The sequence below is a fragment of the Cervus elaphus genome, chromosome 23 (assembly GCF_910594005.1).
Source record: "Cervus elaphus chromosome 23, mCerEla1.1, whole genome shotgun sequence".
NCBI lineage: Eukaryota > Metazoa > Chordata > Mammalia > Artiodactyla > Cervidae > Cervus > Cervus elaphus.
The window spans coordinates 60,624,304-60,765,924 of NC_057837.1; the positions used below are offsets into that span (position 1 = coordinate 60,624,304).

General features: G+C 47.8%; 4 protein-coding genes and 1 long non-coding RNA gene across 10 annotated transcripts; 3 read left to right on the top strand and 2 right to left on the bottom strand.

Moving 5' to 3' along the window:
• Window positions 1-1,218: 1,218 nt before the first annotated feature.
• DEFB123 (defensin beta 123) lies at window positions 1,219-13,552 on the top strand. Its single transcript, XM_043883141.1, has 2 exons — window positions 1,219-1,434; window positions 13,310-13,552. The coding sequence occupies exons 1-2, from the start codon at window positions 1,377-1,379 to the stop codon at window positions 13,462-13,464; spliced, it is 213 nt and encodes a 70-aa protein (XP_043739076.1). The 5' UTR covers window positions 1,219-1,376; the 3' UTR covers window positions 13,465-13,552.
• A 17,054-nt stretch (window positions 13,553-30,606) lies between these two features.
• On the bottom strand, window positions 30,607-38,105 carry DEFB124 (defensin beta 124). The gene is made up of 3 exons (XM_043883140.1): window positions 38,055-38,105; window positions 34,319-34,408; window positions 30,607-30,792 (listed from the first exon to the last, which is right to left on the bottom strand). Coding segments are annotated over exons 1-3 (240 nt in total). The 5' UTR covers window positions 38,056-38,105; the 3' UTR covers window positions 30,607-30,643.
• Window positions 38,106-38,518: 413 nt separating this feature from the next.
• On the top strand, window positions 38,519-48,190 carry REM1 (RRAD and GEM like GTPase 1). The gene is made up of 5 exons (XM_043883123.1): window positions 38,519-38,673; window positions 39,728-40,101; window positions 41,342-41,424; window positions 45,935-46,136; window positions 47,583-48,190. The coding sequence occupies exons 2-5, from the start codon at window positions 39,762-39,764 to the stop codon at window positions 47,852-47,854; spliced, it is 897 nt and encodes a 298-aa protein (XP_043739058.1). The 5' UTR covers window positions 38,519-38,673; window positions 39,728-39,761; the 3' UTR covers window positions 47,855-48,190.
• A 4,011-nt stretch (window positions 48,191-52,201) lies between these two features.
• Window positions 52,202-73,691, bottom strand: LOC122681266. The gene is made up of 3 exons (XR_006336923.1): window positions 73,551-73,691; window positions 73,307-73,440; window positions 52,202-52,419 (listed from the first exon to the last, which is right to left on the bottom strand). It is a non-coding gene; the product is annotated as an uncharacterized LOC122681266 (long non-coding RNA).
• HM13 (histocompatibility minor 13) lies at window positions 72,835-110,989 on the top strand. 6 transcript variants are annotated; one of them, XR_006336917.1, is made up of 13 exons: window positions 72,835-73,132; window positions 80,763-80,861; window positions 85,817-85,899; window positions 92,279-92,367; window positions 94,114-94,253; window positions 94,352-94,477; window positions 95,166-95,223; window positions 98,084-98,167; window positions 101,049-101,085; window positions 103,321-103,423; window positions 107,539-107,624; window positions 109,504-109,706; window positions 110,558-110,694. XR_006336917.1 is itself a non-coding variant. In XM_043883093.1 (13 exons), the coding sequence occupies exons 1-13, from the start codon at window positions 72,950-72,952 to the stop codon at window positions 110,655-110,657; spliced, it is 1,281 nt and encodes a 426-aa protein (XP_043739028.1). In that variant the 5' UTR covers window positions 72,835-72,949; the 3' UTR covers window positions 110,658-110,989. The 6 variants fall into 6 exon arrangements, 4 of the variants coding, with proteins under 4 accessions (XP_043739028.1, XP_043739027.1, XP_043739025.1 ...); XM_043883093.1 differs by having other exon boundaries at window positions 94,168-94,253; window positions 109,504-109,650; window positions 110,558-110,989; XR_006336918.1 differs by having other exon boundaries at window positions 72,836-73,132; window positions 94,168-94,253.
• Window positions 110,990-141,621: the final 30,632 nt, after the last annotated feature.

Genomic DNA, 141,621 nt, shown 5'->3' on the forward strand with positions numbered 1-141,621 from the left:
TGTCTCATAAGCCATTGTTGTTGTTTAGTCGCTAAGTCATGTCCTACTCTTTGTGACCCCATGGACTCTAGCCCACCAGGCTCTTCTGTCCATGGGATCATGCTTTTATACCCTTGACATCTGTGTCAAATAGGGTCCAGTCAAGAAATGGAAGTCACATAGCATACTTAATGTAAGGAATCAGTTACATTACTGTGGGGAGGCAGAAACAGCAAAAAGAGGACCCTGAGGAAACAGGTGTTAGTAACCACAGATTTTTCCAGTAGTCATGTACGGATGCGAGAGTTGGGCCATAAAGAAGGCTAAGTGAGGAAGACTTGATGCTTTCGAACTGTGGTGCTGGAGAAGACTCTTGAGAGATCAAACCAGTCAATCCTAAAGGAAATCAACTCCGAATATTCACTGGAAGGACTGATCCTGAAGCTGAAGTTCCAACACTCTGACCACCTGATGCAAAGAGCTGACTCATTGGAAAAGACCTTAATCCTGGGGAAGACTGAAAGCTACAGAAGTGGGCAGCAGAGGATGAGATGGTTAGATAGCATCAAGGACTGAATGGACATGAATTCCAGCAAACTCTGGGAGACAGCGGAGAACAGGGAAGCCTGACGTGCTGCAGGCCATGGGGTCACAAGAAGTCGGACCCAACTGAGCGACTCATCAGCAGCCAGAGAATGCAGCTACTACCCTTAGGCAGCCGGAACTGAGGGAAGAGAATGGATTTTCAAATCCTAAGAGTTCAGAGGAGGGACCTCCCCACTACAATAGCTGGTTCTTGGACCTCTGAGAACGGGGCACATCCTGGCCCCCCAGAAGGCCTGACCACGTGGGTAGCCCTGAGATGGCAGGGGGCTGCGGCTGCTAATACTTGTGAAAGGGCACAGCCAGACTCCTAGCTGGGAACTGCATCTCTTCTTTCCATTCTCCTGCCGATTTTAGCCCCAGTTACAGTATATTTCTCATATTCAGCACCAACAGAAGCCTCTTGACAGACTTCCCTTTGCCTGGAAAGCCATGTGGGCTCATCCACCTGGCGTTTTGGTCTTTGTTTCTCAAAACACGGCTCACTGCCCTCTTCTCTACGAAATCTTCCCTGACCTTCTGGGTTCCGCGTGCGTGGCGCCCCCTGGTGGTCCCTTGATTGGCAGTCGAACCCTATTGCGTGACCTAAATAAGAAAAGCAAGCATGCCAGCTCAGGGCGTGCGGGGGCCGTGCCCGCGGGCGGGCGGCGGAAGGCACGTGCGGGTGACATCTGTTCCGGTTGGAGCAAAGGAGCGGGAGCCAGAGAGGCCAGAGCACTCCACCCTTAGCTTTGCCATCGCATCACATTGCCAAGCTGCTTTGCCATTGCCGCTTCCCTTGGCCACTTGTAGCCATGAAGCTCCTCTCGCTGATTCTGGCCGGACTGCTGCTCTTGTCCCAGCTCACTCCAGGTAACCTGGGCCTCTTCAGGGGAGGGGCACAGGGTGCGGAGAGAGAGATCTGGACACAGAATCCCACAGACGGGGAGCATGGGCTGCCGGGCCTCGGGCAGTCACCTTGTAGAGGAAGAGCCTTCCCAGGTGGCCAGGCAGCAAATCTTAGGTACCGACTACAACATGGACAGCTTCTTGTTCAGTCACCCCATCCTGCTGTCCCAGGGAGCATGCTTAGGTGGGTTAGCTTGTGAAGAAGAATGCATAGGATGAGTAGGAGAAGCAGGAGGAGGATACACAATAGTGGCCATGTCACAAAATAGGCCCCAGAATGATCTAGGCTTAGTACAAACCGCAGCCACCTTAAGGAGAAAGCAAACCTCATCTTTAACTTGTTACCATCTCTGTGCCAGTCCCTGTGTTGGGAAGCTAGGACCACAGAGATAAATGACATGGCCTGGGAGGGATTCAGACTTCCCAGGGGGCGCAGTGGTCTGTCCATGGGATTCTCCAGGCAACAATACTGTAGTGGGTAGCCATTCCCTTATCCAGGGGATCTTCCCAACTCAGGGATTGAACCCAGCTTTCCTGCGTTGCAGGTAGATTCTTTACCATCTGAGTCACCAGGGAAGCCCATTATCTGGAAGCCCAGGGTTAAGGGTGTGGCAAGGGTTAAGATTGCAGAAGCAGTCAAGGTCCAGGTCTTGATGAGCCTTGACTGCCAGGTGAGGAGCTGTGGGAAAGCTTAAGCAAAAAAGGGCTATTCCACCAGCTCAAGCATCGCTGTCTGGGCCCTGTTGCTCAACTGATAGAAACTTCTGCTCAGCCAAGGCTTTCACCTCACCCGTCCACAGGGCTGAAATGTATAAATTTCCTCACCTCAGCCCTTGTACCTGCCTGTGGCAAATGCCTGAAATACTACTCAGCTGGGGATAGAGAGGAAAGCCCCAGAACCTGGGTTAAACACTGCTCAATCATTTTCTAACTCTGTGACCTCCAGTAAGCAGCTCAGTGGCTCAGAGTTTCCATGTCCCCATTTCTCAATCTACTACAACAAAGGCATGTGTATATAAAAGTAACATCAGTTTGAGGGAACAACATTGAACACACTGAAATTTTGGTATGCAAAAAAAAAAAAAAAGAAAATGTAGCTTCTTCATTTTATGTACTTTAAATTTTCCATCCTGCTGATGCGACGGTTGGGGAGAGGGGTGGTGGAAGGCACTAAAGGACTGTGCCTAAACTCTGCAGTTAAATAAATGCTCATCAATTCTGGTTTAAAACAGTTTCAGAACAGACTTTTGGACTCTGTGAGAGAAGGCAAGGGTGGGATGATTAGAGAGAGCAGCATTGAAACATGTATATTATCAAGGGTGAAACAGATCACCAGCCCAGGCAGGATGCATGAGACAAGTGCTCGGGGCTGGTGCACTGGGAAGACCCAGAGGGATCGGGTGGAGAGGGAGGTGGGATGGGGGACTGGGATGGGGGATACATGTAAATTCATGGCTGATTCATGTCAATGTATGGCAAAAACCACTACAATATTGTAAACTAATTAACCTCCAACTAATAAAAATAAATGGAAAAAAAAAAAAACAGTTTCAGGTTAATTCAGTCTCTTTTGAATAAATATTTAGTCTTTGAGAATTTCTCCTTCTGTTCCCTTTCTGTTTCTGAGGATAGCACCTGGATTTAGAAGTTAACTAGATGTCATGATTTAATTTATTGGCTCATTCAATAAACCTGAAAGTGAAAGTCGTTCACTTATGTCTGACACTTTGGGACCCCATGGACTGTACAGTCCGTGGAATTCTCCAGACCAGAATACTGGAGTGGGTAGCCTATCCCTTCTCCAGGGGATCTTCCTGACCCAGGAATCGAACCAGGGTCTCCTGCATTGCAGGCGAATTCTTTACCAACTGAGCTATCAGTAAACATGTTGAACAAATTTCATATTCCAGGCACTGTGATAGGTGCAGGAGGTAGTGCAGTGAACACACGAGAACAAAACAAGGTAAGCAAAGTCTTTAGCCTCTTGGAGTTTGCATTCTGTTGACAGAACAGATATTTTTTTAAATAATTGAAACATATGAAATGTCAGGTGGTGAGTATGATGAGCAGAGTAGGTGGGAAAGGGGATAGCAAATACCACAGGGATGTAAATTTGTTGTTTTAAAGGGGTGCTCATGGAATGGCTCACCCTGACCTGAGGGAGGATAAGAGGTGATCCCTATGGATTTATGGAGACTATTCAAGCCGGTGGGAATGTGAAGTTCAAAGGCCCTGGGGCAGCCCATGAGGAGGTAGGGCTCAGGTCTGGACATTCACTGACTTCTGTGGCAGGGTCCCTCATTGTGTGTGATCCATGACTGAGGAAACTTCTTGGTCCTGTTGACACCCCCACTGACTCCGCCCTTCATCTCAGTCAAATCTTCCATCTAATCCCTAGGTTTAGGCTGTTCACACACAGCCCCTCCCACTCCCTTTCTGCACAGGGGTCTACTGCTGGCAGGTCTCTCAGGCTCTCAGCTCATCACCTGTTCTCCTATTTCCACTGGAGACAAGAGGGAACTGCGGACTTTCCTGATTACTTTATGCCATAGGAGAGGAGAGGGAGATGCTCAACCACTTCCTTCAGGCATTTCTAATCTAATCCCCCTCCAGATGGCCCCATAATGTGTTGATGCTGTTAGCAATTTCCCTGGGCTACCCTCTGAGGGCAGAAAGTAAATGCCCTGTTCTCTAGTAGTTTCTCCAGGCCAATCTGGGTGTTTGTAGCAAGAGATTCTCTTGCCCACTACCTTTCTCACATGACTTATCTCTACTTCTTAAGTGTTCAGGTTGACCAGCAGGCCCTAGTCCGGGGGCAGGGAGAAGAGGAAGGTCTTTGTTTCTAGCTTACTGGTAGGTCCTTCATTGTCCTGGCTGGCAGAGACAAGATGTGGGCTCTGGTGGAGCTCTAAAGCCTCCTGCTGCTGCTGCTGCTGCTGCTGCTGCTGCTGCTGCTGCTGCTGCTGCAAAATTAGATTTAAGTGCCCCAGTTTCCTCTAGGGAGAATATTTCCTCTTCCTTTCTATTGGATGTGGTGGTGGTAAAGGAGATTGAATGGAAGTTTCTTTGGCCAGACCCTCAGCCTTTGCCTCCTATGGCTTGCGATGAGGTGGTTTTATCTGAATCCACTAGGCTCAGCTAATAATATATAAAGGAGTTTTTTGAAATTTGGAAACCCCTGACCCTTCTAAATACATTAGGTTCTTAAATGTGTTGTCTTGCTATAAACTACAGCAGCTCATCTCATTTATTTTTTTTCTTTTTTATTTATTTTTTTCATTTATTTTTATTAGTTGGAAGCTAATTACTTTACAGTATTGTAGTTGGTTTTTGCCATACATTGACATGAATCAGCCATGGATTTACATGTGTTCCACATCCCGATCCCTCCTCCTGCCTCCCTCCCCATCCCATCCCTCTGGGTCTTCCCAGTGCACCAGCCCTGAGCACTTGTCTCATGCATCCAACCTGGGCTTGTGATCTGTTTCACCCTTGATACTATACTTGTTTCAATGCTATTCTCTCAGAACATCCCACCCTCGCCTTCTCCCACAGAGTCCAAAAGTCTGTTCTGTACATCTGTGTCTCTTTTTCTGTCCTGCATATAGGGTTATCATTACCATCTTTTTAAATTCCATATATATGCGTTAGTATACTGTATTGGTCTTTATCTTTCTGGCTTACTTCACTCTGTATAATGGGCTCCAGTTTCATCCATCTCGTTAGAACTGATTCAAATAAATTCTTTTTAATGGCTGAGTAATATTCCATTGTGTATATGTACCATAGCTTCCTTATCCATTCATCTGCTGATGGGCATCTAGGTTGCTTCCATGTCCTAGCAATTATAAACAGTGCTGCGGTGAACATTAGGGTCTCTTTCAGATCTAGTTTCCTCGGTGTGTATGCCCAGGAGTGGGATTGCTGGGTCATGTGGGAGTTCCATTTCCAGTTTTTTAAGGAATCTCCACACAGTTCTCCATAGCGGCTGTACTAGTTTGCATTCCCACCAACAGTCTAAGACTGTTCCCTTTTCTCCACACCCTCTCCAGCATTTATTGCTTGTAGACTTTTGGATAGCAGTCATCCTGACTGGCGTGTAATGGTACCTCATTGTGGTTTTGATTTACATTTCTCTGATAATGAGTGATGCTGAGCATCTTTTCATGTGTTTGTTAGCCATCTGTATGTCTTCTTTGGAGAAATGTCTGTTTAGTTCTTTGGCCCATTTTTTGATTGGGTCATTTATTTTTCTGGAATTGAGCTGCAGCAGTTGCTTGTATATTTTTGAGATTAATCCTTTGTCTGTTTCTTCATTTGCTATTATTTTCTCCCATTCTGAAGGCTGTCTTTTCACCTTGCTTACAGTTTCCTTTGTTGTGCAAAAGTGTTTAAGTTTAATTAGGTCCCATTTGTTTATTTTTGCTTTTATTTCCAATATTCTGCGAGGTGGGTCATAGGGGATCCTACTGTGATTTATGTCAGAGAGTGTTTTGCCTATGTTCTCCTCTAGGAGTTTTATAGTTTCTGGTCTTACATTTAGATCTTTAATCCATTTTGAGTTTATTTTTGTGTATGGTGTTAGAAAGTGTTCTAGTTTCATTCTTTTACAAGTGGTTGACCAGTTTTCCCAGCACCACTTGTTAAAGAGGTTGTCTTTTTTCCATTGTATATCCTTGCCTCCTTTGTTGAAGATAAGGTGTCCATAGGTGTGTGGATTTATCTCTGGGCTTTCTATTCTGTTCCATTGATCTATATTTCTGTCTTTGTGCCAGTACCATACTGTCTTGATGACTGTGGCTTTGTAGTAGAGCCTGAAGTCAGGCAGGTTGATTCCTCCAGGTCCATTCTTCTTTCTCAAGATTACTTTGGCTATTCGAGGTTTTTTGTATTTCCATACAAACTGTGAAATTACTTGTTCTAGTTCTGTGAAGAATACCATTGGTAGCTTGATAGGGATTGCATTGAATCTATAGATTGCTTTGGGTAGTATAGTCATTTTCACAATATTGATTCTTCCAATCCATGAACACAATATATTTCTCCATCTGTTTGTGTCCTCTTTGATTTCTTTCATCTGTGTTTTATGGTTTTCTATATATAGGTCTTTCATTTCTTTAGGTAGATATACTCCTAAGTATTTTATTCTTTTTGTTGCAATGGTGAATTTTATTGTTTCCTTAATTTCTCTGTTTTCTCATTGTTAGTGTATAGGAATGCAAGGGATTTCTGTGTGTTAGTTTTATATCCTGCAACATTACTGTATTCATTGATTAGCTCTAGTAATTTTCTGGTAGAGTCTTTAGGGTTTTCTATGTAGAGGATCATGTCATCTGCAAACAGTGAGCAACTCATCTCATTTAAACTGAGCAATGAACTTTGTCATTCTGTTGTTTACCATTCCCCCAAAGGCCAGAAACTCTGCCCATTTCTGCTTTTCAGCAGCCAAAGGGTCTCATGATTAAAGGGGAATGAAGTATGTATCACCTAAATATTTAAAAAAATTTTAAGTTAGGTTAATTGTGGAATTCAGGACATATGTATAAAGCCCAAGAACCCAGCAGAGATTAGATTTAGGTGGGGTACATCACATCCTTTTCCATTATACCTCCTCATAGCACCCAGAGTTCCTCCTTTATAATTTTCAGCCTAAGTCTAGTCAATCAAATATCTGGGTAGCGATTTCTTTAATAGTTGTTTCTCATCTCCCCTCCCCCACTTGAATGGAGGTTCCCTGAGGGCAGCTGTCTGTCTCTAACTTGTTTGTAACTGTATCTCCAGTGTAGGCGTCTCAGTCTACATGTGTATTTCCCTTGGATAGACATCTAGAAAGGAATTTGTGGGTCAAGACTGCACCATCTGAAAATGTGCCAGGTAGCCTCCAGAGAGGCTGAAACAAAGTATATGATACCATCTTTCCTCTCACTCTCAACAACAGTTCATCTTGACATTTTTTAATTAAAAATTCAGATTAAAAAAAAAAATTCAGATTTTATTGTTAGGTTGTGGAGAGGAGTGCCTTACCTTTTTTGTAAAATAAAACACAGAATTACACATGGGCCCAGTAGTTCTGGGGCTTCCCTGGTGGCTCAGCCAGTAAAGAATCTGCCTGCAATGCAGGAAACCTGGGTTCAGTCCCTGGGTTGGGAAGGTCCCCTGGAGGAAGAAATGACAACCCACTCCAGTATTCTTGCCTAGGAAATCCCATGAACAGAGAAGCCTGAAGGGCTACAGTCCACAAGGTCACAAAGAGTTGGACACAACTGAGCGACTAACACTTCCACTTTTTCACTTTCTAGTAGTTGTGGTGCATGGGCTTAGCTGCTCCGTGGCGTGTGAGATCCTCCCTGACCAGAGACTGAACCAGCATCCCCTGCATTGCAAGATTGACTCTCAACCACCTGACCACCAAAGAAGCCCTTGAATTATAGTTTTGTCTGGGTATATACCCAGTTGAAAAATGGGCAGAGGGCCTCAATAGACATTTCTCCAAAGAAGACATACACATGAAAAGATTCTCAACATCACTAATTATTAGAGAAATGCAAATCAAAACTACAGTGAGGGGACTTCCCTGGTGGTCCAGTGGTAAAGACTCTGTTCTTTCATTGCATGGGGCGCAGGTTCAGTTCCTGATTTGGGAACAAAGATCCCACAGGTGTGGCCAAAAGAGAACTACAGTGAGGTACCACCTCACACCAATCAGAATGGCCATCACTAAAAAGTCTATAAATAATAAATGCTGGAGAAGGTGTTGAGAGAAGGGAAACTTCCTACACTGTTGACATTCCCAGGTGGCTCAGTGGTAAAGAACCTCCCTGCAATGCTGGAGACACAGGAGATGTGGGTTCGATCCCTGGGTGGGCAAGATCCCTGGAGAAGGGCATGGCAACCCACTCCAGTATCTTTGTTTGGAGAATCCTATGGACAGAGGAGCTTGATGGGCTACAGTCCATGGGGTCGCAAAGAGTTGGACTTGATTGAAACGACTTAGAACGTACGCACACCTACACTATTGGTGGGATTATACGTTGGTGCAGTCACTATAGAGAACAATATGGAGAATTATTATATGATCCAGAAATATAATTGGTTTTTATATATTAATCTTATATCCTACAGCCTTGCTAAACTCACTTAATAGGTTTCATAGCTTTTGGGAGGATTTTATACATAGATGATCATGTCATCTTTAAACAGTAGTAGTTTTATGTCTCCCTTTAAAATCTGTTTTTAATTCATTAGTAAGTGTGATAGTATCTGCAGAATTTTCACAGATGTTAGTAATCAGGTATTATGAATTCTGTCAAATGCTTTTTCTGCATCTATTGAAGTGCTCATATGATTGGGTGAGGTGGGAGGGTTACTCTGCTGATGTGGTGAATTATTAATATATTGATTGATTTTTCAAATGTTGAACTGACCTTTACATTTTTGGACTGATTCACATTTATTATGATGTCTTATCCTTTTTATACATTTCTGGATTCAGTTTATATTTTGTTAAGGATTTTCACATCTGGTTTATGACGGATGTTAGTCTGTAAGGATTTTTACATCTAAATTCATAAGGGATTTAAGTCTGTAATTTTATTTTCTTGGAATGTCTTTGACTTGGGTGTCAAGGTAATGCTGGAAGACTTTGAAAAGAATTGGTATTATTTCTTTCTAAATGCTTGGTATTAATAGAATTCACCAATGAAGCCATCTGAACCTAGAGTTTTCTTTGTGGAAAATACTTACATACAAATTCAATTTCTTTCAAAAAATTAAGGGGTTTAGAGTTATGTGTTTCTTCATGTATGAGCTTCAATAGTTTGTGTTTTCCAAATAATTTGTCTGTTTTGTGTAAGTTGTTCAATTTATAGTCATGAAGTTTTCTTTGTTATGACCTTATTAACATTGTAATATCTATAGAATCTATAGTGAAGTCCTCTCTTTCTTTTTCTTTTTTTGGCCACCTTGTGGCATCTTAGTTCCCAACCAGGGATCACACCCCCATCCTCTGTGGAGAAAGCATGGAGTCCTAACCACTGGACAGCCAGGGAATTCCCCTCTCTTTCGTTCCTGATAATAAACAATTTATTTCTTCTCTTTTGCTTTCTTCCTGGTCAGGCTGCCTGGCTAGAAATTTAGAATATTTTTTATGTTTTCAAGAAACCAGCTTTCAGTTTTAATTTGTCTATTGTTTTTCTGAGGCTGCCAAGGTGATGCTAGTGGTATCCTGTGGAATCCAGGACTCCACCTACCAATACAAGAGACACAAGAGACGTGGGTTCAGTCCCTGGGTTGGGAAGATCTCCTGGAGTAGGAAATGGCACCCCAAATTTCCTATTTTATTTACTTTTGCTCCAATTGTAGTGATTTTTTTCTTCTACTTAATTTACCCTTGTTTTTCTCATTTAATTTGCTCTTGTTTTTCCTCACTTAAGGTATAAGCATTGATGGTTGATTTAAGACCATTCTGTCTAAAGTACACATTTTAAACTGCAAATGTCCCTCTAATTACTACTTTATCTCAGTTCCACAAATATTTTTATGTATTGTACTTTTAATTAGTCAATTTAAACTTCTCTAATTTCTCTTTTGGTTTCTCTTTCACCCATTAGTTATTTACCAGTACATTGTTCAATTTCCTAGTATTTGTGAATTTTCCAGATGCATATTTACTATTAATTTTTAGTTAATTCTACTGTGGACAGACACACACCTATATAAGACTTCAGTTCTTTTTTTAAAAAGGCTTTTTATTTTATATTGGAGCGTAACCGATTAACAATGTTGTAATAGTTTCAGGTGGACAGCAAAGGGACTCAGCCATACATATCCATGTATCCATTCTCCCCACAAACTCCCCTCCGATCCAGGCTGCTACATAACATTGAGCAGAATTCCCTGTGCTGTATAGTAGGACTTTGTTGGTTATCCGTTTTAAATATAGTAGAGTGTACCTGTCGATCCCAAACTCCCTATCTTTTCCCCCATTCTTCTCCCCATCCCCAACAACCATAAGTTCATTCTCTAAAAGACTTGAATCCATTTAGTTTTATTGAGATCCTGTATGGTATATCTTGGTAAATATTCTGTGAGCTCTTGGAAAAATCTCTGTTTTTCTGTTGTTGGGTAGAGTGGTCTGTAAATATCTATTAAGTTGGTTGATAAACTCATCAGTTCAAATATTCTGTATCTTGTATTACATTGTTCTATCAACTATTGAGAGAGGGATGTTGGAAGCTGAAGTTATCATTGTGAATTTGTCTATTTCTCCTTTCAGTTCTTTCAGCTTTTTGTTTCATGTATTTTCAAGCTCTGTTATTTGGTGCATTTGTTGAGGATCAATGTCTTTTTAATCAGGTGAGATTGTCATCATGAAATGACCTTTTTATACCTAGCAACTTAGTTAGTTCTGAAGTCTACTTTTTAAATCTTAACATAGCTAGTATATTAATAATACTTCAGCTTATCTTTGATTAGTGATTTCATGATATTTTTTTCCTTTTACTATTAACATAACTACGTCTCTCCATTTAGAATGAATTTCTTTAGACAGTATGTAATAGATCTTGCTTTTTCATCCAATCGGACAATTTCTGCCTTTTAATTGAGACGTTCAGACTATTTATGCTTAATATAATTATCAATATGGTTGCATTTAACCTACCATCTTTCTATTTGTTTTCTATCTGCCTATCCTTTCTTTGTTTACTTTATCTTCTTTCCTTGCCCTCTTTCAGATTACTTGAGTCTTTTTATGATTCAAATTTTTATCTACCATTGCCTTATTAACTATACCTTTTTCTTTAAATCATTGCTCTAAGGCTGGGCTTCCCATGTGGCTCAGTGGTAAAGAATTTGCCTGCCAAACTAGAGAAATGGATTCGATCCCTGGGTCAGGAAGATCTCCTGGAGAAGGAAATGGCAACCCACTCCAGTATTCTTCCTCTAAGGTTTACTTTTTCACATATGGCAAGTGTTTACTGAGCCTTGCTCTGCGTAGGCACAGTCCTGAAAAAGTGAAAGTGTTGATCGCTTAGTCATGTCCAACTCCTTGCGACCCCACAGACTGTAGCCCACCAAGCTCCTCTGTCCATGGGATTCTTCAGTCAAGAATATTGTAATAAGTTGCCATTTCCTCCTCTAGGGGATCTTCCTGACCTAGGGGTCAAGCCCGCATCTCCTGCGTCTCTTGTGTTGGCAGACAGATAAATACATGATCAAACACTACTCAGCCATAAAAAAAGAATGAAATAATGTCATTTGCAACAACATGAGTGGACCTAGAGATTATCATTCTAAATGAAATGTCATATAGTGAAAGACTAATATCATATACTATCACTTAATGTGGAATCTAAACTATGATCCAAATGAACTTATTTATGAAACAGAAATAGACTCACAGATATAGAAAACAAACTTACGGTTAGCAAAGGGGAAAGGTGGGTAAGGAAGAGATAAATTAGGAGGTTGAGATGAGCATATACACACTATTATATATATAAAATAGATAACCAACAAGGACCTGCTGTATAGCAAAGGGAAATATATGCAATATTTTGTAATAACCTACAAGGGAGAGAATCTGAAAAGAAATATATATGTGAAAAATGAAAGTGAAGTCTCTCAGTCATGTTTGACTCTTTGTGATCCCATGGACTGTAGCCTCCCAGGCTCCTCCTTCCATGGGATTTTCCAGCAAGAGTACCGGAGTGAATTGCCATTTCCTTCTCCAGGGGATCTTCCCCACCCAGGGATTAAACCCAGGTCTCCCGCATTTCAGGCAGACGCTTTACCCTCTGAGACACCAGCGAAGCACCAATATGTGTGTGTGTATATATATATATAGATAGATAGATAAATATGTATATATATCTATATATAGATATATATGTATATATATCTATATATATCACTGTTGTGTACACCTGAAACTAACATAATATTGTAAATCAACTATACTTCAGTGTTTTTTCAACTATGATGTTTATTACACTACTAAAGATTTACTGGGCTTCCCTGGTGGCTCAGTGATAAGGAATCTGCCTGCCAACGCAGAACACATGAGTTCAATCCCTGGGTCAGGAAGATCCCCTGAAGGAGGAAATGGCAACCCATTCCAGTATTCTTGCCTGGGAAATCTCACAAACAGAGGAGCCTTGCGGGCTACAGTCCATAGGGTTGAAAAAAAGTCAGACATGACTTAGCAACTAAACAACAACAACAAAGATTTACTAGGCACACAGGGAAATAAGAGAACATGGCTGAAAACCAGTATAAACAACAGAGCACAGAAGCAGATCCATGAAACATCTGGATTCAACTGTACTTCAGTTTTTTTAATTAAAAAAAAAAAAAAAACATGGATGAACCTTGAAAGTAAGTGAATAAGTGAAAGAAGTCAGATATAAAATGCTACGTATTATGTGATTCCATTGACATAAAATATCTAGATTAGGCAAATCTGTAGAGAAGAGGGCAAATTGGTCATTGCCCAAGGATGAAGAGAGGGGAAATGGGAATAGTTAATGGGTGCGAGGTTTCTGTTTGGGATGATTAAAAAGTTCTGGAACTAGGTGGTGAAGATGGTTGCATGACATTGTGACTTTACGTAATGCCGCTGAACTGTACACCTTAAAATACTTAAACTGATGAGCTTTATGTTATTCGTATTTTACCACAATTTTTAGAAAGAGAGAGAAGGAAAAAAGAGAAAGAAGGACCAGGGTGAAAGTCAAAGGACACTGAGCACCCTCTATTGGTTTTCATCCTTTTACAGACCTTTCAAATCCAGAATTTACCTCTTCTTAGGGCTGACACTGTCTCTGTTCTTTCTTTTCAGGTGGCACCCTAAAATGCTGGAATCTTCATGGCAAGTGCCGCCAGAAATGCTTCAAGAAGGAAAGGGTCTATGTTTACTGCACAAATAATAAACTGTGCTGTGTGAAGCCCAGGTACCAGCCAAAAAACTTACCATGGCAAATCCAAGTTCCTTGAAGCCTAAAGTTATCAAAAGGCAGATGAAGCTACCCCGAGTCTGACCTCAGTAGATTCTTGAACTCTATCAATAAACATCTCTGGCTGATCCCTGTGTTGGCCTGTTAGTCTACCCAGTGGTTCTCAGAAGGTCCTCTTTCAGGTGGTTAATTTAAGTCAAAACCATTTCATTATATTTCACAAGCACTCATCAGAATTTTCTGAAATCTACACAACATACAATAACCCCATTATTCTGGCAGTTAGTGAAAGGTTATCATCTAATAAATCATTGCTTTGAAATTCCAAAATTTTCCTTTAACCTATATGGAAACAAAAGCATTTTTGTTGTCTGCAGGATCTGGAAGTCCCAAGACTGGGGTCCTGGGGCTAGTAGTGCCTACCCACTGTTGAGGGGAGCAGATCCCAGAGTCACTGGATGCAGGGCTCTCGGGGTCCCAGAGCTAGTGCTAGCGCACTGGTGTGCAGGGTTGGGTCCAGGCCCTCTGGTGGACAGAGCCAGGTTCCAAGGCGGCTGTGAGCTCAGGGAATCTTGGAGCAGTTATGCCTGCTGGGAGGTGGGGCTGTCCCCCCCCAGCTAGTTGCTTGACCTGAGGTGTCCCAGTTGTTCAGTTGTCCAGTAGTGTCCAACTCTTTGCAACCCCATGGACTGCAGCACTCCAGGTCTCCCTGTCCCTCACCATCTCCCAAAGCGTGCCCAAGTTCATATTCATTGCATCGGTGATGCCGTCCAGCCATCTTATCCTCTGATGCCCTCTTCTCCTTCTGGACACTGAGGTGTCCCAGGACTAGTGCCAAAAGGCTAGTGGGTGGAATCAGGTCCCCTGGAACTATAAAGCTAGAGGGAAGATTCCAAACTGCCACTTGCCAGCACCAGTGTCCACAGACACTAGTGTCTGTGTCCCAGGGTAAGCTCCAGTTGCCTCCTGCCTCTCCAGGAAGCTCTCCAAGATCAGCAGGCAGGTCTGATCAGCAGATGGGTCCCAGAGTGTGCGCCTTTTAAAATTGGAGTCTCTATTTCCCATAGTGCTCTGGCTGTCCCCAAAGTAAACCCCACTGACCTTCAAAGTCAAACATTCTGGGTTCTCATCTTCCTGGTGCAAGACTGCTGGACTAGGAAATCTGATGTGTGATTCAGACCCTTCACCCCTTGGGGAGAACCTCTGCAATTGTAATTACCCTCCTATGTGTGGATCACCCACCCCAGAGGGTATAGGTCTTGACTTCTACCATGACTCCACCCCGTCCTATCCATCTCACTATGGTTCCTTCTTTATATCTTTAGTTGTAGAAGCAACAGACAACTTCTAAGTAACTATTATAAATTTGTCAAGGAAATTTGAGGAAAAGATTGACTGAAAGAATAATTTAATCAATACACAGGAAAAAAAAAGTACCAATTTTCTATCAGTGCATTACAAACCACTCTAAAACTTAGTGGATTAAAATAACAACTATTCATTATTTCTCAGAGTTATGTGTGTTAATTAACTGGTTCTTCTGATATTCTCACCTGGGGTCACTGATATAATCACATGTCTCGCCATATGGCCTCCCCATCTCAAGGAAGTTAACTTTGGCTTCTAACACAATGGCTAGGTCTAAGAAGGTAAGCCTCAATATGCATCATTTATCAAACTTGTGATGTTATGTTTTTAAAAGTCCCATTGGGCAAAGGAAGTCATGTGACCTGAGGTCAATATAGGAAAAACTACACAAGGACAAGAATACTGGAGGAATGATTCCACTGGTGATCATCAACGTTATCAATCTATCACAAATGTAATCTCTAGGAATAAACTGGGCATTCTAAACTAAAAGATACAAAATCTAAAATTAAGGATTTATTGGTTGCACTTAACAGCAGATTGAACAGAATAGAAGAAAGAACCAGTAACTCAAAAACAGATGAATAGGACATGCAATCAAAGCACAGAGAGAAAAAAATGCAGAACAAATAGGGCAGAACATGAGAAACTTATGGGAGAATACCAAATGGTCTAACATATATGTAACTGTCTCAGAGTCTCAGAAGGAGAAGAAAGAGAGAATTGAGAAGAAATGTTTTTTAAAGACAATGGCTGAAAATTTTCCAAAATTGTGAAAAGATATTAATCCACAGACTCACAAAATTTAGTGAACTCCAAGCAAGATAGACACAAAGAAAATCAAAATAGCATAACATAATCAAACTATTAACAACCAAAAGAAAAAGTATTTCCTGATAACTGTGAACATTTCAAACAAAACATGTTCAAGAATTTTTATGGAGAATATCAGAAGCCCTTATTGAAGAACACTATAAAAAGCCTAAATTAATAAAGACATAATATTTTGTGACTTAGACAACTCAGTGTCTTCAAGATGTCAATTCTGGGACTCCCCTAGCAGTCCAGTGATTAAGACTTCACCTTCCTATATATATAGATATCCTGGGTTTGATCCCTGGGTTGGGAAGATCCCTTGGAGAAGGGAAAGGCTACCCACTTCAGTATTCTGGCCTGGAGAAATCCATGGGCTGTGTAGCCCATGAGGTTGCAAAGAACAGGACACGACTGAGTGACTTTCACTTTCACTCTTTCCTATGCAAGGGGTGCAGGTTTGATCCTTTGTTGGAAAACTAAGATCCCGCATTCTTCACAGCCAAAAAACCAAAACATAAAAACAGCAGCAATAGTGTAACAATTCAATAAGGACTTTTAAAACAATTTTTTAAAGATGTCAATTCTACACTATTTCCTAGATTCATTGAAATTCCAGTCAAACAACTAACAGGATTTTTTCCAGTATCTGTTGAAAATTATGTAAAGATAAACAAATATTTTGTTGGGGACATAGACATAGATGACAAAACTATCAGTAAAGCCTAGGATGATGGTTAATTCTAAGAATATAGGAATTGCAAGAAGAAATGCTGATATTCTAATTTTTTATCTGGGTTGTAGTTATGGAGATGTTTCTTGTCTTATTGTTTTTTACTTTCTATATTTTTTAAAATATTACTTTGCTTTCTCAATATATAATAAAAATCAGGTTTTTCCAAAAGGAGATAAAAGCTATGAACACAAAAAAATGAAAAAGCTAAATCAGCTAAAAGTCCCAGAAAATAAAATACTTGAAAATTACTTGTCCTATAAAATGTTTTTTTCATTTCATTTGAACCCAGGGATCAAACCCGGGAGATATATATATATATATATATATATAGGAAGGTGAAGTCTTAATCACTGGACTGCTAGGGGAGTCCCAGAATTGACATCTTGAAGATACTGGGTTATCTAAGTCACAAAATATTATGTCTTTATTAATTTAGGCTTTTTATAGTGTTCTTCAATAAGGGCTTCTGATATTCTCCATAAAAATTCTTGAACATGTTTTGTTTGAAATGTTCAAAATGTAAAAAACTCTCAAAACTCAGTGTAAGGAAACAAAATTGGATAGCAAAATGAGCTAAATATTTGAACTGACACCACTGAAAAAGTTATACATGTAAGAAATAAGCACATGAAAATGGATAGATATTAGAGAAATGCACATTAAAATCACAGTAAAATACTACTACACATATATCAGAGTGTCCAAAATTAAAATAATTGGTCATAATGACTGCTGATGAGAAACAAGCATTGGCAGCAGAACTCTTATACCCTGCTGGTGGGAATGTAAAATAGTACAACCGCTTTGGAGTTTTGTACAGTTGGGGAGTTTCTTTAAAAGTCTAGTGAACCACAAGATCCAACCACTCCATACCTAGGTATTTACCCAGAAGAAATATAAATAGATCTACATGAAGACTTTACACATAAATGTGAACAACAGCCTTATTTGTGGTAGCCACAAATGGAAACAATCCAAATGTCCATCAACAAGTGAATGGATAAACAAATTGTGGTGTATTCATATAGCAGAATACTCAGCAATAAAAGCAATTAACTTTTGAATCTCAGAAAACCATGGATGACTCTCCAAATAATAATGCAAAATAAAACAGACAAAAATAAATATATTGTATGACTCCATTAGTAAAAGGCTCTAGCAACTATGACTCTATAGTAAGAGTACATCTGTACTAGACAGAGGGTAAGAGGAGGAGGAACAGAGAGGAGTATTAAGAGGTTACAAAGAGGCACAGGGAAATTTGGGGGGATGGTGGGATATGTTCATGATCTTGATTTTTGGTGATAATTTCATATGGATGCCGTGTATGACATCAAATTGCACACTTTAAATTAGTACAGTTTACAGATCCAATCAGTCCATCCTAAAGGAGATCAGTCCTGGGTGTTCACTGGAAGGACTGATGCTGAAGCTGAAACTCCAATACTTTGGCCACCTCATGCGAAGAGTTGACTCATTGGAAAAGACCCTGATGCTGGGAGGGACCGGGGGCAGGAGGAGAAGGGGATGACAGAGGATGAGATGGCTGGATGGCATCACCGACTCGATGGACATGAGTTTGAGTAAACTCCGGGAGTTGGTGATGGACAGGGAGGCCTGGTGTGCTGTGATTCATGGGGTCGCAAAGAGTCAGACACGACTGAGCGACTGAACTGAACTGATTATATATCAATTATACCTCAATAAAGTAAATAAGTGATGCTTTTTAGGAGAAAAAAGACTAAAGGAAAATAGATGTTATTTAAAAGAGAGTAAGTGAATCATATGTGATGAAACCAAAGAGGTGGACAGGGGCTAGATCGTGAAAGACTGTCCAAGTTAAACAATTGTTTTGCAAATGTTGATACCAGTGGCAGAGAATCCATTTCAGGCAGCAGATCAATCCCCCAATCTTTAGTGTTCTTTCAGTCCAGTCTCCCCTGACTGCTTTTGTCCATTTGGTTATTGGGCGCCCTCCTTTCCACGCAGTCTGGACTCCATTATTTTTATGATCTCATCTTCAATTACTCTTCTGGTGGTTCATTCCACTCAAGTCATCCCGGCCTCCTTGCTAGTCCTCAGACACACCAGTCTTCATCCCAATGTAACTGAAAGTGTGGTCAAGTTGCTCACCACTCAAGTGCCAATGTGGAGGCAAGGTTGGCAGAAAAGAAAATTTGTTTTATTTTGGATGTTGGCAATGGGGGTGGCAGGAGCGGGGAGGGGAGTTCAGTAAAACAAGGTAGCTCACAGGCTATGGCTTAGAATATTATCCATAGCCCTTGAGAAGGAGGTCCTTGATTTTGCTTAAATGACTATTCAGTCTTGTTGGACTCTTTTTCTTTATTTCTGCATTTTCTCACTTCTCTGATTAAACGTATTCTTTGGCTGAAGTTTTTTTCACAGACAAAAACAGGCTGAAGCCATGGGAGGCAAAGACATTGTGTAGGCTCCTGCTGTTTCATCAACTCAAGGCCTTTGCAGCAGCTGTTCCTTCTGACTGAAACTCTCATCCCCAATCCTCTACTTGTCTCTAACATCCTTTGGGTCCTTGTTCATATATCACCTTCTCACGGCAGCCTGCACCAAATACCTTATTTTAAAATTTTCTTCAAAAACGGCTCTCCTGTGCTTCTTTTGGGCTTGAATTTCCCCATAGTACATTTCAGCATCTATCATAGTTTTTTCTTTGCTGTGTTTATTGCCCCCCGTGAGAATGTGATAAAGGTACACTGATTATGCGTTGTACAGTGCTCAGCTGCTCAGTCGTGTCTGACTCTTTGCAACCCTGTGGACTGTAGCCCACCAGGCTCCTCTGTCCATGGGGTTCTCCCAGCAAGAATATTGGAGTGGGTTGCCATGACCTCCTCCAGGGGACCTTCCCAACCCAGGGATTGAACCTGTATCACCTGCGTCTCCTGCACTGTAGTCAGATTCTTTACCCACTGAGCCACCTGGGAAGCCCACATTGAATATACATTAGGCTTATTTGTCAAAGAACTGAGCATGAAAACAAATATTTTATTTTACCTAAGGAAAGAGTACAGACAGGAAAACAAAAAACAGACTAAGTATTTTTTCTTAAAGGGATGAAATACTGAAAATTGGTCACACATTTGTTGGAAAACTTGATGCCAAAAATGAAGTTAAAGTTATCTACGGGTTAGTAACTACAGGAAGGGGCTACAACTCTTAAGGCTGAGAGACCCTTCCTTCCCATCTCCAGTCCCTCCAGTTCCATTCTCCACCCTTCTCCACCCAGCTGTCTGATCCCCTGCATCAACAGGATCTCTTGCCTCTGGCCTCCAGTTGGGTTTCACAAGTAGGATAACCTCAGCAAGATTTCTGGAGGAGGGAGTAAAGTCCAGGCATTTATTCTGCCACCTCTCTCTCTGTAGAGTCGCTACTGGAATTAGTTAACTCTAATCCTTGCGGGACTTACCTGGTGGCTCAGATGGTAAAGCGTCTGTCTATAATGTGGGAGACCTGGGTTCGATCCCTGTGTCGGGAAGATTCCCTGGAGAAGGAAATGGCAACCCACTCTAGTACTCTTGCCTAGAAAATCCCATGGACGGAGGAGCCTGGTCCAGGCTGGGGTCGCAGGCTGGGGTCGCAAAGACACGACTGAGCGACTTCACTAATCCTTGCAGTGTGACTGTTTTTTACACCTATGCTGTACTGAAGTGATAAGGAATGGGCTTTTGAAAACAGATTTTTTTTGTTTAGATAGATAGATAGGTGAAAGATGATAGATTCCACAGTCATTTTCTGAGCTCCATCTGCCTTTTGCACAGGGCATATGGGAAAAATAGAATGTGAATGTGATGAGAATCAATATCCTTGCATCTTCAAGTGTTTGATGGTGGCTGTAGTCTCTGCAATTCCCCAGAGAAACATTATTGTTATTGGTTCTCTACTATAGTATGTAGGGAACGTTTCAGTGGTTCCTACTTTTCCCTTTCTACCGTAATAGCCCTCACTCCATAGAACAGGGAACCAATGTGAAATTCTGCCAGCTAAAAAATATGTCTATTCTAATTATATATTCAGAAATGGAGCAGAATCTCCTAAGGGCTCAGGGGATCCAGTGGTTCAATTGTGAGATATCCTGTATCCAAAAATTTATGTATCCTCTGACCTCTGTGTGTGTGTGCTTAGTCGATTAGTTCTGTCTGACTCTTTTCGACCCCATGAACTGTAGCCCACCAGGCTCTTCTGTCCATGGGGATTCTCCAGGCAAGAATACTGGAGTGGGTTGTCATGTCCTCCTCCAGGGGATCTTCCCAACCCAGGTCTCCCGAATTGCAGGCAGATTCTTTACTGGAAAAAAAAAAAGTTTTTTTAACCAAAAAAAAAAAAGTTGCCATGCCCTCCTCCAGGGAATCTTTCCAACCCAGGGATGGAACTGGGGTTTCCTGCACTGCAGGCGAATTCTTTACCAGCTGAGCTACCAGGAAGCCCATATTGTAACCTATCTACTCACAAAATTTCAAGAAAAATCAACTATAATATAAAAGAAGAGACGAGAAACTATTTGTACATACTTCAATGTGTGCGTGTGTGCTCAGTCGCTCGTCATGTCCAACTCTCTGTGACCCCACGGACTGTAGCCCACCAGGCTCCTCTGTCCACGGGATTTCCGAGGCAAGAATACCGGCATGGGTTGCCATTTCCTCCCCCTGGAGATCTTCCCGACCCAGGGATCAAACCCAAGCCTCCTGCACTTGCGGGCGTATTCTTCACCACTGAGCCACCTGGGAAGCCCATTTCATTGTGTAAATACACTTAAAAATAGAATGAAGTAGTCAGATCTTGTACATATCATGAGTGCAACAGCTGCTAATACAGGCCCTAAGGAATGAATGTGTTATACGTGCAAATTCAAATAAGAACTAAAGTGCTTGCAATCTGTGTCCTGAATTTGCAAAATGGTAAACAGCTTGGGTAAAGTTCTTTTTTTTTTTTTTCTTTCCCCCTCCTTCTAGCCTAACTATTCTGAGGGGGTCAAGAATTTCACAGCAGACAGGACACCTCCTGGGGGAGGGCAGAATACGAGCATACAAGGACCAGTTTCCTATCCTAAAAATCCCCTGGTGATCGCTTGGTAATAATTTTCCCCAGATGGCATGGACACACCTCCTAAATGACCATCACAAATTTCCTTCCTAAACCCTAGCACGCTCATCAACCTGTGTACCAAGCAATCGCCGCCTGCCTATTCCAGGCTCCTGTGGGTCCCCGCTCCTTCTAGTCCCTCCCAGGGGGGTGATCAGACCCCCTCTTCCACCCTGCCGGGTGGGTTCCTCCTCAACTGAGCGCTCAGTTCCCCTGCTGCCGTCCACTACCTGCTGACGTGAAAGGTCCAGGCGTTGAAAAGCAGAATCCTTCCAGAGGGGCGAGGCACCGTCCCCCCTCTAGGAGATTCAAGCCACAAAGCCTCGGGATGGCCTCAAATGAGACCTGTCTCCTCAAAGTGAGGAGCTTCCCGGCCAATGCACCAAATGTTGTAGCCATGCTTTCCGGGAAACAAACTCACTCAGAAGGACAATGCAGATAGTGGAGTGCAGTTTATTACACCGGCGGGTCCAAGGCAGAGTCTCCTCTTAGCCAAGGACCTTGGATAAAGTTCTAACCAAAACAAAATATAATCATTCCTTGATTTACATGGTAGTTTCATTCTAGGAAAACTCAATGGGCAAAAAATACTTGCAAAACAACCTTAGATTCTGGACTTAGAGAACTACAGACGAATTCTCACCTAAGTAAATGTCTAGCGGGACATTTGAATTTTGTTTGGGAAATGGGTCACTACTTCACTTTCCAGGACAGTCACTCATGTTGATGCCAAGTGGCTTCCCAGGTGCTCAATATACAAATTCCAGCAGGGGCTGCATTCATTTTGATCAAAAAATGTCCCCAGCAAATTCCCAAAGTAACCCCTAGAGGTCAGTATCTCCCCTTTGAGAATCTGATCTAGCCATTAACAGTCTCTCCCTGGATTCTCAATTTTCTGAGACAAATGGAGCTGCATCACAAGCAAAATAATTTACCCAAATTGAACTACATGTGCTGAGAGAGAGATAGTGGGGGTTTTGGTTTTGCATTCAACTTATTTTCTTACTTTTTAAATCAACTTAATTGTTACTGTTCAGTCGCTCAGCCATGTCAGACTCTTTGCAACTCCATGGACTGCATTTCACCAGGCTTCCCTCTTCCCCCTTCTCTTCCTGCCTTCAATCTTTCCCAGCATCAGGGTCTTTTCCAATAAGTCGGCTCCACATCAAGTGGCCAAAGTATTGGAGCTTCAGTATCAACTTAGTTTTGACTTCTTTTTTCCTTTATCTATTTGACTGATGCTTTTTGAACTGTGGTGTTGGAGAAGATTCTTGAGAGTCCCTTGAACTGCAAGGAGATCCAACCAGTCCATCCTAAAGGAGATCAGTCCTGGGTGTTCATTGGAAGGACTGATGCTGAAGCTGCAACTCCAATACTTTGGCCACCTGATGCGAAGAGCTGACTCATTTGAAAAGACCCTGATGCTGGGAAGATTGAGGGTAGGAGGAGAAGGGGACAACAGAGGATGGGATGGTTGGATGGCATCACCAACTCGATGGACATGGGTTCGGGTAGACTCCGGGAGTTGGTGATGGACAGGGAGGCCTGGCGTGCTGCGGTCCATGGGGTCGTGAAGAGTCGGACACGACTGAGCGACTGAGTTGAACTGAACTGATCTGACTCTTCAAGTGGAATTTTTTAAAAATTGAAGTATAATTGATCACAATATTAATTATAATTGATTATCAAGTATAATCAATTATTAAGTATAATTGATCATCAATATTGTAGCTTCAGGTGTACAGTATAGCACTTCAGGATTTTTGCATATTAAATTCCATCATAGGTTGTTATGAGATAATGGGCATAATTCCCTGTGTTATACAGTGAATCCTTGTTGCTTGTCTATGTTATATTAATATATGACTGTTTGTATCTGTCCATCCAGTATCCCTAACTTATCCCTTCCCCTCCATTCTCCCCTTTAGTAATCATAAGTTTGTTTTTTATGTCTGTGAGTCTGTTTCCGTTTAGTATGTGCATTCATTTTTGTTATGTTTTAGATTTCACATGCAAGTGATACCATATAATATTTGTTTTTCTCTGTTGGACTCATTTCACTAAGCATAATATTCTCTAGGTCCACACATGTTGCTGCAAATGGCAGTATTTTGTTCTTTTGTATGACTGGGTAGTAATCCTTTGATAGATACTGTATCTCCCTAATCCAACTCTTTGTTGATGGGCATTTGGGAGGTTTACCTTTTCAAATATTCACGTAAATGGGATCATTTAGTATGTACACCTTTGTATCTGGCTTCTTTTGTTTAACATAATGTGTTTTTTGGAGATTAGTTCATGCTGTGTGTTTCAGTATATTGTTATTATTGTTTACTATTATTGTACTTTATGGATGTAACTCAATTTATCCATTCACATGCTGTTTCCAGTTATGAGATACTATGAATAAAATTGCCACAAACACTAGGGAAGTCTTCATATGTACATATGTCTATTCTTGTAAGTAATTCTGCAACTGTTTTTCCAAAGTGGCTGTCCATGTTACATTCCCATCAACAATGTATTAGCATTCCAGTTGCTCCACATCCTTACCAACACTCATTATGGTCAGTCTTTCTTATATTAATCATGCTGGTGGTAGGTAATGGCATCCTACTGTGATTTTAATTTGCATTTCCCTGATGCCTAATGATTTTGAGCATCTTTCATGGGCTTATTGGCCATCTATACATCTTCTTTTGTAAAATGTCTATTTAAATATTGCCCACTCCATTATTACATTGCTTTTTCTTACTGACTTGTAAGCCTTCTTTGTGTATTCTGGAAATGAGTCCTTTGTCAGATAAATGTCTTGCAAATATGAACAACAGCAGTTTAAATAAGCCAGGAGAATCCCTCCTTGAACCAGTGGCTGCCTGAACAGGAGAAGGGATTTCTCTCAATCCCTACACACAAAAAGTATCTGTCATTGAAGACATCACACTGCATTGTGTAATTCCACTGCACAGAGGTATTTATCCTTCATTAAAATGGCCCCTAAAGATAAACAATCACTTACTTTGGTATTATCACCAGGGAAACATGATGTGCTCCACTGATGGAGGAAAACTCACTATCTATGTCAGTCTGCTGAAAGGCAATGTCCTGATTCAAGAGTAATTTGAGGGATGGGGTGGGAAGGGAAGAGAAGGGGGGTCAAGATAGAGAGGACACATGTATGCCTATGGCTGATTCATATTAATATATGGCAAAAACCACCACAGTATTGTAAAGTAAATATCCTCCAACTAAAATAAATAAACAAAATTTTTAAAAAAGATTTATTTGGGCTAAATATAATTGTCAGCTGGCTCTCAGACTTAAATGTAGCCCTGGCCCAGTACAAAAAGTCCACTCAACAGTCTGCCATCAAAAACCCAGGTGGGGAAGGGGGTGGGATGTCCCCCAATCCAACCCTGAACCTCCTACAGTATCCATCATTTTAACTTTGTTCTTTTCCTTTCTTGTAAGCCCGAAGGGACCCATCTGATCAGCAGGATGAGAAACTCCTCTAACCTCCATTCTAACTGAACTCTACTCTAAACTCTGATGCATGTGAAAATACACATATATGAATATTACATATTTTGTGTATGTGCACTATATATATAACTTTTAAAATATATATATAATTTTTAGTGATTATATAAAATGTATATGTCCATTCTGACAAAGTATGTAACAAAAGCTAGTAGGGATTATGAAAAAGTGGTGAATATTTTGAAGCTCATCTATGTTTTATTTTTCCACAATGTGTTCTAAGCATATTATTCAAGTTACGGAAGTTGGAAATTTTTAAAGAAATTTCCAGAGGCATTTTAGTGCTAAAAATCTTGTTTTGGAAGACAAAGCACAAATGAAAATGTTCATGATACCTAGACAAGTTTAAAAAAAACAAGACACACCAAAAATGTACAATTTGGTTCCATTTTATCTGTAAATCACATTTTATGGATTTTTTTATTTTGGATATATATGTATAATGAAAATATCGACTTTTGCCTTCTTATTTGTGCTTCTCTGTTTTCTAACTTTTCTCCAGTGAACATGTATCACTTTTACAATTAGAAAAAAATGTTATTTAAAAAGTACAAAAAGGGGACTTACCTGGTGGTTCAGCATCTAAGACGCTGAGATTCCAATGCAGGGGCCTAGGTTCATTCCCTGGTCAGGGAACTAGATCCCACGTGCTGCAACTAAGAGTTCACATGGCCACAACCAAGATCCCGAATGCCACAAGTATTAATATCAAACGACTGTGAATTTTTTTTTTTTGAACGACTGTGAATATTAAGTGAGATGATATACATAAAGCAGTTGGTACTTACTAAAGGCTAACTGATACTATTATTATCATTAACTCAGCCATTCAGTGACTCTTGGGGAATGTCTATGCTCTGAATAGCATGTCTAAGCACCTACGTCAAAGCAAAACTTCCTCTCTAACATCCCCCACCTACTTGGCTCACCTTGCACACCTCCAGTGCCATAGAGCTCCCTTCCTCGCAAAGCTTCTCCTTCACACTGGCCCGTCCTACCAATGGGTGGCTCCATTACTTCAAAACTAGTCTCGACTTGAGGTCCAAAGCTTTAAGTTCAAGCTCTAGCTATGTGCCTTGGGAACTGTGTGGCCTTAGACAAGTCACTTTCTCTGTCTGGGCTTGGAACCTCACTCATAAAATATCTTGAGGAAACTTCTACCCTAGAATTGCCCTGTTTCCTTGGCTTGTTAGATGCATCCTTGGGATTTAGGAGGTTGAATGTAGGCTTAAATGAGGGTCTGTTAGGATACTGGGTGGGAAATAGCCCTGCAAGTGTGTAAACTTCAGAAACATCTGATCTGTTCTGTCCTGTTTCAGTCTTGGAAGGACAATGGCTGCCTCTGACGTGACTGAGAGACCCACAGCATCACTTCAGTAGAATTCCCCCCAAAAATGCCAAGCCGAAGCCAATCAAAAGGAAACATCAGACAAACTCAAACTTAGGGACATTTCACAAAGCAACCAGACTGGACGCCTCAAAACCATCAATGTCATGAAAGAATGAAGAACTGTTCCAGATTAAAAGAGATCAAAGAAATATGACAACTAAATGGAATGTGTGATCCAGGGGTTTTCTGTAGCTAAAGATTAGACAATAGAAATTTGTGAATGTTAATGTCCTGATTTTTATAATTGTACTGTGGCTATTTTTATAATTGTACTGTGGTTATGTAAGAAAATGCCTTTGCTTCTAGGAAAAATCCAAAACTATTTAGCTATAAAAGGCTGTCATATCTGAGATATATATATATATATATGTGTATATATATATATATATACACACACACACACACATATAAAAACTATATTTGTGGGGCTTTCCTGGTGGTCCGGTGGTTAAGAATTCACCTTGCAATGCAGGGGACGCAGGTTTGATCTCTGGTTGGGAAACTAAGATCACACATGACACAGAGCAATTAAACCCACACACCACAAGAGAGTCCATGCACCTCAACGAAAGATCCTACATGATGCAACAAAAAGACCCAACACAGGACTTCCCTGGTGCCTCAGTGTGGGGAATCCACCTGCCAATGCAGTAGACATGGGTTTGATCCCCGATGCAGGAGGATCTCACATGCCGCAGAGCAACTAGGCACATGTGCCACACCTATTAAGACTGTGTTCTAGAGCCCAGGAGCCACAACTACTGAGCCCACGTGCTACAACTACTGAAGCTCACCTGCCCAGAGCCCATGCTCCACAACAAGAGAATCCACTGCAGTGAGCAACCTGCCCACCACAACTGGAGGTAGTCCTCGCTCTCTGCAGCTAGAGAAAAAGCCTGTGCAGCAGCAAAGACCTAGCACAGCCAAAAATAAATAAATGAAATTATTTTTTAAAAAAGACCCAACACAGACAAATAGATATTTTTTAAAACTGTATTTGTGTATACTTTTATATATATGTATATGTATATGGGCTTCCCTGGTGGCTCAGAAGGTAAAGAATCTGCCTGCAGTGCAGGAGACCTAGATTCGATCCTTCAGTTAGGAAGATCCTTGGAGAAGGAAATGGTTACCCACTCCAGCATTCTTGCCTGGAGAATCCCATGGACAGAGGAGCCTGTTGGGCTACAGTCCATGGGATCACAAAGAGTCCGACACTACTGAGTGACTAACACTTTCACTTTCGTGTGTGTGTATGGGCTTCCCAGGTAGTGCTAGTGGTAAAGAATCCACCTGACAATGCAGAAAAAGGAGACTTGAGTTCAGTCCCTGGGTCAGAAAGATTCCCTGGAGGAGGGCATGGCAACCCAGTCTCATATTCTTGCCTGAAGAATCCCGTAGACAGAGGAGCCTGGAGGGCTACAGTCCATGGGGTCTCAAGGAGTCAGATATGACTGAAGTGACTTAGCATGCCCGCATATATTCATACATGCATACATGTATATATAGAGGAGGAAATGAAAAGGTTACAGTGGTAAAATATTCATATTTGGGAAATCTGGGTGAAAGATCTATGGGAATTCTTTGTACTGTTCTTGCAAATTTTTGGTAGGTCTGAAAGTCCATGGAGAAGGCCAGTGGCGTGTCTCTTGCTCCGTAGAAGTGATAGTGGCTGCAGCAGCTTTCATTTGCTGAGCACTTATGAAGGGCCAGACAATCCCCTCTCACCCCACAGCTACCCCACAAGTGTTATGCCCAATGTCCGAATCCCCGAGCGGGAAGAGAGAAGGCCTCCAAGACAATGCAACTCGCAAAAAGGGAAGTTTATTGCTGACTCGAGTCAGGGCTCCTGCCACATCCAAAGCAGTGGTGCGGGGTCAGAGAGCCCCGAGCTCAAGCTGTTACACAAATTTATAGGGAGAGCACACGCCGTTGGTAGTTGGTTTAAGCGGATTGGTTACAAGTTTGCAAAGCAATTTCATTGGTCAAACACACTCAAAACTTTCGCGCACACGGGACTTTCAGGGGGTTTCCGCCCCGTTCCTAATTGGCAAACAGCGGTCAGTGTTAAGCTGATTGGTTGTATCCAGGTGGCCTGATAATCTTACCACCCAGAAGTAGGAAGGCCTACTCCTAATCTAAGCTGCCTGCCATGGCGTTACTTCTGCTTGCCTCACACAAGAAGCTGTCATTATGCCCATCTTGCAGAGAAGGTCCCTGGCATCAGACAGGGGAAGTGACTCGCTCCACTGACACAGCCTGTGGCCTATATGTGGCAGAGTATGAACTTGAGTCTGTCTGACTCCTCACTTAGAAATCATCACCATCTTCCCTGCAAGAAAAGTCACAAATTCCTTTGCACTATGTCTGGGAGTGCACAAAGAAAACACAGCTTCTGTATTCTTTGTAAAACAACTCGGGGAGGGGGAGAGGGAGGGCAGGGGAGTCTGAGTGCAGATCTAAATTTAGTTCAATCCAGTTTAATTCAACAATTTAAATAGTCTCCTGAGGTTTCTTGAGTTCTTAGGGACTTAGTCTTTTTGGTAAAATTGCTCAGGGTTTTGGATTCCTCCTCTCCTCTCCCTGCTCCTCCCAAACACAGTGGCGGGGGTAAGACCGAGGAGGTTCGCTGGTCTGATGTTGGCCGACATCCGCTGGAGTCTGGAGAGTTTGGGCCTGTCGTTGAAAACATCCACTGCTTTCCGCTTAAGTCAAATTGCTGGTGAACTGTTCTGGCCTCTCTCAGACTCACTGAGGCCTGGAGGCAGAACCGGAGACTGACACGCCATTCGATGTCAGATCTCTGTGGTCCTGTGGCCATGTCTGGGTTCTTATCCTCTTTCTAGGCTCTAAACACCATGCCCACCTTGCCTCTACCACACTGGGTTCTAAAACAGGCCCACTGGCAATCGGTTCAATGTCTAGAGCAGGGGTTCCCAATTCCCGGGGCCAGAGATTCGTGCCAGTACCAGTTGGTGGCCTGCTGGGAATCAGGTCACACAGCAGGAGGTGAGCAACGGGCTAGCAAGTTTCATCTGTGTTTACAGCCACTCCGGCATCGCTCACAGTACTGCCAGAGCTCCACCTCCTGTCAGATCTTCAGCGGCATAATAAATGTAATTCGCTTGAATCATCCCGAAATCAGCCCCTACCTCATGCATGGAAAAGATAGTCGTCTGTGAATCTGGTCCCTGGTGCCAAAGAGGTTGGGGACCTCTGGTCTGGACCACCCAGGAACTAAGGAAGGAGCAGAGCAAGGACTGAGGTTCCGGTGGTAAGCTTTGTTATTAAATAATGCATTGATTCCCTCCTAGTTGGTAAAAGCTACCATTCCAAGCCCTCAGGTGTCTCCCCCTTCACTTGCAGCTTCCTGTATCTGGTCTAGGGATTTTCAGATCCTTCTCATACCAGAAACTAAAGAGTTAACACCTGGCACGGCAGGAAGCCGCCAAGACTATGCTCAGGCTCCAGGCTTCAAATGTCTTCTGAGGTTAAGTACTTTAGGGGTTTGGGGGGGGGGGGCTTGGTTTTTATTATTATTATTATTGTTATTATCGTTTTTGGTTGTTCTGAGTCTTGCATGTACATGGCACTCAGGCTTCTCTAGTTGCAGCTCATTGGGCTTTTTTGCCCTGCAGCATGTGGGGTCTTAGTTCCCTGACCAGGGATGAACCCGTGTCCCCTGCATTGGACTTTGCTTTCACAAAATCCTCATGGTCCTTTCTATCTGAGCAGACTCTTGAAATATTAACGTAGAAGATAAACGAACATAGAAAAATCCTTTCACTCTCAGCAGGCTCTGTCCTTCAAGCCAAATGTACTATCCCATTCTGAACACCAGAAGCTTGTTGTTAACTCTATTATTTACTAATTATTACCATTACTTAATTCCTGTTATCATTACTCTTAACTCTACCTTTCTTTTTTCCATCCCTTCTATAAACTCCTAACCTCCTGATAGTATCATTATCCCCATTTTATAGACGAAGAATCTGGAAAGACTTATGGAAGCTGAGTAATTTTTCTGGAGTTAGAGTGAAAGTGTTACAGGCTGGACCGGAACCATTTTCAGTGGCTATTAGTGCCCACTCTCCTTGGGCAATTCACTTCCCTCCATCAACCATCCTTCCATCCCTCCCACACTGTGGACCTCCCTGACCCCTCACTCCAGCCCTGGGGGTGGCGAGGCAATGACAACAGGAGACAGCTGGCAGCTTGCATTTTACTGGAGGGCAAGGGTATCAGTCCCAGAACCAGCTAAACCTTTTCAGTCTTGACAGGCTTGAGTCCATAAGGCAGACAGCACAAGGTGGCATCTGGGCACAGGTGCATGTAGGTTTCATACTTCGTGCAGTAAGTCCGGCAGGCCCCTTGGCCATTCCAGCACCGTTTGAATTCACTTCTCCCTATGCAGAGGAGGGCCCAGGGTCAGAGAGCCACCCAGGGGGTGCAGGTTAGATCACTGGTCACAGATATTACTACAGAACAGGGTCGCCGATTAGACCACTGGCCACAAGGTTGAACACATGCCACCAGTTAGCTCTTAGACTGTGGTCATAGAGCAGCCTTCAGATCATAAGTTGAGCCACAGAACAAGAGCTATGACCATAGGTCAAGGGTCAGACTAGAGGTAACAGGCTAGACCACCGAGTCATAGATAAGACAACCTGTTACAATTTAAACCACAGATCTCAGTCCAGTTTAACCCATTCGTCACAATTCAGACCACTGGTTACAAGTCAAAGATGAATTTCTCGTCCATGTTAACCCACACCCCAAATACACTCTAAGCACTTTTCATAACAGTAGTATTCAATTACAGTTTGTCTTGTTATATTCCCAGTATATGAGTAAGGAAATTGAGGCACAGACAGGTTAACAACTTTGTCCAAGGTCACACAGTCATCTGGCTCCAGAGTCCACATTTGCAACCATTATTCAAACTGTATTTTATACATAGTGACCTGTTTAATGTTAAGATTTAATGAAGAAATTTCAAAAAAAATGGGCCATGAAAAAGTTAAGGCTTTGGGTCAATATCCCTTCCAAAGGTCTTTGGTCACAGCATGGGGGGACGAGGGGCAGCTCCTTCATTTATTCATTCAGCAAACGTGGGGCACTGGGAACTTTCAGTCAACTGGGAAAAGGGGATTAAAACTCAAGCAAATAAATACAATAAGTAGAGTTGCAGTATGTGTCCTGAAATAAGTGATCAGGGTGCTGTGATGCAATTAGGACAGGTATGGGAAGTGAGGACAAAGGAGGACCACTTAGATGGGTCTGTTACAGCACTATTTCCAGATATATGACCCAGAAACTCAGAACTGGGGTTGAGTGGGAGGTGGGGGGGTGGGGGAAGCTTGTCTGCCTCTCCCAGGATTAAAAGACATCCCAAGGAATCCTCCCATGATCCCCTGGGCCTACCCATAAGTGTTATTCAGCCCATCACGTCCTGCCAAGGTAGAGAATTTTACAATGATACAGAGCTGGTATCAAAATGTCTATGAGACAAAGAACCCACACTCCAAAGAGGGCATGCAGTGCAATGGTTAACAGTTTGGTGTGAACCCAGCTCAGACTCCCTGGGTCCAAATCCCAGCTATGCCATTTCCCAGATGAGTGACCTTGGCCTCAGATTCTTCATCTGTACACCCCCCTTTCAGAGGGTACAGTGTCAGGCACACAGTACATGTTCAATAAATGGAAAGATTTATCAGTATGACAGCTTAGAAAGCTGGAGCACCTAGGGCTCACTCTGGTCAACCCCTCTCATTCCAGATAAAGAAGGGGAGGGATTTGCCCGACTTCTCCTCACCAGTAAGTGGTGGGTCTGGAACCAGAACTCAAGACCTTGACTCTCAGGTGAGGTCAGTTCCTACAACAACTGCTCTTCACATATCATTGCATTTCAACCTTCCAACAGTCCTGAGATACAGAGGTTATTATTTTCTGCTCTATGATCTGCTGTCCCCTACTCATATCTTGGACTTCACCCTTCTCCACTTCTCTCCTTTTGCTCCGCTCCCTGGCCTCCCTGGCCTCCTCACCGCTCCTCCAGCACACCTATCGCCTCCTGCCTCCCTGGTTCTTGCTGCTCCTTCTGCCTGCAATGATCTCCTTTGTATTCTCACTGTAGTCAGATCTCTGCTCATGCTTCCCCCACATAAAAGATCTGAAATTCACTTCAAAATAGTTCACTGAGGAAGGGGCAGCAGGTGAATAACAAAACAGCACAGGTTCAAGTTGATAACTGTTGAAGTTGGGTGATAGATACAAGCGAGTTTTTATACTATTTTTTTAATTTATGCTTGAAAATTTCTAAAAATAAAAAGCGTTCTTTTAAAAACACTACATTAAATGGGCCAAAGAACTAAACAGACATTTCTCCAAAGAAGACATACAGATGGCTAACAAACACATGAAAAGATGCTCAACATCACTCATTATTAGAGAAATGCAAATCAAAACTACAATGAGGCACCATTACACACCAGTCAGGATGGCTGCTATCCAAAAGTCTACAAGCAATAAATGCTGGAGAGGGTGTGGAGAAAAGGGAACAGTCTTAGACTGTTGGTGGGAATGCAAACTAGTATAGCCGCTATGGAGAACAGTGTGGAGATTTCTTAAAAAACTGGAAATAGAACTGCCATATGACCCAGCAATCCCACTTCTGGGCATACACACTGAGGAAACTAGATCTGAAAGAGACACGTGCACCCCAATGTTCATCGCAGCACTGTTTATAATAGCCAGGACATGGAAGCAACCTAGATGCCCATCAGCAGATGAATGGATAAGGAAGCTGTGGTACATATACACCATGGAATATTACTCAGCCATTAAAAAGAATTCATTTGAACCAGTCCTAATGAGATGGATGAAGCTGGAGCCCATTATACAGAGTGAAGTAAGCCAGAAAGATAAAGAACATTACAGCATACTAACACATATATATGGAATTTAGAAAGGTGATAACGATAACCCTATATGCAAAACAGAAAAAGAGACACAGAAATACAGAACAGACTTTTGAACTTTGTGGGAGAATGTGAGGGTGGGATATTTCAAAAGAACAGCATGTATACTATCTATGGTGAAACAGATCACCAGCCCAGGTGGGATGCATGAGACAAGTGCTCCGGCCTGGTGCACTGGGAAGACCCAGAGGAATCGGGTGGAGAGGGAGGTGGGAGGGGGGATCGGGATTGGGAATACATGTAAATCCATGGCTGATTCATATCAATGTATGACAAAACCCACTGGAAAAAAAATAATAATAATAAAAAAAAAAAGAAAAAAAAGAAAAAAAAATAAATAAATAAATAAAAACACTACATTATTTTCTATTTTTGTATAAGTTTAAATTTTTCCATAATAAACAGATTTTTAACTTGCCGTGTTCATTGTATACTCTCGCTACTTTCATGTAAACTTGAAATGTTCCAAAATAAAAAGCGTTTTTTAAAAAAAAGGATCAGAGCCCCTTCTCACCACCCCATCAGCGCTTCCATCACTCTCCCCATGCACCTGACACATTGCCCCTTGTCTCGCTTTTATTCTTCATAGTACTTATCTCTACCTAACATATTATATGTTTATTTGGTTATTTTCCATCTCGACTGACTAAAATATCAGCTCCATGAAAGCAAGAACATTGTTTGCTTTCACTGCTTGATTCCCAGAAATCATAATAGTGCCTGGCACACAGTAAATATTTTCATAATGAATATTTGTTGAGTGAATCCCATTTTTAAACTGAGGAAACTGAAGTGCAGGCTGATTTAGCAACTCACTCTAAACTGCCCAGCAAAGTCAGTGGTGAGGCCAGAACTTAAACACTGATCTAGGCCCCCTCTATCCCCCAGCAGCTGAGAATCTGTCCTTCATTTCTATACACACATACACACACACACACACAGGTGATGTTACCTGTCGGCACATGACCCAGGACCAGGAGAGCCACAAGAAGCAGAAGCCGCTGTGTCATGGCCACAGGGTGCTGGAGGGGGCAGGGGACCACTGTGGGGAGCACAAGAGAAGAGGAACCACGCACGCTAAGTCTTGCTGCCTGTGGATCAGCCTTTATTGGGCTGCAGATAAAGGCAGGGGTGTGGGCAGCAGGAGACCTAAGTGGGAGTCTGAGGCCTTGTGGTTCCAAGGATTTAGCTGGATCTTAGCCAGCTATGTGGGGAACTGATCAACCATACCATCTGCAGGTTGCTGAGCTCTGAAGCTGGGGACAGAATGTCTTGAAGCAATGTCCTGGGGTCCGAACCTGGACAGCTTCCCCACCTGAGAGGTGGGGCAACACCCAGGGCTTGTTAGAAATGCAAATTCTCAAGGTCAATCCAAATGTAGTGAATCAAAAGTTCTGGGGGTGAATCCCAGCAAGCTATGGTTTAACAAGTCCTCCAGGTGAATTTATGCACCACTAAAGCTTGTGGACATGAGTTTGAGTAAACTCTGGGAGTTGGTGATGGACAGGGAGGCCTGGCGTGATGCGATTCATGGGGTCGCAAAGAGTTGGACACGACTGAGCAACTGAACTGAATTGAACTGAAAGCTTGAGGACCACTGAGATAATACATGTACAGAGCTCATAACAGTGCCTGGTACCTAGGTACCTGAGTTGCATCTTGAAAGATAAGTAGAGGGAAGGGTATTCTAGTCTGAAGGAACAGAATGTGGCTAAAAGAGTATTAGCTAAAGCAAAGGATTTGTTCGGAGAGACTAGAAATGGCGCTGCAGAGAGGACTAGAGCCAGAGCACAATGGGCCTTGAATGCCAAGTTCAGGCTTCTATTTGGTAGACAACTCTAAGTTTTGTAGCAACAGTGTAACCTGTTCGGACCATAGTTTTGAATAAAGAAGTGAAAGTTGCTCAGTCATATCCGACTATTTGTGACCCCATAGACTATACAGTCCATGGAATTCTCCAGGTCAGAATACTGGAGTGGGTAGACGTTCCCTTACTCCAGGAGTTCTTCCCAGCCCAGGGATTGAACCCAGGTCTCCCGCACTGCAGGCAGATTCTTTACCAGCTGAGCCACAAGGGAAGCCCAAGAATACTGGAGTGGGTAGCCTCTTCCTACTCAAGTGAATCTTCCCAACTCAGGGATCCAACTGGGGTCTCCTGCATTGCAGGCGGATTCTTTACCAACTGAGATATCAGGGAAGCCCTTGAATAAAGAAACTGAAACCCAAAGAAGGGAAGTGACTTGCCTAAGGCCATACAGCAATAGAGTTGCAGAGATGGGACTCAAAGTTGTCTCACTCCCACTGGTCTAGTCTCACTGGTGGTCTAGTGGCTAAGACTCCGAACTCCCATTGCAGGGGGCCCAGGTTCAGTCCCTGGTCAGTTGTGGACACAGCAGGGGAAGCAGAGGATGGGACAAATAGAGAAAGTAGCATTGACATATATACACTGCTATGTGTAAATAGACAGCTAGTGGGAAGTTGCTATATAACAACAGGGAACCCAACCTGGTGCTCTGTGACGACCTAGATTTAGGGGTGGGAGGGAGGCTCAGGAGGGAGGGCACATATGTAATTATGACTGATTCATGTTGTTGTACGGCAGAAAACAACACAACATTGTATGGCAATTATCCTCCAATTAAAAATAAATAAATGAGTTTTACCCCAATTAAAAAAAAAAATCCCTGGCCAGGGAGTGAAAGTCGTTCAGTTGTGTCCGACTTTGCGACCCCATGGACTGACTATACATTCTCCAAGCCAGAATGCTGTCATTCCTTGTGCCACTCGGGATCTTTAGCATTTGGACCCAACTAAAGATCCCAAACGGCACAAGAAATGAAGATGGAAGATTCTGCAGGCCACAACTAAGACCTGGCACAGCCAAATAAATAAATAAATGTTTTAAAAGTTGTGTTACTCCCAAACAATGCTACACCACTCACAGCCCATCTTGTAGGTAGCAAAGGGAAGTTTAGAGGGCCAAGCCACAGAAGGAAACCAGGCGTAGGGGGCGGGGGGACACAGTTCAGCATCTGCCCAAAGCCCTGCAGGGGCTGAGCGAGTCTGCCAGGCTGCTGTGGGAGCTGCCCTGAGCTGGACACCTGGACCCCCTCAGCCATGACAATGAGGTCTACCTACAGGCACAGCCTGGTCTGTATGGGGTCCACAGGCATACCTACCCTAGTCTATCACAACCTAAAAGGAAGCACCCTGCTCAAAGACCCATGGATGGCCAAACCACAAGTTTCCTACAGGCAACTTCTCTTCTATACGAAGTTCACAATGTCACTTTTCTCCTCCTACAGGCCTAGGAAAACTGGAGGGGGTGGGGAGGAGCACAGACCATGATAGAAAGGGACAGTACACAGAGATCTGAGTGCCAGGCCCAGGTAAGCCACACTATGTTTATCCTTGTAGTGTGGTATCAGGATTAAGTGAGCTAATAATCTAGGCAACGTGCTCAAACCATGCCAGGCACAGCACAAGAGTTCAGTAAGGACTTCCCTGGTGGTCCAGTGGTTAGCAATCCACCTGCCAATGCAGGCAACACAGGTTAGATCGCTGGTCCAGGAAGATTCCACATGCTGCGGAGCAACTAAGTCTGAGTTGCACCTCAACTACTGAGTCAGAGCTCTAGAGTCCTCAAGCTGGAACTCCTGAAGCCTGGGAACCTAGAGCCCATGCTCTGCAACAAGAGAAGCCCTGCCGCTAGAGTTGCCCCACTCTCCACAACTAGAGGAAGCCCATGTACAGCAACAAAGACCCAGCGAAACCAAAAATAAATAAATACTTTTTTTAAAAGGTTCAGTAAATATTCATCAAGTAGGGGACAACCATTCTTCTGGGCACAGAACAGCCCTAGCTGCATAAGGGGCGCTTACTTTAGAATTTGTTGAATGATTGAATGATCAAAACAAGACATTCAAAACCCTGCAGGGCAGAATTCCTGGGCTCCCTCTGCCCCCCAGCCCCCTTCCAAAATTAATTCTCCATCCAAAGCAGTTACTCAAAGTGGGGTCTATGAACTCTGCATCAGGCTCAGTTAGCCATCTGTTTAAAATGCAGATGTTCAAACCTCTCTACAGGACTGCTGAATCTGTCTTCCTTGCATGGTGGGACCAGGAATCCGAATATTTAACAAGTTTCCCAAAGGGTTTTTGTGAAGACTAGACGACCGTATAGCCAAAGCTATGGGTTTTCCAGTAGTCATGTATGGATGTGAGAGCTGGAACATAATGAAGGCTGAGCTGAAGAATTGATGCTTTTGAATTGTGGTGTTGGAGAAGACTTTTTTTTTTTTTTTTTGGCTGTGCTTAGTCTTAGTTGCTGCAAGGGCTTTTCTCTAGTTGCAGTGGGTAGGGGCGACTCTCCAGTTGCAGTACATGGGCTTCTCACTGTGGAGGCTTCTCTTGTTCCAGCGTATGAGCTCTAGGGCAGGGGAGCATCAGGGGTCAGTGGCTTGTGAGCTCTAGCATGGTGGCTCGGTAGTTATGGTGTATGGGCTTAGCTGCTCCACAGCATGTGGGATCCTCCCAGATCAGGGATCAAACCCAAGTCTCCTGCCTTGGCAGGCAGATGCTTTTCTACTGAGTCATCAGGGAAGCCCTGGAGAAGACTCTTGAGAGTCCCTTGGACTTCAAGGAGATCAAACCAGTCAATCCTAAAGGAAATCAACCCTGATTACTCACTGCAAGGACTGATGCTGAAGCTCCAATACTTTGGTCACCTGATATGAAGAGTGGACTCATAGGAAAAAGACTCTGATGCTGGAAGAGACTGAACGAAAAAGAAGGGGGCGGCAGAGGATGAGCTGGTTAGATAGCATCCTCAGACTGGACATGAATTTGAGCAAACTCTGGGAGATAGTGAAGGATAGGAGGGCCTGGCGTGCTACAGTCCATGAGGTCGCAAAGAGTCCCGCATAACTTAAGCAACTGACCGAGAACAACAACAAAGAGTTGGTCACCCCATTGATGGAGTGGATAGATGCGGATGCAAAGTGGATCCAGGCTCAGGAATCTGGGACCTGTGTTCTTGCACTCTCTTATTCCCCGCTCCCTGGCAAGGAACTTAAATCGATGGGTCAGCGGAGTTCTGCAAAAACTCATTCAGCAGCCAAAGACATGGGGCGGAGACCCCGGGGCTGCCCTAATGGGGCGGGGCTGGACGGGGCGGGGTCGCGGCTCCTCCCCGGCCCGGGCGGCTGGGCGGGACCCGGCCGAGGGGCTGCGCGGCGAGGCAGTGGTACAGCCTGGAGCACCCGGCAGCTGCGGCCGCCGAGGACCCTGGATCCCTACCCACTCCAAGGTAAAGGCCCACGCAGCCCGCCACCAACTTAGTCGAGTTGGAGCGGAGTTCTCCAAGGCGTCGGTTGCGGGGGAGGCGGGCGGAAGGGTTCTGCTGCGCAAGCTGGGAGGAGGAGGGGGCCCTCGAACCCGCCCCCCGTGGTGAGGATCCCCGATTCTGGGGTCGGGAGAGCTAGATAGCCTGGGAACCCTCCTGGGATCTGGAGACTCACACCCAGGACCCTCGAGACTGGGGAAGCTCGGACTCTGGGAATACCATGCCCTCCTGGGCTCTGTGGGTCTCCTCTCCACCCACCGCGCTCCCCTCCGGGACCCCTTCTTGTCACCAGACCTGGGGTCTGGCTGCCTCCGAGCCCCGCCCTCCAACAGCAGCTGGAGGCCGTCGTGCCAGTCGCTCCTGAATTTTTCACGGAGGGGGCGGGCCGGACACGCTGTTCCCATGGCACCGGGGCTCTCAGGTTTCAGCCGGACGGAACCCCCCCCCCCCGCCCCCGCCAGACCCCCAGTCTTTGGCAGTACGGATTTGTCCTCCCGGGCCTCTTCCTCAGCTCTCCTGGGATGCCACAGAAGTGAATTCCCCACCCCACCCCACCCCGCCCCCAACCAAGGGGCTCTCAACTCTCCTTGTACTCCCCAACCCCAATCCAACCGTGGGGAAGCGGAGAAGGGGGCAATTCGGGGGTCTTTCATGTACGTGGGTCTCCTGTTCTGAATGCAGGGGGCAGCTCTGTGTGCATGCTTGTGTGGACATCCTGTCTCCCTGCTGCCCTTCTGCCTGTGTGTCTGGGGGGAGTGGGTTGTCCTCAGAGCATAGAAAGTGGCCTCTGGGTGTGTGTGCGTGTGTGTGTTCACGCGCACTCACCCCTCCTGGCCTGACCCAAGTTCACTCTGGGCCTGAAGCCAGAAAGCCCCCATCTGGAGGATCTTGGGTGCCGCCTCCTCCCATCCGAACAAGAAAGGGCTCTGGAGGAAGCCCGCGCAGCAGTTCATCAGGACTCTACAGAAGGGGCTCAGAGCACCTCACCTGGCTCACCACCCACTCCCACTTCTTGCAGAAGGAAGGAAGGAAGGAAACCCCCCTTCCCAAGGATGACCCTAAATACTCAGCAAGAAGCAAAGACCCCCCTGCGTCGCCGAGCCAGCACTCCACTGCCTCTGTCCGCCCGGAGCCACCAGCCTGGCCTTCTGGGCACAGCACCTTCTACACAGTCCCAGCATCCCCGACTGGGCCAGTCAGTCTCCCTCAACGCCCCTACCTGGCAACCTTCACCTGCCCCCAACGGCTGGTCCTCTGAATCCAGCGACTCTGAAAGCTCTTGGGAGGCCCTCTATCGCGTGGTCCTGCTCGGAGATCCTGGTGTCGGGAAGACCAGTCTGGCCAGTCTCTTTGCAGGGAAGCAAGAGAGGGACCTCCACGAACAGCTGGGAGGTAGGGAGCCTGTGGGCTGGGCTGGGTTTTGGTCAAAGGAGTCAAATCCCTGTCATCTGGGACACAAGGCTGCCAAGAACTGCTGTAAAACTCCTGCCCTGCTCAACCCTAAGGGGCGTCATTCACCCAAGCTGGGAAGTGAATGAGGCCCCCTGGAGCTGTGCAGCTGGAGAAGAAAACGGCAACCCACTCCAGTGTTCTTGCCTAGAGAATCCCAGGGACGGGGGAGCCTGGTGGGCTGCCGTCTATGGGGTCGCACAGACTCTGACACGACTGAAGCGACTTAGCAGCAGCAGCAGCAGCAGAACTGTGCAGGGCATAAACCGCACAAAGATCTATAGGAGGGGAATTCCTTGAATAGCGGCTGAGAAGTTTACTAACTTCTCATGGCTGAGAGGTGTATGCTTCATTTTCATGTCGTAAGGGAAGCAATTCTGAGTTCCACAAGTCCCAGTTATAAAGAAACAGTGGACTTTCTCCCAACTCTCAGACCCTACCAGCCCCACAGACAGCCATCCATATCCATCATGACCTGCAGCCAAACTGAAATCCTGCCCCAAATGGAAATTACCAGATTCTAAGTTTTGGGCCCTGGGTTCCTCTACTCCCAAGAGGCGCAGTGAACTAAGAGGGCTTGGGGGTTCCAGGATGATGGGGATCGGGGACAGGACAGAAGAAATGAAGATGGATCCCTTCAGGGCTGGTGGAATGGACCCAGGATGAGTGTGTGTGTGGAGTGGGCAGGGGGAGGGGAGGCTTAACCACAGAGATGAGGTGGAGACACTCTGACCAGGCCCTTTCTCCAGCCTTGGTCGCGCAGAGTGAGAACTTGTATGAAAGGCCTATACATGTACACCGCTATGTACAACAGATGGGAAGACGGAGGTCTAGAGACAGGGACATGACCTTCTTGAAGCACACACTAAGCCAGGGACGGAGCAGGACTGGGAGAATTCCCAGCCCCACTTTAACCCCACTGCTCCACATCTGTTCAGTCAAACAAACCAACAAAAGCTTTCTCAGCACCAACTATGTACCCGGTACTGTGCTGGGACCGGGGGAGCCAGGACTCCTCCTGGTGCTTGTTGACCCATCAGAAGGAACAGACGTCAAACAAGTATGGTGAACACTTCAAGGAGAAGTGGAGGGTGCGATGTGACAGAAAAGAGGGGTTAGGAAGGGCTACACCCATCCTCAGGCCTGTGTCTCCTCCCTGAAACCCGGCTTTCTTCTTTTGCAGAAGATGTGTACGAGAGGACACTCACAGTGGATGGAGAGGACACCACGCTGCTGGTCATGGACACCTGGGAGGCTGAGAAGCTGGTATGGCACAGCAGGCAGGATTTGGGGGGAGGGTGCTGAGGAAGATCTCCTGGAGATACGGCAACCCACTCCAGTATTCTTGCCTTGGAGAATCCCATGGACAGAGGAGCCTGGCGGGCTACCATCCCTGGGGCCGCACAGAGTCCAGCACGACTGAGCGACCAAGCCGAGCAGCAGTGCTGAGGCTAGTACCAGACTCCTGTCTTCTCGTAGGACACCCAGAGCAGGGATGCGGCAGGGCCCATCCTCAGCTCCTCATGGAGCTGTGAGCAGTACCCAAACCCACAGCTCCTCAGCAGCCTTTCCAACCAAAGCCAGAAGAACCTAATGACCCTGACCCTCTTTTCTCAGTCTATTCATCCCCTCCTGATAGCATCCCAGGATGTGCTTCTACCCCTGCAAACCTCCTCTCATGAGCACCCTCATCCCACTTCACCCACTGACATTGCACAGAGGAGGGAACACCCCCCCACACTGCAGTTCCTTTGTCTTACACATAGGCGTTCTGCAATTGGCTTACCCTCTCTGAGCTTCAGTTTTCTCACCTGATAAATGGGTGGATCATTCCTGCCTTCCTTACCAGCTAGTTGTTTTTTTTTTTTTTCAAACATTCTTACGCAGTTTTACGGAGAAGGCAATGGCACCCCACTTCAGTACTCTTGCCTGGAAAATCCCATGGACAGAGGAGCCTGGTAGGCTGCAGTCCATGGGGTCTCGAAGAGTCAGACATGACTGAGCGACTTCACTTTCACTTTTCACTTTTATGCATTGGAGAAGGAAATGGCAACCCACTCCAGTGTTCTTGCCTGGAGAATCCCAGGGATGGGGTTGCACAGAGTCGGACACGACTGAAGTGACTTAGCAGTAGCAGCAGTATGCAGTTTCACAGAGATAAGCACAGTTTGGAGCATGAAAAAATTGGTGAAATGAGTGAAGAACTGGCAATAAAGTTAATTCTTATTAATCATAACTTGGTAGCTAGTGAAAAAAAGGACATCAAGGATGTCCCTCGCTAGCCCATTCCAAAGCAGGAAGAGAGCATCAGGCAAGGACATGTTCCCAATATGCTTTTCTTATCTTGTTGGGAGTTCTTTTCTTCTTGCTATACAGGTATGCTCACTGTAGAACCCTGAAGAAATACAACTAAGCAAAGAGAAGGATCCAAAAGTCACCTGGATCCCATCTCTCTAAGGGGTAGGCCCTTCCCCTAACACTCAGGGAGGCCCTGTCCACAGAGTGGGAGGGACAGTGTTGGGTCATTGACAAAAATGGCTGACAGCTCCAGTGATGGGCCCAAATTTAGGGATGAAGGAGCTATGGGACCAATTCCTTTTCCCCAGCATAAAAGGAAACCCAGGTCCAAATGAACATCATAATAATGATGATGATTCTCCTAAGAGCGGCTGACACTGATGGAACACCCTCTTCTTGAGTGTTAGCCCCGAGTGCTAAGCACTAGACATATATATTATGACATTCGGTCAAGACAAAAACTTGAGTGAGTGTACTTCTGATTCTCATTCTATTGATGAGGAAATCAAAAGCTCAGAGAGGTTAAGTAACATGTCCAAAGTTCTCAGATAGCAAGTAGGATTCAAACTCAGATCTATAAGACCCCAGAGTTTGCACTCGTTTTAAAATATTTGTTTATTTATTTGTTTTGACTGTGCATTGGCTTTCTCTAGTTACAGCGAATGGGGCTGCTCTTCACTGCGGTGAGTAGGCTTCTTATTGTGGTGGCTTCTCTTGTTGTGGAGCACAGGCTGTAGGTGCAAGGGCTTCAGTAGTTGTGGCACACAGGCTCAGCTGCCCTTCAGCCTGTGGGGTCTTCCCGCATTAGGAATCAAACCTGTGTCCCCTGCATTAGCAGGTGGATTCTTAACCACTGGACCACCAGGGAAATCCAAGTTTGTGTTCTTATGCACTAGGACTGCCCCTTTCTATCCCCACTGGGAGCATCACCTTCTGAACCTCCATCCAAGGTTCTACTCCTTCACTTGTTCATTAAGAAATACTGGTTGGTCCACACCTCAACCAAGGCAAGGGGAGAGCCAGGTGTGCAAGGCCCATCCAGGGTCTCATCTTGGGTCCCTGCAGCCCCATTGCACATGGCCAGCCTTGGGGTCAACCAGGTGGCGGCAGCCTTCGGGGTCCCATATACTTCTGCCCCAGTGAAAAGCCTTGGGGATCCAGTGGCTGATTCACACCCCAAGCTATTTATTAAATAAAGAATAGAGGGAGGGAAGGAAAGAGGGAGGAATGAGAGAAGGAGGGAAGGAGGGAGAAAGAAAGAAACATTGGTGGATATATGCCATGGGCCAGGACACTGGAGACCTAGGAGTGAATAAAGCAGACAAGTCCTCTGGCCTCATGGAGCTCACAGACTGGTGTCTGGAGAGGGTCCACTTTTTGGATACAGTTGAGAATCCTATGGGGCAGAGTCCAGGGACTTAAGAAGAGTGATCAGTCTAAGAGTCCCATGTGGGAGACAGAGTAGGAAGAATACTGGACTAGGTGGCAGGAATTGGAATTCTACGCCCAACTGTTGTGTGGCCTAAGAAAGTGTTTTCTTCTCGTCTGGTCTTTGGTTTCCCTGCAGATTCCCTGGCCAGTGTCTGTGAAGGCATTTCCCAAAGAGGGTCCATGCAGCATCAGCCTTATTGAAATAAGCATCCATTCTTTCCATCCTTGGGTTAGATGATATTTTTTTATGTCAGAGAGGCAAAATCTGACAGGATTGGGAGGACTGTTGGCTCAACCAGTAGTACCTTAGCCTTGCTGTCCATCAGGGTCACCTGGAGGGTATTAAAAATCAGATTCTCAAGTCTCACCCCAGACCTAATGAAATAGAACCTACAAAAGTGGGGTTCTGAATCTACATTTTCAATCAACCCTCAAGGGGTTCTTACCTACTAATCTCTGTACCAACCAGCTTTTGTGATCCTAACACATAGCAAATCCTTCATAAATAAATATGTGCAATGAATGAATGAATGGTCAAGACCCACCCTCTCATTCTACAGATGAAAAAACAGATTCAGAGAGAGAAAGGAACCTGTCCATAGTCAAAGCTAAGAACCCACATCTGTCTGACTCAGTTCAGAGTTATCTGGGAAGGATCAGCATGACTGTTGAGAACTTACCCGCTTTGACAGTAATGGATACCGATGCCTCCCTACTTATCTACTTTATTTGGTTATCAGAAAACTTTCCTGGCTTCTTTTCCCCTAACAAACAAGGCTTCTACGACACTCTGCATCTCCCACTCCTGCCCACCATCTTCCCTGCTGCTCAGCCTGCTCATCCTTTCTAACCCCACTTACCAGTCTATTTAGAAGCCCTCTCACACTCTGCCCAGTTGAGTTCTTCTGGTCTACCCCTGCCTCAAGCCCCATGGCTCCTGCAGTCACTTGCCTATGCCTCTCTTAATCGTACATATCACACTGCATTATATCTCCATTTCCATAGCATCCCTTCCTGATCATGAGCTTTTGGAGGGCAGGAACTGTGTCTTATTAAGCACTTAGAAAGCTCGTACCCAGGTGATTCAGTCTGAGTGCTGTCCCTGTCAAAAGACCATCATCCAAAACAGAATATCAAAATTATTTCAGTTCTTCCCTTTCCTTGTCAAACATCTTGAAAGGACTCCACTTTTTAAAATGCCCCTTGCCTCTCACCCACACCCTTCCCTCACACCCACCGTTGCTCCTCCAACTCTCCAAGACTATCCAGAAAAAGTCTTCCCCTAGAAGACAGCCTTCTGTCCTCACTTCTCTCCCTTCCTTTCTCTCTTAACTCTGGACTGCAAAAGGTCAAAAGAACTGTCCAGCAAGACCAGACCCTCCTCAAACGAGACAAAAGAGCTAAACAGGCAAAGCCAGAATGCTCCTTAGAAGGAACAGGAACCAAATAAATCTTTTGTCTCTGATGTTCTGCCTATGTGTGTGAGAAAGTCGCTCAGTTGTGTCCTACTCTTTGTTACCCCATAGACTGTAGCCAGGCTCCTTGTCCATGGAATTCTCCAGGCCAGAATACTGGAGTAGGTAGCCTTTCCCTTCTTCAGGGGATCTTCTCAACCCAGAGATCAAACCGAGATCTCCCGTGTTGCAGGCAGATTCTTTACCATCTGAGCCACTAGGGAATCCCAAGAATACTGGAGTGAGTAGCCTATTCCTTCTCCAGCGGATCTTCCTGACTCAGGAATCAAACCTGGGTCTCCTGCATTGCAGGCAGATTCTTTACCAGCTGAGCAACCAGGGAAGCCCCTCTGTCCCGCCTATAGAAGTAATCAATGAACGAGAGAATGGAGCGAAGTAGGGCCATTTTTCAAGCAAAGAAACTTCAGCTCAGAGAGGATTGGTGGTTTCCCAAGGTGACTCAGGAAATTATGGCAGAATTTGCCCCCCAGTCTGTCCAAAGTATAAACCTCAGCCCCATCCCACCCGTTAGACCATGCCAGCCTTCCTTTCTCAGCTAGGGCCTCAGTACCCTCTGATTGCCTGCCCTGCAGGATGAAAGCTGGAGCCAGGAGTCGTGCCTGCAGGTGGGCAGCGCCTACGTCATCGTGTACTCCATCGCAGACAGGGGCAGCTTCGAGAGTGCCTCTGAGCTCCGCATCCAGCTGCGGCGCACACATCAGGCGGACCATGTGCCCATCATCCTGGTGGGCAACAAGGCAGATCTGGCACGCTGCCGAGAAGTCTCCGTGGAAGGTGAGCCCTCCACCCTCCTTCTCCGCCTTTCTCTCAGCCCCACCGTCACTGTGTCTCCTCCAGTGCTCTTCCTCTCAGTAACTCGTGCTCCACCCCCCACCTCCGTCCCACCCCACCCCATCCCCCTGGTCACCTCCATCCTACGTCTATTTGACTAAACCTGAAAGCTAGAAACCATTTTTGCCTCCTCTCTCACTCCCTCTAACCAGTCCCCAAATCCTGTCAAGTCCACTTCCCTTAACCCCACATTCCCTCCCCCTGCCATGCCCACAACCTCTGCCCCATCCTGGCATCTCCACTTTAACCTGGGCCAACCCCTATACTTCTCTGTCCCCATTCCATGGGTTCGCCCCACCAGTTGCCAGAGTTCTCCAGAACTAGAGCGGACTTTGTCACTTCTCTGCCTAAAAATCCCCCTATGTGCCCCAGTGCCCTTAGTCAGAGACACAATTCACCAGGCATGACAGGCCCAGTGCCTATAAACTTTTCAAGGACTTACATCTGAGACCTGAAAAAGACAACTATTGGCTCCAAAATAGTTAGAAAATTATAAATTCAAATTTCACAGAGTTTTGTCTGCAAAACATGATATTTTTCAGCCAGCAACTGCAAACCAAAATGTTTAAAGTTATATTTAAATTGTATTTAAAGTGGGATGGAGAATATTTTAATATGATTGATGTATCAGGTGAGACAGATACAGGTCTTTCTCAGGGTACTGAGACCCTGGCTGAGGAAGAAGGGCTGGGATGATCTAACTAGTAGGATGGGAATGAGGTTTATACTTTAGACAGATCAGGGGGCAAATGCTGCCATAATTCCCTGTGTCACCTTGGGAAAATCCCAAGATACAGATCTTAAAATGGCCCTACTCATAGGGCAAAATTTGAAAACTATGGAAACTGAGACCCAGGGCAGGGAAGCCAGTTCCACAAGGTCACCAGCCGCCGAGGACTAGACCCCAGGGCCCTATATCCAGTCCAGTGGCATCCTGCAGCTGGAAGACCATATGCTTTATAAGCAGACATCCCGAAATTCTGCAACTTGACCCCCAGGAGATTGTGTTAAATTGCAGGTTCCAAGCCTCACCTACAGAATCAGAATCTCCGTGGCTGGGCTCAGCAATCTTGCATTTTAACAAACTCCCCCAGATAATTCTGATGCACAGATTAGACCCCTTCCCTGGCATTTAAGACTCTTCTGTGGGACCTAACTGCTCCGAATCTCCCTGTCTTCCCAGCCTCATTTCTGCTACCAGTATCAATCACTAGCCTGTGAACTAACTCCTCAAAGCCAGATTTATGTGAGTCCCCCTGGCATGGAGCACGAGGTATGGGGAAAGGAAAAACTGTGCTTCCTGGTTGAAATTGACCACACCTTCTGCTACCTTTATCTCCTTTTTCCGATTGTGGCTCTGTCCTGGCTTATCTGACCCCGCCCCCTCAGAGGGCCGCGCCTGCGCTGTGGTTTTCGACTGTAAGTTCATCGAGACGTCAGCCACGCTGCAGCACAACGTAGCGGAGCTCTTCGAAGGCGTGGTGCGCCAACTGCGCTTGCGCCGCCGGGACTGCGCAGCCCGGGAGCCGCCCACGCCCAGAAGAAGGGCGAGCCTGGGGCAACGTGCTCGACGCTTCCTGGCTGGCTTGACAGCCCGCAGCGCACGCCGCCGGGCTCTCAAGGCCCGCTCCAAGTCCTGCCACAACCTGGCCGTGCTCTGAGGTCGCCCACCTGCCCTCCAAGGGGTGATGAGACACTGGGGTGCGTTCTAGGCTCCACTAGCACCTCGGAGGGGCAGAGTCTTGGTGGTTAGAGTGTGTATCGTGGGTCTTGGCCGCCCGCTGCCCCAAGGGACAGAGCATCACCCCAGCCACAGCTTCACGGACCTCTCTGCCCTAGGGAAGTGATGGACAGACTACGGGGCCAAAGCCTAAATTGGGTTTTTTATGCGGTGGGTGTCTTTTTGTAAAAAAAAGAAAAAAAACGAAAACTCTTTTGTCCTTGGGCTCTGGCCAACCCTCAGAAATGCCCACGACAATAAACCAGACCAGAAGGATCTCCTGTCTGAGTGCCCAGACCTCTTCTTTGGGGCTCGTCCAGGTGTCTCTGTGTCCTGCTTGCCCATGTACACAGACTGGGTTAGCCTGCTGACCTGGGTGTCAGGGTAGGGGCTTCCCTGGTAGCCCAGAATCTGCTTGCAATGCAGGAGACCCGGGTTCGATCCTTGGGTCAGGAAGATCCCCTGGAGATGGGAATGGCAACCCACTCCAGTTTTCTTGCCTGGAGGTTTCCACCCATGGTCCCAAAGAGTTGGACAGGACTCTTGAGCGACTAAATTTTCACTTTCTGGGTATCAGGGTTAGTCAGTAAGATCACCAGACAAATTGTATATTCAGGCTCCTCCCGGAACTGCTGGGCACAGCCCCTGCCCCACAACTCTGAGGGAGACCTAGTAGAGCACAAACAACCACAGTTCAGTGTGATAACCTCCTATTTTCTCATTAATCCATTTTTTAGTTTAAATTCACAAAATATTCTCTGAAAGGAATTTTAGCCTGCACCCTAACAATATAATAGCTAGTGTTTGTTGGGAGCTGGCTGGATACAAAGCTGTCACAACAATTAATCTTCACAACCCATGTTTAACTAGCTAGAAAACAGAGGAGCAAACAGTGAAGGCTTAATGCTGCAGATCACACAGCTGCTGTAAGTGAAGTTGCCAGAATTCAATCCAGGCTTGTGAGACTAGAAGGCTGGGCCCAACTTACCCATAGTTCCCTTGGTGGTGGTGGTGTTCAGTCACTAGTGTTCAACTCTTTGTGACCCCATAGACTGCAGCACACCAGGCGTCCTTGTCCCTCACATCTCCCACCGTTCTCTTGGAGAATGTGACAAAAAACTATAGACTCTCAGGGAAATGGACTTTCAAACACAGTTTTGCATACAGTATAAAGGGGGTGGGTGGACTCCATGAAATTGAATCCATTAATCCCCAGGATGGACCCGCAAATTGAAGCCCAGAGAGGTGAAGTGAGAGCCCCAGAGCCACCCAGCCGGTGAGAGTAAGGACCAGACCCCAGGGCCCAGCCTTCTCCTAACGTCTGTGTGAGAAGTGGGAGGGAGTGAAGCATCCAGTCTGGGTGGGGATGGGCCTTGGGGGTCAGGTCAGGAGTTTCCAGCCTAAGGGGAGGTGGTGTCACACTACTTTGAGAGGAGAACAAGATGCAAACTGTTTGGACCATTGTGTCCCTGATGCCTGACACCCCTGCCCCCGTCCAGCTGCCTGCTCAGATGCCTCAGCCCCGCACGTGGGCCAAGTCCCTGCTGCCAGGACACCAAAGCACAGGGAGGCGAGCCACCATGTCCTCCAGCTCTGACCTGCCCCCGCCCCAATCTTGCTGGTGGGCAGTGTTGGCAAACTTTCCTGTCCCAGCCTCAGCCTGGGGAAGGGAAAAGGAGGAGGGTCTTCCCCCAACCCCAAGCGGTCTCTGGAGGCCTGTGGTCATGGGGGAGGGGCTATACTTGTGGAAAGTTGGCAGAGGCAGCCGGCAGCAGGCGGGAGAGTGGAAAAAATGATATCAAACCCGGAAAAATGCAGGCCGGATGGAGGGCCCAAGCCGGCCCTGGGAGGTGGGAGGGAGGGAGGGAAGGAGGAGGCCCCACAGAAAGAAAAGAAGAGGGGCCGGGGAGAGAGCACAGGAGCTGGTTTGGGAAAACCCGGGGACAATCACCGCGATTCCTTCTCTTCTTCATCCACAGATATTAATTGAGGGCCTACTAAGTCCAGGGCAGAGTGCCAGATTCTAGGGAGACAGTGGTGAACAAAGGGACTAGGGTGTTACTCCCTGGAACACACTAGAAAACAAGTATATGTTTAAAATAATTACAAACTGATAAGGCACTAAAAATCAGGGTGGTCATGAAAATAATCCTATTCTCTTAAGTCACAGATGGGGAAACTGAGGGCCAGAAAGCAAGAGGAAGCTACTCAGATTGTGGAGAAAAATCATTGAGACTAGGATTAGGGGGAGGAAGTGGAGGGGAAAATGAAAGAAACAGTGCAAACTGCATACAAGGTTGCGTATGCAACCAACACAGCAAGACAACACAGTGGGGGAGGGCATGGACCCTAAACCAAGGTTCGGTGTTCAACCCCTGCCCCCCTCCATCTCTTGTGTCTTAGTTTTCCCATCCATAAAATGAAATTCATCCTAGTTCCTTCCCTCAGGATTGATGGGAGGACTAAATGACTTAAGATGTGTAAAGGACTTATAAGAGTTCCTGTGTCTAGGAAGATTCAGTAAATGCTGGTTCTTACTATCATATCTTAAAACCTTAGGGGGAAAACCTGTCTCATCATAGGAGATTACTACTCATTGTAGCAAATATTTGCTGAATCGATTTACTAACCAATCTGTAAAGGGGCCCTTCCAATCCCAGTCTCTCGGATTCTAGGAGTCTGTGAATAAGGCATGGCTGGGAAAGCATGCCAGAAAACCACAATATTCCTCCCAGGGACATGGCCTATGACAGTTTAGAAAGTTCTTTCTCAGACATAAAAACAAACCAAAAAAAAAAAAAAACCCGAAAGCTAACTTTGTTTTAGCTCTTTCTATGTAGTAGGTCCCATGTTCCATATTTGGTATGCATTTTCTCATTTCATCATCACCATCTACTTAATAGTTATCATTAAGTAACATAACAGATGAGCACATTGAGGCTAAGAGAACTGAAGAAATTTGTCCAAGGCCACACAGCAAGAAAGGGTAGTTGGGATTCACAACCAGAAAAACTGTCAAGAGGCAGGTAGGAGCTGCCATCTTCACTGTACATATGGGGAAACGGAGGCCCAGAGAAAGGAGAATTGCCCAAGGTTATGTAATAATAACAGAAAACAATTCCTTCCCTCTTATCATGTATCAGGTACTGTGCTAAGTGCTTTTCATATATTAAATCCTCAAAACAGTTCATATCATCACCATGCCAGTTTTCAGATGGAGAAACTAGAGCAGAGAGAGATTCAAACCCTGCCAGGATGGAACAGTTAGCAAATAGCAGAGCCAAGATTGGAATCAAGGCAATCTAGCCCCATGCTGTGAGGGGCCATCTATATGGTGGTGTTCGATGGTACAGAAAGCTCAGCGCAGCTGGTGTCTGCCCCGCACCCTGCTGCCTTGGCTGGGGGCAGGGTGAAGAACAAAAGCACATTGAGAGTATCCTCAGCCGCCAGCTGGGACTTTCCACCTTGAAGGGAGGGTACTGTTATGGAAAAAGTGATAAAGCTCTGGAAAGATGAATGTCTCCCCAGGGGCCCCAAGTGTCCTCAGAATCTCCCCCCCTCCTTTTGCTTTAGGGGAGGGCCACAAACTGTGCTGGCCTGATTCAGATGAGATGAAGGCCACCTGGATCCCAACACACCCCAGCCTGGCTGCTCAAATACTGAGGATCCATATTTGATCCTGGCCTGGATAGAAAATTCCAGCTTCTCAGCCACGGGCATGGAGCATCCACTCAGCGACCCCCAAGGAAGGAATCAGGTTCAGGCTGGAATTCCCTCGTTTTTGGATGGTGGAATCTCACAGGCACAGTTCAATCCTTCCTTTATCCAAACTTCGACAAGAGTGTGTGCTCTGAAGGAAGTTAAGGAGGACAGAGACAGACACAATTGGCTGCTGTGTGTGTTTTTTTAGTTATTTTTAAAGATTAAGAATCTCTCAGCTCTGCCATGACTGGGTAACCTTAGGCACATCAAAATATATGGAGTGAAGGGGTTAGGGTAGAATTCTTTGTGCTGCTGTCTCAAGAATATTTGAATATTCTAGTGGAACAGCTTGAGAAAACATACAAGTTCAGTTTCAATTTCAGTCCTGTTTCCTTCTGTTCAGCTCAGGGTTTAGTGAGAAATAATATTAACGATGGGATGGGAGCTCTGGGTTCAGCAGTGTGTGTCATTTTCCCCAGTTCCACCTGATACAAGTTCAAGGCTAAGATGGATCACTCTTTTAGCTTCTCTGCTGCATAACAAACCACCCAAAGGTTAATGGCATAAAAACAATCATTTTATTATACTCAGGTTTTGTGAGTCAGGAATTTGGGCAGGGCAAAGTGGGTACGGCTCTTCTCTGGGAACTCAGCTGGGAAACTCACAAAGTCCGGAGTGACTAGAGTGATCTCACGTCTGGAACTGGAATCATTCACGTTGGAGGAGGTTGATCCTGGCCAGTAATCGAGTCTCACCTACACGGGGCCTCTCCAGGTGGCCTGGTGCTTTTGTTACCTGTTGCTGCTGTAACAAATTACCACAAACTTAATGGTTTAAAACAGCACAAACTTATTATCTTACGTGTGTGCTTAGTCGTGTCCAACTCCGTGACCCCACGGACTGTAACTGGCCAAACTCCTCTGTCCATGGGGATTCTCCAGGCAAGAATACTGAAGTGGGTTGCCATCCCCTTCTCCAAGGGATTTTCCCAACCTAGGGATCGAACCCAGGTCTCCTGCTTTGCAGAAGGATTCTTTACCAGCTGAGCTAACTGGGAACTCTTATAGCTAACTGAGCTAACGATTATAGTTCCATTGACTAAAAGTCCAACTTGAGTCTCACTGGGATAAAACCAAGGTGTCTGCAGTGCTGCATTACTTTCTGGAGGTTCTAGAGAAGACTTTGTTTCCTCACCTTTCTCAGATGCTAGAAGCCAGCCGCTTTCCTTGGCTTGTGACCCCTTGCTCCATCTTCAAAGCCAGCATCATGGAGCCAAGTCCATCTCATGCTGTCGTCTCTCTGGCTCTCTCTCTTCTGCCTCACACTTCCACCTTTGTGATTACACCGAGCCTACCCCGACAATCCTGAATCATCTTCCTGGTTTAAAGTCAGATGATAAGCAACCTGAAATTCCATCTGTGACCTCAATTTCCTTCTGCTGTGTAACATATTCACAGGTTCCAAAGACTAGGACATGGACATTTGAGGGGAGGGGGGAGCCAACCCATGCCAGGATAAAGTGGAGGCTGTAGGAAGACTGTGGCTAGGTTTTTACTCTCCCCCAACACACAAACTCAGTCTTGTTCTAATGAGTACACAGAGAAGGCCCTAAGGTAAAGAGGTTCCTTCCTAGCGGTATGTCAGGGGCACAGGACACTGTCCCCAGAGTCTGACCTTGCCTTCCTTTTTCAAGACCATGCTTCTCTCCAAAAGCACCAGCTTTTTCAAGCCTACCCTGAGGAAATCTCCATTTACCTTCCGGAAAACCCTACTCTCTACTGACAGATGTAAGTCTTGCCTCAGAATGATCTCCTTCCCTCAGCAGTAATCTTCAGAAGTCTGAGTTATTGGGGTTGGATTAAGATCCCAGTTATTGGGCTTCCCTGGTAGCTCAGATGGTAAAGAATCTGCCTGCAGTGCTGGAGACCTGGGTTCGAGTCCTGGGTCGGGAAGATCCCCTGGCGAAGGGATAGGCTGCCCACTCCGGTATTCTTGGGCTTCCCTGGTGGCTCAGACAGTAAAGAATCCACCTGCAATGAGGGAGACCTGGGTTTGGAAGATCTCCTGGAGAAGGACATGGCAACCTACTCCAGTATTCTTGCCTGGAGAATCCCTATGGACAGAAGAGCCTCGTGAGCTACAGTCCATGGGGTTGCAAAGAGTCGGACACAACTGAGCAAATTTCACTTAAGACCCCAGGTGTCCCAGCAGGGCAGTCAAGGGTGCTCTTGGCTCTTTTTACCACTTCTAATCTTACAAAACAGTCCACAGTAAATGTGACCACTCCAAACTTAGTCCTTTTTAAGGTCTGCCCACCTGTGTGAGTAAGTTTCCATGCCTTTTCTCACAGTCTGTTGTCTAGGAAGCAGTTGAATCTTATATACATGTGTGTATGTACACACATGTGCACGGTGACTCCAAAACCTAAAAGGGTCACTAATGCAAGTGCTCACAGAATCAGAGAATATAAATCAGTGAAGTCAATTGTGTAACAGGCATTAGGAAGCATCAAGTTCTGTGGAAAACTGAAGTCCTGCCTTGCCTAAAGAGAGAGACAGAACTAAGCTTTCTGTTAGTCCTGTTGGGATGTGAACCTAATATTGCCAGATATTTCAATTTTTCTAAGGAAGGCAGCAAGCCAGATATTTATGTGAAGTATCCCAATTCCTAAATGATTACTTCTAATTCCAATTTTTTTAAGCCCTGGACAGGAAAAATAAAACATGTCCCCCGGTAGGATTCTGACTAGAGGCTGAGAGCTTGTAATCTCTGGTTTAAACCCAAATAGTGATAGAGAAATGTATTTTCAGCCATCCCCCAGTCAGCAAGGTCACCCCTCATACTATGAAGTTAGTACTTATAAAGAACAGTTTGTTCTTTTTGTTCAAGAGTGCCTCTTCAGACTTATTGGGATTCCAAAGGTGCCCAACGCCAAGTGGTACATTTTTTAAATTGAACTTTGAGTTACATAAATAATACATTTTAATTGTAAAGATAAATCAGAACCACACAAAAGATATGGTAAAAGTAAAAATGCATTCATCTGTTAAGCTGCCCTCAACTGCACCCAATACAAATCCTTATAAGGATATTTTCTTATAGGATGTCCAGAAGTAAGCAATTCTAAGGTTGATTCATCCATCTTATAATACCAGGACACTGGGTCTACATTTCCATAAACCTCTAGGCATTTCCTTCATGGTTGCAACATGGCAGCCACAACTCCAAGCATCACATCCTCACGCCAGTATTTCAAGTAAGAATGGAAGGGGAAAGGACAGAAAAAGGTTTTCTTTTTATTAAGGAGGAAATTATTCCCTTGACTGTTTCCTTTTGTATCTCACTTACAAGACTGAGTCTCCTGGCCATCACTAACTGCAAGGGACTTTGAGAAAGCAACCATCAGTCAAAAAGGCATGAGATCACCACACCTGGCTTGAACCAATGAGTCATCCCTTTTGCAAGCAACAGAGAAGTGGGTCAGGGTTATTGGATAACAATTTTAGTACTTTCTACATGACTCCTTTCATTGTCCCTTCATCCCACTCCTCTCCCCAAAAGTACCCACTGTTAGCAGTTTGGGGTGTATCTATCCTGATTTTTCAGCCCATGTAGATATACATCGTAGCAGACATTTGGCCGTATTTCTTTTCTTCTACACTGTCAAGAGTCACATTTTGCTCTGTTGTTCTCCTTTTCCACCATGGAATAAAGAACAAATCCTGGTAATTCCCTAGTGGCCCAGTGTTTAGGACTTAGCATTCACATTGTGAAGGGCCCAGGTTCAGTCCCTGATTAGGGAACTAATAGCTCACAAGCCCCGCTACACAGCTTAATTAATTAATTTAAATTAAAGATGGACCTACAAACCTGGAGGGTTCTAGAAGAAGTTTTGCCTTTGAAAAAGAGATGAAAAACAAGCAAGCAAACAAAAGAGTTACAGTGAAAAAGGGAAGTCCTTTTTCTTCTGGTCATTGAAGTGTATAAACATGTTTCCTGGAGCTTGATCCCATCATGCAATTATGATGGGATCTAGTCAGAAGGTGGCAAAGCGGAAAGATGGGAAGCCCCTGAGTCCTTGGTGATGAAGTTGAGCCACTGAATGAGCCCACTACAAAGCTATCCCGCCTCTGGACTTACTGATACATAAGATAATACTTCTTCAATGTTGAAGCAAATTACCTTGGGGATTTCTGTGCCAAAGTAAAAAACCAACCACCTGCACACATATATAGGTTTCTTTGCTTTTTTTTCTCCACCTAAATGGGGTCATAGTTATATATGTTCAGTTGCCTGGGGATGAAAGCTACAAGAGACTGAAAAGTTGGAAGAGATGAAATCCAAAATAGCAGTGATGGAAACAAGATAGAAGTATGTGTCTCTCTCATGGAAAAGAAATCCAGAAACAGTCTAAGGCTGGCGTGGCTCCTTCTATCTTGTGACTCCACCATCTTCGATCCATTATACTGCCCAAGCTGCAGTAGTCACATCCACATTTCAGCCAACAAAAAGTAGTTAGGAGCTCAAAAAAAAGCACTACCTCTCAGAAAATGTACGTTATCACTTTTGCTTATATCCCATTGACCAGAGCTTAGTCACATCACCATACTTAATTGCAAAGAAGTCTAGGATACTTTATTTCTGAATAGCCATATACCAGCTCAAAATCAGGGAATATCAGTGATTCTATGTTTTAAAGAAAGAAGGGACAGCAAGGGGCAGCAAGCAATTGCTGGCTTGATGTTATTGTTGTTGTTCAGTCGCTCAGTTGTGTCTGACTCTTTGTGGCCCCATGGACTACAGCATGCCAGGCTTCCCTGTCCTTTACCATCTCCCAGAGCTTGTTCAAACTCATGTCCATTTAGTCAGTGATGCCATTTAACCATCTTGTCCTCTGTCGTCCCCTTCTCCTCCTGTCTTCAATCTTCCCCAGCATCTTTTCTAATGAGTCAGCTATTCACATCAGGTGGCCAAAGTATTGGCGCTTCAGCTTCAGCATCAGTCCTTCCAATGAATATTCAGGATTGATTTGCTTTAGGATTGACTGGTTTGATCTCCTTGCAGTCCAAGGGACTCTCAAGAGTCTTCTCCAATACCACAGTTCAAAATCAATTCTTCAGCGTTCAACCTTCTTTACGGTCTAACTCTCACATCCATACATGACTACTGGAAAAATCACAGCTTTGACTATATGGACCTTTATCAGCAAAGTAATGTCTCTGGTTTTTAATGTGCTGTCTAGGTTGGTCATAACTTTCCTTCCAAGGAGCAAGCGTCTTTTAATTTCATGGCTGCAGTCACCATCTGCAGTGATTTTGGAGCCCAAGAAAATAAAGTCTGTCACTGTTTCCACTGTTTCCCCATCTATTTGCCATGAAGTGATGGGACCGGATGCCATGATCTTAGTTTTGTGAATGCTGAGTTTTAAGCCAGCTTTTGCACTCTCTTCTTTCACCTTCATCAAGAGGCTCTTTAGTTCTTCTTCACTTTCTGCCATAAGGGTGGTGTCATCTGCATATGCTCAGTAACTCAGTCGTGTCTGACTCTTTGCCCACCAGGCTCCTCTATCCATGGGATTCTCCAGGCAAGAATACTGGAATGGGTTGCCATTTCCTTCTCCAGGGATATATGAGGTTATTGATATTTCTCCCTTGATACTATACATATTATGTATAATCTGCTTTTCTTTTTCATATTTATTTATTTCTGCACCAGGTCTTAGTTGCAGCACTCGGGATCTTTGAACTTCATTGTGGCATACAGGATCTTTAGCTGTGGCGTGAGTTGCAGCATGTGAACTTGGTTATGGCTTGTGGGATCTAGTTCCCTGACCAAGGATCGAATCCAGGCCCCCAGCATTGGAAGTGAGGAGTTTTAACCACTGGACCACCAGGAAGTCCTTATAATTTGCTTTTTTCACTTAATTTATCCTGCCCTTCTATCCATGCCAGTACATATAGATGAACCTTGTTATCTGGAGATTTATTTTGTCCTACTTCTTCTAGCTTCTTAACATAGAAACTTAGATTATTTGGGGGGATCTTTCTTCTTTTATAATATAAGCACATAAAGCTATATTGAAAAAAAAAAGCTATCAACTATAAATTTTCCTCTAAGCAGTACTCTAGATGCATCCTACAAATTGTAGTATGTTGTGTTTTTATTATCATTCAGTTCAAAATATTTTCCCTTTTCCCTGTGATTTCTTCTTCCCGCAGGTTATGCAGAAATATATTAATTTCTAAATATTTGAAAGGTTTTTATATGCCCTTTTTGTTATTGATTTCTAATTTAATCCAACTGAGAATTTGAGATTTGTTTTATATATAGGGTCTATCATGATTCATGTTCCGTGTGTACTTGAAAATAATATGCACTCTGCCATTGTTGCATGCAGTCTTCTTAAAATGTCAATTATGTCTAAGTGATTGAACATGCTGTTCAAGTCTTCTATTTACTCAGTGATTTTATGTCTACTTGTTTTATCAATTTGTGAGAAAGGAGTGTTGAAATCTTCTATTATGATTGTGATGGGTTTTTTTCTCCTTTCAGTCCATCCATTTTTCTTTAACTTATTCTCTTTCATCGCTGCAAAATATTCTACAATATGGATGTACATATTTTACCAATCAAAGGTGAGTGAATTTAGGTTAACGTAACTGTTTTATAGTGTCGCAGTAAATATTCTTGCACTTAGAGGAGAAATTACCAAATCGACATTCACTAAGTCAGAGGGCATATACATTTACATTTTGACAGACTGCCACTTGCCCTCCAAGAGAGCTCTATTTGTTTATATTCATATCAACAGTGCCCAATTCTCCACACTAAATTTTACCAGTTGCTATATTGTAATTTATAGAAAATATATATTCAGTCATTCAGACAACCAAAATATATTCTTCATATATATTGGGTCTTCATCCACTGTTCTTGCCTCACAGATCCCAAAACTCTTGGGATAAGTCATAAGAACAATGGGAGAATGTTTTGTTATAATATTTTGTCTCTTGTCCTCATTTCTTGAAAACTAGCTTCAGAACCATAAAGATGAAATGAGTTTCTAGTTATTCATAAGCCCTATGTCAGCACAACTGGGCTGATGTTCATGAAGGTGACTTTTGGAAAGCATCTAAGGATGGGGTCTGGTTGCCAGGGGAACTAACCCTGAATAGAGGGGTGGAATTTTTTTTCCACCCTGTGATTTCCAGGGAGGGGAAAGGGGCGGAAGGTTGAATCAGTCACCAATGGCCAATGGGTTAATCCATCATGCCCAGGTGAAACCCAACAGAGGGCATTCAGAGAGCTTCCAGACCGTTTCCATGTGTCTCCTTGGCAGACTCCAAGGACCTCACCCTATATACCCTTCATCTGGCTGTTGAGTCCATGTCCTTTTAATATCTTTTGTAATATATCAGTAATTTAGTGAGTTAAAGGGTTTCCTGAGTTCTGTGAGCCATTCACCAAACCCAAGGGGATCATGGGAACCTCTGATTTATAGCCAGTCAGCCAGGTGACAGCCAGGTGACAACCCACACTGACAATTGGCATCCAAAATGGAGGATGTTCTGTTGGGACTGAGCCCTTTGCCTGCATGATCAGATGCTATCTCTGGGTAGATGGGGTCAGAATTGACACTAGCAGGGTGTCCAAGAATGCTTGTTGATATGAGGAAGCACACACAAACACGCACACTACACACTACACACACACACACAAATTCTCTCAGGCACAGGGTGAAAGAAGTTTGTGAAAAAGGTGTCTCACTGTTTACTTGCATTTCTCTGATCCTTCCAAAGTTGAACGATATTTCAACGATTGTGCCTATTCACTGCCCAAAATCCCAGTAAAGCTTTGAAATTGCAGCTTCCAAGTCCTGGAGTGAAATCTTAGCCTGGGCTACTCCATTCTTCATATTTTTCTGCCTGGAGTAGAGGGGTGTTCTTTCTTCTAGTTACCAGAGCTGTTTCATTCATCTTCACAGCAGTAGGAAACAACACCATCTTACAGATGAGGAAAACCGAGGCTCCAAGAGACTTAAGTATCTTGTCTGAAGTCACCCAGTTAGGAACCTGCAGAGCTAAGGATTAAATCAACAATGTCTGACTCCCAAACCTGCTTCCCAGGGTAGCTAGCTCATCTCACTGAATAGGAGCCTGAGGTCCAGGGAGATAAAATAACATATAAAATTAAACTGTGAGTGAGCAGCGACCCGTTGATCAAGTATTTCCCCTCCTGCTGGATCTGGGTGATCAGCTGCAGAAGAGACAAGAGAGTGGAGGCAGGGACAGCCACCCAGCAGAGGAGTCAAGAGCATGGAAAATGTCTCTTTCAGCCAATTTTCCTGAGGAACCCTGGCTGAGGCTCAGGGCTGGGAATGGAAAGTGTTCAGGGAGGAGGCAGCAGCCGTGTTCACCCCCATCCGGAGAGGCTGTTTGCAAAGTCCTGCTGGGAGAGGCAAGGAGGTGAAAGCAGGGGGGAGGGGACCAGACCGGGAGGCCAAGGATCTGGCATCGGCCCAAGGCTTGGTCTCTCGGGAGAGGAGGAGCAGGCGTCCCCCGAGCTCCCTGCTTCCTCCTTGGGCTCTCCCGCTCTGCCAGCTCCTGCTGTGCCCTGCCCGCCTGTTTGGGCATCAGCCATCCTGAAACTGAGACGCTGGCAAACCCAAGTCTCTGGGGACTGTGCACAGCTGACTCAGGGAGCTGCCGTGGCCAGGAAGAGGGACTGATCCTACTCTCAGAGAGGTTGACCAGGGCTGGGCTTGAGAGTCACTGGTTTCACCAGTGTGGCCCCTTTGCCTGGAAAATCTCTCTCTGCTGCTCACAATGCCTGCAATTCCACCATCATAGATATGATTGGGGCTGGTGATCAGCCAGGATGCAAAGTACGGTCATATTGGTTGTCAAAAATATTTAGATACAATGCTACTAGCTGTTAAGAACCTCTGTCTCGAATGCCCCCAAATACCCCTTGAGTAATGGCCACCCCAGACCCTCCCCTGGAGCCACACAGATCTCCCCACTTACAGCCACTGAAGACTTAGTACCTGCCCATAATGTGTAGATACATTAGTGAGTGGCAGTCATCACAGTTAACACTTTTCATATCATTCCTGGAAATGACCCTCTTGCTTAGACTTCCCTTGTGGCCCAGCTGGTAAAGAATCTGCCTGCAATGCAGGAGACCTGGGTTTGATCCCGGGGTTGGGAAGATCCCCTGAAGAAGGGAAAGGCTACCCACTCCAGTATTCTCACCTGGAGACTCCTACGGACTGTAAAGTCCATGGGGTCTCAAAGAGTCAGACACGACTGAGCAACTTCATTTTCACTTTGGCTCTTGTTTAAAAGCAAATTGATAAAAATTTAGAGGTGAAAGGGCTTTATGCAAACCCTTCATTTTCCAGATGAGGAAACTAAGGCCGAGAGAAAAGCAGAGACTTGCCCAAGGTCACACAGCCTGTCAGCATAAGGAAAGGCACGAGAACACAATGACTCCTGACAAATCCCTGGGTGTCAACTTGTCTGGCCCCACAAACACTAAACTTTAGCAGGTGATGGTAGGAGGTAACAGGGAGCAACCTGTCCCAAGACAGAACTGAGAGCCAATCACTTGGTTCTTGTACCTGGTAATGATAGACTTGGCAACAGTCTCCTTGGTCACCATCACCTCAGAGATAGTTGTCATGGCAATTACTACCCAGAGCCCCAACTTCCTGACACCAAGAGCCCTAAGATAAACCCTGAAGCAAGTTTGTTCCACAGCACTGACCTAGATCGGCATAGGAAAGAAACTTCTCCAGCATCACAGAGCAAGTTACTGGTGAAGCCAAGTTTCCTGAGTCCCGAGCCCAAGGTCACAGCTGCCCCGCCCCTTCCATGGCTGACACCCCCACCCCTGCCCCCGTTTTTATGCCTGCCTTAGTGCTTCCCATATTCCTCCTGCTCTCAGTCAAGATCTCCTTCCCACGGCATCTCACCCTTGGCTGCCTGTCAGCTACTCATCTTCCTGGGAACTGGCTGACATGAGCTTCGTGGAGGACTCATCACAGGGGCTTTCATCATTAGCTGGGGCTCCCTGAAGACTGAAAAGCTTTCAACACCCTAAGCCCCCCAGAGGAAATGATCTCCAATGGCGGAACTTCAGGCACTGCTAGCTCAGAATTGAGCTCTCTTTCTGGGTGGTCAGACCCTCTGTGATGCCAGACAGAGCTGCCTCATTGTGGAAAGAACTCTGGGCTGGGAAGCCAGCAATCTGCATTCTAGCCCCAATCTGAATCTGATCTCCTGTTTTGCTTTTATCAAGTTCCTTCTCTTCTCTGGGACTTGGTATCCCACCAGAGAGATGGAGATGAGCATACTGTTTTATAATCACTTCCGTCACCATAAGGTGACTGGAGACCAGATACAATCTGGCATTGGAGTATCACCAGAAATGGGGTGGTATGGTTTAAAGAACTGGCCCACCTTCCTGTTAGCATCTTCCAGAATAATGGAATCTCATTATTTATCTCTTCCAATCTCTGGTTTGGAAGGATGGTCCCCATATAGGGAAGAGCTTGAGCAAAAGCAGGGGGCTGGAAAGAATCTAGGAACCTGTGAGTAGTTGATATGTGGAAGTGTAGGGTGTAAAGCTGGGAGTGAAGAGAGGGGACTACAGGAGGGGTCAAAGGTGATTAAAAAGGACCAGTCACACTAGCCCCAGGGGTGAAGACACTGTGGGGGTGGGCCTCGGGCACTCACTGAAGGCTCTGAGACAGTCCCCTGCCAGGGTCAGACCCACTTAATTCCAATATTGTGGATATTACTATGTGAGATGAGGGACAGCCTGGAGGCAAAGAGAGCAAGGTGCATGCCAGGGAATCATTCATCCATTGATTTAATGAATGTCTGTTAGACACAGCCAAACTGTGTGACCTTGGGTGAATTATTTGGCCTCTCTGTATCTCAGATTCCACTTGTGTGAAGATGCCTGCCCATAGATAGGTGGTGTGAAGCTCAAATGAGTCAGTTAATACATACGTGTAAATGTTAACCACAATGAATGAAAACAAGTGCTCCATTAATGCATACTGTAATTATGATTACTGAGCATCTGCTATGTGCTAGACTTCCCTGGTGGCTCAGATGGTAAAGAATATGCCTGCAATGCAGGAGACCCAGGATTGACCCCTGGGTCAGGAAAATCCCCTAGAGAAGGAAATGGCAACCCACTTCAGTATTCTTGCATAGAGGAATCTATGGACAAAGGAGCCTGACCGGCTACGGTACATGGGGTCGCAAAGAGTAAAACACAACTGAGCAACTGACACTTTCCACTATGTGCTAACACTTTTTCTTCTTCTATGTGCCTGGCACCCTCTAGACAGTAGATGTACAGTGTGAACCCTGGTAAACACAGTACATTATTCAGCCCTCAGGGAGCTCACAGTCTAATGTGGGAAACAAGCTGAAAGCCAAAAACTTCATAAAAATGGAAACAGTGAAAATAATTGCAGAGACCTCCCTGGCAATCCAGTGCTTAAGACTCCAGGCTTCCACTTTAGGAGGCACAGGTTCAATCCCTAGTTGGGGAGCTAAGACCCTGCATGCTGTGCTCCACCAAAAAATAATAATAATTACAAATTGCTGCATCAGATGTAAATCTTAACCCCCAAACTCAGGTGAGCAAGAAACATTCATTTCCCTGTTTTCTCAAAAACCAAATTAAATTCTATGCCTATTCCCTAATCCTCTGGATTGAAAGGAAATTCAATCTTCATTCTTACCAGAGGCTACTTCCTGCCAGGGGACAAGGAGGGAAGCGAGGGGGCTCTCCCTGGCACTGGACCATGCGAGGCTTCTAAGTACAGGACCCAAGCCCTCAGGGGTGCCTGAGGTCCAGCAGCCCCTGCTTCCAAGCCAAGGAGGGACCTGGGAGTCTTGATGGAGACTGGGATCACCAGGGCTGGGTCCAGCCTCTCAGCAGCACACTGTCCATTAATTCCCACAGTCTGGCCACCTCTTGGGGCCCTGCCTAGAACGGGGAGGATCCCCTGATCCCAGACTCCACTGACCTTCCTTCACTTCAAAACCTCCAAGAGCTCCTTGCTCTCCCTCATCCTTGACCTCCAAAGAAATGAGCACCCTCTCTACACCAAAGGTTTACAAAGTCTTTAAGACTCCAGGGACCAAACAGGCAACCAAAAAGAAAAAGAAAGTGTGAGACTTGGTGATCAGAGAGCACATCCCACCTAAAGAGGGCAATGCAGTTCAGCTCACCAAACTGCCAAAAGGCAGTGTTGCCTGGTGGTTAGGAGCCCACATTCTAGAGCTGTGTTGCCTAGGTTCAAATTCTGATGCTGCTGTTCAGCGTCTGTAGGTTTTTAGGCAAGTCACTTAACCACTCTGTGCCTGTTTTCCTAACCATGAAAAAGAATACTACTCATACCTCCTGCACAACAACTTCAAGCAAGAAAACACTTTGAACAGTGTCTGACATCAGTAGGTACTCAGTAACTTTTCGTGCCCATTGCATGAAAATGCAGGGCTGAGCCTGCCAGATCTTCTAAATATCCAAGAAAAGCCAAATACCCAAATTTTTATTTCGAAATTGCTCTATTTTTTTACTTTGGCAAATGAGTGAATGCAGTTGTTAGACCTTGGTGAAGGTCATACAGAATACATCTGGGAGCAGGGTAGGGCCCAGGAAACGCAGTTTGCAGGTATCTGCTCCATGACGTTTAAACACATGGAAAATGAAGCCAGAAAGGAAAGAGTCTTGGAGGCAACTTCTGCTGTGAATCCTATGACCCAGCCTCCCTTGAGAGTGCTAGTCACTCAGTCATGTCTGACTCTGTGCAACCCCATGGACTGCAGCTCACCAAGCTCTTCTGTTCATGGGATTCTTCAGGCAAGAACGCTGGAGTGGGTTGCCATTCCCTTCTCCAGGGGATCATCCTGACCCAGGGATCAAACCCAGGTCTCCTACATTGCAGGCAGATTCTTTACCATCTGAGCCACCAGGGAAGCCTCCAAGAGATACAGAAAGGGGAGGAGAAAATAGAGGGAGCAAAAAAAAACAAATTAACATATCAGGTTATCCTGGTAGGTAGCACATTGCACATGGAAGGGCAATGCGCTATGAGGATTTTTTTTTTTTTTTAATAGCTGAGAAAGAATAGGAAAGTGGTCAGGGAAGGCGACAGAAGCTGAAATCCATGAGAAGGAACTAGCTTAACAATCAGGGAGAGAGAAGATCTGGCAAGGGAAGAAGCTTATGCAAATAGCCTGAGGCAGAAAATAGTTTAATGCAAAAGAGGAGAGCAGTCAAGGATGAGTTGGACAAGTGGGCAGGGCCAGTCCAAGCAGGGCCTCAGAGGCCATAGTGAGGAGCATAACGTCATTTCAAGGGCATTTGGGAGACATCGAAGGGTCTCAAACAAAGAGGCGTGATGTGCAGGTGACTTCAGGAGACAAATAAGGAAGTTGTTGAAATAGCCTGGAAGAGGTGATATGTCCTGGATTGGCCAGGTGCCTTGGACATGGACAGCTCAGATTTCTGCATCTGAATCAGCCTCAAAATCAAAGTCTGGATTTAAGCCTCAGAGCAGACCTGCTGTTTTTACATCAGCCAGGCAGTGGCCTTCCCATAGCCAGGCCCGCTTTGGACATCCCCATTTCACCCAGGCCCAATCTGTAAACTGGCCTCGGCTGCCCTCTGCTGGCAGAGGAGTGGACTAGCGCAAGGGGAGCAGCTGCCTCCTGAAGCAGCACAGTTCTCAAGTAAAAGAGAGGATATCTGGCTGGCATCCAATCTTCCCCCTTTGAGTTAACAGAATCTCTGTCATCCAGTAGCTCTCCCTTAATCCCCACCAGGGAGTCCTGTTGATTCTATTTTCTAAATAAAATCCTAAATCAGGAATGTCCTTGTATCTAGTCACTTCCACTTCTCTCCATCTCCATCAGCCACACCCTAGCCAAAGCCACCACCATCTCTTCTTTGGTCTGTTTGTTCACTATCATTCTTGTCCTAGCCAATCCATTTCCCACTCAGCAGGCAGAGTGCTCATGGTATATTCCAACTCCAAAATCCTTTCTCCTCGGTGTATATTTCCCCATACCATTCAAATAAAGTGAAGTGAAATTTGCTCATTCATGTCTGACTCTTTGCGACCCCATGGACTATATAGTCCATGGAATTCTCCAGGCCAGAATACTAGAGTGGATGGATGTTCCTTTCTCCAGGGAATCTTCCCAAACCAGGGATCAAATCCAGGTCTCCCGCACTGCAGGCAGATTCTTCACCAGCTGAGCCACCAGGGAAGCCCCCCATGCCATTCAGTGTTGAACCAGTAGGGAAATCCCCAATATACACATAGCCCCATCCACCCAGGGCATACTACAGGCATGGAAAACTGTATGAAGATTCAGGAGAAAAGAGATGTTCACATCAAAGCCTTACAAATGCACTTGCCTGCCCACCACTGGCATGTATCCCCTCTCTCCACGCGGTGTCCCAGCCTCACCATCCCACTGGCTCCTCTCCTTTCTCCATCCTCCCTTTCATTTCTGTCTTGTTCTCTTCCACCCACAAATTACTGATCATTTCTAATGCAAAGCATATTTGCCATCTCTGTTTCTTTGGCACCTGCCAGAGAGTGTTCTTGGGGTCTCACATTCTCTCAAGCAGATTGTCAAGGTTTTCTTTCCATGCGTGCATGCGTGCTAAGTCGCTTCAGTCACGCCTGTCTCTTTGCGAACCCATGGACTGAAGCCTGCCAGGCTCCTCTGTCCATGGGATTTTCCAGGCAAGAATACTGGAGCGGGTTGCCATTCCCTCCTCCAGGAGATCTTCCTGACTCAGGGATCAGACCCACGTCTTTATGTCTCCTGCATTGGCGGGCGGGCGGGTTCTTTACTGCTGGCACCACCTGGGAAGGCTTTTCTTCCCACACACTATATATATATACAATATATATATAATATATATGTATACAGTTCCTGGGCTTCCCTGGTAACTCAGACAGTAAAGCATCTGCCTACAATGCGGGAGACCTGGGTTCAATCCCTAGGTCAGGAAGATCCGCTGGAGAAGGAAATGGCAACCCACCCCAGTATTCATGCCTGGAAAATCCCATGAACTGAGGAGCCTGGTAGGCTACAGTCCATGGGGTCACAAAGAGCCGGACATGACTCAGCAACTTCACTATACAATTCCCTCCCCAGGAAAAATACCAATGCCAAGACAATAACATTTTTACCTGAGTACAGGGTGGTGCTAACATTCTGTGACTAACATTCCATCATTCCAACATCGTATGGTATGACCTGAGATTATGTAAATCCTCACTGACCCCAGACTCAGATCATGTAATAGAAGCTTCATTCTCCCCCTCCCTCCAAAGAGGACTTGTGTCAGTAGAGCTGGACACCCTGACCGCACTGAGTCAAGAGAGCCTCCGGGTTCCTGAGACAAACACAGCATGTTAACTCAGGCCATTGTCACGCACAGGTTTGCTAGGGAAGAAAATAAAGCCACTGTGCAGAGAAAAGCCAAGAAAAGATCCTGACAATACAGACATCCTGGTATCGAGTGGGTAACTGAAGCCCAGCTCTGTCCCTGCCTGTGCTGGCCAGGGGTTGGTTTTTCACCTCCTAGGAGTTCTAGAACCCTTACATTCCTACCTTTGCCTAAAGTACATCCGGCTGGTCTTCTAGCCCTCAGCAGCCACAGCCCCCTGCCTCACTGCTGCAGAACAGCACTGTCTTTCCCTTGGCAAACCCAGCATCTGGCCCCAAACCAACAAGGAAGAAAGGGAGTTCAAAGTGACAACTTTTTCTTAAAGTCTTCAAAGACCTTTTATTTCCTTTTTGAATGTCAGGAGTAGAGTGATGAGTTCATCATACTCTTTCCTTCATAGTAGACTACGTTCACTATTTTCCACAAGGTCCCTACTTTACTTTTGTATGTTTTTTTTGCTTGTTTTCATTACCAACGCCAACTCTTATTCCCATCCCTCTGTATGCAGCCATTCTAATGTGCTCAGTAAGTGTTCTTTGATATGTAAATATCCTTGTTGGGTTTGCAGTGTTGCTATGTAATATGTACTCTTAAAATTTATTTTATTGAAGTATAGTTGATTTACAACGTTGTGTTAATTTACATGGGGGCTTCCCCTGTGGCCCAGCGGTAAATAATCCGCCTGCAGTGCAGGAGGCATGGGTTCCATCCCTGGGTCAGAAAGATCCCCTGGAGGAGGGCATGGCAACCCACTCCAGTATTCTTGCCTGGAGAATCCCTGTGGACAGAGGAGCCTGGTGAGTTAGAGTCCATAGGGTTGCAAAGAGTTGGACACAACTGAAGCGACCTTAGCATGCACGCACATTAATTTATATTGTACAGCAAAGTGATTAAGTTATGCATTCTTTTTCATATTCTTTTCCATTAGGGTTTATCAATGTGATATGTACTTTTAATTTACATAAACCATATCACACATTTTTCTTAATGTTCAGCTCTATGTTTTAAAGATCTACACATGCTGAGGAGGGCAGGGGTATTGTAAGGGATGTAATTGGCACCCCATTCAGATGCTTTTTACCAGACATAGTGATCTGACCCCTACCCGTTGTGAGTTTTGGCTAAGAAACACTCAGCTGCCACCTTCTCTGGAGAATTGCCCTTGGTCAAACAGAAGCCAACTAGACAGGGAGACTTCCCCTCCCTCCTTCACCTCTAGACTGTGGCCAGTGACCGACAGACACAGAGTAAAGGAAGCCTCAAATTTGTGCAGATAGTGCACCCCAGAGGTCCCCTTGGACTCATGCTGGAGCAAGTCCCCAGCTAAGACCCCATTCTCACCTGGCCTTTTATCTCCTGCCTTCCTTCCTTCCCTTCCTCCTAAGGACACTCCCCACCAAAGGGACTAAAAGAAGAATTCTCATCGTAGGCTCTCTGACCTATGAGAGTGACCACACATTATCATCCAAACTAGTATACACTTGAGGATGCAAGGGGTTCTATTTATATTAATAATCAGCCAGGGACATCCCTGATGGTCCAATGGCTAAGACTGTGGGCCCCCCATGCAGGAGGTCTGGGTTCGATCCCTGGTTGCGAAACTAGAGCCCACATGCCGCAACTAAGAGTCAGCATGCTGCAACTAAAGAGTCTATATGCCGCAGTTAAGACCTGGCACAGCCAAATAAGTAAATATTTTCTTTAAATGATAATAATCAGGGAGGTTCAAGAAAGAGGGGACATATGTACACCTGGCTGATTCATGTTGAGGTTTGACAGAAAACAACAAAATTCTGTAAAGCAATTATCCTTCAATTAAAAATAAATTAATAATAATAACAATCAGGAAATTCCCTGTGGTCCAGTGGCTAAGACTCCGTGCTTCCAATGCACAGGCCTAGGTTCGATCCCTGGTGAGGGAGCTAGATTTCACATGCTGCAACTAAGACTTAGCATGCCACAACGAAGATCAAAGATCCTGTGTGCCATAACTAAGACCTGGTGCGGCCAAATAAATAAATACGAATATTTTTAAATAATAATAATAAGCTATGGCAAAGGGCAGAAACCACACCTGTCCTGCCCAAACCAGGACATGCGCTAACCGAGCAGGTATTTGGCTCCTTGCTTCTTGTTGCCGTCTAGTATCCCATGGTATACACCCAGTACATTTTGTCTATTTGTTCCCCAGGGGCACACAACTGGGTTCACTCTAACTTCCTGCGACCACCAGGGGAAAAAAGAAAAACAGACAAAAAAAAAACACTGCGAAAAAAAAAACACTGCAGGAAAATTCTTAGACAAGTTCCCTAATAGAGCTGGGTGAGAACTTCTCTAGGATAATAGAACTGAAAACAGCCACATGAGCAGTTTGGGCCTCCAAGAAGATCTTCGCAAATGAGGATTCCAGCCTTACTGTAAGGAGGTATAGGGGCACAGAGAATGCTTCCCCCTGTGTTTTTTTTTTCTCCTTGTTTCTTTTACCTTAGTAAAAAACCGGAGTTTTACTAGTTGGCTCTGTGCTGCTAGAAGTAACAGGAGTTCCCTGAGGTTCTCTGAGGAAATCACATGTGACTCAAGCTTTGAGGGATCTGTAGGGGTTAAGCAGGGTTGTGGGGAAAGATAAAGTAGGTTAGGTGGAGGGAACAATATACTCATTCATTCGCATACAAATATTTATTGAGCACATATATTTAAAGGCCCTGTGACCTCAGCAGATAATATAACAGTAAACATTTACACAGAGTTACACTGTTTTCCTGCCTGTTCTCTGCCAGGGATCAAGAGCACAGGCTCACCTGGGCTCCTGAGGCAGGAGTATACCTCCTACAAATACAAGAGGTCTCCTATACCAGCATTTATCACACTTAATGTGTGTTTGGATCACCTGGAGATCTAGTAGGTCTGGTGGAGCCTGAGAATCTTCATTTCTTATAGCTTCCAGCCGATGCTGCTAGTCCAGGAATCACACCCTGATCAGCAAGGTGCAACCGAAACACAACACCATCATCACACCCAAAAAATCCACATTCCAGTTTCCCCAAGCATCTGAAAATAATCTTTAAAGCCTTCTTGAAACTGCTGTGATCCAAGATCCAATCAAGGATGATACATTACATTTGCTTTTTACCTCTCTTCAGTCTCTGTTCATCTACACCATGAATTTTATTTTCTTTCACAGCGCTGGCATTTTTGAAGAGTTCTGGCTAGCTATCCTGAATATGCCACAGTCTGACATCTTCAGATTTTTCCTGATGTTTCCTCATCAGTAGATATAGATTAAACGTGTTTGGCAAGAAGACTGCTCAGGTGATGTGTCCCCCACATTGCATCACATCTAGTCCTTTTGTCCCATCCCATTCAGTAATGGCTAAGTTTGATCACTTGGATAAGGGAGTGTTCACCAGATCACTCCACTATAAAGGCAAGTTTTTGTTTTTATAAATAACAAGTCATCTGTTATTGTGTGACTATCCTGTGCCTTAAAAAAAACCTTTCTCCCACAGCTTAGCATCCAATAATGATCCTTACTTAGTATTTTCAGAATTATTTAAGCAATAATAGTGTGTGCAAGTGTGTGTGTGTGTGTGAGAGAGAGAGAGAGAGAGAGAGAAAGAAAGAGAGAGAGAGCATATTTGAGAAAAAAAAACTGGAAAACCTGAAATCCACTTACAGTGACCAAACACAGTAATAAGTGAAAGGGGAGGGGGTAGGATCTACATCTTTCTTTGGAGCAAGTGTTTGGTAATTTAACTATTCCAGGTTAACTAGACAGGCCCTGTTTTTGACCTTGGCTCAAATCTCTCTGGGAAAGTAACACCATACAGGAGGTTCCAGCAGATAAAGCCTCAGGGCACCACCCCCTCTTCAAGATTGTCTTATCCCTGTCTCCAGAGACTATCAAGACAGGCTAGCTCCAAGCCAGAAATCCAACCCTTCAGAAGCCTTGACAGGAGCTTTCTGAACTTGAGTTGACCCCCTCAGTTCCCTAGGTCATATTCACAGTCTCCCACGAGGGTAAAGGTAGATGGCCAGATCTGCCCCGGGCCAAACTAAATCAAGTGCTCAGCCTAGCACAAAGTGAGAGTGTCTCTGATTTCCAATTGTACGCTCTCAGATGAAGAGCCTGGAGCCATGAGGCCCAGCTGCTGGGCAAATCCTGTGGCCTGAATTATTGATGGATGAATTCATCAGGCCCACTGCCTTCACCCATTCACTCAGGTCATGTCCAGCTTCTGAAAAACAGAGCCTGCAACTGTACACCATCTGCCCAGAACTAAGTCACTCTGGGAACAACTCCTTAGCCTTCTTTGTAGCTGAAATATTAGAAAAAGCAGAGACTTTGGAGCCCTACAGACCAGAGTCCAAGTCTCTCCTCTTCCTCTGCTGAACTGTGTGACCTAGCTAGCTAGTTTACCTCTGTGAGCCTGCTTCATCATCTGCACAATGGGACTAATCGTATCTCAGCAGTGTTAACTGAAATCAAACAGAACGCTCTTAAAGTTACTAGTACAGTGCCTGGCACTAAGTAGGCAAACAACTCTATTATTCAATTTTTTAGTCTGACTCCTTGCCTTTGTCTCCTCTCACTATGAACCCTATACTCCAACCCCACCTCACCACCTGTCCGGCTTGGATCCAGGCCGTGTGATTTTTACACTATCTGTATCACTAATCAACTTACTGCTCTAAATCTACCATTTTTGCCAGCTCTGTGATAATGGAGCTGGACCTTGTAAATGTTTCTCCCTTGCCAACCGACATATGTTAAGTCTTTCCAGTAGAGTGTACTAGAGGAATACTGGAAGAGGATAGATCTTCCCTTCCTGGCTCGAGGTTGGCTCACTTCCTGGGTTCCTGGAGAGCATGCTCTTTTCCCACTGCTTGGTCCAGAGTTTCTCCAGTGCTCGGTGCTTGCAGGGTGCAGCTCTTCAGTTTATCTGCCACCTACTTTCTCCAGCTCTTAACTAGGGCATCAGAAGCAGAGCCAGGAACCCCAGAAAGCCCAGGCATGCACCCAAGCCCGAGTCACTCCTACCCACACCCTCTCCTCACCCCTGAACACACATGACACTGGGACCCCCACAGGCCTGGCCATCAGCAAAGCAAGCCTCCTGACCTTTGTCCCCTGGAACCGGCTGGAACCACTCTGGCCCAAGCCATATACAAAAGTTCACTAGATTCCTAGAGAGAGAGGTCTCTATAAATTATTAATCTCTCTTAACATGCTATATAACATATAACTACACAGTAATATCCTATTGTTTTATTTTTATTCATTTTATTCCTCCCAACACCCCCTCCCATCACACTAAAATGCAAGTTTCATGAGGGCAGGGGCTGACTTTTGCCTGTTTTGTTCCCTTCTGTGTCTCCAGAGCCTAGGACAGTGCCTATAATACAATGGGGTATTCAGTATTTAAGGAATGAGGGGATGATTAAATATTGGATGAATGCATGCATGTGTAAACAAATTGTTAGTTATTAGGAATTTCGGGGAGTGGGACATCCCGGGATTAAGGAGATTGACTGGGAATGGGGAATGGGGTCCTCAGGTCTCCCTCGGAGTGGATGCCCACCGCAGTGGTCCAGAGCTCTTTTCCCTACCACCAGTAAGTTGCTTAGCAACCGGCCTCCTGGCCCTCCGCCGTCGCTAGAGGGCGCGCGGGCGTGGAGACATGAACGCGCACGCGTGCGCGGCGCGGGCCGGCGAGGGAGGCACGTCACTTCCTGTTTCTTTAGGAGAACGTGGCTTTCCCCAGAGCGCCCGATCTTTCCCTCTGCGTCTCCGCTGCAGCGGCCGGAGCTGGAGTCGGACCCCGAGCGCAGTTTCGCCATGGACTCGGCCGTCAGCGACCCGCATAACGGCAGCGCCGAGGCAGGCGGCCCAACCAACGGCACAACGCGGCCGCCTTCCACGCCAGAGGGCATCGCGCTGGCCTACGGCAGCCTCCTGCTCATGGCGCTACTGCCCATCTTCTTCGGCGCCCTGCGATCCGTGCGCTGCGCCCGCGGCAAGGTAGGGTCCGCGACAAAACCGGGTGCTGTTCACCTCCCACCCTGATACGACTGACACGGACCCTCCCCCCACCCCCGCTTTAGACGGGACAGACACCTCCTCTGTCCGGAAACTCCCCCTTCCCAATATCGCCCACCACGGCTTCCCCACCCCAGGCCACATCCCGGGGCTGACCTTAGGTGCCTCAGGATGTGGGCACCCATCCGCGAACCAGGTGCCCGAACTGACACTTTCCTCAAATAGGGACTGGTTTCCATCCCCTTTCGGACCTTGACGCGTCCCTCTCTCTGTGCGTCGTGCTGGAAGCCCTGTTGGCAGACCGTCACACTATAATTCGAGCACTGTTTTGAACCTGCTGGTCCCAGCCAGACCAGCTTCACCCCCGGCTCTGGCTGCTCATTCCATGTGGGACACTCACCGCATCCCAGGCTCTGGGTCAGCATCCTTCTGTACCTGCCGGGGCGCTGGTCCTAACACCTCCTGAATGGTACAGTCTCTTGTCATTCCTCACCCTACCCGCCTCCCCGGGTAAGTTCTGGAACCCAGGCTCATCCCTAGGCTCTCACACCTGTCCAGCTGGAATCTGTGACCCATAGAGTACAGATCAGGCCCTTGCCCCACCTCAAAAAAAAAAAAAAAAACTAACACAGAAATATTAACTCCTAGAACCCCAGCTCAGGCCCCAGTTTTTTGGATCACTTTCTGGAACCAGTTCCAGTCAGCCAGCTCCTCAGAACTTGGCACTTTGGTGCCTCTCTTTTTTAACCAGTCATAGACCCCAGGTTTGCTGGTTTCCTCTTCCCTGCCTAACACCCAAGTTTAGACCTACCCTAGCCTGAGCCCAGACCCTATTCCTAACCCTGTTCCCACCCCAGACCCTGACCGTACCTCAAAGTAGTTCCTCTCTTCATGCCCCTTAAGACAGTCCTTCCACCAAATTGGAGTAACTCAGCTGAGTTGCTGAGCTGCCGTTGGCCTCTCTTGTAAGACTGGGCCAGACTCCATCCCTGGCCTTCAACATCTGTCCTGTTGTATACCTAAGAGGATCCCAGGGCCTTCCACCTCCAGACTTCCTCCCTCCCATCCTCCTTTTCTATACGAAGCTCTCTCTAGCCTGTTGCACCAATGGCTTCTCACTTCCTGTCAGCCTGTCAGTCATCCTCCACCAGCTCCTGATCTGTGGCTCCCTGCTGCTCCTCCCCCACCCAAACCTGAAGTTGAACCTTAGCGGAAGCTCTCTTACCCAAGGAGGGCAGACCCGCAAAACAGCTGCCGCTTTTGAAACTGCTCAAACCCAGGTTCTCGAACCATTACCCAACTTGAGCAGTGGCTGGGGCCTGCCACCTTTCTTTCCCAAGATGGGAGAACTTGCTGCTGGTTCCCTCTAGGTCAGATGCAGGGGGGATTGGTCAGGCAGGGCTTAGGTGGCCCCGTTTGCCTTACTCTTCTGCCTCTTCTAAGCAGAGTTCAGGTGGCTTTCAGCCTCCCTGTCGTGCCATACAGGCAAACACTTGGTGCAGGGAGAAATTCCGAAATAGATCAGGACAAAGGAGGTGAAGGGCAGTGGAGAATGAGCTAGGCACTTGATGTGAGGGGCTCCCCAAACTTGAGTAATTCTCCATAGCACCTTCTACACATGAATTAGTAATCTCTTTAGAAAACACCTTCCAAACAACAGAATTTCCTGAACCTCCACTGTTGTCCAGGACAGAGGGATGCTGCAAAGATGAGTGGGTCAGAGCCCTATCACCAAGGAGTTTAGGTGTCTGGATGAGTGGGGAATAACTAGATCTGAGATTGTAATGCAAGTAGTGCTGCTCGGTTTAGGGAGAATATTGAGCACGCCTGGAGCTGGGCAGGGCAGCCTTGTGCTGGAGGTGGGCTCGAGCCTTCATGTAGAGGTTGAGTTTCAGCCAGAAGACATTCGAGGCAAAGGAAACTAGGGAAGTAGCTGCACACGGCAGTTTAGAAGTTGGTGAAAGGTCTGGAGTGGCTGGAGCAGAGGGTAAGAATCGAAGAGAGCTTTAGATCTACTGTAGCATCTAAATACCTCTCCCTAGCATCTCCTGAGAGACAAGGGGATTGGAAGACTATATGGAATTACAAACAGCTTGACCATTAGTAGCCTCCAGCCACCAGGGTATCCTAAAGCTTACAAGCCTTCACTCTCTGAGTCTCCCAGCTACTGACTGAGGCAGGCAGAGCCAGTTTTATTATCACCATGGTACAGAGAAACTGAGAGGCAGAGAAATGATTTCTCTGCCAGTTAGGGGCAGAACCAGGTGTTCCTAGTCCTGGGCTCTCTCCTGGATGCAGTTGCCTGCATCATACAAGTGGCATTTTGTCCTGGGGAGAGGAGAGGCCAAATGACTCCCATTTTCTACCCTGAGTCATGTTTCCATGATCATTTGACAAGGGGAGAAAAGTCAGCTTGGGGGCCCAGGGATTTTTATTTCTCACTAGTGTTGGACCCCCACAGCCAGCTGAGAGAGGGCATGTGAGGACAAAATTCTCCCTGGAGCCAAGTTGTCCGTGACAGACAGAGTTGTGAAATCGTGGGAGGAGAAGGTGAAGCGTCCAGGAGTGTGTTAGGAGGAAGTAGCCATCGGCACAGCCATCCAAGAGCAATGCCTATCCCTGTCTGAGACCTGTGTTCCCAAAAGGGAGCAGGTCCCAGGAACAGCTACCTGTCAGATTGATCAAAGGCCTTTGGCTAGTAACTCCGAGGAGCCCCCCAGCCAGCTGGACTGGGCTCCTGCTCTATGCCAGGCCCTGGGCTGGCTACCAGGAGTGCCAGACAAAGAGGCCAAGCCTTACCCTCACAGACCTCAGTCTCCAGCGAGAAATAGCTGTGTGACCAGCCAACTGCTCAAGGAGGCAGCCATGATCTTTGCCAGGGTGGGCAAGAGCTCAGCAGGCAGGACAGGAGAGGGAGATGTAGGGCCACAGGCATGTTCTGGGAGGCAGTGAGCAGTTTGATGCGAGTCCAGTACAGGTGCTGGGGTGAGATAACAAGAAGATGCTCCAGGAACCTGCAGCCTTTCTGAGGTATGGAATCCCGAAAGCAACGAAAGAGTTAATCTTCATAGCCACTACATGTTTTGTGTTTGTAAAAGTTCAGGCAACACAGAAGCATGAAGGAAATCCCGCCCCATACCACTTCCTTGGAAGTAACCCAGTTTGTTTGGTGTGCATCCTTCCCCACCTTTTTCTGTGCGTATACAGACATGTACGTGCTCATGTGTGTACACATATGTAAATTTATTTTTATAAAAATGGGATTTTGCAGTACATACTGCTCTGAAACCTGATTCTTTTTTTTTTTTCTCCAAAGCGGTATGTCTCAGTCATTCTCCTATGTCGGTACATGTAGACTTACCTTGTTGTTTTATGGCGGGGAGGGTAGGTTACGCACACTCGTGGTATAGAATTCCAGAAGGACTGAGCAGAATCTCCCTCCCACCCCAGCTGCCCAGTTTCCCTCCCCAGGGGCATCCCCTGCTACCTCTTTCTTGGATATCCATTGAGAGGTGTCTGTGCCTCTGCAAGTAAATAAGCGCACACTTCCCCCCATCTTTGCTGTATAACTGTTGCCCTTTGTTGTTTCCGTTGTTTAGTCGCTCAGTGGTGTCCGACTGTTTGAGACCCAATGGACTGTAGCCCACCAGGCCTCTTTGTCCATGGGATTCTCCAGGCAAGAATACTGGAGTGGGTTGCCATTTCCTTTTCCAGGGAATCTTCCCAACCTAGGGATCGAACCCATGGCCCCTGGTGCGTCTCCTGCATTCCAAGCAGATTTGTTACTGGGGAAGTCCACATTTTGTTGTAGACACACTCTTTGCACCTTGCTGTTTCGACCACTTGTATGCTTCAAATCTAACACACCAGCACACATGGAGAAGTTATGCTTCTTAATAGCTATATGGTGTCCCCTGTACCCCACAACCATGATTCTCAAAGTGTAATCCCTGTACCAGCAGCAGCAGCAGCACCTGGAAACTTGTTAGAAACACGTATCTGTTCACAGGCCCTACTGCCAATTCTGACATGTGCTCAGGTGTGAGGAACCCTGATTTGGAGTCCTCCGCTAGTCAGTTATTGTGTCAATCTGCTATCATAAGCCATGCTGAAATTAATCTCATTACATGTTTGTTACTTCATGCTTCTCTGTGTATTTGTAGGGTAAATTCCTTGAAATCGATTTACTGGGTCAGAGGCTCTATGCATGTTTAATTTCGATGGATTTCATGAAGTTATCTAGTGCAGAGGTTGTACCAGTTGATACTCCCACCCGTAGTGACCTTGATTCTCATTTAATGGCTGCTTGGTAGTCCATTCTCCAGAGGTTTCTGAGCTGTTGTTCAATGTGATCAGGTCCTTCAGAAAGAGCTCCTGATAGAGGAGGGGGCAGGCAGGAAGGGGCTGGTGAGGTGGAGCTTGTGGAAACTGCAGTGGAGGGTGAAGGACTGGGGTGGGGGTAGTTTGGGAGATTCTTGGGTGAGTGAGTGCACATGCAGTGAGGAGAGGAGACCTGGGATGACAGAATGGTCCATGAATCCCAGATCCTTTGTAGGGCATGGCCTGGAAGCAGAACTCCCAGAGCTCCAGCAGAGCCAATGACTTGAATGAAGTTGGCATCCTTCTTCCCTTGCTGCTTTTGCTTCCGCCCTGATAACTAAACATCCAGAGTGTCACTGGAAGCTAAATTTATTTCTGCTCTTTGTGTCAGCTCCCAGCCACTCACACCCACCCCAGGAGCCATTGTATTTGCATACGAACATCTAGTTTAAAAACCCAAATTGAATCAGTGGCAAATCCAGCCAACTTCTAGTATATTTGTAACTACAAAGGTTCTGTTGCTGTCAGGATTCTGTTCCTCAGAAAAGTCACAGGCCCCCTGAGCATCTTGACATAACTTTCCAGCAGAAATTTTCAGATAGGAAAGGCAGAGGACATCTAGGGGGTAATAGCCAAGAGTTTGCGCTCTGGAACCACACTGCCTCAGCATGCCTCCTGGCTCTGCCACTTGGGCAGCTGTGTGACCTTAAAGCAAGTTATATCACCTCTCTGAGCCTTGGTTTCCTTATCTGTAAAATGGAGGTATTAAAAGTACCTGCTGCCTGGGGTTATTGTGAGGATGAAATCATGTCAAGCACCTAGAATGCTTGGCACCTAGAAAGCCCTCAGTAAATGTTGTCAGTGTTACTGTCCTGGTCAGTCAGATTTCAAGTCTTCTGTGCTGACTCAACATTGTACGTGGGGTATTTCTAACAGTCACACGCAGAAGGCCAGATTTGACTGTGTGTTGGAGCATCTGTCCAACCTGGTTTGCCATCAGATAATATTGAGCCTCTTCCCACTCAGGATCCTGGGCTGAATTGATGTGAATGTGTGGAAACAAGCAGTGACACTGGTTTGCAGGTGATGCCAGAGTCTGTGGGTCCTTTCACACCATGTTCCCTGCGTCTGCAGGTCCCTCTGCCCGTAAACGCTGCTTGTACACAAAGCAGACTCCTCAACTCAGTCAGCATTTATCTGGCTCCTACTGCATACCAGACCCTGTACTTGGCCTTCACAGCTTTGCCTAAGTAATATCTGCTCTAACCACCTCTGACACTCCCTGCTTCTTTGCAGAAGTAGTGTCCTGTCCACTTTCACGTGACTCCCTTGTACATAATAATAATGCAATTTGTACAACTGGTGGGAAGCTCAAGGCACAACACCAAGTACTTCCAATGCAAAAATCATTGAATCCTGGCAACCCATTTTACAGCTGAGGAAATTGAGGCTCTGAGAAAGAAAATAACTTACACAAGGTCCCACCGCTGGGAAGAAGCAGATCTGGCAATGGGGCTGGGCCCGCTGACGTCAGAGCCCTCCCTCCACCACTGGGTATTCATGCCACGTATGGCGGCAGTTCTACCACGGGTCACGCTACACGGGGATATTCTGTTTACATGTCAAGGTCTTGGCCGACCTGCCTGTGAACACTTTAAGGTTGGGAGCTCATTTAGTTTTGTGCCCACCTGCTGCTACACAGGAAGTACAGTGACTCTGCGGCGGTCCACGGAGAGGGCCATGAACTTGCCCACACCCTACTGCGCAGTGCTGCCAAATGCAGACACCAAGGGCTGGGAGGAAGGAAGGAGGATGGGCCTGCTTCTCCATGTCATTATTGCTCATCTGCTCCTAGTGGAGCTGCCAGAGAGTGACTCACACAGCTACCTGTTCTTTCAGAGGGGAGGATCTCCCTCAGCCCCGGCTGTGTTGGAGTTTGGCTTAGGGCCTCCCCACTTGCCCCTCCCTGATAATCACAGCTCCTTACAGCCACAGTACTTTAGTTTGCCAGGTTCTTTGACATCTCATTTGGTTTAAGCCTCTTGGCCCTTTTAGAGGTAAGTAAAGCTATAGATAGCGTTGTTCTGTTTGACAGATGAGTGAACTGAGGCTCAGAGAGCACACGGTCTGCCTGAGTCACCCAGCAAGCCATTGTCAGAGCAGTCACTCTAGGTGCATCGTCATGCAGGGAGGGTCGCTGGGTCCTTGTGGACTATGAGCACAGAAGTGGATGGAGAGCCTCATGGTCCTGAAAGCTTTTGACTTTTAGATTTATATTTTAAATGTTTTTTAATATAAATTTAAACCAGAATTATTGGAGAAGGAAATGGCAACCCACTCCAGAGTTCTTGCCTGGAAAATCCCATGTCAGAGGAGCCTGCTGGGCTACAGTTCATGGGGCTGCAAAGAGTCAAACACGCCTTAACGACTAAACAACAGCCAGAGTTACACCAATATAGATTTTCATTAGAAACTCTTTTTGTCATGAATTTCATGGAGCTGATTTAACTTTCTGTGTTGTACTGTTAATTCCATTTTCCATTTTTTTTTTCCATTTTAATAGTACTGAAGTGATTTTGCTTGCACTCAGTTGTTTCATGTAGGTATTTATCCTCTGTCAGCTCTATACCCAGATCCCATTCCTGCTAACTCTTTTATCTGCCATCGTGAGTTTAATTGTGGCTTGTACTCTGACCAGATTCATTTTCCCAGTCATGCTTCTTGAGTTTGAGTTTCATCAAGATTTGCTTCTCCTTGCAGTTGTTGTCTTCCCAATGCTCAGTTTTAGCCATTGTTAGTTTTGGTTTGTTGTTGGTCTGTTTCCACTTATAATATTCACTACCTACTGGATAAAAGACTGACCATATTTACACCTCAGCTAACCTGTAAGAAAACTGGAAGTAGTCCTCATGAGGCCTAGGACTGCTCTCCTGTTGCCAGTGTCCACTTTTTTTGCCAGTGTTTTTCTTCCAGTTGTTAGATACCCGCTGCCTCTGCCACACATGCACTGGGTCCTCCCAGGACTGTCCCTGTCGGGGTCCCAGTCTCTTCAATAGCAAGTCAGTGGGATCAGAGCATCCTGCCCCGGGGTGGATAGACAGTAGCCCTGGCAGAGGGAACAGCACTAGCAAAGCCTTGTGTCGGGAAAACATGGGGACCCCTGAGGCACCTCCATGACCAGGCAGAAAGTGGGAAGATGAATGAGCTGTCGTGGCACCAGGTTCCCACCAGCGTCCAACCCTTGGAGGCCAGAACCAGTCCCCTCTCTCAGCATGGCCTTTCTTTCATCTAGAACGCCTCGGACATGCCTGAGACCATCACCAGTCGGGACGCCGCCCGCTTCCCCATCATCGCCAGCTGCACCCTCTTGGGACTCTACCTCTTTTTCAAAGTAAGTCCTCTGTCACCTGGTGTGTCATTTGGTTTAAATAACTTTATTTTGTTCTGTTTTTCCCATCACAAGAGACATGCATGTTCATTTCTAGAAAATAAAGAGCAAGAAAAGTAATAACAATTCACCCCTCGACCCACTTCCCTGCTGTGATGCTGGGGGGCTCCTTCCCACCAGTCTTTAGTTCCCTTCTCCGTGGAGCTTTCTGTTCTGTTCTGTTTTGGTTTCATTGTACTCTCCATGTTGGGGTGGGGTATAGCTGTGTCTCGGACATACCTCTACTATACTAATTGCTTTTCTTTTTTTTTTTAATCTATCGAGGTTTATTTTCCCAGTAAAAGTTACACAGGCTCAGTGTTGAAAACCTGGAAAGCACAGAAAAGTAAAAAGGGGAAAACAGCAGCCATCCAAACCCCCCCTGCCAGAGACAGTCACAGAGCCCCTTTGGAGGTGTGTCCTTCCTCTGCATGGTCCCCCGTAGCTGTGACCACGTGGCGTGCTCAGTCCTGCAGCTGCTTCCCTCACTTCACATCGATAACCTCATAAGCATTTTCTCATGTACCGCAAACTCACAAACTTTTTATTTTAGTAGAACATGTACTGTTTTCTGATGACAAAAGTTATGCAGAAAACTGAGGAGAAAAATACACAGGTCATCACCATTAACACCTTGGCATATCTCCTTTCAGACTCTTCATAAGCATATTTTTAACGTAATTATAGTCATTTTATAACTTCTTTTTAAAAATAACACAGTACAAGCCCTTTTTTCCTGGTCATTGAAGATTTTTCAAGGGTAACTTTTTTTTCTTTGCCACCCTTCATGGCCTGTGCATGGTTCTAGTTCCGTGACCAGGGATTGAACCTGTGCTCCTTGCAGTGGAAGTGCAAAGTCCTAGCCATTGGACCATGAGGAAAGTCCTTCCTTAAGGATCACTTTTCATTTACATTTTAAAAATACATGTATGTAGTTTAAAAAAAAATTTTTTTTCAATTTAAGAGAAGACGCAAATAAACCATAATACTCTCCCCAGCATAGTTTCTTATGAGTTACTCCATTATGCATAGATCTACATTTATGTAAAAATTTTCAAACAACTATATATACATCAAACATACAGTTCTTACCAGGGAGATATTTTTGTCTGAGCACCGTCAGATCTGCCTCGTTCTCTGTAACAGCTGCTTGTGGTTCTGTTTCACGGATGCACCCTAAGGGGGCATCCAGCGGTGGGAAGCCCCAGCCCTGCAGCCGTGGGCATCGTTGCGGGCACCTCTCGGCACAGTCACATGTTGTCAGGTGTATCTGCAGTAGGGCTGCCAGCTCACACAGTATCTCCATGTGGTAATCAGAACAAATGGTACCACATCCATCTGATTTTACCAGTTTACGTGCCCTCCAATGGTTACAAGTGTGCTGGCTTCCCTGTGCTCCCACCTACCCCGAGCAGCATCAAAATCCTTTACTTTTACCAGTCTGTGGGTGAGTCAAAAACGCCTGCTTCCCGTTCCATCATCCCTCGTTCTTGGATCAGAACCACCCCTTTTAATGATTTCAGAATATCCCTCCCAGGCAGATATACCACAGCTGGCTGACAGCATCCCCCTCGCTTCACACAGAAAACGTAGTTCTGATTTTTACTCTTGTTAGTAAGAAGGCATCGGATAACATTAGGTGTTCACTGTTTTTTTCCTTTTTTCCCGGACCTTGGGAGAAGAGGTGGATTTCTCACTTGCTTCAGTTCACAGCACACCGCCATCAGCCACGCCAGGCCACCCGCCTTGTTTTCTTCACCCCTGACACCCATCTCCATTTTCCACCTTCACATCCCTTCACCAGACGCACCTGCCCTCGTGCATTTGTGTCCTTGGACGTGTGTCTTTTTCAAAGATGTATGGTCTGAGTGTATCTTTGTGTCTTTGGAGAGAGTCTCGTCTCCACACGGAGCACCGTGTTCCTTTCCCTCTCCCCTGTACCCTTGCCGTCTCTCCGTAGCTCCGTGTACACGAGCACGGTGCATCCGACTTGGCTTTTGGCAGCTATTTCTCAAGTCTCTACTGTACTAAGTGCTAGGAATACACACCCAGGCCTTTGCCTCAGGACCATCTAATATTTTCAGTATTTAGGATTCTCTCCTTACGCTCAATTCCCCAGAAAGGAATTCCTGGCAGCAGAGGGTATGAACATTTTTATTTAAGGCTCCGGACACCTGTTGCTCAGCTTGTCCTCCTCTCCAGGCAGGTAAGCCCCAGCCTGCCTTGTGCCAGAGGACACAGTGTCCATCCCCGCCAAGTCACCAGAGTGTCATGTTGTGATTTCTGAAAGGCAGCTGCCTGGATAACACAGGCACCAGTTTCTTCCCAAACTCCAGGCTGACCACTCACTGGATGTGGTTTGCATAACAGTGGCTCTCACTCTCTCCTTCGGCCCCTTTCCTCCTCTCCTGGTTAGGGCACCGGAGTTTGTTGCATTTCTCAAGATCATAAAATTTACCTTACCGCACCTCATTTAAACCTGATTGCTTTGAGGCAGCTTACGAAAATTAAATCCAATAGCATAAGGAAAATAAAGGAAGAAATTGGGGTAAAGGAGAAAAAAGGATAAAATAGTAGAAAGCAAGGAAGCTTTGGGTGAGGACCCTACCCAGACCCTGTGCTCCAGACTCTGCAGACTTGTACCCCTGCCAGAAGTGCCCCTGACACAGGTATAGCCCTGACTGTCTAGCAGCCGAAGCACAAGTTCAGAATTGGCCCACAATTCGTAGTCCACACAGTCAAGCTGACCAGAAGCTCAAAGACATGACCAAAGGGAAAATTTTTCCCCGGGCCCTTGTTAAAAGAGCACTGTGTGAGGGGGTAGCACATCCTTGCGAGTTAACTCGGCCCGCACACCTATGCAGGTAGGAGCGTTCGCCCTGTGGCCTGTTCAATCCGTCTACAAGTCTCTGTTGAGAACTCACGCCGTGTGCTGTGCTGGGTGCGGGGCACTGCAGTGGGGAAAGCAGCTGGCCCACCCCTGCCCTCTAGGAGCTTGAAGTGGTGGAGACAAACACCAGTCTAGCAATCAGTAGATAAACATGCGGTGAGAGTCTTGGGAAGCGCTGTGGAGTCAAGGCTTGTAGCGCCAGAACAGCACGGAGGGACCTGCCCCTGCCCAAGCCCCCACCTCAGACAGCAGCCCCTTACCTGCCTCGCTGCTCAGCCGGGAACCCTAGACACACCCTCCCTCCCACAGCCCGCAGCCCTGGGCACGTCCTGCTTCTCTAGCCCAGAGATCTGGAGTCTGACCCCCTCTCGTCATGTCTTTCATCCTCCCACACGCAGCGCCCTCCTGGCTGGGCTGTCACCTCGGACCTCGGCCCTGTGGGGTGTGCCTTCCACACCGCTGCAGAGGGATCCTCTCAGGCCATCAGACCAGGTCACAGCCTCGCCCTCAGCCCTGCCTCACCAGCGCGTCTTACCCAGACAAAGCTAAAGCCTTGTTCACAGCTCTGCAGGTTCCGTCTCCCTCCTACCGTCCCAGCCTCGTCTCCTGACGCTCTCCTTCCTCCCGCAGCTCCAGGCCTACAGACCCTCACTGTTCCCTGCACACGGGAACACAAGGCCCCCTCAGGACCTGTGCACCCACCCTTCCCTCCGCCTCTTCCCGCAGACATCCTCACAGCCGCTCCCGTACTTCCTTCAGGTCTACTCCTAAGTGAAGTGTCGGAGGCTTTCCTGGGCCCCCTGAATGACAGTCCCGCCCCACTCTGCTTGCACTGCTGTGCTTTTCTTAGCACCCATCTCCACCTGACGGTGTGTTGCATGTTCATCTCTTGAGATTCTCCCTCTCTGGCGCCTGAACTCTGTGAGAGCAGGGGCTTTTCTGCCTATTCCAATGCTGAGCACGGCGTGGGGCACGTAGCAGACGGTCAACATGAGCTGAATTAATGAAGGTCATGTCGAGGAAAGCTGCTCAGAAGCCCAAGTGAGGAGAAGGGAGCTTCCCAGACAGAGGGGCACGTGCCTGGGCCGCCCACAGGTGGGAACATATCACACCAAGGCCAGTGTGGCATGAGCTGCAGCCACGGAGGCCCGCGGTGGTCACCATGAAGACATGAGAAGCCAAGGAGAGGATGTGGACTTGAGCAGGGAAGCTGCTGAGAGGTGTTAAGCAGAGGAGCAAGGTGATCAGACAGGCGTTTAAACAGATCCAAGAACAGCCTCGTTTGAGAGTCGTCAGTGGCCCCGTGTCCCACCTCGCAGCACATCATTTCCCCCCCAGTAAGAGGGCCTCACAGTAACAAAAGACGATATGATACTGTGACCATGGAGCCATATAGCGCAGCCTTCCCAAAGTCCAGAGTTAACAACATGTGACCACTGGCTCTGGAGCCCTGTGAGAGAGAACGTTCCTCACGTTCACCCAAAATAAGACCTTGAAGCATCTGTCAGGGGTCAGGGCTTCAGGCGGCATTGTGGGAGAAGTGGCCCAGGAGAGGATGGAGAGTGAGCAGGGTGCAGGTAACTCATAACTGGGTGGCCACCCACAGCCTCCCTCAGCTTTTGAGCAGAGAGGAGGAAGCTTGGAAGAGTTTGTTCTGGGGTTCAGACGGCTCTCTTGGGACTTTGAACATCAGGCTCCACACCGCCCCCCGGTTGCCTGTCTCCAAGTGGAACCACCAAGGGGAGACCTGCAGGCTCCTTCAGTCAGTTCAGTTCAGTCGCTCAGTTGTGTCCGACTCTTGGCGACCACTTGGGGAGGCATATCTGAGGGCTTGAGGGTCCTTCCCTTTTTCCCATTGCCAGAGAAACTGGAAGCCCCCCCACTTCCCAGTACCATTTGAGATTCTTCTTGACACTGTTCCCCAACTCCAGAGTGGGGAGACCATCTCCAGCAGAAGAGCAGGGAGTCTGGTTTCCTCATAGCCTCCGACAACCCTGACGTCCTGTTTCTCTTTGTATCTCTGCCTCAGATATTCTCCCAGGAGTACATCAACCTCTTGCTGTCCATGTATTTCTTCGTGCTGGGAATCCTGGCCCTGTCCCACACCATCAGGTCAGAAGGCATGTCTGCGACCTTTGAAGCAGCTTTCTCAAGACCAGTACAGGGTCTCGGATGAGAACGTGACCTTTGGCGTCATTCAGAGCCAGGTTTGAATCCTGGCTGTAAAAACCCAAGGGAACTTTTCCCCTGTGTTAGACTGTGGGTGACCCTGCGTGAGAACCAGAGCCTCTCGGGGCCACGGTTTCTTTCCAAGGAAGGATAAGACGGTCCGGTGGGTGTTCGCCACCACGGTTGTTGGGAAAATTATCTGTGAACAGTAATGTCGTGGTAGATGTCACAGTACTGAGATGAGTGGTGCCGGTGCCACCTGCTGGGTGTCGAGGCTGCTGCGCACGCGCGAAGCTGGCTGCTTGTGGTCTCAGCTCCTAAGAGAGCAAGGCAGTATTGAGAGCAGTTAGGAGCACAGGCTCTGGAATTTGACTACCTGACTTGGAATCCAGACTCTGCCACTTAATAGCCCTGTGACTTTGGGCAGGTTACTTAATCTCTCTGTCCTCAATTTCCTCACCTGAACGTGAAGGAAAATGATCATACCTTTCTCATTGGTCATGTAGAAACTTTTAGGACAGTATCTGACACTCAGTATGTTCAGTAGCTGTTAGCCATTGTTGTTATCATTGTAATCTGTTGCTTTTAATCCTATGACACATTCAGAAACTGAAGCTCAGAGAGATTAAGAAATTTGCTAGGATGACACAGCTGATAAGCAGCAGAGCAAAGATTCAAATCTGAGTTTCTGTGGCCGCAGAGCCCATCCTCTTCACTGCCACCCTGCTCAGATCGTCACGTGCTGTGTCTGTTCAGTGGGGATGAAGGAACTAAACCAGGAGTGCTCGGGTGGGGCGCTTACCCAATGGGAGTGGTGCCCCCAGCCCAGCCCCTGGCTGTGACTGCTCAATCACCCCAGCCTGCTTCCATCTGGCCCCTTGAAGAGGTACAGCCTCAGGCTGACAACCACGGAGGCTGTCAGCAGACCAGGAAAAGTTCCCAGAAGGCAGGAACACGACTTGAATGCAGCCCTGAAGGGTAGGAAACCCAAATGAGGGTGTAGGAGGGAGAGGCCAGGCCAGGAGCCAGAAGGTCTGTGCACATTGTAGGTGCAGTCAGGACCTTCCCAGAGCAGTCAGAGAGGAAGAGCGGGATCCTCAGGGAAGCCCTGGGAGTTGGGGGAGTTTGGCCTGGTTCCTTGAGGCAGGACCTGGGAGTCAAGAATGTGGGCCCAAGAGGCAGTCAGACCTGGAGCCAAGGCTCAAGTTACTCAAGCTCTCTGAGCATCAGTTTCTTCACCTATAAAATGGAGGTATGGGGAGTAGCTCCTTGGAGGGGCGTGGGAACGTTCAAGTGAGCACGTCTGTGACATGCCCAGAGCAAGAGGGTATGTCCAGAGCCCACCAAGGGTGAGAGCAACTGGCTCGAGTCACACAGCCACATGGGACTGAGGTCAGTGTTGTCTTCAACTTCACCCACCTTCACCCACAAGGCCGTGTTCTAGGGCCACACTCCACCCCCAGCCCCCCCAGTCCTTCTGGAGATCCTGACTGACGAGCCCAGCAAGATAGTGGCAGAGCTAGTCACCCTTCCTCGATGAACAGATCTCTCCTCTCCTGGTGGACAAGGTGAGGAAGGTCATTTCCCATGCTGGTTGTGCCAGTAACTCAGTTGTGTCCAACTCTGCGACCCCTGACTGTAGCCCACCAGGCTCCTCTGTCCATGGGGATTCTCCAGGAAAGAATACTGGAATGGGTTGCTATGCCCTTCTCCAGAGGATCTTCCTAACCCAGGGATCGAACCCAGGTTTGATCCCGCATTGCAGGTGGGTTCTTTATTGTCTGAGCACCAGGGAAGCCCAAGAATACTGCAGTGGGTAGCCTATCCCTTCTCCAGATCTTCCCAACCCAGGAATCGGACCAGGGTCTGCTGCATTGCAGGCGGATTCTTTACCAGCTGACTTACCAGGGAATCCCATGCTGGTTAGGAGCCCCCCCGTTCTAGCGCATCCCACCCCCTCAGCATCTGCCAGAGTCCTTACCACAGCCCAACCACTGCCTTAGCATGAAAGAACCAGATATATTTTGTTTGACCAGGTGCAGAGGAGTTGATTATTTCACTTTATCTCAACAGCCCTACAAGAGAGGTCACCAGCCACCTGCCCAGCAGGGTATTTTGAACCTGTGTCATTTTGACACCCTAGATCTTCCTATTTTCCTTTTAGGACAGTAACCGAGAAACATTGTCCAAAATTTCTCATGGATTAACCAAGAAAGAGTTGTCTATCTTTTAACCAATTCATAATTTTTATTGATAGAAATTATTAGCAGAAAATAGAACTAAAGCCACTACAACTGCACGTGGTAAAATCTGTCAGTGACTCATTTTCTTGAGACGATTTAGAGCACACAGTGTGACTTGGGAAGATGAGGCCTTGTGAAAATGATGACTGGCCATGGGCATAAGGGGTACTCACCATTCAGGGTCCAAGCTATCCTCTGAAAAAGAAATTGATCCAGACTGAAAAACTGGGATGAATGGGATGAAAGAAAGCCTTACTATAAAATGTACAGGGAAAAGAACTGAATCAGATAAAAATAGTTTTCACAGAAAAGGGGGAGGGCATAATTTAATCATGCTATTTAGATAGTTGATCTGAGAATTAAATTTACCTTCCTTTGAATGGAGTTTTCTTAAGTATTTTCTCCGAGAAGTCTATAGTATCGTTAAAATTTTGGTTGGTTGTTTGTATGTATCCCCAGACATAGTCAGACCTTCCTCAGGATCCAAACAAGGACTGCAGGTGCAAGACAGGAAAACTGAGGCTGAGAGAGCGTCACAGCTTTCAGGAGCAGAGTGGTTTTGAGCATGGGTCTAACTGTGCAACCAGGTATTTTTTGTAGTTTTGGCAAAAATGAAGGAGAAGAGAGAGCTTAAGGATGGGGCCCGGGCACGCTCTCTCTGATGGGCCTGTGGTTTCCTGAGGACCAGCAGAGGAGGGATCTGTCTGCTGAGAGGCTGTAGGGGCTGAGCCCCAAGCCACGGAGTCCAGGCGGTGGTGTTTATGGGATTCCTTCCACTTCCCCAGCTGCCGTGAGCCTCCCAGGGAAGGAACCACAGCCTGGGGTGTCACAGTGAAGCGAGGACCCACAGCCTGCCTTCACCCTCTACGGCCACCAAGACTCAAGCCTGTGCCAGTACCCTTCCTGCCAAGGGAACTGTGCAGCTTATTTTTACCACCTCTGAGCTCATATCCCACCCAGCTGACCTTTAGAGGGAAAGGTCCTTAAGACCACGATCTGCAACCCCAGGAGGGAGAGGCCACTCAGCAGTTTGCCCTTTGCCTTCACCCCCAGGGGAGAAGGGCAGTAGGATGTGGTTTCCCAGCAGAAAGCAGTGACCTTTAGGCTTGACATGAGCCTTCGAGGGCTGGAAGGAGTGAGTCTCTGCCTTCTACAAAAACCTGCATTCAGAGGTGTTCAGCAAGCATTTACCAGCTGCCTCTCAGGATCCCTGCCCTTAAGGCAGGCTCACACCAGCCAGGTTGCTTGTCTCTTGCCCCGTGTTATCCAGCAGCCCCTCTTTTTGGGATAACAAAGACATCTGTCTAGAGACTTCATACTTGGAGTTGAAGCTGCAGTTAAGCTTATAGGGTGCCAAGCATTCATGTAATCCTCTTAATGATCCAATGAGAAAGGTATTGTTACAGTGTTCCAAATGAGGAGACAGTTGCAGGGAACAGTTAAGTAACTTTGCCAAGGTCACACAGTTCAGTGGCAGGGCCAGGATTTGAATCCAGGAAACCTGGCTCCAGAATCCATGCTCTCAAACCCTTGCCCTCTGCTGGTCGGGCTCCTGAGGTGCACGCCAGGCTGGAGTGAAGGGCTTAGCTCCTCAGGCCTTCTCTCTGCCTCTCCACACACCCTCTGGCTTCATGCTCCTGAAACGTGATTCAGTGAACTGAGCTGAAAGTGGCTTCCAGCCTCATCCCTCCCAGCTGCTGCCTCCCAGCTGCTCAGAGCCTGTTTGTGGAAACCCACTCCCAATTGCATCTTGTATCAGTCGTGTCTGCATAATCACAAAGCCTTGTCATTCATGCCACAGCTCTGTAGATGGGGAGGGATTGGCTGTGTCAAGTGGAAACTAAGGCCCAGAGATAGTTCTTCATCCACATTTTCTTCCTCCAAGCTCCAGGGTCTTAGAGAGCTCCCTTTTCCCTGCCTTTACTGTGCCCTGGGTACCCTTTGGCCTGGGTCCATTTTCCTATAGCTGGGAGCACCATTGTGGATTTGCCTGCTTCATAAGTCATCATTCTGATCTGGTGTTACTGAATGCTTTCAAGTTCAACCACCTACAATGATAGACTTTGAGTTCTTATGACCCCTGTTGAGGATCTAGCGCTGAGCTAAACTTCTCCCTCGCCTTCTCCCCTACTTTCACAGCAGCTCTTTGAATCAGGTGATATTATCCCCACATTCAGCAGAGAGACTGACCCACTGAAGTGAGCCCAGGGCCTCACGTGGCAGAGCAGGCGTCAGGGCTGGGCCACCCCGGTTTGTGTCTACTCCACGATACTGCTGAGTATCCAGACCCAGGCTGAGCCAAAAGCCCTGGTTTTCTGTTCCTGCTCCGAAGGTGATCCAGAAAAGAAAGTGTCTGCTCCCTGCCAGGCCAGGAAGTAGACCATGCTGAGTAATCAGAATGCTTCCAGAGATGAGGCCAAGCCCATCCTGAGCCACAGACAGGCCCTGTGGAAGGAGTGAATGTGAGCCCACTCTCGCCCAAGGGACTGTGATTCATCTCACTCATCAAGTCCAGCCGAGTTTGTAAAAATCCCAGGCCTGGAAAATCGTGGAGTGGGGTGACCATCAGGTCATCTGACTTAATAGATCTGGAAGGGAATCCAGGAATATGCATTCTTTTTTCTTCCCATGTTTAATTCCTTTTATTTGTATTATGAAGCTGACACCATGGTTATTACTCAAATAAGAGGTGACAGTAATTCAGCTTATACTGTTTCCGCTTTATGTGTGTTGGCACAGTTTATATAATAGTTAAGGAATCATCTAGAAGGAATTGCTGCTTGCCAACATCTCTAAGTGTTCTGGGAAACTGATAATTAAAGGAAATGGTCAAAACAAATCCCCTCAAGAAGAATACAGTATACTTCCTAGTCAACTCAGGCTTGCTTCGGGTCTACTAACTGCTTAAGTGTGCTAGATTTTTGCAGGGTTTAAAAAACATATTAAGATAGTTTCAGACACTTATAAGGGTTTTTTTTGCGGGGGGGGGGGTTAATCCCTGAGTCAGGAAGATCCCCTGGGGAAGGAAGTGGCAACCCACTCCAGTATTCTTGCTTGAAAAATCCCATGGGCAGGGGAGCCTGGGGCGACAGTCCAAAGGGTCTCAGAGTCACTGAGTTCCAGGGACACACACAAGAGGCTACCTGTGACAGAGTAATTAGATAGCCATTTTAATGGGAAGTCTCCAGTAGCCTCAGAATGCAAAGGCACACTGCAGCTTTGATTTGTCACACTGCACACACCTGGATTGTGTTTGAAATAAACAGACTTCTGAGAAATTGGAACAGAGGGTTTACCTTTTTGCTTCTAGAATCAACAACAAAACTCACGCCACCTCACCATCTACCTCTCTGCCTTGAGCCCAGGAGAGAGGGCTACGCATCTCATTTCCCTTATGAGTCTGCCCACAGTTTGTGCATCATGGCTTTACTGTGGACCAGGCTGGGTCCACTGCCTCTGGCTGGGCAGGGAGCTGGCAAGGAGGATGTGGTTTATCTGGGGCCACTTGTGGTTAATGCATCTCTCTCAGCTGCTGGCCTTCCAGCCTCCTCAGCAACATGGACCCAGGCATTCTCACTCTTAAGGAGTCAGATCTCATCGGGCTACTAGTCGGCCCCTTAATTCAGCTCTGCTGTCTGCCTAGACTCAGTGGATCTCCTTGAAGAGTAAGGACTTACCCTATGCAGGCTTAAGCCAGAATATGCATTCTTGACTGGGGTCTCTCATACAGATTGTGGATAAACCAGATTTTGGAATCCATTGCTCTCCTAAAAACTGTTTTATGTGAAAGTCTGCCTCTTTTGTGTTTTTGGATGATAACTAAGAGGCTACGTGGAAGCCGGAATCATAGAGACCTAGGTTCAGGTCTCAGCTCAAGATACTGACTTCCCATGTAACCCTGGGCAGTCACTTGCCCTCTGAGGGCCTCTGTTTTCACATCTCTACAATGGGCACAATAACACCTACCTCTCAGGGCAGCTGTGAGGTTGTTGGGAGATAACAGCTTGTAAACAGATGTCTGGGATTGTGGGGCCCCCACAGGGGCTCTGTTTGCCAACCTGCTTTGTCTTTCCTTTCAGCCCTTTCATGAATAAGTTTTTTCCAGCCAACTTCCCAAACCGACAATACCAGCTGCTGTTCACACAGGGCTCTGGGGAGAACAAGGAAGGTCAGTGCTGCTGCCATCCCCTGCCTTGGCCGTACCTTGGGTGTCTTCCCGCTCCCCTCCGCTCCCCTTTGTCTCTCCGATACTGGGATTCCCCGGTACGGCAAGTGATGGGCAAGGTGGGCTCTGGGATGTCATCCCCGCTCTGCTGCTGAGTGCACACTGTTATCTCTCTAAGCTTTGGGTGGTTTTGTTGGGCTTTTTTGGTTTTGTTTTGTTTTTTCATCTGTAAAATGCGCATCATAATGTAGTACCTCCCTTATAAGCATGTTGTTAGGACTGTGAGTAAGTGATGAGTGGAAAGCATTCAGCACAGCGCCTGGCTCAGTAAACAGTAAACATTTGGCTCCTGAAGCTATTTTTATCATGTCTGTTTTTAGTGTGATTACTTCCCTAGCTAAGATTTGAAAAGGGGGTTCCACGGCTCTTGAAAAAAATGAAAGCCACAGGAAATTGGGGAAAGCCTGGGTCCTGTGAGTTAGTTAGGGTGTGGGCTCAACTGCTGTAACAGGATTATCAACAGCTTGGACAGGTGGAAGGTGTTTCTCTCTTATGTACATGTCTGAGCTTGTGAATGTCACACTTGTTGGGGATGTGCCCAGCACATTCTGCCTTGTCCCTGGAGAGCAGCGATTTTATATGATTCCTTTGTGCATCTGTAGGCATCTGTGTCCAGTCAGTGACATGGGGGTTTTCACCCGTCTTGTGCTCTGCCGCACTCGGGTCAATGGGTCCAGGGTAGCATACCATTGCTTCGCAGGCTGTCTCAAAGGACATAGAGGCAACTGTTCCCCAGGCCCATTTAGCTGCAAGGGAAGCTGGAAAATGTGGCTGAGAGCTAGTCAGCCTCAATTTCCAGTTGAAAATCATCAGGGTATTGTTACCACAGAGAGGCGAACAACGGTTGGGGCCAACCAGCAGTCCACTGCAGTCTGGAATCTGAAAGGAAAGCCTGTGCTCTGTGACCCTGGGCACGCTCCACCACCTCTCTGGGCTTCCTCATTAGGGCACTCGGAGGTGATGGAGAAGGGGTCTAACATCAGGGTGTCTGCCACAGGCTCCCCAACAGAACAGCCTCGGGGCCTCCCACCTGCCACTTCTCCAGGCCTCCCTCTCTCACCTGCTTCCTCCTCTACTGGTGACGCAGGGCTACCAGCAACCTTCCTGACTCCTTTGGCGGCAGAGTAGAAAGATTACTGAATGAACTGGGACCTTCCAAGGGCCTTGGGCTCGGTGCAGTCAGCATTAGTTGAGCACCCACTGTATGCCGGCTCTGTGCTGAGTGCTTTGTAAGGACCACCTCACTTGCTCCCCATGGCAGTCCTATCAGGGAGATGCTGTGACCCCCATTTTTTTGTTTTGTGTTTATTTTTTTGGTCGCACCTCTTGGCATATGGAACTTCCCCAACCAGGGATCAAGCCCATGCCCCCTGCAATGGAAGGGTAGTCTTAACCCCTGGGGACCACCAGGGAAGCCCAGTGATCCCCTTGTTATAGATGAGGAAACAAACTCAGAGAGGGAGCTGCCTCCCCTGAGGTCGCCCAGCTGCTAGTGCAGAGCATGGGCTTCCAGCAGCATGGACCACCTCCCACTGACCCTACATCAAGTCTGGGTTGTCTCTGGGCCTCCATTCCGTCCTCTAGGAAATTGGAGGGTCTGGGGTTGGGGAGGGCTCCAGTGAGCACCCCCAGCCTGTGGGTCTCTGACGGAGCCCACAGCCATGCCCTCCTCCGTCCAGGGGCTGACAGGTGGGAGGGGCAGCCCCGCCCCGGGGAGTGGACTTACCCGGCCTCTCTGCCCAGAGATCATCAATTATGAGTTTGACACCAAGGACCTGGTGTGCCTGGGCCTGAGCAGCATCGTTGGCGTCTGGTACCTGCTGAGGAAGGTGAGTAGCCAGGGCCCAGGCAGTTGCAGGGGGGTGGTGGAGCGCTGGAGGGACAAGGTGGTGACCGGTGAGGTGGCCTCACTCTCACCTTCCCCCAGCACTGGATTGCCAACAACCTCTTCGGCCTGGCCTTCTCCCTTAACGGGGTAGAACTCCTGCACCTGAACAACGTCAGCACTGGCTGCATCTTGCTGGGAGGGCTCTTCATCTACGACATCTTCTGGGTGAGTCGGGCAGGGATGCGCAGGAGGTCCAGTGGAGGGCAGCCACCTGACCTACGAGTAAGGCCCCAGATCAGATCCTTTCTGGGGCAGTGCCCTCAGCTGTGAAGTCGATGATAGAGCAGAGTCCCAGCCCCGCTTGCCGAGAGCTCACCTTTCTTTGCCCTGTGCCTTCCAGCCGCCCTCTGTCCCTCACAGTGAGCCCAGCAGGGGATTGCTTATCCCTTGTCTTTCCAGCAAGCGAGTTGAGGCTCAGAACAGCTGAGGCAGGGGTGGTTAAAGCAGATGAGTGGACACTGTTGAGCAAGACACTGTCCTTGACAGAGACGGCGCTGGGCTCAGGGACCTGCCACCCTCGCTCTGAGAGGCAGCCCTGACGGGGTGGTGCTGGAGGGCTTCCTCTCTCGGGAAGGACAGAGCCCTGACCTGACAGCCCAGCCAGGACATCAGAGATCCTTTCCTAACTCCTTGGAATTGCCCCTCATTGCTGCCCAGACAAGCAGCCTCAGGAAGTGTCCATTTGGCCATGTCGGTGGCTGCCTCCTCTCAACTTTACATCTGCTCTGGAGCCCTTCTTGGCTCCCTGTCCCTCTCCCGCCCATCTCAGGCAGCCCCTCGTTGAGAAGCCACACACGGCCATTCCTTCCCATCTGCCCGCACTTCCCTCCAGACTCCACTCTTCTCCTTTTAGGTGTTTGGCACCAATGTGATGGTGACAGTGGCAAAGTCCTTTGAGGCACCAATAAAATGTAAGTGACCACCCCACCATGGGGAGCCCGTCTGCCCCCACCCTGGTGGCCCATTCCCGCATGGTCCCTGATTCAGTTAATACCCTCCCTCAGCTGTTCCTTCTCCAAGTTCCCTGGTGTCTAGGGCCTGGTTTCCTTCTCTTTGATTTGTCCACTGTGTTCCCACACAGCTATCCTCTGGCCACCTGGTCATAGAGAGCGGTGTCTGAAACAGCCTGTGGCAGGGCAGGCAGGGGCCTCCAGAGGAGGACACCCCCACACCAAGACCTGGAGCCCCCTCCCTGGCTCCCTGTAACACATAACCAGCAGGTGTTGTCTGCCCCACTCCTCTCACACTTCCCTGGTTGTGTTCTTCAGTGTATCCATTGTTATAAATATTAGAAACCTCACCTACAGACATCTGTAATGTGGAAATGTTGTCATTTCACACGCAACAAGCCCGGTGGCGGAGCCTCTAGAGTTGGGTTTATGACCATCAGTGGCATCGCCAAGAGCCAGGGTCACCTCAGCCCTCCACCCCACCATTCTCAGCAAATTCAGGGACAGAAAAGAGGAACTTTATGTCTCCCTTTCATCAGAGAGGGATGTTTTTCCCTGAATCTCCCTGCAGCCTCTCTCATATTTCACAGGCCAGAATTGGGTCACAGGCCCAAGTTCATTGTTCCTCATCAGGGGGGGTTGAGAAAAGCATAATGAACTTGGAGTTTAAGCCTTAGACTGATCAAGAATCACTCCCTGGCATCATGAGACCCAAAGAGGAGGACGGAATCCATCGGGCATGATGGAAGGAGGAAGGGGGATCCTGTTGGGCAGTCAGGATGGAGCCTGTCCTGAGAGCCAAGCAACAGTTGCACTCTTCATGGTCTGACTCCACAGCTGTACATGGGTCCCCTCCATGAGCCAGAGAGAGGCTCCTGGTCACACGGCTGCTCCTAGATGTTGTGCAGGGTCGCGGCTCAGTGACCCCAGAGGAAAGTTCCTCCCAGCTATGGCTTGGATGAACCCATGGGGCCTCTCCAGGCCCAGGAACTAGGCTCTGCCACTAGGAGTGGTGCAAAGGACAGGGTCACTGCCTTCTCCAGTGCTTGGGGGCAGTGTTTTGAGTTGGCAGCCTCCCAGAACCAAGGGTCTAAGGTGAGGGCAGTCGTGCAGAGCAAGAGAACAGATGCTGGCCAAGCTCGAAGAGCAACTATGCCTCACACGCTGTGATGGATGAACCCAGCCAACGGGTCAGGAAAGCTTTCCTGGGTTCCGAAGAATGAATATGTGTTTCACAAGCATGAAGGAGCAGTAGGGGCATTTGAAAGAGAGAACAGCTTCAGGCCAGGGCTGCAACCAGAAGAATGCTTGGAGGGAGCAGAGAATCGGAGAGGGAGTATGGTGACTTCAGGGGAGCAGCAGAAAAGAGGCCAGATTTGAGGAAGCCGAAGATGGCATGTCAGGGAGCCCAGCTGCTGCCCAGTGGGCAGTGGATGAGCCATTGGAAGACTCTGGACAGGGAAATGACAGTCCCCTCTGGTTTCTGGTGTTTGGAATTGGGGTTTTTGTCTTGAGGAGAAAGCTTGTTGCCCTCTACTGCTAGGAGTAGTCCAGCAGAGTGGTTAAGTGGACAGTTAGTAAAGTCAGAAAGCCTGGATTTGGATCCCATATCTGATGTGTGCTGGCTGTGTGGCCTGAGTGGGGATGCCTCACCTCTGTGGGCCCTGGTTTCTAGATCTGCCACTCAGGATTGAATGATGGCAGGTTTAAGAGGATCAGACAAGGAGAGCTGTAAATCACTGTGACTGTATTCAAGGCAGGAAAAAGTGGACAGGGAAGGACCTCTGTATGATTCATTGGGGAAGCACCATCTTGGCCCAGAGCACACCCGTCTTACCTCTGTTTATATGCCATTGGCCAGAGCTGGGTCACATGACCACCCCTAGCTGCAGGGAAGTCAGGAGTTCGGTGACCAGATTGTCCTAACTGTCTTAGCCTTGTGCCACACTTGATTCATCATCTGGGAGGACAGCCTCACACAGAAGCAGGACTGGGTCAGTAAAGACATAACAGTTAAAGCTAATAGTGTGTTCAAATAACCTAATCTTTACCGCAAGGCTATGGGGTCAGTTTGGTTGTTATACCCATTTTACAGGTGAGACAGTTAAGGCCCAGAGTAGTTAAGTAAACTGTGCAAAGTCACACAGCAGAGCCAGGATTCAGACCCATACAGTCTGACCCTGAAGCCCACACCATAACTGGTGAACTTTTGCTCCAAGGCTATCTGGATGAAATCCAGTTACAGCTGCCCCTTGCCATAACTGGACATACAGGGAGGCATTTTCCTCAATCTGTATTTATCCAAACAAGTTGGCCAGCAGGATTTCTGAGTAAGGGGCTGTAAGCAAGGGATTTGTAGGTATGTAGCCTCCTCCTCATCAACAGATGCACAAAGCGTGTGGCCCAAGCTCTTCCTTCTTCAAAACGAGGGTCTGTCCACAACTGTGGTGAGACGGAAAGCCTATTAGATGCCAGCACCATGTGGGCCCTTTCATCCTTTATATGCTAGGCTTTGGGGTCAGTCCCATTTAACCAAAGAGTCCTGGCTATTAAAAGGCATTGAAATTGTATGACATGTGAGTTACAGCTCAGTAAAGGCATTAAACCTTTAGCCTAGATGATTCTAGATTCTTACTGCTCTAACCAGCTGTGATTCCAGATGGACACACCTCCCTTCAGCCCATCATCATTCTCTTGACTCCCCATTCCCATCCTCCCAACCAGCAATGCAAGTGTGTGAGTTCCATACACCAGAGGCGGAGGCTAGGAGTGCATGAGCTGGGCTCTCACCAACTCCTCACATCCCTGCCTCCCCCTCCAGTGGTGTTTCCCCAGGACCTGCTGGAGAAGGGCCTGGAAGCGGACAACTTTGCCATGCTGGGACTCGGAGACATCGTCATTCCAGGTGACGGGGCCAGGGCAGGGGCCAAAGTGGAGGGGGATTCCATGGAGAAGGAGTCGTCCTGTGAGACACAGCCTCACTCACCAGGAGAGGGAAGGAGGAAGGGTTAGGCTGTGCGATTCCCCCATCACCACCTGCCCGGGGTTTGGTGAAGGGGGTCCACCTCAGCCCGGTGTGGGCTGGACCTTGGAGGGACGGTGGTGAGCAAGACTGCCCTCATAGAGCTTCTGGTTGGGTGAACAGACATTACTCGAGAGCTGCAGAAATAAATTATATGACAGACTGAAATATAAGCACATTCGATGACAGTCTTAAAGGAATCCGATCCCCTCACACTTGCACGTACGCACACCATTCCCAGTGTTTACAGGTGACACAGGTGTGCTAGAACTGCCACAGTCTCCTTGGCCCCCCTCCCCGGCGCTGGGAGGACACCAGGGAAAGCATGCAGTGTGTGTGGACAGGGGGCACACAGCTGTGCTCCTGTGTCTGCAGTTTTAGCAGAGGGACCAGTGGCCTGCACTTGCTTGACCACACGACCTGGCCTCTGAGTCCATTATATGTGTGGGTGCTAGTCAGCACACCTGTGGACATGGGCACAGGTACCCCTGTGTATGGGCCCGAGCATGGGCACACATCCTGGGGGCCTGCAGCCCAAACTGCCGGTCAAGAAACTCTGGGCAAAGCTGAGCTGCCTCTCAGGGCAGCTGAAATGGCTTGAGACGTGGACGCTGTGTGCCTGCAAGACCTAGGCCCAGTGACAGGTGCTGCACACCCAAAGGGCATTCTGATTCCCTAGTCACAGAGGCTTGGAGTCAGGGTTAGAAGCACCCCTGGTGTTTGCTTACAAGAAGAAAGCTGGGAACAAATTAAAAGCCAGTTTGTTTTCCAGTGTAGGAAGTAATAGCCATCCTGCTAGTGAGCGGGAGTGAACAGGCACTTCTGTGTGACACTTTGCTTTTGTGATACATATGGTGGTGAAGCAGAGGCTTTCTCTCTCATACCAGTGAGCGAACTGAGGCTCAGCAGTGAAGGGACTTAACGTCAATTCACACACTAGCCAGCCAGAGGGCCAGGACTCAGACCAGGTCTATCTGACTGCAAAGAAAGATGATATTGTCAGAACTGCTTTTATGATAGTAACAACAAGAGTAAGATCATAATCCTGGAGCCATCATTTGTCAAGCCCCTGTTGTTTGCCAAGCAGTATGCTCAGTGTTTTTTTATGTATTATCTTTGCTACCTTTAGCAGCCTGTTGAGGTAGAGAGTGTTTCTATTTTGCTGGTGAGGAAACAGGTTAAGAGAGACTTGCCTAGGGTCGTGGTCTTGAATCCAGGTGTTCCCATAGCACGTGGTGCTGGGAGGCAGGGAAGAAGCTCCATCAGGGATGAAGAAATGGATTTGGTTCGCCCTGCAGAGCAGGGTCTGTCCCAGGCACCCGCAGACTTCCCCAAGTGTCCTTGTTGAGTGCTTCTGGGCTCCAGGCCTGCACAGGACATCTCTGCGTATCCACAAATCCCTGTATGTATCGGAAGTCTTCCAGCAGTCACAGTTGGTGTGAGTTATTGCATCCTCACAGAGCCTCAGGGATAATCTTGAAGGAAGAATAGGTTGTGGGGTGTTATTTTAAGGTCAAATGCAGTATTATGAGTAGAAGCTCTTGGGAGCTCTGGCCCGCGGATTAAAGAGCAGTTGCAGAATTCAGCTGCCGGGGGCCACTGAATTCCTAGTTTTGTTTCCAGAAAGGCAGCATTTGTCTGTTTTCACCACCCACCAGCTCCCAACTGTAGAGTCTTCGCTGGGGACTGAATCATTTTCTTCTTTGAAATGAATCACATGTTGCCAGTCAGTGCTTCTAATCAGCACAGAATGTTTGGTTCCTAAGAGCTTGCTCTCAACCAAATGAGGTTCAGCCCTGCTGTGTCCGAGTCCAAAGACAAGTCAAGGACAGACACAGGGATGGCCGTGTGTGTGCAACATACAGAGGCTGGACTGGGTGGCTGTGTCTCAGGGACTCGGGTTTCTGGGGGTGATTGGGCCAGATTTCAGAGTGCAGATAGGAGTGCAGTGGGTGGACAGAGTTCACCGTCCCCACCTGAGCTCCTGTAGAGCCTCCTAGTGTCTGCTTCTGCGCTCTCCCACCGACCAAACAACTGCCACAGGGGTCTTTTTCAAAATCTTTTATGTTATTCTCCCACTTTGAACACTTCCAGGAGTGTCCCCTTACTCCTAGAATAAATACCCAACTCCTCTCACCCCCACGGGGCCCTGCATGGCAGATCCAGCCCCCAGCATCTCCTGCTCTGGGCTTCAGCCTGCCCTGCCACGCCTCCTGAGCCCTGTTTCCTCACGACCTTTGCACATGCTCTTCCCTCTCCCTGGCAAGTGTCACTTCCTCAAAAAAGCCCTCTTTCCTCCCCACCCACGACCCCCAGCCTGGGTCTCATCCCATGATAGACCTTCCCATGACACAGGAGCACCCTTTCACAGTTACAGTCTCACACTGGTCTTTGTTAATATTTGATCAGCATGCCCCACCCCCAGGTTTTGCTTCCCACTGTATTGCCTACAGCACCTAGTATTCAGGCATCCTGTAAGTGTTTGGTTGGGCCCAGGGTGGTACAGCAGATGGTGCTATGAGGTGCTCGTCAGTGTGGTCCCAGGCCAAAGCAGTCTACCTGGGACAGTTCGGCCACTTGTTCCCTCTTCCAGTGAGTGTCCCCCATTGTTCCAGGTGGACTGAAGGTAGAGAAGCGATTTCTGCCGGCAGTTGGCAGTCTCAGCCACGCCTTGTCCCCTGATGACTGCTTTGTGGCTGGGGACCCAGTTGTCAGTTGTATGCTTCTTCCCTACCTCCATCTAACCCTGGTTTTCTCCCCGCAGGAATCTTCATTGCCTTGCTGCTGCGTTTCGACATCAGGTAAGCCACTTAGGAACCCTAGTCCTCAGGTTCCACAAGTGAGACCCTCCCCTCACAGGCAGGAGGTTCTCTGGGGTTCCTCAGTTTGGAGGAGCCCAAAGAGGGTAACTCAGGTCCCAGACCCTCCACCCAACAGCAGCCAGAACAATTCTGATTTTATCTGCGCTGTACATTCTGAGGTTCTAAGTGCCAAGAGCCTGGAGAGGGTGGGGAAGGTGTGACTCATAGGCTGAGATGGAATCCCAGAAGGTCGTGGTGGCACCCAGAGTGCTTTCTCTGAGTGGTCTTGGCAAGGAAACTGACGTTTGCAGGCAAGGTTTCTCATCCTGAAGTTAGTGGTCCCTCCTGCCTGGGGCTGATGGGGACAGTGTGGAGGGAGTGCTGAGACAGGCTGGCCTCGGTGGCTCCCAGGACATCCGGCAGCAGGTGCAGTCCTCATTGCCACCGACTTTTATCAGCCACTGGTCAGGTCACCGTATCCCAGCTGCTCTCGCTGCTCCCCACCCTCTCCTTCCTCAGACATTCTTCAGTCCCTTGTAGAAAGTGAGTACAAGGGAGAGGGAAGGGGGCCAAGCTGAGCCACCACTTGAAACTCAGAAAAGGTCACACCTTTTCAGGTGGGTGAATGCCACCTGGGCAAAGCTGGGCCTGCCACCAGTAGGTGGCGCTCAGTCTTCCTAGAGGAGGGCTTTCTGCATGTATATGCTTAATTTTGAGCTGGTTTATGGACTATTTCTTAATCTCCTTATGTCCAGTAGTTGCAAAAACAGTAATAATGTTGAAAGTGGTAGTGAGAAACCCATTGCCAGCATCATGGAAATCCAGGCTGCATGCAGAACTGAACTTTTCCCCTGCTCACGTCGCTCTGCGTTTGGGTAGGGCCACTGTGGAGCCTTTGGAAGAGACCTCGCCAGTCTCTTTAAATAGAAACACATCTGTGCTGGCTGCTCTACTGCTCGGTTTTCAGAGGTCATACAAAGAGAAACCTGTAGGAGTCTCCAGGCCATTTGCTAGAGAACCAGGTTCAGCTGGCAGCACCCTCCGAGGAAGAATCCTTGTCCTGCAGGTCCTTGGGAGCTTGTTCCAGAATCTGTGCACCGTTCCCAAAGGGAGTCTCTTGCACTCCGGGCTGCACAACAGGACTGTTGTCAGTGGACTACGGCTCCCAGCTCAGAAGCCGCCAGGCCAAAGGGGAGGGAGTCAGTCCTCCTTCATTCCACAGATGTTGCTAGACACACACAAAGGTCCTGAGCTGGCATTGTGAAAGGGCATCAAGTGATGGCAATGCCAGGATGCTTGTGGGTCAGCTCTTCTGAAGCTGATCTTCAGTGAATTACCCAGGAAGCCACTGGCATTTTATCCTTGTAATCAGCATCTTCTTAGTATCCATGATGGGTTACTGAACTATTAGCTCCACTGCAGTTAAAAGTAAGAACTTAGCTTTACAGTTTCTGATCTGTGTTCCTCAAAACATGAGCCCCAAACCAGCAGGGACCTACTCTTTAGCACAAGAAACTGTACTTAATACTTTGTAATCAGCTAAGGGAAGAGAATCTAAAGAATATATGTATATCTGAATCACAGTGTTATACACCTGAAACTAACATGATATTATAAATCAACTACATATTTTTTAAAAGCCAAAAATAAAGTTATAAAACACACACACACACAAATACCAAAATGCAGATCCCCGTACCTGTTAGATCAGACTCCCTGGGAACTAGGCCTAGCACTCTGTTCTGTTTTTTGGGGTTTTTGTTTTTGTTTTTTTGACCACGCTGCTCAGCTTGTAGGATCTCAGTTCCCTGACCAGGGGTTGAACCTAGGCCATGGCGTTGAAAGCCTGGAATCCTAACTGCTAGGCCGCCAGGGAACCCCCATACAGTTCTATATGTTTTAACATGCTGTCCAGGTGATTTTTATGCTGACCTGAGCTTCATAGCCACTGTTCTCAGTTACAACATTTGATAGTCAGCAACCATCGGGGAGATGGCGTATGGCATTCCCATTTTGCAGATGATTAAACTGAGGCTGAGGGAAGGAAAGTGACTGGTCCAAAGACGCTTAGATGGGGCAGAACCAGAATGCACGCCTATCTCCACACCCCCCAGCCCATAACCTCAGCCCCACACAGCTTCCGGGGTCTCCCCAGATCCTCTCCTAAGAGGGCATGTGGCTCTGCAGTGCTTGTGTCTCACCTTCCTCCTCTGTCTCCCCATGCCGTTGCTGAAGCTTGAAGAAGAACACCCACACCTACTTCTACACCAGCTTTGCAGCCTACATCTTCGGCCTGGGCCTTACCATTTTCATCATGCACATCTTCAAGCACGCCCAGGTGAGCACGACCCCTCTGTGTACCGGGAGTGCTTTCACTGCAGGTGACCGGGACTCCCGTGTCACATGTGCAGGCGATCCAGTGGTGCAGAGCAGTTGTGTCCGTGATTCTCTTGAACTTTCACCCATAGTTGTTGCAAGATGACAGCCCGGCTTCAGGTAGCACATGCACGCTAGTGGTGAGAAGGGGGAGGAGGGAGGATGCCAGCCGAGCCTGTGACCATCAAGGAAGGCAAAACCTTTCTCAGAGCCCTCTCAGCAGATTTTTGCCCACATCTCCTGGGCCACATCAGTGTTGCATGGCCCCAGCTGTGGCTTCTCAGCCTCAGTAGTGGTGGCAGACAGAACGGAATCGGGTGGGTGTTTGTTGCGGTCTCAGCCCGTTGCCTGCTCCCCAGGCAAGTGATAGGATGTTAGGATCTCCCTCCCATCACTCCCCAAGCCAGCCAGGCTCTGCCTTCTCCTAGATGGGTGCTGAACTGCCAGGTGGACCAGGCTGGGAGCTGTCAGTGTGGCCTGGAGAGGAGGAGTCGGGGAGGGGAAAGCCACAGACGGGGTGCTCTCTGCTGGAAATCAGAGCACTTCCTTTGTGCCAGGCTCTGCTTGGTGCTTCGTGAGGGTTCTGTGAACAGATGAGGAGCTGCAGTTCAGGTGCTCCGTGGAAAGTGTGGTGGAGCCAGGATTCAAACCGGTGTCACATGAAGACCACGCCCAGGTTATGAACCCCCAGTCATGGGAAAGGCTGTGTGGAGTGGAGTCTTAGGAGAGCCCTGGTGGGAATCCAAGCTCTACTGTCTGAAGTTACACTTAGGATTCCTCATTGATTCATGAAAACAGAAAATGAGGATAAATAATTGTAGCCACCTTGGGGGTGTTTGAGGGTGAAATGAGTTAATGTAAGTGAAGTGCTCAGAGCCACGTCTGACCCAATTGGTATTGCTGAGCTCCCTCCATCCTCCCCTCTTCCTCCTCCCTTTCTCCCTTCCCTGGGCACCGGCCACAAAGAAGCCACCTTTGAATTAATCACAAAAGCTGCTGACCCAGTTAGTCTGTTAGTTTGCCAGGCACTGTGCTAAACCCTTTCACTCATTAACTCATTGAGTCCTTAGAGACACTGTGAAATTGATAGTAATACTATACAGAAAGTTCAAGGTCCCCATCAGTAGAGAAACCAAGAACCAGTGAGGAAGCCCCTTTCATTCACATCTGCTCCAGATGACCTCAGGAGCTGTGCAAGCTGAGAGGGACATGCACTTGGCAAGGAAGGCACAGAGTACTTGGGCCTCCTCTTGGGAGGTGGCTTCTCCAGCTGTCAGCCCCAGCAGATTCCAAGCCCAGAGCTATCCCCTAGGTGGCCGCCAGGTGGCAGGCTTGCCTTCTGCCTTAGACTCAGAGAAGGCTCCACTGGGAGCTGTCTCACACAGGCTGGGGGCAGAGGTGGGAGAGGTGATCCTCGACATGAGAGAAAAGGAGCCTTCCCTGCGTGACACAGCGCGTCAAGCTGGGCCCTGGCTGGAGCCCTAGACTCCTGACCACAAGCCGACCCTACTGCCTAGCAGCAGCCCGGCTATTCTCCCTGATCATCCACATGCGTATTTCCCTGAAAATCTTCTTTGAGGTGGGATCTGGACACAAGGGGAACCTGTTCTTTGAGCTCCTCCTCCCTCACCAAGACATACGCAGTCCCTCTGCCAGCAATTCCCTATCGAGGGGGTCACCTCTGCCTATATGTTTTTTAACCTCTATCAAAAATGTACTCCAAGCCAGGACTAGCAACCTCCAAGAAAGGTCATTAATATGATCAGGTGCTCTCACTGTACAGATGGATAGGAAAGCCCAGACAGAAAAATGGCCTATCTGTGGTCACAGAGTAAAGCCGAGGCCCGATGGAGACCCAGGAGTCCTAATCCCCAGCTCACTGCCCCAAGCTGTACATCCCATCCTCTCCTTAACACTGATTTTCTTTGGAGAGGGTCCCTGGTGCCTGAGAGGAAAGAAAAGAATAGGTTTGTATCCCTCTGATACTAAGCAAACACTTCTTCCCAAAGGAGCACCTCAATTGCTGTTGGCTCTTAAGTGAGGTAGACCTTGGTGGGGCCAAATATCTACCCACCTTCCTCCCAGGAAGCCCTCTATTTTGCCCAGCCTGGCCTTGATGAAGAAAAGACACTGGACTTAGTGACAGAGGAATCCGTGTCTGTATCCTGACCAACCGTGTGATTTAGGGCAGATCCTTTTTCCTCCTCTGATCCTCAATTTCGTCATCTCTTAAGTGTTCTACTTTTCAGAAATTAAATTTTAGTAAGTTTGTATTTGTTTTATTAATTTTTGCTTTGCCTTCATTCTTTTCCTCCTTTGGGCTTCCTGATTTGAAAACTTACATTGTTTATTTCTAGTCTTTCTCATAAATGCACTTAGAGTTATAAACTTTTCCCTGAGTACTGCTTTGGCTGCCCCTCTTGAGTCTTGATGCAGGCTTTTGTCGTGATTTCTGTTGTTCCTGGCCCAAAGCCGATCTCATAGCAAAGACTTGATGCAGGGGAAGAAGCTCGGCTGCCCGAGTTTAAATCCCAGCTCAGCCACTTACACACCCTGTGTGACTGTAGGCGGGTCATTTCCCTCTGAACCTCAGTAGCATCATCTATAAAACTCAGATCGAAATGCTCAGGGTGTAATTAGGTTCAAGGAGAATCTGTGTGAAGTGGGGTAGTTCATAGCCCATCCATGGCAGGAGTCCGAAAATGGCCTGATGGTCAGCCTCCGGGGACTGTGGAGCCCTGTCCTCTAGCCAGGGGCTGGCCTGGATTTAGGAACGAGGCTTGGCTTTAGGTACGATGTCTTCACCCTCACCTGAGTCATCTCCAGGACACCCTCTGAATTTTGTGAGGGAGCCATTGGCTTAGTATTTACCAGGCCCTCTTCTAAGTACTAGGAAGACAGCAGTGAAGAAGACAGCTGTGGAGCCTGCCCTCGTGGAGTTAACAGCCTAACAGAAGGCAATCTCCAGACTGTAACGGCCCAGGGATGTTTCATTCCAAGTTGCTAGAGAATGCCGTGAAGAATTGCAGGGGGCCCAAGAGTGTGCAGCAAGAGGGCCTGACTCAATGCGAGCGAAGGCTTTCCCACAGAAGTGACTGCTGAGCTGAAGTCTGAAGGAGAAGGAAAGTAGGCACAGATGGGAAGAGCATCCTAGAAACGGCACGTGCCGAGATCCTGTGGCTACAGGTGACAAAGAGGACTGAAATGAGACCAACGTGGCCAGTGCAGAGCAGGGCGGGTGAGGTTGGAGAAGGAAGCAGGGTTCACATCTCTTGAGGATGTCAGGCCACTGGGAGCAGTAGGGGCCATGAAGGGCTGAGCAGTAGCGTGAGGTCAGCTTTCAGACACTGTGAGCAGAAGAATGGCTTTGGAGTCGGGGTACCCGAGTTCAACCCCCAGTTTACCATTTAGGCTCTCCAAGGCCTGAGCTGCCCCCTCCCCACTCCCAAAGCATGAGCCTTCCGCTTCTACACAAGGAGAAGGGTCATGGGGGTATGGAGATGGACTAAAGTACTCTCTAGACCCTGTGTTCAATGCACACAGTAGGTGCTCCGGGAACAGGATCGGCTGGTGTAATTGCCCTGTCCTCCAAACCCAGCTTCACTGGGAGTCTCCTCACAGGCTCTGGGCCCTGACCAGCTGGGTGACCTTAATCCCAGGCCGCAGCAGGTGCTCCATCCATAGCGGCTATGTCATCATCATTGTCATTATAACAGCATCTCCTGGAGCGTTGTTAAAAGTGCAGACGTCCAGCCCCAGACCTAGGCAGTCAGGGTCTCTGGGAGTAGGACCAGGGTCTCTGGGAGTAGGACCAGCTCACCAGGAACCTGGTGTCCTGGGCAGTTGGGATGCTGCCAGCCAGACTCCAGGGCGCCCTGAAAGCCCTGCATGATTGAGTTTCTTTGGGCTTCTTGCTTCTTCTCCCAGGGAAGTCAGGAGCCCCAGTGTAGGCCCAGGCACTGACTTGCTTCGTGAACCTGTCCCTGAGTCACACCCAGCAGAGAGTTGGGGTGATGGGCCCGGCCCTGAGCGGGTGCCCTGCCCAGCATTGCCTCACCAGCCTTTGTTCTCTCACAGCCTGCCCTCCTGTATCTGGTCCCTGCGTGTATTGGCTTTCCTGTCCTGGTGGCACTGGCCAAGGGAGAAGTGACCGAAATGTTCAGGTAAGAGGGGGCGGGGAGCGGAGGTCTGCCTAACACTGCAGGCTGCTGGCGGAGCCTGTGGGGACTGTGGGTACATGCCTCCGGGGGAACACTGTTTGCACCAGCAGCCTTGCCCTTTGCATCAGCACATGGGTGCCAGGCCCATGGGCACCAGCAGAACCCTTCTGTGGGCCAGTAGTAGCCAGGGGTGGGAACGGCCTTGGGGCTTTCGAGGCAGCCCCCACACCAGATGCCAGCTGAGTCATGAGAAGGGACTGGCTGGTGTAGCCTCCCCACCCCAGGCTGCCCCACTGTCGGGAGCCCTGGGTTCCCATCCCGACCCTGCTGCCATATGACTTCAGGCAGGTCTTCCCCTGCCCCCAGCCTCAGTGTCCACACGTGAGTGATACAGGGGACTCTAGTGTGATGGAAATGCCCAATGAGAAGTTAAGCATCAGCCTATGTCCAGTTGCCACTGTGGCTGTAACCCAGAGCTGGCTGCTTTCTCTCTGTCTTAGTCACACACTTGCCCCTTCCCTGTGGCCATCCGCACACCTGCCACACCCGTGATCAGCCCCACCCTGACCCCCAGGCCTGCGTGACTCCGACAGGTGTCTCCACCCCAGCAGCACCAGCCCCGCCCGCCAGGGACCCAGAAATAGCTGCCAGCTGCAGCTGAAGCTGCCCACTCGGGGGCCTTCCACCAGCTCCACCTGCCTGGCCTCCAGGTTGTCCCTCGAGTGCCTGCCAGAGCTTTCTGCGCACCTGGCTGCCTGTGGGGAAGCCTGTGACTCACCCCTCCCCCGTACCTGCCCCTGCCCTGCCTCAGAGCCCCGGGCTCCCAGCCTGCCTGCCCAGGGCTCCTGACCTGGCAAAGCCCTGTGGACTCAGGCGAGGCTGGGGGTGAAGCAGGTGGCAGGTCTGGGGGCAGGAGTGGGGCCTGAGCCCTGAGCACGGTCCCTGCCCTCACCCTCCGCCAGGACTGAGGGTGCCCGCCTTCACCCACTTGGTGCTTGGTTTCTGTAAAAGTTTGCCCACGTGGGTACCCCACTTTTCTGTCCCCCACCCCCCAGGAGGTTTTTAGTTTGAGGTAAAGAAGCAAATAGTCTCTCTTCTCTTCTGCCCATCTCTCTCCCTAATTCTCCACCTTACCTTTGGTTTTACTTTTCGCTTTAGTGGCACTATCCTTTTTTTATTCATTTACTTCTTTTTAAATGATAACACATTCACATAGTTCAAAATTCCATAGCATGAGCAGGACAACCAACCCCCTCATACCCCAGCCACCCACGAAGCCAACTCTGTCCCTGGACATTCAGAGATATCTCTGCACCTGAAAGCATGTATGTGTATACACATTCTCATGCAGGTGGTGGCATTCTTGGAACATTCTGCGTCCTGATTTTTCACACCACGGTGTGTCTGAGAGATGTTTCCACAGCAGCAGAACATCTCCGTGTGTGCTCAGTCTCAGCCGTGTCCAGCTCTTTGCGACCCCATGGACTGTAGCCCGCCAGGCTCCTCTGACCATAGGATTCTCCAGGCAAGACTACTGGAGTGGGTTGCCATTCCCTTCTCCAGGGATCTTCCCAACCCAGAGATGGAACCTGTGTCGCTTATGTCTCCTGCGTTGGCAGGCAGGTTCTTTACCACTAGCGCCACCTGGGACACATATGTATACATCTAGGGCATCCTTGTTCTTTTGCAGAGTGTCTCCCTGTATAGGTGCATCTTTTCTTTTTTATCCTCCAAGTAACACAGGCTTCTTTCCACAGAGTTCGAAAGTGCAGAGATAGATAAAAGTAAGACCCACTTCTGCTCCCTGGAAGAGAAATCTCTGTCCTCGTTAGTCTTTTCCTCTCCATCTCTTTTTTTCTGTCTCTGTCTGTCTCTCACACAGCTACGAGTCCTCAGCGGAAATCCTGCCTCACACCCCGAGGCTCACCCACTTCCCCACAGTCTCGGGCTCCCCAGCCAGCCTGGCGGACTCCATGCAGCAGAAGCTAGCTGGCCCTCGCCGCCGGCGCCCGCAGAATCCCAGCGCCATGTAATACCCAGCGGGTGCCCACCTGCCCACTTCCCCCCACTGCCCCGGGGCCCAAGGTAGGGCAGACCCCCCTGCTCCAGTGTACGGGGCAGGGAGCATTGCCGGGGCAGGCAGCAAGAGGCAGCTCCACCACCACCAGGCAGTCACAGCGCCCAGCCGAGGGGTGGGGGAGCAGGGCCCCAGGACCCCAGCGGCCTCACCAGTACTGTGGGGCTCACCTGAGATTGGGAGTCAGCAGCCCTGGTCGCACAGCAGTGGACACTGTTACTGCTCTCTGTATATATATAACCTGGGGCAAGTGTAAAACCTTCACTTTCCCCTTTCGGAACCTCTCTTTGTTCATATAGAAGTGGGCACATACCTGCCTCATGGGGTTGATGTGGTAAGGAAATGTGAGCATTGTCCTTGGCATGAACTCACTTGCTCAGTAAGTGGAGCCCAGAGGAAGAGCTAAGCCAGGGCGCCTGCCTGCAAGAGTGGCACCTTGCCACTTGTCAGTAGAGCAGCCCCCCTGCCCGCCCGCCCACGCCCCTGGGGCTAAGCTTTTTGACTCCTGTCATGTGCCCTGGGAGGCAGCCCTTCGTCCTGTAGCGTCATCCTGGCTGCCCCTCTTTTTCCCCACTCCTTCCCCAGTGGAAGGTCCAGGAAGCTTAAAATGGGTCTGCACAAGCCCAACCTCTCCTCCACTTGCTGCTGCCCTTGGCACCACCAGGCACAGAGAAAGTGGAACCCAGCAGCCGGTCTGAGGAGGGTGCACGGCAGGGCCGGGCCAAGTCCTGGAACATGCTGGGCCAAGGATATGTGTGCCCAGGGTTTTCCTGCGATGGTGGGAGGTGGGCACAAAGATTCTGCCCTTCCCTTCTCTAAATGTGTCGTCCTTGTTGTTATGTCTTGTTTTTCCGGTCAGTTATGAGGAGTCAAATCCTAAGGATCCAGCAGCAGTGACAGAAACCAGAGAGGGAACAGAGGCGACCACATCGAAGGGGCTGGAGAAGAAGGAGAAGTGATGGAGCTGGTGCCTGACCCTGCAAGGGCCAGACACCCGGGCGGGCTGGCCACACGCTGGCCCGCACAGCGCAGGCCTGCCGCTGGGGCAGGCAGCTCCCAGAGAGGGGCAGGGGCAGTAGGCTCCCTCCAGCGGGGCCTCCGGGGCCTGGTTCCCTCTCCCCCTTCTCTGGCCTTCTCTGCTCCTCCCCGTCTCCTGCCTGCAAAGGAAGCCCCCAACTGTCCCCACCCCCCCAACCCCTGGGTGCCAGGTGGGAAAAGTGGGTCTGATTTTTAGACTTTTGTATTGTGGACTGACTTTGCCTCAAATTAAAAACTCATCCCGTTGCCTGGGCAGGCCACTGTGCTTCGAGAAAGTTCTCACCCAATACCTTAGAGTGGGTTTCCTGTTTCTCACCCTCCCACCCAGAGACTTTCATGTAAGCCCCTTCCTGGGGCGGTGGACTGTCGCAGCCTGCAGTGAGGCCCTGACCTTCTAGCCCCTCCATCGTGGCTGCCCACCCGGCAGGTGGCCAGGGTGCCAGCTTAGCACCCCCAGATGCCCTCTGACCAGCAGAGGGGGCCCTTGAGCCCTGTCCCCAGCCATCCAGTTCTCCTGCCACGCTCCTCCCAGTACTTGGGGGCAGTGAGGGTGTTGGACAGGTACTGGCTGCATCACCTTCTGGAGGAAAGGTCTGCGGAGAAGAGGCTGTGGTACCAAAAGACTGGCCTGACTCAGCAAGAGGGCCATTATATGTGAAGCCAGGGAAGCAGCAGGGCCATGTGGGCCCCAGGAAAGAGTGGATTTTATTCCCACACTGGCAGAAGCCATCCTCTGTGATTTCAACATTCACATGGCTTCAGCTGGGGAGCACCGGGACTCTAGGTCACCATAGACATGGAGGACCCACCACTCCCCTTCTGCCCATTCCTGGGGTTCTTCCCAAAACGACTGCTGCAAAGCCAAAAGGATCCTGATTCTCGGAGCCATCCCGAACGCCCCTGGAGAGGCTGGGGAGGGGGCTTCTGGGAGGCCATCCAGGCACGAGAACCAGAGATCACAGAGCCAGGGTTTCTCCACAGTTTGCCAAAGACAGCAGCCCTGGCCTGAAGGAGAACCCCCAGTGGACCAGGCAAGGGGTGGGCACAGCCTTCATTTACCTGCCTAGTATGGGGTCACTGGGTAGAGAGACTAAGGTCAGGGAGGGTGGCCACTGGCCTGAGACTCAGACTTTCAACAGCGCAGAGATCTCTGCCTAAGCTTCCAGGTTTAAAGGCTGAAAATGACAGTGCTTCCAGTTTGGAGCTTAAGAACAAGTGGGAGCAGATAGCGGGAGCTGCTGCATGTACCAAGCACCTCAATACAGGATTTACTTAATTCTCATACTCTCCATCTGTAATATTAGCCCCATGTACAAGTGAGAGAAATGAGGCAGCTTACCTACCCCTAGCAATCTGAATCAAATTCCATAGTTCCTAAGGACTTTGCAACTCCTCTGCAGCAGACCCCTGGGCCTGAGTCACTATCAACTTCTCTGGGCTTTCTGGAAAGGAAGGATGGGAAATCTCAAAAGCTTCCCCCAGCCAAGAGGGTCCGTTTCAGGGGCTTCTCGGATCTCTGCCGTCTCCAGCCGCCTCCCGAGGGGAGGCCGTGTGGTCCTGGAACAAGGCCTCTCTGAGGGCGGCAGATGGGGCAGGCAGCCCAGGCACACAGCACGGTTGGTTCTGCGGTCCGTAGCCTACAAAGCCCTCATTGAGTCACCGCCGGCCCCCGGCAGAGGCTGAGGTGGCAGTGGCGCCGGGCGCCTGCCACCTAATGACCATCCCGGCCCCGCCAGATGCTCCACAGACCTCGGCAGCGGCCATCCAGGGCCCGCCCGGCCAGCCGGCACCGCAGAGGCCACTCTAATTCCAATTAACCAGCTTCAGCTGAGCAAACAGCGGGCAGTGGTGGCCCAGCCCGGGCGGTAGGCCCGGCCCGCAGAGCCTCCGAGTCTAGACTCCAGATGTGAACCGCCACAGCCAGAGTCCCATGGAAAAATGGCACCAGGCCGGGCACGGATCGGGTCTGCACGCTGGAGAGATGGGGGTGGGTGGCTGGGCAGGGCCCTAGGTGGGCCTAATGCCAGCCTCACCCCGCGGGTGGGAGTGGTTTCTTGGGAAACAGCTCCAAAACCCCCAAGTTTGCCCCTGATTTGTTAGGTGTCCCTCAGTGGCCTCCCTCTCTCCTGACTACGGTTGAGTAGGAGGGGGCTACTGTAGGGGAAGAGGGAGGCCAGCCCTGTGGAGAGCTCCAGGACACTATTTCATCTGTATTTAACATGTCTAGCATTATGATAACCTATTTTAGAAATATTCATGTAATGGTTATAACACCCCTGTGAGGGAGGTTGTCATCATTTTTACAGATAAAGGAAATGGAAGTAGACATTAAGGGCCCCAGAGGGATTTGAACCTAGGATGCCTGGTTTGGGGGATGTTCACCGCAGGTGCTGCTAACATAAATCAGGATGCTCAATTCCGGGTTCCCTGTCTTGGAGTGGCAATGGAGAAGAGGGTCAGTCAGCATCGACAGCAGGGCTGGCTGCCCACTCTGTCGTGTTTGCTCAGCTGTCAAATGAGTAAGCTCCAATTTGGAAGGGTGGCTCCAATTTGAGGGGTGGCTCCAGTGTGGGGGGAGGGGGTAAAGCCTTGACATGCCCTTTTGGGGCTTCAGCACCTGGTATGAGTTGGGCACAGGTCAAGCCGCTGGGCAGGGCAGGGAACACGGGTCAAGCGCGGGCTCCCCAGCTGACGTTGTGATCAGGCAGACAGACTTTAAATGGCTGAACGAATGGATAATGTCAAGTCAATGATCATGTCACGATCCTCAGGCAGGAGAGGTGCCTCCCACTCCCACAAGCCTGTCTGGGGTCGGACCCTGAGTGGCAAGGCAGGATCCTGGGCGATCCGGTCAGAGTTCAGCCGTTCTCGCACAAATGGGAAAACCCAGTGCTCTCTACACCCGTCCCACCCACGCCAAAAAAGGGCCAGACTTGCCCGAGGTCTCCTAAGGAGTGGAGACCAGAGGTGGGGCCTGCTGCTCCCTGCCCAGCCCGCTCTCCCACCGCTAGCGTTCCCTCCCCGTTCCAGGCCAGGTCGTGGGAGGCGGAGGTTGGGAAGGAGGCAGCATCCTGCCCGGGTGCGTCAGGAAGGGCCGAGCGGGAAGGAAGGCACCACCCCCACCCCCGCCGCGGCCACACCTGGGCTCTCCAGGCGGGCATGGGGGCCCAGGCCGGCGCCTGGCTCCAGCGAGTCTGGGCCGCCTCCCCGCGCCTCCCCGTGGGGGCCGCCAGATGGGCCGGCCGCCCGCCCGCCCAGCTACGCGGGCAGGAAACAGCCGCCAGGGCTGCCAGGAAGGCAGGCGCGAGCGGCGGGGCGGGGCCCGAGGTGGCCCCGCCCCCCGAGGGGAGGCGCCGGTAAGGCCGAGACCTTGTGAGCCTGGGAATCCCGGCTCTGCCGCCTGCCGGGTTTCCTTAGGCAAGTCTGTTTCTCTCTCTGTGCCCCAGTTTCCCCAGTAGTAAAGTAAGTCTGCTTATCCCAGCTCTTTTCTTACCACTGTATGACCTCAGGTCTATTTCTTTCGCGTCTGTTCCTTGGTTTTCTTACTCAGAAAAAGGGGGCAACAGCGACAGGCCATCTCCACTGAGATATAAACTCTGGGAAGGCTAAGCCTCTGCCCTCCTCCCCACCGGAGGTAACCTAGCCCAGTGACCTAAAAGAGTGCACTCAGTATTTGTTGAATGACTCGCTGAATGTCCCCGCTCTGGGACAATCCTAGGGCACATAGAAAGCGCTTCATAAATGGACGTACATTGTCTCAGATCTACTGCTTATCAACCATGAGGCTCTGGTCTCTGAGCCTCAGTCTGCCCACAGGTGGCTGTGAGGATTTCAGTGAAATAATCCATGGAAAGCACACAGCAGATCTTCAATAGATGATATTTATGGAAGAGTCTTTAAGATGTGTAAAAAGAGATACTAATTTGAGGAAATTTGAGGGCAAGAAAGATATTAAGGTCTGGGTAGCTTGTAATCTTTTGTATGCTTTGTATTTTCCAAATCTTGAGTTTTTCAAAACCAAATACAACTGAAAGTAAAACTACATCCATCCCCAGCAAAAAAAAAAAGAAATATCAGCTATTATCTCCATCTGGCAAACTGAAAGTCACCCAGTCGTGTCCAACTCTTTGGGACTCCCCCTCTGTGGGAGACAGTCCATGGAGTTTTCCAGGCAAGAGTACCGGAGTGGGTTGCCATTTCCTTCTTCAGGGTATCTTCCCCACCCAGGGATCGAACCTGGGCCTCCGGCATTGCAGGCAGATGCTTTACCACCTGAGCCACAGGGAAGCCCCCATCTGGCAAAGGAAGGAGGAAAGGAAGCTCATTGAGCTTTCATTGCTGTTTCCAGGAGAGGATCCCAATCCAAGGAGAAGATCCCAGTCTGAGGAGAGGGAAGAGGCCGGCAGAATGGGAAAGACTGAGGTATAAGGAAAGGTGAGCAGATCCCACAAGGCCAGGCCACAGAGCGTAGGCCTTATCCTGGAGGCAGTGGGAGCCAAGGAAGGATTCTGAGCAGGGGGGTGACATAGTCCTTTCTAAACATTAGATTGGGGAAGGCCTGGAGGCCAGGGGTGGGGCTCCAGGACAGTAATGATAATGCTATGAGTGATAAAAGGGCAAGGGCCATGGGGGCAGATGAATAAGAAAGATGTAAGAACTCAAAGCAGTCCAGAAGGTGGACGGTCATAGATATTCCTCAGCAGCATGGCAGGACCATGAACCCATGTGTCCCAACACTTCTTACCACCTTCCTCTTCCTTGGAAGTTGTTCAGCCCATACTACTCCCAACCTTACAAATGTCCTAAGACCCCTAAAGGAGGCCTGAGTCTAGGCCAATGCCGGGAAGAAGCCTAAATTCCCAGCAGCTCTGAGCTGAAAGGAACCAAGGGATGAACATGCTGGGGTAGAAAACTGAAACAGCATTTCCTCCTCCCCAGCGATCAGAAGCAAAGGACTTGTGATCTTGTTTGCAAGCAAGTGCTCCCTGATACCCCATGGGTGTGCAGTCTCCTCCTGCAATGTATGGACTTCAGTGCTCGAGGGACACGTAAGTGCATGGGCAAACCTATATGTAGATGAACCTGTACGTGAACCAGCCTAGGGAACTTGTGCACACCCATCCTTGCAGGCAGCCAGGTGGTGTCCAGTCTGTTCTGGGAAATGTTAACAGAAACCTTCCTGGAAGAAGAAGAACAGCAGCTGCCATTATTGAGCACTTCTTGTGTGCCAAGCACCATCCCCAGTGTTCACACCCTCCATGTGCCGAGTCTCCATCGTAGGGATGAGGAAATAAAGGCACAGAGAAGGAAGCTCCCCACCTAGCAATCAAGAGCCCTGAAGTCGGGATTTCCCTGGTAGTCCAGTGGCTAAGACTCCAAGCTCCCAATGCAGGGAGCCTGGGTTCAATCCCTGGTCAGGGAACTAGATCCCATACGCTGCAACTAAGAGTTTGCATACTGCAACTAAAGAGTCCACATTCTGCAACTAAGACCCAGCACAAATAAATAAACAATTAAAAAAAAAAGAAAAGACTCCTGAAGTCACGTGAGGACACCACTCCCTTGTCATTTTTCATGTCATTCAATATTCATTGATAAAAACCTTTTATTGGGCTTCCCTGGTGGCTCTGTGATAAAGAATCCACCTGCCAATGCAGGAGACATTACCTAATTTAGGAAGATCCCACATGCTGTGGAGCAACTAAGCCCGTGTGCCACAACTTCAACTACTACACCCCAGAGCCTGTGCTCGGCAACAAGGAAGCCATTGCAATGAGAAGCCTGCACACCGCAACTGGAGAAGAGCCTCCACTCGCCACAACTAGAGAAAAGCCAGAGCGCAGCAATGAAGATCCAGCACGACAAAAAATAGATGAAACAAATAGATCAGTTCAGTTCAGTCACTCAGTCATATCCAACTCTGCGACCCCATGACTGCAGCAAGCCAGGCTTCTCTGTCCATCACCAACTCCCAGAGTTTACTCAAACTCATGTCCATCAAGTTGGTGATGCCGTCCAACCATCTCATCCTCTGTCGTCCCCCTTCTCCTCCCACCTTCAATCTTTCCCAGCATCAGGGTCTTTTCTAATGAGTCAGTTCTTTGCATCAGGTGGCCAAAGTATTGGAGTTTCAGCTTCAGCATCACTCCTTCCAATGAATATTCAGGACTGATTTCCTTTAGGATGGACTGGTTGGATCTCCTTGCAGTCCAAGGGACTCTCAAGAGTCTTCTCCAACGCCACAGTTCAAAAGCATCAATTTAATTTAAAAACTTTTATTATCCAGAAGTTACATCCATGCTTTGTAGAAAATTAACATATATGTTTAAAAATGGGAAAATAAAAGAGCATTTTCCTGCCACCCAGAGATTACTGTTAACAGCTAAACATAAATTTCAGACTTTTTTGTAGTATGTATTTTTTAACACAAATCATATCTACAGTGTAATCTATTTTGATACCTATTGTGTTACCATAGTTAACAGCCTTCCTCTTCTTATTTTGGTCAGGTGTAATACCTGTAATACCCAGACAGCCTCCAACCTCTTTGTCATTTTAAGGCAGACCAGGTGAGACAAACAGGCCATCTGCATGTGAAGGCAGATCCTTGTGAGGCGGATGAGCCCCTCCGGGGTCTGTAATGGGCCCTTCCTCCCCAGGGCACCCTGCCCTCTACAAAGCAGTGGCAGGGCCTGGCCCCTTGCCCTCCTGGGATGAAGCGTTGGGGGAGGAGGGTGATGGCAGAGGGGACACAGAGAAGGCTGAGCCCCTGGGCGCAGAATTCAGGGCCTCTCCACATGTCTGTGCCCCGAAAGTAGGCACCTCTCTTGCTGCTAAGACCTGAGTTGCCCCCCGCAACACCCTGGGAGCCCTGGAGTGGGGAGGGGAGAGGAGGTAGAGACATTTGTGTCAAAGGTGGTAGGTGGTCGGGGGAGGCGGGGTGGGGGAAAGTAGAAAAAACCTGGGCTCAAGGCTGCAGAGCTAGCTGCCGTGGTGCAGAGTCCAGGGGAGGGGCCGGGCCCCTTCCTGCCTTAGAGGTTCTCTGTGCAACTACACGTGTGAGAAAAAGAAAAGAGTGTGTTTTCTTGTGGAATCTGTATGAGTTTGGGGTTTGTATAAGTGTGTGAGTAAGCATGAGGGCACGGAAACCTTACATGAGGCAGGGCTGCAGATGTATTTCTGCGTGGCGGTGGTGAAGTTGTGCTCACACATCTGGATGTATCTTGCCCATTTGCAAGAGTGTGTGTTTGTGAGAACACTTATGAGCCAGCGCCTGCCCTGGTGTGTGTGTGAGAGAAAGAATGCGATTCCATGCAACTGCGGCAGCGTTTGCATGGGAAAGGGCTCGGGGAAAGGCTCTGCTGTTTCAAGCTGGTGAACCTGTGCTGCTCCACTTGCTCTCTGCCCGTGTACACGAGACCGCGTGTGCTCCAGGTTTCCTGCTATGGTCTGTGCACCCCTCTGCCTGGGCCCCTCCGAAGCCTCCGCTTCCTCATCTGTAAAATGGGGACACCAGGTCACTCGGTGCCCTTGTGGTTCTGATTACCTCTCTACTACCGACCTTCTATCCAAACGCTGGCCAGTCCTTTCTGCTCCAGTCAAACTGACAACACCTTGGGGAACATATGTATACCTGTAGCTGATCCATATTGATGCATGGCAGACACCAACACAATATTGTAATTATCCTTCAATTTAAAATGTTTAAAAAAAAAAAAAAAACTCCCAACACCTTGATTTTTAAGTCTAAAACCTGCTTCTCCCAATTTGCTCAGCAACTATTAATATTTGCTAATCACCCTGGATTCCCCCAGGACATATTTTCCATGAATGAAAGAGCTATTCAGGGACCGGTGCTGGGAAATGCCCCCATGGAGATGCTGACCCGTGCACACTCTGTGAAAGGCTCCAACTCTAAGTGTTGAGACCCGAATATGCAGCACAATCAGTGGGAAAGTTGCAACTGGGGGGGGGGGGGGGGGAGGGTTTTTTCCTTCCTTAAAAACAACATTTTGTGTTCAATCTGTGTCTCTTTTAAGCCTCACAGGATGGAGATGTCCTAAAATAAGAAATTAAACAAGAGGGGAAATCCCATTATCTGTTTTCTTAATGGGTCCCTCAGGATTCCATAAGGACTCCCTTCCCAGTCACTGTGTGGTCCAGGCCTGAGAACACCCAGCTCCCCCCACCCACCCCCCGCGGCCCACGCCCACCCACCACCCAGCCAGGGAGGCAGTTTCCCAGGATTCACATGGTAATGAAGGCATCCATCTTCTCCCAGACACACACTGGGCCCTCCGACCCTCCCAGGCCCCTGCACAATGGTCCCCAGTGCAGAGGCCCCACCACCTGTTGGATTTTCCCAGGGAAGTGTGGGAGAGAGTGGAGGAGAAGCGCCTCTTGCTCCCAGCCCCCAGTCCATTGGCCCCCGGGACCTGGGAGTCAGACAGTGAAAGAACTCAAGTCCTCATCACCCCCTTAGCTGACTGCATCCTCAGTTACCTCATCTGCAACATGGAGGTGGTGGGACTCAAGTCACGGTGTGACTGGAAGGATTCCGTTGGGAATAGTGTGAAGTGAAATGCAGACAAGTCGGGAGCAGGGTCAATGATAAACGCTCAGTGATCACTACCTCTTTACGTGGGACCAGGCGGGATGAAGCATATTGCACTACTGTCGCAGTGCATCGCAATCCCGCAGGTAGCACAGCTAAGATCCACTTACAGAAGAGGACACCCAGGCCCAGGAAGATGGGCTTCGTGCCAGGAGCACCACACTTCCCAAAGCCACAGAGCCATGTTTCAAGTTTGCCTCATCCCAGAGCCTAAAATCCTAACCACTACTTTAGATCATCACCATCATCATTAGCATCACAATTATTGACTTAGATAGTGATCCTGGCAAAGGCCACATGAATGTCCCTAGGGAAACTAGGAAGGGTGGGAGACCTAAATATTATTCATCTATGCCTCCCCAGGACTTGGCCAGAGCCTGGCACAGGGTAGGTGATTAATAGCTGAGGCCTGCGTGAGTGACATAACTGAGAAACAAAACGCACAGTTTTATATTCTGGGTCATGGAGTCGGTTTCATTATCTTTTACTTTCTCTTGAGCATCTACTACAAAATGCTCATGAATAAATTATTTCCTCAAATAAATGCATAATTCCACCTTGCGGTAATAGAGGCTGGGGCAAGGAGGAGGAGGGCATTCAGAGCAAGTAACAGAAAATCAAAATCACTGCCTCTGGAAGCAGAATCCTAGAAATCCCTGGACCACAGAACCTCCTTCCCACCCCCCAGTTACTGCCCCCCGGTGCAGAAACTGCCTCTCCTGTACCCTGCCCAGATCCCATCCGCATTTCCTTAAACATTCAGAAGGAATGTCTCTATGTATTTACAGGTAGAAAGACAGAATTAAGGATGACTTTATTTTGCTTAAGTTGAACTGTATGTCCAACTTCTCTATAATGAGTATGTATTATTTAGGTTGGTGCAAACAAAATTGCAGTTTATGCATTATTGGAATTTTCCATTTGATATTGGAATACATTTTCAATAAACGTGGTTATGTTATACATCATCTTAATACACATTTCTCACTTTGCTTTTTGCTAAGAACTTATTGCTGTTTGTTTTTATTTATTTCAGACTATGGAAATGATGTTAGACAAAAAGCAAATTCGAGCAATTTTCTTATTTGAGTACAAAATGGGTCGTAAAGCAGCAGAGACAATTGGCAACACCAACAACACATCTGGCCCAGGAATGCACAGTGCAATGGTGATTCAAGAAGTTTTGCAAGGGAGATGAGAGGCTTGAAGATGAGGAGTGCAGTGGCTGGCCATCAGAAGGTGACAACAAGCAATTGAGAGCACTCATCGAAGCTGATCATCTTACAACTACACCACAAGTTGCCAACGAACTTAGTGTCAGCCATCCTACGGTTGTTCGGCATTTAAAGTAAATTGGAAAGGTGAAAGACTTGCTAAGTGGGTGCCTCATGAGCTGACTGCAAATTAAAAAAAATCATCATTTTGAAGTGTCATCTTCTCTTAGTCTATGCAACAACAACAAACCATTTCTCAGTTGGGATTGTGACCTGCGATGAAAAGTGAACTGTATACAACAACCAACAATCATCAGCTCAGTGGTTGGACAGAGAAGCTCCAAAGCACTTCCCAAAGCCAAACTTGCACCAAAAAAAGGTCATGGTCACTGTTTGCTGCTGCTGATCTGATCCACTGCAGCTTTCTGAATCCAGGTGAAACCATTATATCTGAGAAGTATGCTCAGCAAATCAATGAAATCACCAAAAACTGCAGCCAGTATCGGTCAACAGAAAGGGCCCACTTCCTCTCCATGACAACACCTGACCAAAGGTCGCACAACCAAAAGTTGAAGGAATTGGGCTACAAAGTTTTGCCTCATCCACTATATTCACCTGACCTCGGCCAACCAACTACTATTTCTTCAAGCATCTTGACAACTTTTTGCAGGAAATACACTTCCACAACCAGCAGGATGCAGTAAATGCTTTCCAAGAGTTCGTTGAATTCTGAAGCATAGATTTTTATGTTACAGGAATAAGCAAACTTATTTCTAGTTGGCAAAAATGTGTTGATTGTAAAGGTTCCTGTTTTGATTAATGAAGACGTGTTTGAGCCTAGTTATAATGATTTAAAATTCGTTGTCCATAACTGCAATTACTTTTGCACCATCTAAATATTATTTTTGTTGTTCAGTCCCTAAGTTGTGTCCAACTCTTTGTGACCTCACGGACTGCAGTATGCCAGGCTCTCCCATCCTCCACTCTCCCACAGTTTGCTCACATTCAAGTCAGTGATGCTATCTAACCATCTCATCCTCTGCCAACCCCTTCTCCTTTTGCCTTCAGTCTTTACCAGCATCCAATGAGTTGACTCTTCACATCAGGTGGCGAAAGTATTGAAGCTTCAGCTTCAGCATCCGTCCTTCCAATGAACTATCATTTTAACCAGCCTTAATACAAGAAATACGTTATTATGAAAAAACAAATCATGTAGAAGTACATGTCAGGGAAAGAGGAAGGTCCACTTTCAACCTGAGCCGGAGACCTGATCCCACATCCCAACCCCAGAGACAACCCCTATACAGTCTGCTGGAGTAACTGGGCATTTTATTTTACTTATTTATCTTTGGCTGCACTGAGCAAAATGAGGGCCCCTGGAATCGAACCTATGGCTCCTGCAGTGGAAGCTTGGAGTCTTAACCACTGGACCATCAGGAAAGTCCCTCTCTGGGCACTTAAAAGTATATTCTAGGGAAAGCTTGAAAACGTTATGCTGCATAAAAGAGACCAGTCACAAAAGACTACATTTGTATGATTCCATTGATAGGAAATAGCCAGGACAGGCAAATCTATAGAGACAGAAGGTGGATTAGTGGCTGCCAGGGTCTGAGAGGTAGTGGGGGGAATGGGAAGTGACTTGCCAATAGATTTCTTTGGGGATAATGAAGATGTTATAAAATTAATTGTGGTGATCACTGCACAACTCTATGATATACTAAAAACCATTCAGTTATGCACTCTGTAATTCTACTTTATTTATTTTAGGCTGCAATGGGTCTTTGTTGCTGCATTCTTCGTTGCTTTCCTCTCATTGTGGAGAGTGGGGTCTACTATCTAGTTGTGGTGCTCACTTGGGCTTCTCATTGCCGTGGCTTCTCTTGTTGCAGAGCATGAGCTCTAGGGCACCCAGGTTTCAGTAGTTGAGGCACGTGGGCTCAGTAACTGTGGCTCCCAGACTCCAAAGCACGGGGTCAATCGTTGTGGCACACGGGCTTAGCTGCTCCATACCGTGTGGGATCTTCCCAGATCAGGGATCGAATCCTTGTCTCCTGCCTTGGCAGGCAGATTCTTTACCACTGAGCCACAAGGGAAGCCCCCAGTTATATACTTTAAATGGGTAAATTGTATGATATGTGAATTATATCTCAATAAAGTTGTTAAATAAAAGCTTTCTTGATGGCTCAGATGGTGAAGAGTCTGCCTGTAATGCAGGAGACCCGAGTTCGATTCCTGGCTTGGGAAGATCCCCTAGAGAAGGGAATGTCAATCCACTCCAGTATTCTTGCCTGAAGAATTCCACAGACAGAGGAGCCTGGTGGACTACCAGTTATATAGCCCATGGGGTCACAAAGAGTCAGCCACGACTGAGTGATCAACACTTACACAGTTGTTAAAAAAAAAAAAGTAAATTCTATAAATACTCCTATCTTGGAGCCCTCAGCCCACTGACAGGGTATTTCCTGCCTCCAAGCCCTGAGTCCCACCTCCAGGTGGCCGTGACCCTGAGCGAGTCTCAGGTCCTGTCACAGGTCCAGCTGAGTTTCTCAGGTTGTTCACAGATGTCTCCTAACCACAACACACAATCTCAGACGGGGAGGAAGCCCCAGAGACAAAGCACTCTTTTCTGGGCCCAAACCTTTCCCTTTTACATGTTTTTTTTTTTTTTTTGGCCACACTGTTCAGAATGTTGGATCTTAGTTCCCTGACTAGGGATTAAACCCATGCCCACTATAGTGGAAGCACAGAGTCTTAACCACTGGACTGCCAGGAAAGTCCTCTCCTTTTACATTTTAATTTTATTTTATTTTTAAATAGGTAATACATGCTCATGGTACACAATTTAAAAAGTAGAAACATCTCCCTTTGCACCCCAGAGGCAGTTTCCTAGTGAGTTACATGCAAATATGAATATTTTATTTTTCCTTCTTTTTAAACAAAAATGGTGGCAGTCTTTGCATACTACCTTACAACTTGTTTTGTTTTTCCACTTAAGAAAGTACTAAGAGACCTTAGTATTTCAGGATAAAGGCAGCTTTCTCATTTTTTCACAGCTGCATGTATGTATTCTGTTATATGGAGAGAATTGTCTTTATTCAATCCCCTAGTGATGGACAAATGGGTTTTTTTCCAGTTGACTCTTCGTCCTGGACATACCTCATTTCACACGTTGAGTTTGTCCTTAGTATACATTCCTGAAAGTGGAAGTGCTGTCTCATGATTTCCCAGAGCCCCCGTAGTATTTCACAGTGCAGTTACCTATTCTCCTTTTGATGGATATTTAAATTGTTTCCAATTGGGTGCTCTTATGAACAAGACAGCTATGAACACTTTATATTCCTCACAGACCCCTTTGGCAATGTGTTAAAAGCTGTGGATCTTTCCCCACAAAAAAAAATACAGTAAATTTACCCAACAATGAAACCCATCTAGGAGCCTCAAATTAAGAAACTCTGATCTAAACCAACTGCTGTCATCCAAACAGAGAAACACAAGGCTGGAGATAAGCAGGGGCCACCCTGCAGTACAGAGATAGGAAGCTTACAGAAGCTGGATCACAGTCCTTAAGATTCTGCTCAAGAAGTCAGACCACCATCCTCCTCTGCTCAAAACCATCCCAGGATCTTGCCTCACCAAACTCCTCACTGTGGCCTCTGAGATCCAGCTATGCCTCTGCCCCCATATCTCCATGACCTTCACCTTCTAGCAGCCTTCTCCTTGCTCACTCAGCCAGAGTCATATTAGCCTCTTGAACATACCAGGCACCTTTCTGCCTCAGGACCTTTGCACTGATTTTGACTTCTGCCTGGAACGTTTTGTCCCCAATAGCTGAAGGAATTGCAAGAACGAGTTCTTTACTGAGCTACCCACCTTCCCAGAGAAGACTTTTGCCAGCCCCTGAGATTGCAACCTATCCCAACCCCGGCCCTCCCTAACCTCCCCCTCCCTTTCCTGACTTATTTTCCTCCATAATATTTATTATCAGAAGAGATAATATATACTGCATGTACCCTGCTCTCTGTGTGCCCTTATCCCCTAAATACAAACTCCACAGGATAGTGACTTCCCTCTGTTCTGTTCACTCTAATATCCCAGTGTGGGCACAGAGCCAGAGGTGCAGTAGGTGCTTCATAAATGTTGATTAAATGGAGAAATGAGGTTGGTAAAGAACTCAGCACAAAGGAGGGTAAAGGAGGCATGATACATGGGAACCCATAGGCTTTGAGAAACCCAGACTTCAACCCTAGCCTTGCTAAATTCTTCTTCGACCGTCACCAAGTCACCAGTCATTCAGGACCTCTGTGTTCATCATCCCTCAACTGGAGTTGATGGTTAGAGCATCTCTACTCAGAGTGGCTGTGAGAATTAAATGAACTCCTGAGAAATCTGTATGCAGGTCAAGAAGCAACAGTTAGAACTGAACATGGGACAACATATTGGTTCCAAATCAGGAAAGGAGTACGTCAAGGCTGTATATTGTCACCCTGCTTATTTAACTTTTATACAGACTGCCTCATGTGAAATGCCAAGCTGGATGAAGCACAAGCTGGAATTAAGATTGCCGGGACAAATATCAACAACCTCAGATACACAGACGACACCACCCTTATGGCAGAAAGCAAAGAAGAACTAAAGAGCCTCTTGATGAAAATGAAAGAGGAGAAAAAGAAAAGAAAAGAAAATGAAAGAGGAGAGTGAAAAAGTTGGCTTAAAACTCAACATTCAGAAAACTAAGATCATGGCATCCGGTCCCATCACTTCAGGGCAAACAGATGGGAAAACAATGAAAACAGTGAGAGACTTTATTTTGGGGGGCTCCAAAATCACTGCAGATGGTGACTGAAGCTGTGAAATTAAAAGACGCTTGCTCCTTGGAAGAAAAGCTATGACCAAACTAGACAGCATATTAAAAAGCAGAGACATTACTTTGCCAACAAATGTCCACCTAGTCAAAGCTATGGTTTTTCCAGTAGTCATGTAACGATGTGAGAGTTGGACTATAAAGAAAGCTGAGCACCGAAGAATTGATGCTTTTGAACTGTGGTGTTGAAAAAGACTCTTGAGAGTCCCTTGGACTGCAAGGAGATCCAACCAGTCAATCCTAAAGGAAATCAGTCCTGAATATTCATTGGAAGGAGTGATGCTGAAGCTCAAACTTCAATACTTTGGCCCCATGATGAGAAGAACTGACTCATTAGAAAAGATCCTGATGCTGGGAAAGATTGAAGGCGGGAGGAGAGGGGGATGAGAGAGGATGAGATGGTTGGATGGCATCACCAACTGGATGGACTGAGTTTGAGCAAGCTCCAGGAGTTGGTGATGGACAGGGAAGCCTGGAGTGCTGCAGTCCATGGGGTCGCAAAGAGTCGGACATGACTGAGCAAATGAACTGAACTGAACTGAATGATTTCAAGCCCTGATAAGTGCTTAATAAATATCAGCCAGCATTGCTGCCAAGAGGCTGATGACAGGGCTTCCCTGATAGCTCAATTGGTAAAGAATCTGCCTGCAATGCAGGAGACCGGGTTGGATCCAGGGGTCGGGAAGATCCGCTGGAGAAGGGATAGGCTACCCACTCCAGTATTCTTGGGCTTCCCTTGTGGCTCAGCTAGTAAAGAATCCACCCGCAATGCGCGAGACCTGGGTTTGATCCCTGGGTTGGGAAGATCCCCTGAAGAAGATAAAGGCTACCCACTCCAGTATTCTGGCCTGGAGAATTCCATGGACTGTATAGTCCGTGGGGTATTTTTGTTAGGCTTCCCTGATAGCTCAGTTGGTGAAGAATCCGCCTGCGACTGAGCGACTTTCACTTCCCTTCTTCATGATGATGACGGTGGAGGTGTGGTGATGCAGACAGGGGTGTGTGCTGACACCTCGCTCCCTAATACCGGAGGCCTGAGGAAGGAGGTCACATGGCGGGGGGAGGGGAGTTCAGCCCAATTCCTGAGCTGTCTTACTGGTACTTTGCAGAAAGAAGGTAGAACGTTTGGGGCGGAGGGTGGGGGGGACGCTAGGGGTAAAATGCTTCCACCAGAGAGCCCCTTAGACCCTGTCGTGGGCTCCCCGCTTCCCAGCTGCCCCTGCCGGTGGCTATACCAGCTTCACCTCGCCCGCCGCCCGCCCGGAGCCGCCTTGGGGGGAGGGCGGCGGGAAGGCAAGTCGGTTTTTCCCAGAGCAGCCCCCCTCTCCCGCGAACATCTGGCCGCGAACATCTGCCCTTAGCCTTTGTCTCCGGGCCCAGGCCGGCCTCGCACCCATCTGCCGCCGCCCGCGGCCCCCGCCCATCTGTGCGCGGCTCCCCGCGCCCCTGCCCGCCGGGTCTGTTCCCACCCGGCGAGCGCAGGAAGCGGGCGGCCCATCTGCCTGGCGCGGCGGGTCCTGCCGCCAGGCGGCCCCAAGGGGCGGGTCGCCCTCTTTCAGGCAGGTGCGCGCCCCAACAAAAGCTGGGGTGCGGCGCCTCTCCCCTCCGGCTCACCCCGAAGTCACTGCCGGGGCTGCAGAGATGAAGGGCGCTCGGGCACCCCGCCTCTTTGCAAAGCGCTCCTTGCTGACCTCCCACCAACCCTGGACGCCTGGAGTCCCCGCGCAACTCTCCACCTCCAGCCCCCAACCTTTAACTGGACTGGCCCTTCTGCCTGGAAATGCCTTTTTCCCTTCTTGTTTGCCTAACGTTTTACCTAATGCGGTGTAGAAATGACGGAGAAATATAGCGATTTGTGTTCCCAGTACCTTATTCCCACCACCCGGAGCTAACAACCCAGCAGTTTGCTATCTTTGTTCCCCTCACATCTTCTTTTAGGTTGTTTCCCCACTCCATTCCACGGCTTGCAAGATCTGACCTGGGATGGAATCCGCGTCCCCTCCAGTGAAAACGTGGAGTCCTACGCCAGGGAATTCCCCCTCCCGTATTCTTTAAAGAATAAAATTTTACAGATGCTGCCAGTTTTCCCCTGTAGTCAGTGCCCCTGCCCTTTTCTCCAAGACTACTTGCCACCCTCTCCACTTCCCAGTTAACATCACAAAGTGGCCATGTTTCTTCCAGGCCATGTATATTTTTTTAAGATTTATTATTTTGGGCCGCTCTGGGTCTTCTGGCTGTCCTGTACCTGGGCTTTCTCTAGTTGCCACAAGCAGGGGCTACTCTTTCCTTGCCCTGCCAGGCTTCCCATTACAATGGCTTCTCTTGTCGTGGGGCACAGGCTGTAGGCGTGGGGGCTTCAGTAGTTGCAGTGCACAGTTTAGTTACTCCAGGGCATGTGGGATCTTCCTGAACCAGGGATCAAACCCGTGTCCCTGCATTGGCCGGTGGATTCTTAACCACTCGACCACCAGGGAAGCCCTCGTATACTTTTAATACACAGAAATTTATTAACGTTGTTTGTGGCTTTTAAAATTTATACTTAAAAAATCCTTCTGCATTTCCCCCTAAGCAGCATCATATTTTTGCAGGTATCCAGCAGCATACATACAGGTCTAGTTCATTCCTATTAATGAATGTCTACCACTCCACTCAATGGGAATGAATTTGAGCAAACTCCAGGAGATTGTGGAGAACTGAGGAGCCTGGTGTGCTGCAGTCCATGGGGTTGCAAACAGTCTGACACGACTTAGCAATTGAACAACAACCACTCCACCATTATTTCATTTCCCTGTTCTCCTGTTGTTGAATGGGTGGGTAGTTTTCAATCTGCTCTGTTGTCGGCATAGCTGCCATGTTCCTGCCCCATGCCTTTGGCATCTCGAGGGCAGGATTTTCAGAGCATGTCTGTGGGAGTAACTGCTGGGTCATAGGGAGTTCCCATGTTCACTTTTACTCAATATTGCCAAACTGAGTGATCATACCAGTTTACATAACAGCGGTGGTTGAGGATTTTTGTTTTCCCACACCCTCACCAATTTACATTATCAGACTTTGAAGTTTTTGCAATTTGATGTGGCAGTTGTCTCCTGTGTACATCCCAGATGTACAGATGTTCAGGCTCAGGAGCCTCTGCCTCGCTCTTCCTCACTTTTTTCCATCTCAGCAGGCATATTACTTCTTCCTACAAGAAGTCCTCCCTGATCTCCCTTAGTTGTCTGGGGTATCTCCCAGGCCACACCTTCCACAGCACTTTGTGCTTCCCCATCACAGCCCTGGGAACTGGGGGGTGTCTGCCTGATCCCCAGGCAGGGATCAGGTTTGCAGGGCCATTGAGCAGGCTGCAAGGACCCTGCAAGTGCTCCGGAGAGCGCTCCTAGAAAGTTCGTTCCTCTCCAAAGTGCCCCCCTTGGAAGGGCAGTAGTTAACTTACTGGTGGCATCTGGGTCCCCAGCATGTGGACACAGCAGCCAGGAACCAACCACCTGGCTCCCTGATGGCATCAACTTGCACCTTGTTCTTTCAGTGCTGTGCCTAGAGTTGGTGTCTGCCAATTACAGAGTGAGTGGTTGGCATTTCATGCGACCCAATGGACTGCAGCACACCAAGCTCCTCTGTCCTCCACTATCTCCTGGAGTTTGTTCAAATTCATGTCCATTGAGTCGGTGATAATAACTAGTGTCTACAGAATGCCAACTTTGCTAGGCACTGTCCTAAGCTCTTTGTGTGACTTAACTCATTGAATCCTCATAGAGAGGGGAGCTCCTACTGTCCCCAGTTTCAAAGATCGGGAAACTGAGACACAGAAAAAATGAAGTGACGTACAGACTGATAGCTTATAAGCAGTAGACAAAGATGCGAATCCAGACCTCTTTTCACCTAGGAAAAGGGCTCCTTTCTCCCTTAAGTGTTTCTGAGATGTCAACTTCTTTTTAACCAGAACAGTTCTGCTTTTGCGTCAGCAAAAACTAATGAGACTTTTTAAAAGACCTGAGAGATTGACCTGAGTCACAGTATTTGAGGTGTATAGCCCCACCCATGACCTGAGGCAAGGGTGCAGTCGGAGGGTACTTAGGGTTGGGGTGAGTGGAGAGGGTGGAACTGCTTCAGGCTTTTGGGGTGGGGAGGCACCTGGGCAGGCCCTGAGAGACACACCCTCAGCCGTTTCCGGGTTCCGGGCCCCAGGGTAAGAGGGGGCACCAGGTGTTCGGGGCAGGTGAGTCAAGGGAGGGCCCTCTGTTAGGCACCAGGCAGGAGTGAGGATTTCTGCTTCCGGGAAGGGGAGCTCGGGGCCACCAGTGCAGCCCCAGTGGGCATAGGGGGAACTTACTAAAGCCCAGCACCAGAAGGCCCTTGCCCAGTCGCCTTCCTTCCACCTCCATGGGCCTGCTGGGCCTTGCAGCAGGAGTGGCGGTCTCTGCAAGCTCTGCAGACGGTGCCCTGACTTGGGGCATCCCTGGTGGGTGGCATCAGCTTCTATGGCTGCCAGGATCAGACCAGCTCTCATGCATCTGCCCCTGGCAGAGCCCAGTTCTACATTCTGAGGCATGAGTTCCTGAGCACTGGGTGGGCATGGTTGAGTGTTTGTGTGTCCTCGGGGCTTATGCACAATACTGAAGTGTCTGTGTGTATATGTGTGTGTTGCAGGAGGTGCCTGCATGCTGAGTGGCTTCAGTCATGTCTGACTCTTTGCCACCCAATGGACTGTAGCCCATCAGGCTCATCTGTTGATGGGATTCTCCAGGCAAGAATGCTGGAGTGGGTTGTCATGCTTTGCTGCAAGGGATCTTCCCAATCCAGAGATTGAATCTGTGTCTCCTGCATTGCAGGCAGATTCTATACCCACTGAGCTACCTGGCAAGTGCTGTTGGGGGAGGTATCTACATCTAAAAAGACTATGGGGGAATTCCCCTGGCAGTCCACTTCACTTCTTGGTGGCTCAGACAGTAAAGAATCTGCCTGCAATGCAGGAGACCTGGGTTCGATCACTGGGTCAGAAAGATCCTCTGGAGAAGGGAATGGCAACCCACTCCAGTATTCTTGCCTGGAGAAGTCCATGGACAGAGCAGCCTGGCAGACTACAGTCCATGGGGTTGCAAAGAGTTGGACACAACTGAGCGATTAACACTTTCTTTCCAGTGTTTAGGACTCCAAGCTTTCACTGCCAAGGACGCAGGTTCAACCCCTGTTTGGGGAATTAAGATCCCTCAAGCCACCCAGTGCAGCCAAATAAATAAATAAATACAATTTAAAAGACATTGGGGGACTTCCCTGGTGGTTCAGTGGTTAAGACTCCGTGCTCCCAAGGCAGGGGGCCCAGGTTCAATCAGGGAACTAGATCCCACGAGTTGCCACAACTGAGATTTCACATGCAGCCACTGAATGCTGCAGCTAAAGATCCCATGTGCCTCAACTGAGACCTGGTGCAGCCAAAAAAAAAAAGAAGACTTTAGGAGTGGTGGGAGGCAGTATGGGGTCTTTGAGCTGGTGAAAGTGGTGCTGGTTGGGCATGTGCCCTGCAGGGAATCAGTGCCTGGGGGAGCCGGCTTGTGGATTTGCATTTGATTGTTTTCTGTAAGACGCGGGCACTGTGGGAGCTGTGTGTCAGCATCTTGATGTGAGCAGTATTGATCTGGGTGTAAGTGTCTGTTGTGTTTGGTGAATGTGTGTTGCAGTGTAGCGTGTATGTCTGGGTTGTGCTGTTGAGGGTGCTGTTGCAGTGTGTTGCTTTGGTGTGGTTCTGCTAGGTGTGGCAATTGGGTGTTTCGGTGTGTTGCCTCCTGGGTCTCTGTGTGTTCACTGATGTGTTGGTTGTACAGATTTGGGTGTTGGCTGTGTGCTCTGAGGTCAGCGTGCTGATTGTTCTTATCATGTGGTACTGTGCTGTGCATTCGGCAGGTTGCTCTGCTGGTTGTGTGTTGAGGTGTTGCTGTCAATGTGTCAGTCATGGTGTCAGTTTGTACCCATGTGCTGTGTTTGTTGTATGTCATTCAATGTGTGTGTAGCAGTGTATCTGTGCAGCTCTGCAGGCTTGGCCTGTGCTGAGTGACCTAAGATGGGAGGTCCCTGGGACCTGACTCTGTCCCTCCCTTTGGTCCTAAGACCCCAGGGCAGCAGTGGTCCTTTGTCAGACCACAGGAAGGCCCCACCTCACTCCTCAACTGCAGGGGACCCAGGGAGGGGCCCAGACTGGAAGGCTCCAGCCGCCTGTTCATTGTTCTGGGGCCTCTTTGGAAAACAGGATGGAAAGCAAAAGGTGGACTCAAGCCTGGACCCCTGTACTCTCCAACATGACCCAGGGGTCCAGCACAAAACCTCTAGGATGGAGGGGTGGCAACAGGCCTCATTTTATAGATGTGGAAACGTAGGTCCAGAATGGGAAAGGGACTTGGCAGAGGTTTCCACAGCTATTAGGGACAGATAGCTTGAAGTCCCCATACCCTCATGCCCCCATCCACAGTCTCCTGCTGGTTTGGAGGGTTGAAAACTTGAGGACCCCGGAAAGACACAAAACTATTCTGGCTCCCATTTCTGAATGCTTTCCAACCGATGTGTCATAATCTTGTGGATTAAGTTCAACTTTTGTCTCCATTTTGCACATGAGGTAACTGAGGACCATAAGGTAACCATTCATTCATTCGACAGATATTACTCTATTCTAAGTACTATGCTGTGTGACCTTGGGCAAGTCACTCCCCCTCTCTGAGTCAGGCCCTCCGCTCAGCTCCGGGGACATAGCAGTGACTGAAGGAGCTCACAGCCCTGAAAGGGTGTGGAGAAGATGGACAATTACCAAGAAAACGATGATCATTTCAGATGGTAATAAGTTCCATGAGTGATGAAGACCAGGAGAATGGAAAAGAAAGTGAATAGCCCAGGGAGGCTTTAAGAAGGTCTCTGAAGAGGAGACATCTGACCTGAGCCTTGCCGAATGAGCAGTCTTATAAAGGTCTAGATGGGCCTTCAAGGCAGAGGGAAAGGCCCTGAGGCAGGACCACAGTAGGTAGTAAAGGAGGCCCTGGGGCTGGTGAGACAAAGGGAGAGGCAAGAGGTACGGTTGGTGGGGCTGGGGGTGCTGTCAGGGCCTGCGCTTGGATTCTCTCCTCAGCATGATGGGCAGAGAGGAGTGTTGGCTGAGCACACAGTTCTGGGGGTAGAGTGTGCAGGGGACGCTTGTAGTCTCCCATTACGGGGGGGGTGGGGACAACCAGAGCCAAAGGTCTCTCCCCCGCAGCTCCGGCAGCCCCAGCCCAGAGGCGCCGGCCTGGCGGCTGGAAGACTGCACTGTGGGCACATCTGGGGAACAGCTGCCGGGCCAGGGCCAGAGCGGGTCACGTGGTTCAGGCAGGACCGCCCTGGAGCCTACAAGGCCAAGACTCCCGGGAGGGGCAGTGGGGAATGTGCCGGACATGTACACAAACCCTGCAGTGTAGACACACATGCACACAAGACCCTCAGCCCCTCACAGCCACTCTTTTAGGAACCAGACCACTTAGGTTCAATGCCACATCCCAGATGTGTGATCCAAAGCACTCAGCTTCTCTGGTCCCCAGTGACCTCAGCTGTAAAGGGGACATAGTATCACCACCTAAATCATGACTTGTTTTTCTCTCATCAACAAATACTCATTGAGTGCCTCCTGTGTGCCAGGCACTGCACTCTGCTTTGGGTCACAGCAGTGACGATGACCGCTGTGGTCCCTGCCCTCCTGAGCTCCTTATCTTAGGTTAAACTTGGAACCAGGCCTGACCCAGAGTGAGCACTTAAGAAATGGGAGCAAAAAAAAAAAAAGAAATGGGAGCCATTTGCCTTGCGCCCTGGAAGCCAGAGGAAGGATAATAAAGGCAGAAAGGAGCCGTGGTGACAGAGACATAATAACCAAAGACCTCGCCATTCATCACTTCCTGGAATAGCTTGTTTCATTCTCATAACCGCTCCACAGAGACAAATAAGGGTTAGGTCCAGTTTACACTTGGGGAAACTGAGGCACAGTTTATCAATGGAAGACCCAAGATTTCAAGGTGTGAAGGGCTGGGCCCTTCTCCTCTCTGGGCCCCAGTATTCCCATCTGTGAAATGGAGTACTGTATTCACACAGCTGCTGCCAGTCCCAGACAACAGCTGTGAAACTCAGAGGTGTGTGTAAAGGCTTTCTGAGGGACTAATGACAGACTTTATTTTGGGGGCCTCCAAAAGCACTGCAGATGGTGACTGCAGCCATGAAATTAAAAGACATTTGCTCCTTGGAAGAAAAGCCATGATCAAACTAGACAGCATATTAAAAAGTAGAGACATTGCCAACAAAAGTCCATCTAGTCTCATCTATGGTTTTTCCAGTAGTCATATATGGATGTGAGAGTCGGACCATAAAGAAAGCCTAGCACTGAAGAATTGATGCTTTTGTACTGTGGTGCTGGAGAAGACTCTTGAGAGTCTCTCGGACTGCAAGGAGATCAAATCAGTCAATCTTAAAGGAAATCAGTCCTGAATATTCATTGGAAGGACTGTTGTTGAAGCTGAAGCTCCAATACTTTGGCCACTTGATGCTAAGAACTGACTTATTTGAAAAGACCCTGATTCTGGGAAAGATTGAAGGCAGGAGGAGAAGGGGATGACAGAGGATAAGATGGTTGGATGGCATCACCGACTCGATGTACATGAGTTTGAGCAAGCTCCAGGAATTGGTGATGGACAGAAAAGCCTGGCGTGCTGCAGTCCATGGAGACTCAAAGAGTCAGACACGACGGAGCAACTGAATTGAACTGAAGGGCTAGTAGCGGAACCCTGGGGTGGGACTGTTGGGGGGTCATTTAATGAGTCCTCCAAACTTTCTGGCCAAAAGAATGGTCTGGGTCTGTTTTCCTAAGCTGGCTTGGTAGTGGGGTTGGGAGGCAAATACTCCCCTAATTCACACTACCAAGGAGAGGGACAAAAAAAATGCCCATTTGGTAAAAATGTAAACAAGGAGTCTTTATTCCAACTCCTTGTCACACCTTAAAAATGCTGGAGATAAAAACCAAAGTCTGGAAGTACTGAAAATTTTCTGGAGTGAAATGAAGCCAGATTTTTTTGCCCCCACAGGCTTAGGTGTGTGTATAGGGAGTGTCATTATTTCAACTGGCAAGTTTGAAGGGAGCACAGTGAAGGGAACATTTCAGGGGATCTGAAACCCCACCTTCCAGAGTTCACTAAAAACTGCTGGGAGCGAGGACTTCCCTGGCGGTCCAGCAGTTAAGATTCCACTCTTCCAATGCAGGAGGCATGCGTTCGATCCCTGGTCAGGGAACTAAGATACCACATGCCCTTTAGCATGAACAAAACATAAAAAAAAAAAAAAAAAAATTGGGAGCATAATTGCAACCAAACGGTTCCCAGAGGGCCAGGCCTAGACTTGAAAAGATGCTATTACTGTCTACTGTATGGTGAGTATCTGCTCTGTGCCAAGACCACAGTAGGAGCTTTGCAAAGCTTAATCTCAGTGACTCCTAGAAATAGCCTAAGGAGTTAGGAACTTCTATCATTTTGTCAATGAGGAAGCAAAGGCTCAGAGAGGTGAAATGTCTTGGTCCAGGTCACACAGTATAACAAGGATTTAAATCTTGAACTGTTAGACCCCAAGCCCTAACCCTTTACACTATTCTGTGGCCAACTGTCTCTCCTCAAATGATCAGACTTTTACAGGCCCCTTACACGTCTTCATTCAGGCCTTATCTCTTTGTGCTTTTCCCTCATAAAGTGCCTGAGGATAAGTCATCTCCTTTAGGAAGCTTCCCTTATTTCCTCCAAAATAGGACTCATCCTTTCTTTGTGTGGCTAATGCACATAGCAGGCAATTTGCATAATATAGTCTTTTTTTTTTTTGCCGGTCCCCCTTGCGGGGACGGTTCCCTACCCTCAGCCCTCGATGAGCAGGGCAAGGGGGGCAGGGTGGGGGCGCCCAAGGAGGGGCGCCGAGGGTTCCAGCAGTGACCCGAGGGAGGGGCTGGGGAGCCCCCGGCTCCCCTCCTGGGAGGGGAGGGGGCTTCAGGGAGACCCTGCCCCCAGTCATAATATAGTCTTGATATAGCTAACACAGGACCTGGCAGGAGGTGGACGCTCGTGAATGTGAGGTACACTTAACTATTGGGAGTCCTAATGGTCTCTTGACTTTCTCTCCTCTGTCTGCAAAGGATCTTTGAGAGTCTACCTCGTCCTAATCAGCAGTCAGGTCAGAGGGAGGTATACTAAACATTTGGAGTTTGCTTTTTTCTTACATAAAGTAGTACATAAATACACTTCTGTTTATAAATATATTCAAGGGGACTTCCCTGGTGGTCCAGTGGTTTAGAATCCACCTTCCAATGCAGGGGACGTGGGTTCAATCCCTGGTCAAGGAACTAAGGTCCTATATGCCATGAGGCAACTAAGCCCACATGCCACAAGCAAGGCCTACCTCAATCAAAAAAATATCATATATGTGCAAGTGATAATCACTTAGTCATGTCCAACTCTTTGCAACCCTATGGACTGTAAGCTGACAGGCTCCTCTGTCCATGGAATTCTCCAGGCGAGAATACTGAAGTGGGTTGCCATTTCCTTCTCCAGGGGATCTTCCCGACCCAGGGATCGAACCTGGGTCTCTCACATTGCAGGAGTTTCTTTATCATCTGTGCCACCAGGGAAGCCATATGTAAAAAATACCTGGTGTAATGGATCATAGACCTAAAGCTATAAAACTTCTGGGGAAACAAAAGAGAAGAGCTTTGTGATCTTGGGTTAGGCAGAGATTTTTTAAAAATATGACAAAAATGCATGACTCATAAAATTAAAAATTGATAAATTGAACTTCATCAAATTTAAAGCTTCTGCTCTTCCAAAAACATTATTAAGAGGATAAAAAAACCTAGACACACACTGGAGAAAACATTCATAAATCATTTATCTGACAAATGATCTGTGTTCAAAATTTATGAAGAAGTCTCAAAAGTCTATAATATGAAAAAAAAACAACCAAATTAAAAGAAACGGACAAAAGATGAAAGGGTGGCATGAGGGAGCCTTATGATGGAACTGCTCTGTGTATTCACCCTGGTGGTGATCACACAAGTCTACACATGTTAATAAAAATGCACAGAACTAAATACACACACATTAGTGCATGTTCAGTTCAGTCCAGTCACTCAGTCATGTTAGACTCTTTGCGACCCCATGGACTGCAGTACACCAGGCTTCCCTGTCCATCAGCAACTCCGAGAGCTTACTCAAACTCATGTCCATTGAGTCGGTGATGCCATCCAACCATCTCATCCTCTGTCATCCCCTTCTCCTCTGGCTTTCAATCTTTCCCAGCATCAGGGTCTTTTCCAACGAGTCAACTCTTTGCATGAGGTGGCCAAAGTATTGGAGTTTCAGCTTCAGCATCAGTCCTTCCAATGAATATTCAGGACTGACTGGTTGGCTCTTCTTGCAGTTCAAGGGACTCTCAAGAGTCTTCTCCAACACCACAGTTCAAAAGCATCAATTGTTCAGTACTCAGTTTTCTTTTTTTTTTTAATTTATTTATTTGGCTGTGTAGGGTCTTACTTGCAGCACATGGGCTCTTTTGTTGCTCCTCATAGTACGTGGACTTCCTTGCCCTGGGGCATGTAGGATCTTACTTCCCCAACCGGGGATTGAACCCACATCCTCTGCATTGCAAGGCAGATTCTTAAGCACTGGGCCACCAGGGAAGTCCAGTACTCAGCTTTCTTTATGGTCCAACTCTCACATCCATATATGACTACTGGAAAAACCATAGCTTTGACTAGACAGACTTTTGTTGGCAAAGTAATGTTCTGCATTTTAATATGCTATCTAGGTTGGTCATAACGTTTCTTCCAAGGAGCAAGCATCTTTTAATCTCATGGCTGCAGTGCATGTAAATCAGGTAAAATCTGAATCTCACCAGAAATCAGGTGAAATCTTGTTGTGATATTGTACTGTAGGTAGGCAAGTTTCCCATTAGGGAGACTGGGTAAAGGATATAAGGTGTCTCTGTTATTTCTTACAACTGCATGTGAATCTACAATTAGCTAAAAATTATTTTTATGAGCAAAAGAAATGAATATCAAAGGAGATAATGGATAGCATATAGGCACATGAAAAGATGCTCAATATCTTTAGTCATTAGGAAAATACAAATTAATACCACAGTGAGACACCACAACTTATCTTTTGGAATGGCTTTTAGCTTTTATTAGCCATTCTCATGGACAAGCATACAACTGTTAGAGAAGACATGGAGGGAAAGTGAATGGAATGGGATACTGATGGGAATGTAAAATGATGCAAAAACTGTGGAAAAGAGTTTAGCAGTGTTTTTTCTTTTCTTTTTTTGGCTGCAAGGCTTGCGGGATCTTAGTTCCTGGACCGGGGACTGAACTCATGCCCTCAGCAGTAAAACTGTGGAGTCCTAATCACTGGACTGCCAAGGAGTTCCCAGCAGTTTCTTAAGAAGTTAAATAAATAGCTTCTATGTAACCCAGTCATTTCACTACTAAGTGTCTACCTAGAAGAAATGAAAGCATCGATTCATAGAAATACATGTATATAAGAGTTCATTGCCACTTTATTTGTATTAACCGTAAACTGTAAACAGGGACTTCCCTGGTGGTCCGGTGGTTAAGAATCCGCCTTGCAATGCAGGGAACACAAGTTGGATCCCTGGTTGGGGAACTAAGATCCTACATGCCTCAGAGCAACTAGGCCAGCAGCTCACGGCAAGGACTGAGCCCTCACACAACTAGAGTCCGCAACCGCACTGATACAACAAAAATCCATCGAAGATTCCCGCCTGCCGCAACTATACTAGAAGCAGCCAAACCCAAAAAACTGTAAACAACTCAAATGCTCATCAACAGGGGAGCATTTGGTATAATCCACAGCCTACTTACTACTCAGCAATAAGAAGGAATAAACATTCTCAAAATAATTATGCCAAGTTAAAGAAACTAGGCTGAAAACGCTTTAAGAAATTAGAGTATATACTGTGTACATTATATACTGTACCTCGGTATATAAAATGATAGAAAATGCAAACAGATCTATAGAGTGCTTAGGCACTGGGTGGAAGAGGCAGGAGGGAGGGATTTCAAGCGGCAGATTAAAACTTTTAGGGGTGATGAAGCATATACTTTTCCTAAACGTGGTGATGATGCATGGGTTTATGTATATGTCAGACCTTATCAGATTGGACACTTTAAATATTTGCAGTTTGTGTATGTCAGTTATACTTCAACAACACTGTTTTAGGGAATTCCTTGAAGGTCCAGTGGTCAAGACTTGCACTCTCACTGCCAAGGGCCCAGGATCAAGCCCTGGTTGGGGAACTAAGGTCCCACGAACCGAGTGCTACACCACAAACAAACAAAAAACAAAAAACATTGTTTGTTTATTTGTTTTTCTCAAAAAAGGATGAAATATCTCTGTGAAGATTACAGTGAAATTTTGATTTCATATTGCTTCCCTTCCCTTCTCAGATAATCTTAATAATTTAGTGTCTACCCTAGTATTCTTTTTTTAACTTTCTTATATTTCTTTTATTGATGTGGAGTTTAAATACAATGAAATGGACAAATGTATATAATTTAAAATATTTTGACTAACTCATACACTGTGTAACCTACACCTGTAACCTGTATGACCATGGACCATTTCTATTCCTCTAGAAACAGTCCCTAAATTCCTGGCAACTCTCACTCTCCACTCCCAGAGGCAACCACCATTCGGATTTCTTTCCTCTAGATTAACTGTGCCTATACTATTCTTCATGTAAAAGAAATCACACAACGTTGTGTTTGAATTTTTTTTTCTATAGCATAATTTTCTCTCTTGTTTTAAAATCATTTCCAGATCCACATGTAATTGGGATCAGTAAGAGGGCCTGCCTTGACCCCCGGTCTAAAACTTGCTTTCTCCACCAACAGTAGGATCTAGAAATGTCTCAGAGCCATGCTTCCCACCTGCTGCGCAGCCAGGTCACTGCGTTGATGCCTCATTCATAATTTATATCATGTTGATGGACATTTACACTGTTTCAACTTTCCCCCTTGCAAGTGGCACCTCAGTGAAACATGTTGAACAGATATCCTTTGTGCCCCTGTGTGTAGGTTTCTCTGGAATTGATTCCAGCAAGTAGAATTGCTGGATCAATTAATAAACACTAGGTAATGAATAAATATTCTAATTTCCTCTGGTTGGTCCTTCCAATTCTTTAGCAATTCTTTTGCACAGCACAATGTTCTCTTCAATCATTAGAGGGGGTTCCAGGTGGCACAGTGATAAAGAATCTTCCTGCCAATGCAGGAGACACAGTTAAGATCCCTGGGTCGGGAAGATACCCTGGAGTAGGAAATGGCAACCAGGTCCAGTATTCTTGCCCGGAAAACCCCACGGACAGAGGAGCCTGGTGGGCTACAGCCCATGGGGTCACAAACAGTTGGATAGGACTGAATCACTGAGCATACACACACACACACACACAAACAAGACCTAGGGAGTTGGGAGAGTTTGTTGTTGGTGGTGGTGGTGGTGGTGGTGGTAGGGTGTTAAGGGGGTGGATGGAGGAGTCCAGTTAATTAATTAGTGATCTCTCTCCTTTGAAGCTGGTCTCAGGGATCAGTTTTCCTGCTTTCCAGATGTGGAGGCAGGGGGCCGGTTTATCGGCCCCTCCCCCCAAACAGTGGGAAAAGGAAACTTGCTGATACTTAGTGAATTAATTGCAGGGGGAAAATGGGCCATAACATCATCCTCTCCTTTGAGCACAGAATTTTAGCCTGGCTAACGCTGTGTGACTTAGGGGGGCTATTCTAAGCCTCAGTTTCTCCTCTTCTAGCCTACTCAGGGTTCTTGAGGCCGACTGCCTACCCTGGCAGGAAGGCACTGCATGGCAATCAAGTGTCCTTATTATCATAATGCAGCCATTACAACTCAGGCTCCTGGGGAGCTTTTTGAGCATCAGTTTCCTTCTTTGTATAAAGAAACCAAAGGTGTCTCTGGTGGCTCAGCCATATAGAATCCGTCTGCCATGCAGGAGACCCCCAGTTCCATCCCTGGATGGGGAAGATCCCCTGGAGAAGGAAATGGCAATCCTCTCCAGTATTCTTGCCTGAGAAACCCCATGGGCAGAGGAGCCTGGCGGGCTACAGCTCATGGGGTCACAAAGAGTCCGACACGACTTAGCAACAACAACATAAAGATGCCGGAATCGGGTAAGGTTGATAAAGCAAACTCTTTACATAGTGCCTGGCTGGAACGGAATATTATTCTTACGAACAGAATAATTCATCACCTTTATCATTACCGAAATACCAGGCAGACGTTAGGGCTCAGAGAGAGCCCGAGAGGGTTACTCAGCTAAATTCACCCAGCAGCAAAGTTGGAATCCGAAGTCTTTCCCCAGGCGGGAGCGGGGAACTAGAGAGGTGGGGAGGGGGGTGGTGAAGAAACCTCTCAAGCGGCCCGCGCTGTGGGCCTGGTGGAGAGATTCCCAGGTGTGGGGCCGGGAGGTAAGGTGACCCTTGCTCAGCCACCGCGCCCGCGAGGAGCACATTCCCAGGCTTCCCACCCGAGGTCTGCAGGTGACTGGCGGGGCTGGGGGTAGCTAGGGAGCGCTGAGGCCCGGTTTGCCGTCTCCATGGCGACCGCCCTCACGGCGCCAGCCTGACAGCCCGTCCGGGTTTTATGAATGGGTGACGTCACGGGCCTGGCGTCTAACGGTCTGAGCAGCTTGTTCAGACGCTGACACAGAGCAGCCCTGGGAGTGGGGGGTTGGGGGAGGGTGGGAGGGGGACGACGAGAGCTCCGCAGCTGCCGCGCCGTGGGAGGGAGACCCTGATCCCAGCGGTCTTTGGGGGAAAAAAGCCAAAAAGGGAGAAAAAAAATTTAATTACTTAATGATGCAGATTTGGGGCTGCAAATTCAGGGGAGAAATCAGGGAAGACAGCCCACTCTGGGTGCCTTTTTCTTGCTCAGGTCCCAGGGGCCCAAGCCCCCCGTCGTGGAGGAAGATTTTCCAGAATTAGTTGCTCCCATCCTGAGGGGCCTGGGTAAGACTGCCCGGTCTCAGGAACAGTCACCAGCAGCGTTCTCTGGGAATTGGGAAAGGAGAACGCCCCCCCTCCGGGGGGGGGGGGGGCAGAGTGTTAGAGGGCCAGCTTTAAATATCAGCTCAAATATTGGGAA

What these genes read in the sequence shown, in the direction of transcription:
- DEFB123 (XM_043883141.1), top strand. Translation starts at nt 1,377, where the DNA reads ATGAAGCTCCTCTCGCTGATTCTGGCCGGACTGCTGCTCTTGTCCCAG. An exon ending in CTTGTCCCAGCTCACTCCAG is followed by an intron (nt 1,435 to 13,309) that starts GTAACCTGGGCC and finishes CTTTCTTTTCAG; the next exon opens with GTGGCACCCTAAAATGCTGG.
- DEFB124 (XM_043883140.1), bottom strand. An exon ending in CCTGGGTCATGTGCCGACAG is followed by an intron (nt 30,793 to 34,318) that starts GTAACATCACCT and finishes TCCTCTGCATAG; the next exon opens with GGAGAAGTGAATTCAAACGG.
- REM1 (XM_043883123.1), top strand. Translation starts at nt 39,762, where the DNA reads ATGACCCTAAATACTCAGCAAGAAGCAAAGACCCCCCTGCGTCGCCGA. An exon ending in CCTCCACGAACAGCTGGGAG is followed by an intron (nt 40,102 to 41,341) that starts GTAGGGAGCCTG and finishes CTTCTTTTGCAG; the next exon opens with AAGATGTGTACGAGAGGACA. An exon ending in CCGAGAAGTCTCCGTGGAAG is followed by an intron (nt 46,137 to 47,582) that starts GTGAGCCCTCCA and finishes CCGCCCCCTCAG; the next exon opens with AGGGCCGCGCCTGCGCTGTG.
- HM13 (XM_043883093.1), top strand. Translation starts at nt 72,950, where the DNA reads ATGGACTCGGCCGTCAGCGACCCGCATAACGGCAGCGCCGAGGCAGGC. An exon ending in CTCTGGGGAGAACAAGGAAG is followed by an intron (nt 92,368 to 94,167) that starts GTCAGTGCTGCT and finishes CTCTCTGCCCAG; the next exon opens with AGATCATCAATTATGAGTTT. An exon ending in CTTTGAGGCACCAATAAAAT is followed by an intron (nt 95,224 to 98,083) that starts GTAAGTGACCAC and finishes CTCCCCCTCCAG; the next exon opens with TGGTGTTTCCCCAGGACCTG.